The sequence below is a fragment of the Ictalurus furcatus genome, chromosome 19 (genome assembly GCF_023375685.1).
Source record: "Ictalurus furcatus strain D&B chromosome 19, Billie_1.0, whole genome shotgun sequence".
Classification (NCBI taxonomy): domain Eukaryota; kingdom Metazoa; phylum Chordata; class Actinopteri; order Siluriformes; family Ictaluridae; genus Ictalurus; species Ictalurus furcatus.
In genome coordinates, this window is record NC_071273.1 from 5,447,643 (window position 1) to 5,560,508 (window position 112,866).

The 112,866-nt window shown below is 39.5% G+C and overlaps 2 protein-coding genes across 3 annotated transcripts; both read left to right on the forward strand.

Annotated features, from left to right (window-relative positions):
* Positions 1–15,043: 15,043 nt before the first annotated feature.
* Positions 15,044–39,840, forward strand: LOC128623419 (CCR4-NOT transcription complex subunit 2-like). Of its 2 annotated transcripts, XM_053650467.1 has the most exons (15): positions 15,044–15,140; positions 22,218–22,340; positions 23,619–23,688; positions 24,104–24,251; positions 24,470–24,652; positions 26,745–26,824; positions 26,920–27,045; positions 27,160–27,284; positions 29,945–30,065; positions 30,168–30,324; positions 32,206–32,267; positions 32,590–32,639; positions 33,068–33,168; positions 38,407–38,551; positions 38,733–39,840. In XM_053650467.1, exons 2-15 carry the CDS (start codon positions 22,230–22,232, stop codon positions 38,817–38,819), a joined length of 1,566 nt encoding a protein of 521 aa, XP_053506442.1. In that variant the 5' UTR covers positions 15,044–15,140; positions 22,218–22,229; the 3' UTR covers positions 38,820–39,840. The 2 variants fall into 2 exon arrangements, 1 of the variants encoding a protein (XP_053506442.1); XR_008388579.1 differs by lacking the exon at positions 38,733–39,840 and having other exon boundaries at positions 15,069–15,140; positions 32,861–33,168; positions 38,407–38,454.
* Positions 39,841–48,061: 8,221 nt separating this feature from the next.
* On the forward strand, positions 48,062–48,559 carry LOC128623529 (calcium-activated potassium channel subunit beta-4-like). Its single transcript, XM_053650629.1, has one exon. It carries the CDS (start codon positions 48,062–48,064, stop codon positions 48,440–48,442), a length of 381 nt encoding a protein of 126 aa, XP_053506604.1. The 3' UTR covers positions 48,443–48,559.
* Positions 48,560–112,866: the final 64,307 nt, after the last annotated feature.

The window sequence follows — 112,866 nt, forward strand, 5'->3', positions numbered from 1 at the left end:
TAAGGCAGTGCTGGAAAATAATGGTGGCCACACAAAATATTGACACTTTGGGCCCAATTTGGACATTTTCACTTAGGGGTGTATTCACTTTTGTTGCCAGCAGTTTAGATATTAATGGCTGTGTGTTGAGTTATTTTGAGGGAACAGCAAATTTACACTGTTACACAAGCTGCACACTCACTACTTTACATTGTAGCAAAGTGTCATTTCTTCAGTGTTGTCACATGAAAAGATATAATCAAATATTTACAAAAATGTGAGGGGTGTACTCACTTTTGTGAGATATTGTTATATATATATATATATATATATATATATATATATATATATATATATATATATATATATATATATATATATATATATCTCATCCCCCTCATGGCATCCTTCCGTCTTTGGGAGACGATGGTGTAGCATCCGTGAATTTATTTGCACCTTCTCGAGTGGCTGTACAAGCCAACCTGTGAGTGGCAGTCCCAGTTGCAGTTGCCACAGACAAATTGAGTCGCACGCTGTGGCTGAAATTGCCGCACCTTCCTCCTGTCTCTCTTGTCAGCAAGGTGCTTAAACCTGTCCTTCTCCGCTTTCTGAGTGCCCCGTCTAACAACAAAACACCAGGCTGTACAGTCTTCAGAGCTGGATTCCCACGAACTAGGGTTGATGCCACATAATCTTATGTCCTTCTTGCAGACATCTTTGAATCGCAGTCGTGAGCGTCCAGTTAGCCGTGAACCCTCAGCCAGCTCACCATACAGAAGATCTTTGGGAATGCGACCTGGATCCATTCTTCTAATGTGGGCAAGCCACATTAGAAGAATGTTTGCCATGTTTGCCATCACAGAGGATGGCAAACATGCTGCTCGTGTTGGCGCGTTCCAGAACTTCAGTATCGTTTAACCTGTCCTGCCACTGTACATGGCGGATGCGTCGCAGGCACCTCAGGTGAAAGCTGTTGAGCTTCCTCTCATGCCTAGCATAGGTTATCCAAGTCTCACTACCGTAGAGGACTGTGCTTAAAACGCAGGCCTGGTAGACATGCAGCTTGATTTTCACAGTAAGATTGGAGTTTTGCCACACCCTATGATTTAGTTTGGCCAAGACTCCTGCAGCCTTGGGAATCCTACGATTTACCTCTGCATCGGTGGAGAGTGAACAGGATATAGTCGACCCGAGGTAGGTGAAGCTCTCCACAACCTCCAGGTTGCATCCATCTATGACAATGCTGGGAGGATGGTCTGTGCCCTGAGTCATAACGTTGGCCTTCTTGAGGCTAATGTTCAGCGCAAACTCCTTGCAGGCGTGGGAGAGGCTACTGACAAGCTGCTGCAAACCTTCCTCCGTATGTGAGATCAGGGCTGCGTCGTCGTTGAGTACAACTCGAGGTAATGCTCAACCCAGCGCTGCAATTGCTTCCCTGATCCGTGATGACTTCAATATATATATATATATATATATATATATATATATATATATATATATATATATATATATATATATATATTTGGTTTGGTTTAATTGTATAATAGGAAATACTAGATACATTTAACTATATTTGAGATATTTCCAATTGCTAAGATGTCTTTTTTTGAAGTGTTGAAACTGGTGACAATCTTCTCAGCAAGTAATACTGAATTGTACATAAACATCCACATAATAAATACAATAAGTACAACTTGTGAATTTCGAACAGCTAACAGATATTTTCAGGTAAAGCTTCGTAATTAAGAGGTATCTTTATCTCCGATCTCCTAATTTTGTATTCTACACGGTCAGAGGAGGTACAGTCTTCCTTAAACTAAATCTATTGAGAATGGATGGGTAATAAAAAGGGCTAAAGTTCTACAGAACCTCTACCGGACTTGCATGGTCTTGAAGTGGCGTTCTGTGTCGGAGTCACAGGAGATGTCAAACAGGAAGAGCAGTCAGCTGTCTGATGACTCCTGAAAAGCAATGCTTGCAGGAACGTGAGCCGCTAATCAGTGAGCTCTTATGACTTATTCACGCTCGAAGACTGCAGAACTCACGGATGCTAATTAGATGTAAGGAGTGACGGGAGGAATGCATGGTCACACAGCAGGAAACTTGAAGTCATGGAAGGAGAAACCATAGAAGTGCTGCATTATTGAAGAATGACGCCAAAACAGGATGACTGAAAAGAGAAATTGCTTCCCGGAGAGGAAGAAAACTCATACCTGGATGAAGAGTCTCTCAACATACAACACTTACACCTAGGGTCAGGATCAATGGACACAGATGTTAAGGTAAGTGCATTTTAATTGAGTTATCGGGAATTTTAATAGCGAAGAGAAGAATTGTGAGACTGATAACCATTCTGTATATAAAACATAATCGTAGCCTGTGAAAAATCTTGAGATTTCAAAAATCCAATGATTTTCCTATTCTAAGTGTATTCTAGAAATAAATGCTTAAAACGTGCAAAATTATCTGCAAATAGAAAAAGATTGTTTCAAGCTTGAAATGAGTAGAAAAAATGTCTAGAAACAGGTATATAGGAAATAAGAAATATTAAATTCCCTATGATAGGTTCCAGGATTCCCCATGACCCTGAAAAGGATAAAGCGGTATAGAAAATGGATGGATGGATGGAAATTCTAAATCAATTTGACTATATTCAAGGTATTTGCACTTGCTAAGATATAATTATTCCAGTGTTAAAAGATGGTGTTGTTGAAATCCAGTTATAAATCTGTAGCTGCTGTAATAAGGGTGAACCCATTTTACCTAGTACCACACATTATATGTAAAAAAAAAAAAAAAAAAGGAAAAACAAAGATCTGTTCAATCTGTCAGTTCTCTCATTTAAGAATAAATGCAAAAAAAGAGAGAGAGAAACGTGACAGAGAATTAGAGCAAAAAAATAAATAAAAACACACAATATGACAAAAACTTTATTAACTACATCAACTGTCCATTTTGTCAGGTAGAATTACCATATGGGTCAGTTATGTGGGTGTAAAAGTACTGAGTGCTGCAATGCACAATGTGCAAGCACTACTGTCTATCAGTGGAAAGGGACCACTACAGGACCACTGCTGATTAGATGTTTTATCCAAACCCAAATAATCCGGCCATCCATATGGTACAGTATACGTACTGTACAGTATACGGTATATGTGTATTTCTTTGGTTTACTCTTAAACAAGAAAGTTACATTATTAATTATATGAATCTTAATAATATTTGGAAATCAGAATGATTACATTTTTGATGTACAGTAATCCAATAAATAATTCAATAGTGCACCTTCTAAATCAAATTAATTGTGTGTGTGCGAAAGAGAGAGAGAGAGAGAGAGAGAGAGAGAGGTAAGTAAGTTGCAGTCAGCTGCACTTGAGTGCATATCTCATTTCCTCATGGCAACACTCATTATTAGACAGCCGGCTTGATTACAGCTTACAATGCTGATAGGAAAAAAGGCAGACACACACTCACACACACACACACACACACACACACACAAGCTGAATTCTGGACCAAACAATGGACCCCATATATGTAACCCACCGATCTATCCCTCTAAAAAAAATAATATTGCGGTTAAAATGATTTGACCAAACAGCTTTGTTCATTTTGTTCGTGCACTGCAGCAACCTTTGAAGCGCTACCTGGAGACGAGTAACTCTCAAACAGTCGAGCAGATGGAGGATACAGGACAGCAGGATGTGAGGTAAGATCCTCCATGCTTCTATTTCTCTGTCATTGATTTACTTTTGCCAGACATATAATGTGAAGTGATTATCTGCTTTACTGTTCCATTCGTCTCAGTTGCACAACCTTCCAGCTTTAACATCCCGGAATTTGTGGTATTGTAGTATAATAGTTACTAGAGCTCCTCTGTGATTTTAATTCAGTGTGAACTGGTCATGTCAGTTATTTTTCTGGACTTTTTCCAGACTGCACTTTCCCGTGCCGGTGAAGATTACAGCGTCTTTTACTTTCTATAAAACAGCCTGTGAAAATAACCCCAGGTTAAAGTAGTCCTGTATGAAATGACCTCTGGGTAAAATATGACAATCCCAATCCCATAAAATCCCATTCTGCTTGTATTTCTACTTGCTTATCTCTACTTACATACTTTAACAAGTATGATAAGCTGTGTAGTCTACTGATACTAACATTATCTACCTAACGAGTCTGGATGTTAGCTACTTACAAAGTCATGTCAGGTATAGTATAATTAAAAGTACATACATCGTTAGAGATTTAGCAAAAGATAAAGTGAATTATGCATACCCAATATAGCATCCAGTTCCTCGAAGTTCAGACACTGCACACAGTCCGAGCCATTTCTTCTGTTGTGTATAATGCACTCTGTGTATTTTCCTTTCAGCTAGTCGATTCATTCTCGACATCTAGTCCAGTCACCAAACGCTACTTTGACAGAGGGAGATTTATCGCAAACTTCCCGAAAAATCTCCTCCCAATGAAGTTTCAACTCTCATCCAGTTTTCGTTTGCTAGGTCGGTGCCATGTTGTGTTGTCAAACACTGAAGTGCTCACCGGGTTATCCCGTCCGAATATGGCTTAACTGTTATCTCGCTTCAGTATAAACACAAGAAGTGAAATTATTCTCCACATGCAGATCTGTTAACAACAATCCATGAAACTGTGTAAATATCAGACTAAAACAAGTGCCTTTTTTGTCCCTTTTGCTCCATGGCAATGTATAGCTACGTGTGCAGATCTCCAGTCATTGATCTAACTAACAGTACTAACTCTAGATTTCTGTATTTACAGTATGGAAAGGAGGAGCAGCTCAGGATGATACACAGTAGTTGAAATACTTAAATGTTTAAGTAGATCTCAGAGTGACATCCTTCTTTATTTTCAACCAGCACATGTTTATTCCCACTGACTGACTCTAATGCTGCTCAGAAGATGCTCACAGAGGATGCCTTCCTGGATGCACTACAAAAGCAGCAGATGAAACTAGAGGACAACAATTGTTTACTGGCAGAGGTAACACAAAATAGTTTTCAGTTCAGTTAGCTAACTTGTATATTAGAGTGTTACCCTATCCCCTGTTGTTGACAAAGTTCCTACATCACATGCCTGTATTGTGTTATTTGTTTGTGTAGACCAACTGTACTTAGCTAACAAGACCTAATATCGTTATACTCATCCCAGTAGACCAGAAACATTAGCACTCCCTTAAATAAATATCAAAAATATAAACACATATAAGAAAATCTCTGCTTTGGCATACACTGAAAATTATTTTGGCCTTCCATGTGTGTGTTATGTTTGTGAGCAGCTGATTCATATCGAGCAGGACCTGAGGGAGAAGCTGCGTGTACAGGAGGAGAGACGGCGGGAACTGGAGCATAAAAGGCAAGAAGAAAACCGGCAACGCTGGAGAAGTCTGTGCTTCCTGATCCTCAACCAGCGTACTGCGAAGTATGACCACTATCATATTATGTATTTTATATAAATAGAGAAATCTCTGATCACACCTTTGTAGCAACATTCAAACAACGGTTATGGTGAACACAGAAATGAGGGGACGCAAATGCAGAACACACATTAGGACTGAAGGTAAACAGGATTTATTGAAGGAAGCTGGGGTGTGTGGGGAAAGGAGTGTGATAATGTGCAGTCAGGGTTGGAACTCGAACCACCACGTGAGAGTCAAGTGCACAGCTGATGCGCCAAGGGGATGCGCTTGAGTGTCGTCGTAGCCAGGGCTCAAACTCGGGTTGGTGGCATGAGAGCTGAGTGCAGAGCAGGAGAGCCACAGGGAAGGCGAGGCGGGACTGGGCGGGGGTGAGCCGGAAGTGAACAGAAGGAAGTGTGAGCAGTAGAACACAAGGAGAATAATGCAATGAGCACAGGGAAATACGACAAGGGAAAACAACTCTGGGCTTTATATACGCCGATGATGAGGTGAGTAGAAGAGAAGCAGGTGAGTCTAATGAAGCACGGGAGGTGGAGCACCACAAACAGGGAAACACATATACACATGCAAACAGAAACAACAAGGAGAGAAAACACTGGACACCGGGGAAGAGAAGAGCAGGGAAACACACAGGGGTCCAGCCAGGACCATGACAACAACTGTAAATTCTGCCCCAGTAGCCTAGCGATAGCAACTGGCCTAATGGTGGAGGGCAACTATAATGTCATTACCTTTCTCCTGCACAATGCTCCATGTGCCCTTGAACCAGCCTCACAACACTAGATTGCTTTAGGTGTTACGTGTGCTTTAGGAATTGTCTACAAGTTCAATCAGAGCTCTGAATACATATGTGGACAATGTCAGTACATGCATGTAACTCAACTCTGAATATTGCTTAATAAAAGGTAGAAGGTAGGTAAGGAGGTAAAAGGGAAATATTATTCAGGGCAGTGAGTTATCACGTGGATTTGGATTCAGATGATTATGCATGTAAAAGAATATTTCTCTTGATGTCTATTTATTTATTTATTTTTAAATAAATGTTAACCGTTGATTCTTTCAGGTGTAAAAACATGGGCTTCTGAACATATTTCACACACTTGATTATTTATTATAATTTTTTAAACATCCATGTAAAAAAATTTTTTTTATGACATTAATGTATGCCTCTGTGTATTTTTTTGTAGACCATGGGTGACAAGCTATTATAAGAACATACCTATGCACATCTACTGCTTGCCTATAGAAACAGTAAACCAACAGCTAAGGAAGAAGAAGAAAAAGAAGAAAGAATGCAATTAGGTTGATGGGAATTGGAAGCTGTGATAGTTCTTCTCCATGAATGCAATGCACTTTAAAACAATGTAAAACACATTGTATAGCCTATACTGTATACACAGATGAGTGAGAAAATAAAGGAAAAATGAACATAAAGTGACTTAGTAAGGTTTTGTGCCACTGCAGTCTGCCAGAACAGCTTCAATGCACCTTGGCATCGATCCTAGAAGTCACTGGAGATGAACACTGTTCTTCCTTAAGATGATGATGATGATGATGATGATGATGATGGTGGTAGACAATGCTGTCTGACACATCTCTTCAGTATATCTCATTGGTCTTCACTTGGGTTGAGATCTGACTAGATTTCCATCACTTTCATAATCATAAAATCACCGCCATTAAACGGACAGGAAGAGAACATGAGTAACTGCATAGTAAGTAAGTAAAATTTATTTATATAGCATGTTTCACACAGCAAAGCTGACCAAAGTGCTGCACAGAGTAAGGAACATAACATAGAAACAGAATTAGACCAAATAAAAACAGACAATGGACAATAGAAAAAATTGATTAAAAATTTGTTTAAACAATTAAAAATTTGATCAAAAAGCCTGGCAGAAGAGAGAAGTTTTAAGCCTATTTTTAAAAGTGGTAATAGAAGGTGCAAGGCGGATGTCCAGTGGCAGTTGATTCCATAGACAGGGGGCAGCAACAGCAAAAGCTCTATCCCCCTTTGTTTTTAACCGGGAACGAGGGACATGCAAAAGAAACCTATCAGAAGATCTTAGACATCTGTTTGATGAATGTGGTTTAAGAAGATCCTCGAGATAGGAAGGAGATTGATTATTAAGAGTTTTAAAAACAAACATCAGAATCTTAAACTGAATCCTAAAACGGACTGGGAGCCAGTGAAGCGATGCTAAAATTGGGGTGACACGATCAAACTACTTTGCCCTGGTCAACAGCCTTGCAGCTGCATTCTGAAACATCTGAAGACGAGCCAGAGATGACTGAGGAAGACCCAAGTATAATGAATTACAGTAATCTAAGCGAGAAGTAATAAAAGCATGAATAACCTTCTCCAAATCCTGGAAAGACAAAAATGTTTTGAGTTTCGAAATAATCCGTAGTTGATAAAAACTAGTCTTAACGACCGAATTTATCTGCTTGGTTAAGCATAATTCTGAGTCCAGAATGAAGCCAAGGTTCTGAACCTGGGAAGAAATTGAGGGAAAGTGATTATGGAGCTCGTTAATGAGACCATCTCTCAATCTCAGGGGGCCAAAAACAATTATTTCAGTTTTGTCTTCATTAAGTCGGAGGAAATTATTTGTCAACCATTTTCTAATGTCATCCAGACAGTCCAGCAATGGCTGAATGGAGTCACCAGCTTTCAAAGGAATGTACAACTGGGTATCATCAGCATATAAATGAAAAGAGACATTGTGAGCCCTAATAATATTCCCCAACGGCCGCATATATAAGCCTTGAGGAACACCACTAATAATAGGACTAGAAGAAGAGCAGAAATTACCCAACGCTACCGAGAAAGACCTGTCCTCAAGATATGAGCTGAGCCATTGTAGGGCAGTGCCCTTGATACCAAACAGATGCTCTAGGCGCCAGAGAAGTAGGTTATGGTCTAGAGTATCAAAGGCAGCTGTAAGATCTAATAGCATCAACACAGTATTTTTTCCAGCATCCACTGTGAGTAAAATGTCATTGGACACTTTTAACAAAGCAGACTCCGTGCTATGAAAAGCAGTGAAACCAGATTGTAAAGGTTCAAATAACATAGCTGAGTTTAAAAACAGGAGCAATTGAGATTGTACCACTTTCTCTAGCAGCTTTGACAGAAACGGTAGCTTAGAGACAGGCCGATAATTAATAAGGCAACCTTCATCCAAACCCTGTTTCTTAAGCAAAGGTTGAACAATAGCATGCTTAAAACAATTTGGGACCACCCCTGCATCCAAAGAAGAATTTATCAACACTTGGATAGTGGGGCCAATTTCAGAAAAGGTTGCTTTCATAAGCACAGCGGGAACAACATCAAGTAGCATGCATGATATTTTCATCTGGTTAACCAGATCACAGTTCCTTTAGAGAAACGTGTTCAAATTGATCAAATGAACCCGGTAAAGCCAGTGAATTTGGGGACAGGTCTGATAAATGCAAAGTCATAGAGACAATAGATGCAAACATAGAGACAATAACTCGAGCTCTGGATTGAACTAGTGACAGTCCTATTGCACAACCATGCCATCTAACAGGATTTCACTGGAAATGTGGTTCCTTACTTCACAAACAACCTGTTGGATGTGTTAAAACCTATTTTATTGAATGTACATGTAACAACAATTTACATTAAGTGCAGATTTTGGTGCTCTGTTTAATAAAATTACCTGTCATTTTCACATATGCCTAGTTCTTCTAGTTTTTTTCCCATGCTTTTTATAAGGTCCACAAACAAAAACATTAGCCACATGTGTCATTTCTTTTCAGACACTTGCTTTTTCTTCTGATCACCTTAAAAACAGTTCCTATCCTAATGGATATGAATTCCACCAGTGCCATGAGTCCACTGAGTATGTTCAATTCAGCTGTGGTTGATTTTCCAGATCACAGCCAGTCTAGTTTAATATCACCCTATTCCAGATGTGCAACCTATTGACATTATACAGTACAATAAATCACTGATATTGATTGGGCAAAAACTATTTTTTTGGTCTGGACAGCTTATCGTTTAATTGACTATTCCATCTTGGTCCAAGACAATCTTTGTTTCATATCATGATTCAAAAACACGATTATCAAACTGTATGCTTTTGTGCTGGACCAGCCAAGTGCCACACTAACATGGAGTTTCATCATAAATCACAGTAACACTGTTTGGTTCAAAACATAAAGTTTCCAATTTCTCAACTCATCTCCTAGGATCAATTCACATCCACACGTAGCACTAATCTGTCAACAATTCCTGCAACCTATAAAATAACTTCTTTTATAGGCTGTACTCTTCCGATCAATGAGTCTGTTTGAGATTCTCAGCACCAGTGTGACTGCCACAACGAATGAATGCACCATGTGAAAGAAATGCTACACGATGTAAACATAAATCCTGTCTGGACTCATCAGGGTTTGGTGATTTCCCTGCTTAAAGATACATGATTAACTGTCTTATTAGTTCATTATCTGGATTAGTAGACATATTATTGCAACAAAATCCCCAAACTGTGCTGAACTCTTCCACTTTATTACACATAACTTTATTTATGGACTTGTGAATTCTTTATATTTGTGGATTTATATATTTTACTTAATACTGATGTCTGGTGAAAATTTCATATTAATAGCCTCTTTGGAAATATATTTACTGAAAAAAATGTTGACGCATTCAATACCTATTTCCCCCACTGTATGTTACGGACTATGACTGTATGATGAATAGCAGTAATTCCCCTTTTTATAACTCTGTAAAAGGGAGCTCACATTTTGGGGGGAAATTACTTAAAGTAACAAAAATTAGTGTTTGGTCTTATATTGTTTGTTCCATAAACATTTTGTGGATTTGCTGCCATTTTCAGGTCCAGTTTGTGGTGTTGAGTTTCTTAATTCAAGCCCTACCACATTTTTTTCCCCCTCTAATAAGCTCAGTGAGCCTGGAGCATTTTAGTGGACATGCAGAAAAAAGCCATTGTACTGTAGCCATCTCACATGACCCATAACATTCAAGCCTCAACAGTGATAGTGCTGTACTATATGTTTGTAATGTTCTAGTATTCCTGGAATTGCCAGAGTCCTTTCTTCATACTTTAAGTTTCCCAAATTTTTTGTCATTGCATTTTGTCACTGCACCCTAGATATTGTTTATTTCAATGACATTTGATTTCTGGGCTTATTTCACAGTTCTTGTAAGTATTCTACACACAGCAGATACAGTAGTTCCTCTAACTGACCAAAGTGCTGCTGAACATATCACACCAGTCTCACTAGAGTTCTTTCTGTTGTTTTGTTGTGCCTGAATATATGGTTGTTTTCTTAGAACATTGAAATTGTTTGCTTTACCATTCCTGTCTATTTATATACACGTTGATTCAAAGAATAAACACCCAAAACTGAAATTAAAATGATCAATCAGACAATCATGTGGCAGAAGTGCAATGCATAAAATCATGCAGATACAGCTTAAAGTGCCCCTATTATGCTTTTTCAGATATTACTTTTCATTCAGTGTGTTATATAGCTGTTTGTGAATGTAAAAAATTCTCAAAAAGTTTCAAAAATCAAAATGCACAACAAATGGAGTTATGGTCTCCCAAAAGAAAGAACCGATTCTGAACAGCCTGAAACGAGTTGTCAGTAATCCCAGACTCACTTCCTGCACAAACCTACGTAGGTTTATAACAAAAAACACCCCACCTCTGGTCTTCATTGGCTGCTCGTGAACAATGTGTACTTTGACCCGCCCTCAAACGCTATATTTGTAGTTGCGTCCTGAAAGAGTTAGGTTCCTGTTGTCGGCATGTCTAGAAGACGTTGTTTTATACGCTGCAAAAAGAAATAACATCTCATCTTCAATGTACGTCAAACTACATACAAACTTACCACTGAGAAACGTCCTGTTCTCGTCGTGCTTGCGATGGTGGTTCGGGTTGGTCACCGATGAAATTTAGATGTGGTAATGGGCGTTTCCTTTCAGACACGCACCGTAAGCAGTAGACCAATCACAACAGACTGGGACATCTGACCAATCAGCTCAGACTAGGCTCTCTGAAAGGAGGAGTTTAGAGTAAACGGATCCTTGGGGGAATCATTTGTAACACTGAAAAAAAGAGGTTATGCTGCAATGTAAATTATAAGAAAATTAAAGTGTTTTTTGACTTTGGATGTAAACCATGGTCGGATGTATGTCGGATGTAATCGGCCTTGGACGTATGAGACCTCTAAAACAAAATTAGGCACTTTTAATATAGCATAATAGGGGGCACTTTAAAAGCTTCCATTAATGTCAACAACTGTGGCATGGGTGTTGGTGCCAGGTTGATCTGAGTATTTCAGAAACTGCTGATCTTCTTGGATTTTCAAACACAACAGTTTCTAGGATTTACAGAGAATGGTGTAAAAAAAACAGAAGTCCAACAAAACATCCAGTGAGCGCCAGTCCTATGGACGGAAACACCTCGTTGATGAGAGAGGCCAGAGGAGATTGAACAGACTGACAGGAAAGCTACAATAACTCAAATTACCACTCTTTACAAGCATGGTGAGCAGAAAATTATCTTAGAACACACATCATTAAGATGGATGAGCTCCAACAGCAGAAAACTACATCAGGGTCCACTCCTGTCAGCCAAGAACGGGAATCTGAATCCACAGTCGACACAGACTCACCCAAGCTGACCAGGTGAAGACTGGGAAAATGTCACCTAGACTTTATTGTTTGGCTGATTGGATAACTGCATTAATTAGCAGAATAATACTCTTCAGTATCCTGTGAATGAAAAGAAAATGTACAGTTAGGAATATGAACATCATGGGCAGCTTTTAATGGTTTCCCCTGGAGGGACAACTGAAGAACACTTAAAGTAAAAATCTACAACGAATAACTCGGACAGTTATTACATAGCTCAAACAGATCCGTTTCCAAAGCTTCAACATTCATGCTAATACTGCCGTCAAGCTCATAGATTGCTACCTAGTAAAGCTGAGTGCTATACCGTAACTGCTGTAATAACAGCACCGTATAGCTGTATTACATTCTGGAACAGAATATAATGTGAGAAAATAACTCTTGCTCTTCTGTTTTAGGAGCTAAGAGCAAAACCAGATTGTTATCACTTATGTTTGAGATAGTTGAAATTTTTTCTCTTATTAAAGCTGCACTACGGAACTTTTGCCTCTCCATCGCTCTGTTCGAAAAATAAAATTGCAAGTTACTTGATGAGTTATTTTTTTTCAAGTGGGTTGTGCTTCGGCACTGCTCCTCTGCGCAGATGAATCTGATGGTTTGAGGTACACTTATGGGTTGTATATTAGTACCAGTACTTGAAAATGGAGGTGGTGGTGGATACAGTTTACTTGGAGTAGAGGTGAATTGCTCTCTCTCATAGCTAGCAGAAAATAAGTGCAATTTACTACACTGACCATAGCAAAACAAACAAAAAAACAACAACATAGGAATCTCGATACCTAGCTGAATCAAGTGAACAAGTGCGGTAATGTTAGCTAGCTACCTATTGAGCCACTGAAATGTCTTACCTGTTCCGCAGATAAAAAGCCATCTCCGTGTCAGTGTTCAGTCCCTTCATATGTTGGAGTTTTTGCCACCTCTCAAACGACATGCCGATATTTATTTTAATTTCAGCACGGGCTTTGTCAAGTTCCCTTTCTGACTGCAGGCTCTCTGCAGTTCGAGGCTTCTTAGTTTTGACAACAGCTGATTCCCAGATATCAATGATGATTACTGTTTAAAACTATCCAGATTAAAAGTAGCCATATAGATGACAAGTTTAAATTGTAATCAACTCTTTTAAGGACAAGCTACAAACACTCCACCATCCTCAGCCCCCACACATGCAATATAGTAGCTGGCTCTTCTTCTTTCTGTTTACGGATGTGACGTAACCACACAAAGACAAATGACATCAAACTGCCGTTTCCGACAAATCAGACCCGACAACTTAAATTATAAATCATTATTTTAAGCTTATCGTTGTGAATCAGGGTAAGGTAAGGAAGGTTTTGAACACTGATTTTTTTATGTACTTGCTGAATAATTGATTTTTGTTTATTTTTAGCCAAAAAAAGTTTGATACTGCAGCTTTAAATGCCAACTGTGCTAGTTATGTGACAGCAGAGTGGGAGACAGCCGCTAATTTTTTGCTGTATTTATTCTGACAGGAATAAATACAGCACTAACTAACAAATTGGCACCAGAATCACTTCAGAATCAGAAGTTCAGACTTATTTAAATTCAGTTGAAATACTAATTACCTCTTTTGAGTGACCAATCATTTAAAAACATGTTGCTGTTTGACAGACATACAATATGTCAATTTAGCTTCATAGAGTTAAGCTTTTGTTGAATTTAGCTTCATCTAGGTAGTATTCCACCTAGTGGCCAAAATAGGAATTGCAACAAGCACTGATAGAGGCCCATTGGGGTACGAATCATGCTGCCCCATACTCACTCTCTTAACATATTCAGTGTAGGAGGAGCAGCAGAGACGATAGTTAATGACAGGGCTGCCTGCATCACAGTTTTTATGCCAGATTGGACTAGTTAAAAAAAAAAAAAAAAAAAAAAACAGATCTTGTTTTATAGCAAACAATGGGATATAAATCTAATAGGTGTGAATAACAGTGAATATAAAACTAATGTGCAGGCAGTGTGTTTACACTGTACAGAACCATGTGAGATATGCTGTAAAGACTAAAAGATTAACAAAAAGAGACATTAAGTAGTGGATAATGTCTGTGTGACCTTGTTTCCTATGCAAAGGGTGAGGAAAAAAATTGTCTTGGTTTTCCAATGCCTGATTTTTGGGGGCTAGTTTCAGGTCTTTTGTGTGGTTTTTGAGATGTAGTTGGGCTGGAAATTTTGCTGAAACCTGGCAACTGCCTAATGATATTAACTGTTCGGGAAACATGCATGCTGAAAAATATTTAGTAAATCGCTCAGAACGAGCTGCACGACTGTTTACCAGATGAATGTATATGTTTTCAAATTTCAACTGCCTATTAGGCGCTGCTGAAATAAACAATAGGAGATACATGGAATTGTATTGGTTTTAATGGAAAGTGTAATGGTCCCTGTGGGTCTCTACTGGTTATTTGTTGCTTTCTGTTATTTCTAGTGGATGCCATGAAGGACCAGTAATGGTAATGGTTTTAATGGTTAAAGCTGATGGTTTGTAATGCTGTTTGTATTAGAAACCATTATATTCTCTGTGATGGTTACTATTGTTTTTCTTTTCTCCAGCAGGGATGGTTACTCACTAAATAGCAACCTATACTGTAAATCAAGTGATAGCCTCTCTCATCATCATCATCATCATCATCATAAAGCATTTATATGACATTTTAGAAGTGTGTGTCAATCAGTGTGCACCTAATTTGAAAATGCAACCTTTTGCCTTAGACCCTATCAATAAGGAAAAACTTGTTTTGATATATTACTGCGACTCAGAAGGTGTTTTGAGGGGTCGGAGGTAAGGCCAGCCACTCGCACAGCAATGTACACACACACACACACACACACACACACACACAGCAATGTACACAAACACACACACACACACACACAGCAATGTACACACACACTCGCACGCACACACACACACACACACACAGCAATGTACACGCGCGCGCACACACACGCACACACACACACACACACAGCCATCTTGGATCCTTAAGTGTGGAAAGAGAGATCAATGCGGTGAGTGTAAATTCGCCCCGGAGACAGTGTGCATGGAGCTGCAGTGTTGTTTCGGTGCATTTTTGCTGATGTTAGCAGTTAAAGGCGCGCGAAGGTTTAATGGCTTTAATCTCGTTCAGGTTGTGTGCGCGTGTATACGTGTGTATGTGTGCGCGCGCGAGCGCGTGCAGTGTGGAAATGAGACTGAGTTGGAAGCAGAGAGAGAGAGAGAGAGATAGAGAGAGAGAGAGAGAGAGAGAGAGAGATGGCCAGCTTGCCTTCCCACTATTTTTTCCCCCCAGACTAGTGCAGTTGCTTTTGGCCAAAACCCAGACCGCATCAGTGTCCATGTCCGCCCGCGCTGTGCTCAGAGCTGAGGCCGGAGTGGAGAGCAGTGCAGCCGGACTCCTCACTGCACTGCTCCCGCTTAGCTTCCAGGCTAGCTAGTCTCGGAGCTAAATGAGATTCCTCATAACTAACCACGGATAATCATGTTTTCATGAGCGTTTGTCCATTTTAACCAGCCAACTTTCACTCGTTCCACTGCTTAATTGTGGTCCTCTTTGACTATAACACTGATTGTTATGAATTTAGCTCTGGTAGCTAGCTAGTTCACTATGCTAGTTTGTTTACATTCACTGTAAACTTGCCGGGGCAGTCACTATTTATAACAGTTATATTACAGAATAATAAAAGTGCTATAAAATATAATAAAAAGCCGTATACACAATATTTAATTCTCCAGCTGAACATGACTGCCGTATATCAAATATTAGCTAGTTTTATATATTTTTTTATGTTGACAGCTTGTCTGAAGCTGTGAGGATATTTCTGTAAATGGGGGGGTGATAATGTTACTACCCTGCACAATAAAAGGGGAAAACTCAAATATTAATGTCCTCAAGGGAATTCATGTCTTCTCAATCTTGGCTTGAAGGTTTTACGATGTTAAAACAGACACTTGTCAAACACTGAAGGGTTCATCTTGTCTCCTGTCAAGACTAATATCTCAAACTTTTCACAGACAGGGAGCTTTTAATCTTTACAAAGAAACTCCACAGACCCCTTAATTACAGGTTTATTTTTTAATGAACCATTCAAACGCTCATTATTCAAATGTGTACAATTTTATTCTGGGAATTTATTGGAGCTGAAGAGCATTTTATTCCTGAATTTTACAGCAAAATGCCAAGTCCAAATTGATATTATACACAGGATGAATTGTTATCGAGGTTTGGATTAAACAGATTCGGTTCAAGTGACCAGTCAAACAGGGTCATAACTATAAGAACCCCATAATCAATATAACTTTGGGACTCCAGTTTGAGAACCACTGATATCCTGAGTGTTGAGTCAACACTGACTGAAACCTGTACTAGTTCATGTTCATGTAAATTATACCAAGAACCAGAGGAAGACAAGATACCGTGTATTACAAATAATGCATCGTTCAGTTTAAGGTAAAAGAAGTAAAAACAGTGGGCCTCGTTTATCAGAGCTGGACACAAACTGATTTATTCGTAAATTGTTCATACAAGCGTTTACACAAGAAATCCCTTATTCACGAAGATCCCGTAAAATGTAGAAAAATACGTTCGTATCTGATTCGGTTTCCTGAGTATGTGTAAAATTAACGCGTAAGAAGATTAAGTAATGTAAACCTTGATTGGATCGACTTCAAATCATATACGCTGCATGGATTTGTGCACATTTATACATGAAATATACTGTAGAGGTTAAATTGTTTATTTCTTATTATGTTTACAGCGTTTAGCAGACGCCCTTATCCAGAGCGACTTACAGAAGAGCTTTGGAGTCTCTATCAAAAACACATCCTCGTGCTGGTTCTCTAGGCCAGAGATTAAGAGAACTATCCAGAACATTTAGTGAAAAACAGTCTTTTTTATTATTGCCATTAATGAAAGGATATAAAATAAGGAAAGAGAGCCAACACAAACCTGTAAATTAAGACCAATGACTCAGAGGCAGCATGGCATTTCACTTAAAAAGCAGCTCCAGCCAATAATACATATAATACATATCAGAGAGTATTATAGCTCAGTATGATCATTTTCTACCGTGAAGTAAAGTACTCCTTTGTTCCATGTTGGCCATAGACGTGAGTTGGGGAACATGACATCAAATCTCAGCTGTTCCAGGGAGTGGGGCCTCACAAACATGACTGTAATGGAATGGCTCAGGTTTAATTTGTCTGAATGACAGAAGAATATGAGAATCTTGACAGATCTTCCATACACACAACATTACCTTTCGACCTGCAGAGGAAAAAAAAAGAAAGCAAGTCTGTACTCTCTTTGTTGATGTGTCCAGGGATAACGCTTGGACAAAAAAAAAAGATATTAGACCTAGTATTATTAATTACTCAAAAAGTAATTGAGCCATTCCACAGAATGTGTGACATTTCCGTCCCCAGGACATTATATGTATAAAAATGCCTGAAAATTAACTTTAAAACACATTTTATTATTAAGCAAAGTGTGCTGCACATTAAGCTAACTGCACATGTAAAATGTCTAATTAAAAACATTAATAAAAACTATCTAAACCACTAAAATAGCATTAGTTGCATGTCCCCACTCTCTATCTCTATACTTTACCATGAAATATAATGATTAAAATCCTTCATATATACAGTATCTCACAAAAGTGAGTACATCCCTCACATTGTTGTAAATATTTGATTATATCTTTTCATGTGACAACACTGAAAAAATGACACTTTGCTACAATGTAAAGTAGTGAGTGTACAGCTTGTGTAACAGTGTAAATTTGCTGTCCCCTCAAAATAACTCAACACACAGCCATTAATGTCTAAACCGCTGGCAACAAAAGTGAGTACACCCCTAAGTGAAAATGTCCAAATTGGGCCCAAAGTGTCAGTATTTTGTGTGGCCACCATTATTTTCCAGCACTGCCTTAACCCTCTTGGGCATGGAGTTCACCAGAGCTTCATAGGTTGCCACTGGAGTCCTCTTCCACTCCTCCATGACGACATCAAGGAGCTGGTGGATGTTAGAGACCTTGTGCTCCACCTTCCATGTGAGGATGCCCCACAGATGCTCAATAGGGTTTAGCTGTGGAGACATGCTTGGCCAGTTCATCACCTTCACCCTCAGCTTCTTTAGCAAGGCAGTGGTTGTCTTGGAGGTCTGTTTGGGGTCGTTATCATGCTGGAATACTGCATACTGATCATGCTCTGCTTCAGTATGTCACAGTACATGTTGGCATTCATGGTTCCCTCAATGAACTGTAGCTCCCCAGTGTCGGCAGCACTCATGCAGCCCCAGACCATGACACTCCCACCACCATGCTTGACTTTAGACAAGACACACTTGTCTTTGTCCTCCTCATCTGGTTGCTGCCACACATGCTTGACACCATCTGAACCAAATAAGTTTATCTTGGTCTCATAATCCATGTCCTTAGTCTGCTTGTCTTCAGCAAACTGTTTGCGGGCTTTCTTGTGCATCATCTTTAGAAGAGGTTTCCTTCTGGGACGACAGCCATGTAGACCAATTTGATGCAGTGTGTGGCGTATGGTCTGAGCACTGACAGGCCGACCCCCCACCCCTTCAACCTCTGCAGCAGCGCTGGCAGCACTCATACGTCTATTTCCCAAACACAACCTCTGGATATGACGCTGAGCACGTGCACTCAACTTCTTTGGTCGACCATGGCAAGGCCTGTTCTGAGTGGAACCTGTCCTGTTAAACCGCTGTATGGTCTTGGCCACCGTGCTGCAGCTCAGTGTCAGGGTCTTGGCAATCTTCTTATAGCCTAGGCCATATTTATGTAGAGCAACAATTCTTTTTTTCAGATCCTCAGAGAGTTCTTTGCCATGAGGTGCCATGTTGAACTTCCAGTGACCAGTATGAGGGAGTGTGAGAGCGATGACACCAAATTTAACACACCTGCTCCCCATTCACACCTGAGACCTTGTAACACTAACAAGTCACATGACACCAGGGAGGGAAAATGGCTAATTGGGCCCAATCTGGACATTTTCCCTTAGGGGTGTACTCACTTTTGTTGCCAGCTGTTTAGACATTAATGGCTGTGTGTTGAGTTATTTTGAGGGGACAGCAAATTTACACTGTTACACAAGCTGTACACTCACTACTTTACATTGTAGCAAAGTGTTATTTCTTCACTGTTGTCACATGAAAAGATATAATCAAATATTTACAGAAATGTGAGGGGCGTACTCACTTTTGTGAGATACTGTATATATATATATATATATATATATATATATATATATATATATATATATATATATATATATGGACTACAGGTGAATAATGTTGCATATGGACAGAGGACTAGAAAGAGGTAACAAATGGTAAGGATTGGAATTGGATTAGGAGAAGAAATTTAGGCCTACTTTAAAAAAAAATTAAGTGTTTACACATCATGAGACTGCTTTTTCTTTTGTTAGGAGTGATTTTATTATACTTATACTTTATACTTTATTATATTTACAATATAAGTGATTTAACTGCTTCAGTTAAAAAATAATTGCTAGCTTAGTAGTAGTTAATAACAGCTTAGTAGTTTTTAAAGAAAACATTATTAGATGTGTATTGCTATCAGCTGAAGGAACCGAGATACTCAAGGATTTCGGTGTTGGTATCAGAAAAGAAAAAGTGGTATCCTCTACATCTCTACGTATAAATAATAATATTTGAGAAATAACATTCCTGATGTGTCCCAATACCTGAGAATAACATGCGGTGGAAGTAAACATTGTTTGCACCGTGGTGTTCTTTGTCTTGCCCTTGTCGCTATCTCCTTGTATTGGGACACTTTATTATCTGTTTGTATTAATAATTGTTTAATTCATCAGTTAATAGCCCCTATTGCTGTTTCAGCAAAAAGATTTCTCAATTCCCTACCATATTTGATCCATATTTGAGCATATTTGAACATTTATTAGATAAAGAATGTTTAAAAGGTAATCATATGTGATTCAGATTAGATAAATTATACATGAAAGACAAAACAAAGGGATTGACCTAATTATTAAGAACAATTGAATCTGAATAGTAATCTTTATACCTTCCTAACAGTGAACACTGTGCCTTAGTTTCAGCGCAGGTCCTATACAACTGAGTCAGATGAAAGTAAACTAGGTCACTGTGCCATGCAGACTTAAAAACAAACAAATGAGACAGAAAACTGCCACAGATTTTTGTACAGCCAACATATGCAGTGAACAAGCTAGAACGTTGTCTCCAAGTTCCTCCTTTTTGTTGAATAATGAATAAATCTGTTACATCATGCTATTCCAGACTCCACAGGCTAAGGTCTATGTTTGTTTTTAAGTGTCTAAGAGCTCAGAATGGCTGAGCTGCGAAACATTCATTGGTCATAAATAGCTTTCCACAGAAAAAGAAAAAAAATCTTTGTCACCATTGTACTGATATTGCAACACAGAGAATAACACTGTGTATATAAATTTCTGCAGCTTCAGCTTCTTAACCATCACTTCTCCAGGTCATCCAGTGTAGCTCGTCTGTGGAAACTCCATTCTTGGCCTCAATCATTCAGGTCTCATTTAATAAATCAGCAAGGGCTTCATGTATGAAGCTGACAGACATTTATGTCATTCTGATGACATACTCCACCAAGACCAATCGCATCAATGTATTTATTTCATGAATCTACTTGATTAATAGAAATAATGAGGACCATTTATGCAGATTAGGCTTGTGCAATATTGATTTTTCCCTAAGTGCAATCTTCCATTTTGATATATCACAGTAAGCAATTTAATCATCCTGAACTATGCAAGACAGGAAATGAGCATTTCCACCATTTCTGGTTTAAGGAGATTAATAAGGGAGGAGTAAACATATTATCAGCGGTGCAGTTGGGAACTGTGGCAGTCGTGAAAACTCAGCTGGATGGTGGATTTCTAAGATATTAATATGCAGTAAACAGATAAAGAAATTTATATTAAGAGGTAATAATAAAAAAAAGTATAAAACGTTATCAGTTTTGATGTTGAGAAATCGGGTTGTCTAATGTGTACATGGCTTTCATTTTCTTTGTTGATGCTGCTCACGATGTTGAGCAGGAGATCGCCAGTCAATAAACAAAAATTGTTTTCTAGTATTTGTCGCATTAACATTATTTGTACAGTATGGCAGTAGAGCTGACACTTTGTTCAAGGACTGTTGAATCTTTTTGGGTAAAAAAATTTACTTCCCCATTTTTGTGCCAAAAACCGAAAGAGAAGTGCGGACTGTTTTTATCCAAAATGTTTTGTGAGCTAACTTCAACATACAGTGAGAGCTTTTCATCTCCATTTACTGTCACAGAAAGTGAAAGCACATGAGACAGGAAAAGGGGGGCGAATTTTCGAACGAGAACTAGCGTACAGCGCTCCTGCACAAAATGTGTAACAGTTAGCAGGTCTGGTGATGTAGTAGGATCTGTGATAAGTGTCACTGGTTATCGTGGCAGCGTGCAGGGATGATAATATCATTATATTGCCCAAACCTAATGCAGATAATATTCTTGTTGTATTGAATACTTTCTACATGTTCATAGATCAAATTAAAAAGGTTGAGCAGTTTTGAAATGATTATATTGTCTCCAAAACACTTCACTATTAGTAAAAAAGTTGTGCAGAACATAATCTTTTCCAAATAATAAATCAACTAGTTTTCTTGCAGTAGTTTTAGGTACTGTTTCGAACTAGCACAAAACGTCAATAAACAACCAGGTATTTACAACCAGTATTTTAATTAAGAGTGCATAATAATTCAGTCTACATTGTCCCCTATAGTATAATGACGTTTATTGTGTGCAATCGTATCTTTACCAATAAGCTTTACATTTCAATGAGTTAACCAGAGCAAAGTGTAAGGTTTGATATTAAGGTCCTAAAGTGGGCCTCTCAGACTGCGGTATGTTTCTTTGAGATAAAGTTACTTTGAAGGTTGGGCAGTTTTACCCATCTGCGTGTCAGAATAGTCGTAGAGTATAGTGTCGCTTAGTAGCCTATTAAAAGTGAGTGATTTGTTGGTATTAGATAGACTGAAATAATTTCATTTTTTCTCCTCTTTGCAGGTGACAAAGAGCATGTTTAGTGCCACGAGAAAGAAGTTTATGGAGGGACTTGATAATGACTACCCAGATGACAGCGTGTACTACGGCCAGTCATCGATTTTCACACATCGATCTGAGAAAGACGTAAGACGTAAAAATCATAGGAATAATGCTGACACCAAAAAATGTCTAAAGTAACATTTACCTGAAGGAATTTAAGAATATTAAACAACTAACCTAGCTGGAGATTTAAAAAAAAATAGTTCTATTTAATGCTGGATTCGACTTACCTCAGAAGTAGGACCTAGGAATTTCATAATTTTTTAACTTAAAAACTACGGACACCTCCATGTTCGTCTTTTGTTAGCAACAAGCTAGCCAGCTAACTGTGACGAGTAATATATATTTTCCTCCTCAAAACAGTGAACTGTACAGTCAGTGCTGTAGATTTAACAAGCGTGTTGATTGATCTAAAGTTAATACTTGTATATACAGTACGGAATAACTCATTTAAAGGTAAGAAGTGCTGCTGCGTTTACTGTTTATGCTGTGAGCAGCCATGTTGACTTGACATCACTTGCTGAACTCGGGGGTGAGGAGACAGTCCCGAGTTCTAGAGTAGGAATAGTTGAGGTTTTTCCCCCTAGTCGAAAGGTCAGACCTTATTTGTTCGTCTCATCTTTATTTTATTTTATAGTTAGTATTAATATTTTATTTTATATTATTGTTTTATTTTAGAATTAGTAGCATTAAAAAAAGTCTTAATAAATATTCAATTAAGTGATTCCTGCAAATACCCTGTTATTGGTGCTTTTATGGAATTTATGCTGCTTTTTTTTCAAGAGTGTTACAGAACTAAATTTAGTATAAGCACGTAAAACTGGGAGTGTTTAGAGTTACTAATTGTGCATGTACCAAAGCACCAATTTATCAAAGGAGGCTACACTTTTTTACTTGCTGTTTTGGTTTATGTGGGCGGAACAAGCGACATTAGCCTTTGTGACTATCCAAACTCAAGACTATCCACTTTGCATTGGAAGGGAAGAAATTAAATAAATGTAAAAATTGGACTTGCAAAAGAATACTTACACCTTATGGATGTATACTGTGTTCAGAAGACCTGCATTAACCAAATTAGAAAGCAATCATGGATTTCAGTTCCCTGAGCTTGAAGCTTTCCTCAACTTTAAACCACAGTTTCTAGACAACAGGTTCAGGTTTTATACAGTTTGTATTGAAAGTCAATGTGACATCATTTTTTTTTTTTAACTTTACATTTGTCAGTGAGCCAAAGGAAACATTAGTATTTTTTAGAGTAATTTCAAAAGCATACAATCCAAGTGACCAGTCAGTAGGACACACATCCATAATTAAGTAATATTGCATGAGCGATTTGTAACACACGTCCTCCCTCTTTTTCAGATGCTGGCATTGTCGTCTCCATCATCGGGTCAGCTGTCTCAGCTGGGTGCAAGTTTATATGGCTCGCAAAGTACGACCTTATACCTTATATATTGTTTTTATCAGTGCACGGAATAATTTTTGTACAGATTTAGTAAACATCATAACTTGAACGCAGAGTGCTGGAGCTTCACATTTAAAAGCAAGAACATCAAACTCACATGATGCCAGCACTTGTGCTTTTATTTATTTGGCCTTGAATTTAACATTTTCTGGTTATTGGAAAACTGGATATGGTCAGAGCATTCAGATGGAAATATTTGACTAATCACAGCAGATTTTTTTTTTATGTGTTATTGTGTCAGAATGTGTGTGATTTTTGTTTGAAACGTCACACCTTCTGGTTGATATAGATAGCATTCCTTTTGATGTGGACTTTGGAGGTTTTGCTCCTTGTCTCTTTGGATGTGTGTGACTCATAAACTGCACTCTTTGATGCTCTGCAGGTGCACTGGGCTTCCCGATGAGGGGGATGAGCAACAACAACACACAACTCAGTCGCAACTTAGCACAAAGCATGCCATTACCTAGTCATGGCACACCCACCACCAATGTCCTGACAATGTCCCTCCATACTCCATCCTCACCGAGTAGGTGAGAAAATGTCGGGTGCACAACTACGGTTAGAGTTGGTATAATCAATGCATCACACACATATTCACCCCAATCAAAGAAACTCTTAAAAAGGAAATTGTATAAATTCGTTCTAAACAGTCTGTAACCAAGCAAGTTTTTTGAAAACATAGTCAGCTTTCAGTTAACAGGAAAACACCGGATACATGTCATTTCAAACAGTTTCCACTCTTTCACAGGGGGATTTTGCCGATGAATGCGAGGAATATGATGAATCATTCGCAGGTGGGGCAGAGCATATCGATGAGTGGACGGAGTAACAGCATGAGCAGCTCAGGCCTGGGCAGCCCGAACCGTATCTCACCCAGCATCATCTGCATGCCCAAACAGCAGCAGGCCAGGCAGTCGCTCACCATCAACAGGTGAGCCATCACATACCTGATAGGTACCTGGGTATAATGCTCTGGTAATGTAAACATTGTATACTGTATATGTATACAGTTGAGGCCAAAGGTTTACATATACCAACACTAAAGACACTTAAAGAAAATAGGGCATCCACTTTATTTCCATAATAGCTCATTTCACAATAACAGCTAAGAGACAGATGTATGTAAAAGTTTACATACACGTTGTTAGTATTTGGTGTCATTGCCTATTAATTGCTTGAACATACCGTAAATCAAACTCTTGTTGTATCCTTCCACAAGCTTCTCACACTATTTTGCTTGAATTTTAGATCATTCCTCCTGACAGAACTGGTGTAACTCAGTCAGGATTGTGGGACTCTTTGCTCAGACACAGTTTTTCAGTTCAGTCCACGAGTTTTATATGGGATTCAGGTCAGGGCTGTAATTTTGTTACAGCATTGGAGATACAGTTGTGCTCATAAATTTACATACCCCTTGTAGAATCTGCAAAATGTTAATAAGTTTTTTAAAAAAATAAGAGGGATCATAAAAATTGCATTTAGGTTTTATGTAGTTCTGCCCTGAATAAGCTATTTCACATAACATATCTTCACATATAGTCCACAAGACTCAATAATAACTGAATTTACACAAATGAACCAGTTCAAAAGTTTATATACACTTGATTATTAATCCTGTGTGTCGTTACCTGGATGATCAGCAACTGTGTTTATGTTTTGTGAGAGTTGTTCATGAGTTCCTTGTTTGTCCTGAGCAGTTAAACTGCCCACTGTTCTTCAGAAAAATCCTCCAGGTTCGGCACATGCTTTACTTTTCCATCATCTTTTGTATATTTGACTCCTTTCCAACGGCGACTATATGATGCTGAGATCCATCTTTTCACACTGAGGACGACTGAGGGACTCGTACACGACTATTACAAAAGGTGCAAACATTCACTGATGCTCAAGAAGACAACACGATACATTAAGAGTCGGGGGGGGGGGGGGGGGGGGTAAACTGTTATTACTTTGTTCTGCCCTTCAAAAGTTACATAAGATATTTACATGTTTCCCAGAAGACAAAATAATAACAGTTTACACCAATCTTACTGTTCAAAAGTTTACAACCCCCCCCCCTCCCCCCCGTCTATTAATGTATCGTGTTGCCTTGAGCATCAGTGAATGTTTACCTGTATTCTTGATTGAAAGGACATTTTCATGCCAAATCACACAAGATGAATGAAGAGTAGTTGCATACAGTCATACAGGTTTATGTGGCCAATAAGAAACAGCTACAACATGCAAAAAAACAAACAAACAACAAATACACTATTCTGAAAGGATGGGGCACAATGCAGTAAAAATCACATGTCCCGTTCCTCATTATTCACTCAGACCATTTTGGGCTTTAGTCTACAACCTCATCCAAGTGCAGAGTTATACAATAAATGTATTTTTAATTTTTAATTTTTTATTTTTTTGTGTGTTGCTTGGTATTTCTTGATTTGTTGACATAGCAATACAAAGAAATTGAGGCAAAGCACATTTTCTTTTCAATACATATTCTGTTGTGAATCATTGTGTTTAATGTCAAACAGGCACATGTGAGATTTTATATGAGAAGTACCGAAAAGATCCACACCAGAAACAGAGGAGGACTGAAAAAATAATATTATGAGATAGTATAGTAATAGTTTCAATTTACTATTTGGCAATAATTAATTAGGTAATCATGTTTTTAGACAATATGCTAATAAACATATAATAAGAATAACATGACATGAACATTTTTGCTAGTGTTCCTCATAACCAAGGAGTCAAAGTTATCACTAAAAATTTCTTCAGATAGCTCCTTCTGCAGGGATTTGTGAACAGGTATTTCAGCTTGTCTTTTATAGAATAAACTTACTAGTTTTGGAGATACCGATTGATGATTGTCACATGTATATGGCCTCTTCTTTCATAAATGAGAGTTCAACTGACTTTTCAGAATTTCTGCATAATCGGCTTATTAAGAAGTAAACAAATGATCAGTTGTAGAGAAATTTCCCCATAAATTCCAGGTGTTGCCTTGATTTAATGTTATTTTTCTCTCTGTGCAGTATGTCCGGGTTTGGAATGGGACGAAATCCTGCGTTTGGTTTAAGCAATTCATTTTCAAGTAGCATCTTTAACGGAATGGGTAAACAACCATTACATTACACCGAACACACACAAAAGTTTGATTGTTTCTTAGTACATGCTGATTTGGAAGCTAACGGAACGATCCATTTGTAGATGGAAATGAAAACGTGACTGGGCTGGACCTGTCCGATTTTCCTGCCTTAGCTGATAGGAGTCAAAGGGAAGGAAGTGGAAATCCGACCCCACTGCTCAACCCACTGGCTGGGAGGGCTCCATATGGTAAGGGAGAAAAGAAAAAGGCTTCTGTTATGGAATCTTCAGAATACCCTCAGCAGAAGTTCCTCTTATAGCCCTCATCAGCCTTTGATTTTACTAACCATGACTTCTTTCTAGTTGGAATGGTCACAAAGCCGACACACGAGCAGTCCCAAGACTTCTCCATCCACAATGAGGACTTTCCTGCACTTCCTGGACCCAACTATAAGGATCCCACATGTAGTATCGATGATAGCAAATCGGTATGCAATAGTAACTGCTCAGTTATCACACAGACTATACTCAGGGACCTGCTCTTGCCATTCCTCCTCTGTTGAGTTTTAATAGCTGAAATAGCTATTTAGGAACTCTAGATCATCAAGTTAGCAAGCTTATATAACAAAGTTCAAAGGACATAGACTGTACAGATTACCAGTGAGTTTGCAGTAGTAACACTACTCTTTCTTGCAAAGGGTTTGTCATATATATGATTATATATTTCCCTCATGAAAAAATTTCCATCATTTAGAAATTTTTTTAAAACATACTTTTGCAAACTCCTCCTAGACCATTCATCAGAAATTCACCAAATTTTGCTCAGATCACCTTCAGACAATGAAGACCAAAAGTTATTCAAAGATTTTTCATAGACCAAACTGTTTGCGTATAACTTGTCAAGGAATATGATGGCAAGAACCGCTAAATTAACATGAGGTTATATGTCTCTAACACCTTGGCGTATTTACACCAAACTTAGTGTCTTACAACAGCCATGACCTGAGGGTACATGAGCAGTTTCAGAACAGTGCCATCTACTGGTCATGAGATGTGAAAAATTGCAATTTTTGTCTTATAACTTCTGTGTAATTTGTCTTAAACTCATGGAAGATGGTATCTTTAGATTCAGTAGGGTATGCCGAGTTGAATGATACCCAAGTTTACTGTCAGCTATTTTGCGTGTCGGCCATGTATAATTGTGGTTTACGATGCTGTATTTTAAACACCAGGAGGCGCTATCACATTTTTCATGTGTATAAATGATTGTATAGTGTGCAATGTTTCACACATACACATGTTATTCATATATTATATTAGACCCCCTAATACCTAAAACCTCGCCTTTAGAACTACTGGTGTCTACCAAACCAGTACATATTTGTGATTATTTAAAAAAAAAAAATACTTTTGCAAACTAGTCCTACATTTTTCACTCAACGTCAACAAGTATATTTACTCCCTATGTCAATAATTATGAAAGAATTGTTGAACTTTAGTCTTTGGATGGCTATAACAGGATCATTTAAAAATATGGGCATGAAGAAGCCTATAATTCCTAAACAAAACCTCAGAACTTCATGAAGTTATGTTAGCAAATGCATCTTATGATTCTAAAGAAGCATGCAAAATCCTATAGGTAAAATTATAACAGTTATAAATGTTAATAAAAACACTATATTTATATGGTAAATTACCTGAAATTGATGGGGAAAATGTCTTGTTTCATCTCCAATTTAAGTGCTTACATGCTTGCTAAATAATACATAATATCTTTTGTATACATGCACTTCTTGAAGTTTTTAAAGTGCTTGAACCTTGATAATTGCTGCTTGCAGCAATATTTGAAAGTTCTATTTACTGAACCAGTGAAAGAAAGCACAGAAGTGAATGCGCCATGCCACCATGTACGTAGCCCGAGTTGCTTTTTGTGTAAATTTGGCTTTGTGCTCAACTCATGAAATATTGTGTGAATTGCAATACATGAACTTGACTAAAACAACAAACCCAACCATTTGTTAGCAGTTATTTATAAGAAGCAGGACTTAGTAACCTTGTGTGCACTAAATAAAAGTACTGATCTAGTTTGCATGTAACAGCCATGATGAGACGATCACTTTTGACTCCGTGTCGTGTCGGTGCTCTTGTTAGATGTGGTGGGTGTCTGCAGTTTTGGTCCCGTACACACAGTGATTCATAAAAGCATCATTAAATGTCGAAATATAAAGAAGCTATCTTTACCCCGTTGATAGCACAACAGTATAACAGCTAAATGTGATGTGCGAGTAGTAGGTCTATAATTTATATTATTTCCCACTAGGAACCACTAGGGTAGTTGGGGATTAAAGAGAATTTTGACCACTATATGTGCCAGTCGCTTAGTAAGAGAATGCACAAGATTTATGGCCTACACAAGGGTGACAAATTAAACAGAAAACTGGTGGATCTTTTATGCTCTGTGAGGCTTTTGCTAGCGTGATTGGGCTCCACTTGTCCCCTTAGAGAGAAGCATGACTGCAAATCAATAAAAGTTATTCTGACTGATCACCTTTAGTCTATAATGAAATATTTCTGTCCTGATAGGAGCGGTCTCTTCTAGGATGACAATATCATGAGGGATCACTGTATAGTTTGAATATAAAAATTAAGTAAGTCATATGTTTTGGCCTTCACAGTCACCAGATTTCAGCCCAATTAAACAGCAATGGGAGATTTTGGATTGAAACCTTAGATAGCGCTCTCCACCATCACCATTATCAAAACACCAATTCAGAGAATACCTTTTGGAAGAGTGGTATTCAGAGAGACTTCAATTCTGTCTCAAGCTATATTGAAGCCCAACACCTTACTAAGACATTTTATGTTCATTTTTCCCTTGATTAGTCGCCTGACTGTATTATCAAAACATTAAATTCACTGAACCTCAACATTTTAATTGGGCTTGTTGTATATTCATAGCATCACTTATCTGAACATCAGTTTTAAACTTTAAAATGTTTTTTTATGGAGTACTGCTCATGAATAGTGTCTTTCCACTTAGTGTGTTAGAAACTTGAGTGTTTTGGAATCAAATCTGATAGCTTCAGTATGCTTTTGCGAGGTTTGCAGTTCTGTGGTCCTTAGCTCTGCTTCCTTCTCTCCATCACAGAACTTAAACTTGTCTGGTAAAAACGTGTGTAACACAGATGGTCCCAAGTTTCCTGGAGACAAAATCTTGACACCACAGACCAACAATCATCAAAAGAAAGGAATTCAGGTGCTACCTGATGGTGAGAGTCTCAGTTATCTAAGTGAATACAACAAATTGTGCAAGCAATTGTGTGTTTATTATGGGGTGTCTTTCTTCCCTGTCCCCCCTGTTCTTTCTCCAGGCCGAGTGACGAACATTCCATCTGGGATGGTGACGGATCAGTTTGGGATGATTGGTCTGTTAACGTTTATTCGGGCAGCAGAGACAGACCTGGGTATGGTGCACTTAGCACTGGGCAGCGACCTGACGACGCTCGGCCTCAACCTTAACTCACCAGAGTAAGCCCAACTCATCTCCTTATGTCAGTCTTCAACAATCAAATCACAAGCACTGGGTGCCAGTGCTCATTGCCCAAAACAATACTTTATAGTCTCAGATACAAAAAATGGTAACATTGTCATCCTGGAAGAGACCGTCAGAAGAACTTTGTATTGATTTTGAGAGCTCAAAGCACCTGCACAACTTTCAGTCATTCCAGTCAATTGGCTTTTTTTTATTAGGGGAACATGAAGACTACTCCTTTGGCAAATTTTTACTTTCTGTTGTTAAACCACAGCGCTCATATGCAAAATGTGTAAAGGTTGGCAGATGGGAAACAGTCATTTATATATACAGTGGTGCTTGAAGTTTTGTGAACCCTTTAGAATTTTCTATATGTCTGCGTAACTGTGACCTAAAGCATCATAAAATTTTCACACTAAAGTAGACAAAGAGAAGACAAAGAGAACCCAGTTGAACAAATGTGACAAAAATAATATACTTGGTCATTTATTTATTTATTGAGGAGAAGTACATTTGCTTTCAGTATCTGGTGTGACCCCCTTGTGCAGCAATAACTGCAACTAAAAGTTTTAGGTAACTGTTGATCAGTCCTGCACATCGGCCTGGAGGAATTTTAGCTCATTCTAGTACAGAAAAGCTTCAACTCTGGGATGTTGGTGGGTTTCCTCACATGAACTGCTTGATTTATGTCCTTCCACAACACATCTTTTCGTTTAAGGCCATTCCAAAACATTAACTTTATTCTTCTTTAGCCATTTTTGGTAGAATGGCTTGTGTGCTTAGGTATTGTTGTTCAGTGTTCTCCTGATGGTGGACTCATGAACATTAACATTAGCCAATGAGCGAGAGGCCTTTAGTTGCTTAGAAGTTACCCTGGGTTCCTTCGTGACCTCTTGGACTATTACACGTCTTGCTCTTGGAGTGACCTTTATTAGTTGATCACTTCTGGGGAGAGTAACAGTGGTCTTGAATTTGCCATTTGTACACAATCTGTCTGACTGTAGATTGGTGGAGTCCAAACACTTTAGAGAGACTTTTTCCAGCTTGATGAGCACCAACAACTCCTTCTCTGAAGTCCTCAGAAATCTCCTTTGTTCGTGCCATAATACACTTCCACAAACATGTGTCGTGAAGATCAGACTCATAGATCCCTGTTCTTGAAATAGAACAGTGCGCTCTCTCACACCTGACTATCATCTCATTGATTGAAAACACCTGTGTCTAAATTCACCTTCAAATTAACTGCTAATCCTAGAGGTTCACATACTTTTGCCTCTCGCAGATATGTAATATTGGATAATTTTCCTGAATAATTAAAGGACCAAGTATAATATTTTTGTCTCATTTGTTTAATTGTCATCTTTCTCTACTTTTAGGACTTTGTGAAAATCTGATGATGTTTTAGTACATATTTATGCAGAAATATAGAAAACTCTAAAGGGTTAACAAACTTTCAAGCAGCACTGTATATATTGTTTTGTATTTTCCATCTCACCTGTGCCCCGTAGTATGATCTAAGTGTACCCAAACAATGCCAGCAAAATGCCCCCAGAGCACCACTAGTTTTCCTTTAATTTGCCACCCATTTGTATAATAATGAAGGTAGAATATTGTATATATCAATCTGACTTGTAGCTACAGATTTTTTGTGAGTTTATGAAAGGTATTGTATTTGCAGCAGTCTGACTAAATGTGGTTTGTTTTCATTAGTAGATGTTGCACATGAAATTACAGTTCATAGTATAATGCAAAAGTTAACAGTCAAATAAATCATTCGTTAATACAGAGCTGAAGTCTTTTGGCTCTGGATTATCTCATATGCTGTTCTTGACAGAAAACATAAACTTTATATATAGGATATTTTGTGATTTTTACAGAAACCTTTATCCCAAGTTTGCCTCTCCTTGGGCCTCCACACCTTGCCGGCCTCAAGATATCGGTGAGTGTCTGACCTTGTGTGTTGACGTGAAATTCTTGGCAAAATTCAGGAAACTCAGGATTTTTTATTATGAATAATTAGCTTTTTGTAAATTTGCATAGATAGTAGTTATGTATTTAGCTTTTTATGATTTGACAAATGAATGAAAACATTTAATGAAAAACTTGTAGTGGAAAAGATCTCTGTAAAAAGACATTTTTAGCATGAATTTTTTAGTGCATCCCTAACCTTGACCATACTGTATGGCCACGTTCTGTTTTTAATTCGCTTTATAAATCTCTAGGTACCTCAGTAACAGTCAAGTCCCCTCTCTCTTTTTCAGACTTTCACGTTCCGTCAGAATATTTAACCAACATTCACATAAGAGACAAGGTAGGTTGGCTACACTTTTTTCCACGTAATTAGTTCAGCGTCCCACTTTTTCTGCTAATTATTGATCTGATGCCCGAGCAAACATGTACCACATAATAGTTTCTCCATTAGAACTGAGGTTGTCTTTTTATGAGGTAATCTGTATGAATTGATCTGCTGACCAGCTAATGCTGTTGTTTTTATCCCTTCCCCCCACCATGTACCCTGTTTGTGTGCACTAGCAACACCAAACAAGCATTATTCAAACCGGGCGATAGATGTAGAGCCATTACTGGGCCCCATAGACGGAAGTTGAGTTCTGCCTTTCTATTAGCGTGATTGTGTTGGGGAACACGCTTGTTGTGGATGTGTGTGACTGAAGCAGAGGCAATTTTGTGGTGTTTTGGAAAAAGTTAAGGTAATAGAATTTTTCCCTCCCCCCTCCACAGCTTGCTGCAATAAAACTCTCACGATACGGAGAGGACCTGCTCTTCTACCTTTACTACATGAATGGGGGAGACCTGTTGCAGCTCTTAGCAGCAATAGAGCTGTATGTATGCTAAATCCTTCTTTTTTTAATGAGTATATATCTGAAAGATGTGGTACCTTTTCGTGATGCAATGTAATTTTACTTCCTTATGTTCTGGTACACCAGGGTGGTTTCTTTCAGAACTATTGGAGTATTCTCATATGCTTGCTTCCTTGTCGATTACTGTAGCAATGTCATCACTATGCAAACCCATGCTAGTCCTCTTTCCCATTCTCATTTTGTTGAGGAGTTGAAGAAGTGTAAGACTAGGCAAATACTGCTGACTATTCATCATCCTTCCTATGACACTGAAAAAGGTAAGATCGGTTGCTGCGTTGTTGTGGCAGGAACATAAATGTTCAGAATGCTTTACTGTGCATTCCCATGGAATGGGATTAGTCAGCGCCTTTACAATGTCGGAATGAAGAGATTGTGACAACGGGCATGAGGCAAACGCAATAGCTGTTCGCAGCAATGGAGTGCGGAACTCTTAAGGAGCTTAGTACAACTGTCTTGTATACACAAACTGTGATGAACTAGCTGCTTCTCATTCTCTAATCTTGATTAAGGAGCCCACCCTGGTGGGGAGTGCAGATAGTCTGCCATAAGAACCTGTGCCATTGATAATCAGAGCTTCCGCATTACTCTCTGATCATAAGTGCTACAGGCTGATATTAAGGCTACCTTAATGAAATTGCAGGTGGAACTTCTACATGACACAGCTGCATAAATGCCTAACCCATTTTGTGGCAGAGTGATTCCTCAATAAAGTATTCCTCAATATATGGCCTCACTGTTGCTACCATTGGCAGAGCTGGTACCTGGACAGTTCTTTGGTGCAGGGCCAGGGGACACTAGATATTCACTTCCTTCTGGCCAAAACATGAATTAGAATTTTGAGACAGCAGGCTACCTTTTAGGTGCCCATGTTGGTCATCGCTTTTTTTATGAGACTCATTGAACTAGCTGCATAAAGATAATACATGGACCAGGGGCCTGGCCAAGTTCTTTTTAATATATTTTCTCATAGAAAATATAGGACATGGAATCCATCCCATTTTCGAGCTAAGAAGTGTAAAGGTCTTCTTAATCCAGTTGCCTTTCCATTTGCTACGCATATCAGATGTGTATGCAGTAAACAAACATGTTAGTTTACATTGACTGTGGAATACAGGTGACCTCTCTGGTTTTACGTCATCTGACGCCCCTGTTCCACTGGGGCTGGAGCCGGTGCTCAGCCAGAACCGAGCACCCGCTCAGAACCGGCTCACCTTTCCACTGACAAGTGAGCTGAACGCACTACGTCATCAACAATGCGGAAGTTACACAACAGACACAAACATGGCGCCATACGGAATAAATGTAAAATCTCTTTTTTTAGTTTTACAAACTTATCTCATGCTTCCCTTTGGGCTACCTTTGGCACCCAGGGTGTTGACGAAGTGTGTTCAAGTCACCTTAGAACTCCTGCGGTGCGAGGGTCTCTGCATACACCTTTATCTAGATAATTGTTCATCTGTTCATCATCTGTTATATTGACAGTCCCAGTAGCAGATGATGAGGCCACCAAATATCCTTGTCTTATATATACTAAAATAAATCACAGAACAAGTCACTTGAGTCCTTTGCAGACTGTTTAGTGGCCTGAGGCTTGACTTCTGCCATGTGAGCCTTTCTTGAAGGAAAAGCCTTCTTGACAAAGCCATCTCAATTATAGATGCAAGTGGCCACAAATATACAGACTTTCTGCATCTTGCTGGGATGCTATTATTTGAAACTCCTATTCTACAAACTGGAAATTTTGCACATGTTGGCTGAATGCTTGGTGTCAGACATATCACAAAGGAAGCATCAGTAGTAGTGTGAGTGCACGCTGAGACACCACCACGGTTTTACATCAACCATCAAGGGTGCACAAAAAACAAGTGATATTTAGGTTGGGAAGCAAGTTGTGGACGTGGGCCAAACACATTAATCACAGCAGCCATGTTGCCAGACATGGGCAAACTAACAAGGAGGTAGTTTGGCTCATGTGGAACACCTACAGAAGAGTGGAACTTGATCTGTTTGCAATCAATCAGAGAATTTACTCTCCAATGTGGTTCATGGATGGGGCAGAGAAGAATGGCAAAATGGCACAAAATGTCACTTGGCAAAATCTAATGTACATCTAACATTTGGGCGCACGGTGGCTTAGTGGTTAGCACGTTTGCCTCACACTACCAGGGTTGGGGTTCGATTCCTGCGGAGTTTGCATGTTCTCCCTGTGCTGTGGGGGTTTTCTCCCCCAGTCCAAAGACATGCATGGTAGGCTGATTGGCATGTCTAAATTGTCTGTAGTGTCCGTAGTGTATGAATGGGTGTGTGATTGTGTGCCCTGCGATGGACTGGCACCCTGTCCAGGGTGTACCCCGCCTTGTGCCCGATGCTCCCTGGGATAGGCTCCAGGCTCCCCTGTGACCCTGAAAAGGAGTAAGCGGTTGAAGATGGATGGATGGATCTAACATTTGTAACTGATTTGTTAGCCACATTGTTTCCAAAATGGACCATGATACTTCCTGTTATTATTGTTACTGATGGCCTTCTGTGCCCAATACCCAGACCTGCAGTCCTGGTTGGACAGGTAATGATGGTACACCAGAAATTATTGGTCTGGCTTTTGACCCCAACATACTGGCATATTTGTAAGGGGTCAGACACAACAGTTTTATGCAAGCAAGTCCAAAGTACCTCACTATGGTATTAAGTTAGAAGCATCTCTTTTGGGTGTATCCTAAAGGTGTACATGGTTACCCAGGATTGATAGATGGTTTGCCACTGGTATCACAAAATCAATATCTCTGACCGCCACGCTAAATAACGGTCCTGCAGTGGATCTTGACTTGGTGCTACTTACTATATAAACCACTGGAAGGTACACATAAAGGTCTGCCATTCAAAACAGCTTTATTGCTGGCCATCACTTCAGCTAGACAAGTTGTTGAAATACATGCATTGGTTAGCACAGTATCTGTATTGAGGAGTGGAGTTCAGACATATTATACTGTGGCCAAACCTACTATTCTTGCCATAGATATTGTGGCAGTGATCTATTAATAAACCTATCAATGTATCTGCTCAGCCATGAGGATTTGCCCAGCCTTGTGTCCACTGAGGACTCTCAAAAATTACATTGAATTGACCACCAGCTTTTTTTTTTTTGGAATGTTGCAAATCCTCATTTGATTCATTAGATATACAGCCTCAAGTAGTTCTAAAGAAAAACAGTTTGGTGATGTAGATCATGAAGAAGTATAATGGAAGGTTATGTATTTTACCATGGTTCTGCGACCAAATGGATGACCGCTAGGCCTCCTGGATCACTTAGGTTGACATGAGTGACCATTGGAGGAGCTTTGATACAGCAGGAACTTTTATCACGAGGTCATGATTTGGCTATTAGTACTCAGCAAGGAAACAAGCATATGGGAATATACTAGTTCACTTGACAGTTCTCCATTCATAGATCCATGGTTATTTACACAAGTGTTTAAACTGTTAAAACAGCATGGAACAACAATGACATGTCCATGTGTTAAAGGCTATCTGCAAGACTCCCACAAACAAATCTAAAGGAAAAGCCATTCTGTATTATCTTATGTTGCATCTTGAGTCCATCTTTACTTGTTTGCTGACTATTTTTCTATGCACTTTTGTTGCTTTTGAAATGTTTTGCCCCAAAGTTGATCAAGCAAAAAAGTGCATTAAACTTAATATTTTTGATTTTGCAGTTAATAAAACGTTAACAAACAAGTCAAGAGTGACGCAACAGTGATCTACTAGGCATGTGCTCATAAGTGTTTATGTCTAAATAATTTCAGAATTATTGGCACCTTCCAAAAAATAAGTCAGTACTTTACCTCTGACAAAAAATATATATTTTCATGAGAACTTCTTTTCATAAGAATATTCTTTTTTTTTTAAATTGACAACCTCAAAATATATTTAAATAAATGTCAAATATAAAAAATAATGCCCCTGTGCACAATGAAGATGGCGTGTTTTAAAGCACCAAATAATTTTATAGTATAATATGTATTCTCATAATGCAGTCTATGTTAAAACAGAAATATACCAGATGTAGTCAGTCACGCCAGCTTGTCAGTGAGTCTATGTTAAAACAGAAATATACCAGATGTAGTCAGTCATGCCAGATTGTCATTGAACACCAAGTTCTTTATCAGTATACTTAGTCATAAATAATTGTTCTACCATCTTTTATTAACTGTGATTTCTGGTCAAGAGCTTTCATAGTTAATGTTAGTCAGTTTTAATTACTATTTGGGATTATTTTGTAAAATCTTAAATTAGAAAAATGCAAAAATGGGATTAATGTGGTCTTTGAACACATAGTGCTAGCACTGTGTTTAGTCAAGAAGCAATTTTGACATATAAATGTACAGTGTTAAGGTTGTTGGGTTTTTTTCCCACCATACTGTAAATTAAATTAGAAAGGAAGTTTGAGTTAGCGTTTCCAGCATGTCTGATTAAAGTGAGCTCACTCGTTTGAGTCAGCTACGGAAATGAGGACTGGCTGAAGAAAGCAGGCCATCTCATTTTGCAGAGGAGAGGCTTTAAGTGTGCACATAAGTGTGCTAGATCTCAGTTCAGCCTTTTGTGATGACCATATCATTTACAGCTGACCCAGGTATGTAAAGTGAAACCTGAAAGGCTCCTTTTGATCTGCAAGCTGCTTCATTGTGTTAGATGAACACAGGAGGGGTTTTGAAGAGACTGATAAGTTAGAGACTGAATGGCAGGAGAATAGGGTCAGTGTGAATCTGTTGGCAAAGCCAGGCCATTACTGTCTAGTAGTCATAGGTCAAATTAACTGGTATAATCTTTAATGGAAAAGATCGAGTGGTAAGCTTAGCTTTGCTGCACCATTATCAAAAAAACTATCATTGGAACAGGATGGCAGGGTTAGTTTGGTTTTCTGTATCTTAACTGCTGAGGAAAAATTCCTCAATGTATAGAGGCCTGCTAGCTTCCCATATATTCTGTGTTCAGTACAGAAAAATGAGTCACTAGTTACCTGCACTAAGTATACTGTTATATACTGGAAAATGCTGCTACATTATTCCACACGTTGCAGGTGGGAACATTTATTGTCTCATTTCACACTTTTTTTTTTTTTTTTTTGAGAAATTAAATGTGAAATCATGGCACATCAAGTTTTTTTTTTTTTTTTTTAAGTATCTGAATTCAACATGTCCACAGTTTCAATCGGGACTGGAGGTATCATAAAGAGGAGAGGGTGTGGATCACGCGAGCACCAGGAATGGAACCTGCGATGAAGACCAACACCTACGAAAGAGGGACGTACTACTTCTTTGACTGCCTTAACTGGAGAAAAGTAGCCAAGGTAATAATGTAGATTGGTTTACTTATTTACTTACTTATTTTTGCATGCTCACATGCAGTATGTGTCACTATTGCAGATGCATATACCAGACATTTCCTTATGTAATAAGTATGCAATGAAATTTAAAAAAAAAAAAAAAAAAAAAAAAAAAGCTAATTTGATTGTTTTTTTAAAAAAACAGGAATTTCACCTAGAGTATGACAAACTTGAAGAGCGGCCACACGTCCCGTCCACTGTCAACTACAACCCGGCCCAGCAGGCCTTCTGAGAGACTGTCTGCTCATGGAGGGTGGGGGGGAGGAGGGGTAGGTATGGCTTGACTTGGCACAACACTCACTGAAAATACAGGTGCTAGCTGTGGCTCTGGCATCCTTTTTATTTAAAATTTTATCGTACTGCAATTTGGAAAAACAGACTCAGGAGCTCTGCTGTTCAGACTTGGGTTCCTACCTCCACAATAGCATGCTGCACAAAATATATATTTTTTCTCTTTGTCCCTTTTGTTGTTTTTAATTCCTGTCCTGTCAAGTTCACATTGAAACAGAATGACAGATAGAATTGCACAAAAACAATCAAACTGAACCAAAAACATTATGGTGTAATGCCTCGAAGAGATTGCATTGTTTATGGTAGCTCTATTCGGTTAAAAAAAAAAAAAAAGGTCAGTTTATGTGCATATTTTATTGTTAAGACCTTTTTAGAGGCTACTGTCTTAAAATAATTTTAATTTCTATTGTTTGTATTCAACAATTCAGTATAGCAACTGCCTTTCACTTCCCTGCCCCATTATTATATGCGGAAATACCACCAAGAGAAAATGCTTGCAAAGCTGCAACACTGTAGCTGATTCAAGGTTTCAGATTGGTCAAGAATCGCCCTTCCTGAACGAATGAATAATAAAAACACTGTCTGGTCTTTGTTAAAATTTTGTAATAAGAGTGTATTTTTTTTTCCTTTTTTTGGGCAATCATGTTGAGAAGCATATGTATGTGCACATTAGAAGTAAAAAAAAATAAAAAATCGCTGCCCTGTTGTACCTCATTTTTAAGAGGTCAGCATGGATGCAATATGTAGTGGGGGGGACTGGACATTGCTGGAACTGCTGGGCTGGGGGACCATACACTGGCATCCTAATAATAAGACTAAATTAAAGGGTCAGACTTTGAGTGAACCAAGGATATCCATAACCTTGACTGAGGGGAGGAGAAATAATTACAGGAAGACTGCGGCACTTCACCAGCTGTTTTCAACAAAAAGGAAACCCAATAAAAAATATAATTATGGTTACAGACATGGCTCACGTGTGATTCTTCAGGGAAACAGGGTTGCTGATAATGTTTTAGATCAGTGGTTTTCAAAGTGGGGGCCACCAGGGGGCGCCCGGGGGGCCTCAACAATTAAATAACAAAATATATTCTCCCTCTCAGACAACCACACACACACACACACAATCAATTCCTAATGTAATGTAATGTAAAGATGTAAGATGTAATTATTAATAAATTAAAAAAGGGGGATATATTCAAAAGTCTGTATTTTTAATGTGTTTTAAAGACATCTTGCAAAAGGGGGGCCTCGGTCAAATGTTAATGCCATTTGGGGGGCCTTGCCCTGGAAAAGTTTGGGAACCCCTTTTTCAGATGATTTATGGAATTCATATTGTATTTTATTTTACTCATCGTTCATTTATTAATTTTTAATTGTTAATCCTCAACTATTAATTTATAGATTTTTAGTCATTTAAGTCTTGTTGTGGTGGATTTTAGAGTACAGTAACCACAGCTCAGTAATGGACTGGCACCCTGAAATGTTATTTGTTCCCGTAGTTTTTTAGGAATTTCGAGTTGTTGCCTGATATGTACACAAAAAATTCAATTTAAAGTAATCTCTAAATACCTTGTGGATGTGCATTTAAAAAAAAAAAAATTGTTGGTGATATGGCTTCATAACCGACTTCACTACACTTTCTGTCTTGTACAAAGCATTTACAGCAACTGCAACCATCCGTTAACATCCCAAAGAGAGCTTGAACCATGATTTTGTTACAGTTCTCATATTAAGGCAATATTAATAGTCATCGATGAGTTGAAGGTTAAAAAGTTAATCTGTTCAAAATGTGTTACTCAACATCTGCCATCCGTCTGCTCTCAAAGTCATTGGCCTCAAGTGTTCTGTGATGTGTATGATATTCTGTAGCACTTCCTTGTGTGTCCTTATTTTTGTGAAATGCGTCATTTAATGTAGCCCAGCAATGGACTGGCTTCCCATTCAGGGTGTATTCTTGCCTCGTGCCCAGAGTTCCTGGGATTGGCTCCGGATCCACCGCCACTCTTACAATGCTAAAGTGGCTACTGAAGATGAACTAATGAATGAATGATGAATAGGTTCATGAATTAATCAATTAATAAGTAAATGCAATTTTATAGCAAGTCAAACTGTGTGCAGCACTGTCTTACCATTGTCCACTAGGGGGAGTCTTAACACTAAGAAATATTATACAGCAACAGGTTTTAGTATGACTTCAGGTACTATAGACTGGAAGACATTTTCATTCACAAATTATATCAACAAATAGAAATTTATACAACTCCTGAATGCCCACAGATATGTTGGTAAAATGCAAATGACTATGGGCAGAAACCCAAGGTTTCACCACAAGGTCACTATGGAGTCATCTGGCCACCAACACACCAGAACATTTAGTTCTCCCACACTTCTGGACTGATCAATAGCAAAAGGCAGTCTTTAGAGAGTGGTCAGTCCATCTCAACTGGTCCAATCATTGTAAAAATGGTTGCTTGACCGTTTTTAATTTTGTGATTAATTGAGTGAATACCTCTATGTACTGGCATTGCAAACATTGTTTGTTTGTTTGTTTGTTTTTAAACTTGGTTTAACCATGACAGCTATCTTTGTGTCATGGCACACAACAAACTTTGGTTACACAGCTGTTTACATAAACGTCAATATCTCTGATCAGGGTGGGCCTAGCTCCCTGGAACAAAAACTGATCTCTAGGGCACGTTACAGGGTATGTGTGCATATATAAACATTTTGCACATTTTTGTTCCTTAGACTTAGAACTTAAGTCCAAATATAATGCTCAACATTGCTCACAGTTCCACTTCTTCAGTCTGATTTTTTTTAAGGGATACCTAGGTAAGTATAGTGTACATGCAGAGCAGCTCAGCTTTGAAACTTATCTTTTTTTTTTTTAATGGAGGCAAGAAAGTGCAATTAAAAAAGTAATAATAACAAATTTACAGCATTCTGTTTGAGATTCCACTGGTTACAGAGCTAGGGCTGGGGCTAGTAGAAATTTGGGAAAAAGCCTACTTTATTCATGAATTTTAGAAATGAACAGATTTAATATAAACATAACAAATAATAAAAATGAACAGTATTTTACAGTGATTTAAAGGACCGTGATCTGTCATGTTGGTACAGGTGTGCAGTTGGTATGTGTGAATAGATTTTATCCAAATATGGAAGTGCAGTGTTCAGTTGTGTGTTTTACAGATGAACAGTGTCATAAACAAAGCTGTGGAGTTATTTCTAGTGTAATTTCAATTTTAAATTTTCGGTGAAAATTTCCGGTTTGTATCTGGTCCCCCACCAGAGTCCTGAGATGTGCAGGACTCATCAACACTTACCAGAAACATTTAGTTGCAGTTATTGCTGCACAAGGGGGTCACATCAGATACTGAAAGTAAAGGTTTGTATACTTTTGCCACTCACAGATATGTAATATTGTGACCATTTTCCTCAATAAATAAAGGACCACGTATAATATTTTGTCTCATTTGCTTAATTGGCTTCTCTGTATCTAATTTTAGGACTTGTGTGAACATCTGATGTTGTTTTAGGTCATATTTATACAGAAATCTAGAAAAGTCTGAATGGGTTCACAAACTTTCAAGCACCACTGTATATTTATGGGGAAAAGATATATAAAGCCACTTGACCTGCTTGCCAATCCTCATACTTGCCAAGTACGAGTCATATATATGTAAATGTGAATTTAAAAATATATATTTATTTTTATGTCCAGTATATTATAGAAACTGGGTCAAGCACACAAATCTCCTAAAAAAATATTTTGTGTCACTTCTAGAAAATAAATAAATAAATACAGTCTACAAATTGCAGCAAAAAATGTCCACTACCCTGAGTGTCAAGTAGTGATTTACAGATGATTGCTTTCATAGAAGGCCAAGGCAAACCATAAAAAGAAAGATAATGTGGTCATAAAGTAAGTCCAGAAGAAATATCGATACACTTAACCCCCTGCTCAGGAGCTGTCTGGGTTATGATAAGAGTAATCTGTCCTATGTGACTGTTTTTAAGGCAAAATTCATAGCAGACTGATCTTTGTTTAACTACACATCAGTGACACGATGAGAGCTTCAGGCTTTTATCTTTTTGTGAATGTCACAGGTACCAAAGCTTGTGCTTTTCCTATTTTTCGACTGTTCATTTTGAACACTGTTGCTTCAAAAGATTAAGCTGGGTTGAAATAGAGGTGCTGTGACGAGTTTTATTCAGATAATAAAGCCGATTGGATTTTTCTTTAATTCGAAAGAATATTCTTTTCTTACTAGAATTTTAATACATGATATAGTGTCCATGGCCAGGCAAAGGGGCTTGATTTCCACTAGGTTTTTTCATTATAAAGAATCTATTCAGCAATAGTTGTGCTAGGGATATCTATTTACATTTAATACTTTTTTTTGCAAATGTGGTTATAAAAAATGGCAGAAAACTGACTAGTTCAGGCTTAAGGCCTTGCTCAATGCCCCACAAGCATTTAACAGTCCTGGAATTTGGACTCATAACCATCAACCCACTTGCTCATTACCGCTACCTGCTTTTACCCTAGCCTCCAATTAAAAACAACCCTGAATATCTGAATTATCTGCCTTAAATCAGGCTGTGTAGATCATTGTCAGTCCTTCTTTAAGGCAGGGTGTGCAAAGGAGTCCCAAAGAATGCTTAGATGTCCTGAGGCCTGTGCTGTAAACTTACTTCCCAGAATAAACTTGCCGAACATCTTAGCACTGTCCATAACTGAAGTTAAACACTAGGCATTAATGAAGTTAAGTTGCTTTCAGGTTGTTGGCATGACGTGAAGCATAACAAAGGAAATTGTAATAGTAATTACTCTCAGTGAACTCAATGCAGGCTTCCATGTTCTTGTTATTTGTTGAAAGGCCTCATAAATAAGAAACCAAACAGTGATGTCATAATGGCCATAACAGGCCTGAATAATTAATCTGATAGCAAATTTGCAGTTTCTGTTTACACAATCTTAAGAAGCAGCGCTTCATTATTTGCCACATGGCTTTAAAGGCAAATGGAAATTGCAAGCTCAACTTGGGGGAAAAAACCCCAGAGTAAAGCAAAATTAATTATTTGGATTAGTTAGATGAATTCAGCACAGCTAATCGGATCTCCTTCTGTGCAGTTCTGTCCATTTAGAGGCACACTTTGATGAGTAGGGGAAGTAAAGACAAAAGCAGAATAAGGACAAGAATAAGCATCAACCATATCGCCTAACTAACATCAGTCTAAAATTATTAATTAAGTAAAAAATGTGTTAACGCATAAGGTTGTAATTATCAGCCTTACATAATTGCTCCCTCAAGTCTGGGGATTTTAATGCAGGAAACAGGATGATTTGTATCAGTAAAACTTCTTGCACTGAATCCAAGCCATCAGTGAAATTGAAGTTGATACTGCTGCAGCCAAGCAAATCCATTTGTTTAATGTACTGAGTTGATGAACGGGATTTTTATATTCACTGTGATGTTATTACACTACGTGTGCTGTCACAAACACATCTAACCCTATCGTTCCAATTTGGATGACATTGAAATCCAACTGTAGCTGACAGAGCAAGCAATGCTCTTAAGGTGAAAAAGAAAAAAAAAATCTGATTAAAGTTTTTGTTGTTCTTTCTGAACATGGTCCTTCAATCATGCTGTTTCTTTTTTCTTTCTTTCAAGGTTATTTTCATTTTAACAAGAGGGCTAGAGCTTTCTAGGGGGATGCCAGGCTAGCAGCCTCCATCATGAGGAGAGGTTGTTCAGAGTGATTACCTCATTCCTCTTTATGCGATCTGGAGTCCTGGTGTAAGAGACGAAGACGTCTTAATCAGCAGGGATGACGTTTTCACATTTAGACTGACAAGTTATGTTATTGAGGTTAATTTGGAAAGGAACGCAGTTTAATGCATTTAAATGTTGTACGTGAAATCACAGACAAATCCATGAACGTGCAGGCGGTTTATTATAGAAAAAGGTCAGACAAGTTGTAGGATGGGATATTGCAGTGTGGTTTGTGTGGGCTTTGTCTCATGAGGAGCCAATGCAAGATTGCCAAGCAATATGTGTCAAGTGCCAGGAGCAAGTGTTAGCAACAACAAAAGTAAACCAACATAAGGAGATATTCCCTAAAGATCATCACCTTTACCACTTACTGATCACCTTTTATCTTGTTTAACTTAAAGCAGTAGGCTGTTTCTCAGTCTTAATCTCGTGATGCTCTACACATTTTTGTATTTCCCCTGGTTCTCTTTAACTCACAGCCAAACTAAAATTATTTAGAGGTGAATTGAGTGTGCATATATGAAACATACACCAATCAGCCATAACATTGAAACCACCTGCCTAATATTGTGTAGGTCCCCCTTGTGCCACTAAAACAGCTCTGACCCATCAAGGCATGGACTCCACAAGACCTCTGAAGGTGTGCTGTGATATCTAGCACCAAAATGTTAGATGCAGATCCTTTAAGTCTTGTAAGTTGCGAGGTGGGGCCTCCATGGATTGGACTTGTTTGTGCAGCACATCCCACAGATGCTCGATCGGATTAAGATCTGGGGAATTTGGATACCAAGTCAACACCTTGAGCCCTTTGTCATGTTCCTCAAACCATTCCTGAATAATTTTTGCAGTGTGGCACGATGCATTATCCTGCTGAAAGAGGCCACTGCCAATACTGTTGCCATGAAGGGGTGTACTTGGTCTGCAACAATGTTTAGATAGGTGGTATGTGTCAAGGTAACATCCACCTGAATGCCAGGACCCAAGGTTTCCCAGCAGAATATTGTCCAGAGCATCACACCCTGCCTCTGCCTGCTTGCCTTCTTCCGATCATCCTGTGCCATCTCTTCCCAAGGTAAGTGACGTACACGCACCCAGCCGTCCACATGATGTAAAAGAAAACGTGATTCATCAGACCGGGCCACCTTCTTCCATTGCCCCATGGTCCAGTTCTAATGCACATGTGCCCATTGTAGGAGCTTTCAGCAGTGGACATTGGTCAGCATGGGCACTCAGCTCTTCTGTGGGATCGGACCAGATGGGCTAGCCTTCACTCCCCACATGCATCAGTGAGCCTTGGGCACCCATGACCCTGTCACCGGTTCACCGGTTGTCCTTCCTTGGACCACTTTTGGTGGGTACTAACCACTGCATACCGGGAATACCTCACAAGACCTGCCGTTTTGGAGATGCTCTGACCCAGTGACCCAGCCATCACAATCTGACCCTTGTCAAAGTCACTCAGATCCTTACGTTTGCCCATTTTTCCTTCTTCCAACACATCAACTTTGAGAACTGACTGTTCACTTGCTGCCTAATAAATCCCACCCCTTGACGCTTGCCATTGTAACGAGATAATCAATGTTATTCACGTCACCTGTCAGTGGGTTTAATGTTCTGACTTATTGATGCATAAAACTGGTCTGAGCATAGATGTCCTCATAACAAACACATGAGTTCTTAAACACAATTATGTACACTTAAAGCACTATTGTGGTTTGTGACAGAACATAGAGCATTACATGTACAGATTTATGATTTGCTGTAGGCTACGGGTTTCATGTCGAGGCTTGAAGGTAATGGATTATTTATCAATTTATAAATTATAGATATAGATAAATTATAAATATAGATAAATTCTCTCGGAGTGGGTAGCATCTTCATCTCACAGCTCCATAGCTCCACATCTCACAGCTCCACAGTTCTATGATTTCCATCCACCTCCCATAATCATGCCAGTAGGTGGATTGACTAAGATAAATTGCCCCTGAGTGAGAGAGAGAGAGAGAGAGAGAGAGAGAGAGAGAGAGAGAGAGAGAGAGAGAGTGTGTGTTTGTGTGTGGTGCCCTGCGATTGACTGGTTTCACACCCAGTGTATATTCCGGCCTCACATCCAGTTCCTGAGAGAGGATCTGGACCCACCACAACCCAGACTAAGATAAACCTGTAACTGGAAATGAGTGAGTGAGCGAGTGAGCATACTCTCTGTTAGCTTAAAGTTAGTCACGACAACACATCATAAAAGCTTGAGCATCTGAGCTTTTCAAGTGTTTCTCTAATGAATTAATGTTAGAGCTCTCCAGCATTTTCTCTGAGGAGATAATGGCCTATGAGCCAGAGTGCTACAAGTGATACTCTGAGGAGACGGTGCTCTACGGGGAGTTCCCTGACGAGACAGAACTTTACGCATTATAATCTAAGGAAATTGAGCTCTACAGGTGCTTCTATGAGGTTATGAGCTGTACTGATGCTTCTCTGAGGAGATATGGCTCTATGGATGCTTGTTTCAGGAGAGAGTGCTCTACCGGAGCTTCTCTATGGAGACTGAGCTCTACAGGAGCTTCTCTATGGGGACCGAGCTCTACAGGAGCTTCTCTATGGAGACAGAGCTCTACAGGAGCTTCTCTATGGAGACAGAGCTCTACAGGAGCTTCTCTATGGAGACACAGGTCTACAGGATCTTCTCTATGGAGACACAGCTCTACAGGAGCTTCTCTATGGAGACCGAGCTCTACAGGAGCTTCTCTATGAGACACAGCTCTACAGGAGCTTCTCTATGGAGACAGAGCTCTACAGGAGCTTCTCTGTGGAGACACAGCTGTACAGGAGCTTCTCTATGGAGACCGAGCTCTACAGGAGCTTCTCTATGAGACACAGCTCTACAGGAGCTTCTCTATGGAGACAGAGCTCTACAGGAGCTTCTCTGCGGGGACCGAGCTCTACAGGAGCTTCTCTGCAGAGATGAGGCTCTACATGTTCATCTCTGAGGACTCAGAGCTCTACAGGTGCTTCTCTAAGCAGACATCATAGCTCTATACGTGCTTTTTTCAAGGATGTGGAGCTCCCTAGATATTTTTGACTTTTGAATATCCCTATCCAAAGAGACGAGTCCATTAGCCACAGGAGGGTATCAAATGAAGCATGAAATTCCCGCATTTGCTTGCGCAAATCTCAGATCCATCACCCAAATCTGCCAGAATCCAAATCCAGATGTCATGAATCGATAACTGCACGCGTAAAAGGGAGGAGCAAACGGTCGGCTTTACCAAGTTGCGTCCACACACACACACACACACAGCAGGATGTGTGGTGGAAGCGAGCGCTCAGTTGAGAGTTAGAGCAGCACGTCGGGAAGTTGCCGAACCACACCGCTGTTTATGGACCTTTTCACCATCCGAGCCGAGCGATGGCTAAGATCCGGGTCTCGTATGAGTACTCGGAGGCGGAGGACCGCAGCATTCGGCTCGGCCTCTTCCTGATCGCTTGCGGCGTGCTGTCGCTCTTCATCCTGTGCTTGTGCTGGCTGAACCCGGCGCTGCAGAGTCTGCGCAGCCGCCCGGCCAACTGCACGGTGCTGAGCGTGCGCCGCCTGGACGAGCGCTTCGAGTGCGTGTTCACGTGCGGCGCGGACTGTCGCGGCACGTCGCTGTACCCCTGCCTGCAGATTTTCGTCAACAACTCGGCATCCGGCGCCGCCGCGCTGCTCCACTACGACGAACAGCAGCTGCTGCTCAACCCCAAGGTAATGCTGACATATCTAAAAGTTCAGACTGGCAGATTGTCATGATCCCAGCATGGATTAAATTCTAGCATCCACCTGATCCACAGGTTCTCAACCAGGTCCTGGAGAACCCTCTGTCCTGTCCTGTCCTGTCCTGCACATCTGTACTGCTCCAAGCACACCTGATTCAACTAATCACTGGACTGACTGTTAATTAACACCCCTTTCTGAGTTGAAGTGGGTCTGTTAGAGCAACAAAAGGTTCCGAAAGGTTCTCCAGGACCAGGATCAGAAGCCTGTGATCTGATCCATCTGAAATCATTAAAAAAAAAAAAAAAAAAAAGAATTTAATAGTAGTGTACAGACTTCTAAACCTGGTCCTGCACATTTGAGTGTTTTCCCTGCTTGAAACAAACAAACAAAAAAAACGAGCTAACTAACACCCCGTTCTAAGTTGATGTTAAGTGGGTGTGCTAGAACAGGATAAACGCTAAAACATGCAGAACGTGGGGTTCTCCAGGACCAGGGTTGAGAACCTGTGATCTGATCCATGGATCTAAAAAAGCATTTCACAGTAGTATACAGATTTGACTGTTTTTTCTTTCTACTAATCTATCTAACTAAACTAACTAATCAGCCGTAGGTGAGTAGAAGTGATGGAAACACTAAAGCTGGGTTGAGGACCTGTGCTCTATACAGGGTGTCCAAAAATTTAGGACCCAATGAGGGTAAAACTACATATAATATTGTATTAATTATTTACAGCATATGCTCTTTGTTCACGCTTACCTTACATTCTATGCGTTTTCTTAGCCACTGTATAAATGTTTTTGCAGATTTTGCTCAACATATTCCCATTGGTTCCTGACTTTTTGGACATCTAAATTCATTCAGATATCTTCATTAACTACGTTATCCTGGTCAGAGTTGTGGTGGGTGTGATAGGCTCCAGTCCATCAGAGCACACAGACACACATGCACACACGCATTCACACCTAAGAGCAACATTAAGCATAGCTAATCCAACTACCAGCATGTATTTGGGATGTAAAAGGAACTTGGAGGTAACCCACACGGACAGGAGAACATGTGAAACTCCACACATATGAGGTCAGGATCGAACTGGTGACCTCTGAGACTGCAACACTACTCACTGCACAGACAATACATTAAATGAAAGCTTTAAATAAGCACTACAGGTGTTGGCATGTTCATCCAACCCTATAGGAGATGACCAGTAGTTTGTGGACAGTTGACCATCACACTCATATGTACTCGTTGAACATAATTTTAAAGATTTAGTCCCACTTTGCTGATATATTAACCTCCACTCTTCTGGGAAGGTTTTCTAGTAGATTTTGGGGCATGGCTTTGGGGATTTGTGATCATTCAGCTACAAGAGTATTAGTGAGTTCAGGCACTGATGTTGGGTGAGGAGGTCTGGTGTGCAGTGCAGTCAGTGAAGGGAAATTGTAATGTTACAGCATACAAAGACGTCATATGTAATTGTGTGCTTCAGACTTTGTGGTAACAGTTTGGGGAAGAACTACATATGGATGTGATGGTCAGGTGTCTACATACTTTTGGCCATGTAGTGTAATTCAGCGTGAATTAATTCCATACTTAGAATTTTAACTGACTTGTCTTGCTATAGCCTGAGGTACTTTTCTTCAGTGTAGAACTGCGTTATAACCTAATCTAATCTAATCTTTATCACAAACAGTTATACTGCCGTTTATTGCATTATCTATAAGTAATACAATGATGTGATGATGTGCTTTATGTAACTGTGGACTGTCCTCTACGCATGATCGAATGGAAATCACACAGTCCTGTTAGAGTTCTGGCCGTGTCCTAGGGACACTTAAGTGAATGTAGATGGAGCCGTTCAGCCAGCACTTACATCCAGCTGAAAACATTAATCAAATTATTGATTAAATGTAATTTACTGGAGCCAAGGGGAATTTCTCCTAAGTAATTGAACACTATTAATGCAGGACTTGTCTTGACCACATTTAATTGGTGTTTTAGGGTATCACATCAGGCTGTAATGTCATGAGGAAACACTGAATAATAAGTAAACTTTATGAAATGAAAAATTCTAACTGCAATGCACTTAGGCGAAACACCCTAAAGTGCAGCTCATTTAATTAGACACAAGTAGTACAAGTGCACTAGATAATGCGAATTATGTAACTGTAAGTTTATGATTATTTAAAAAGTGTGTTTATCAGTACACCTATACTGTATAAACTGTTATTACTTTACTTGGAATGATCCCAATTATTATCCTTATTCATTAAATATTCTTAGCCTTGAATGCTCAAGCATCAGATGAATCATATTTCGTTTCTGCAGACGTCTAAATACAATAACTATTTAAACTCTGAAGGTTAAATCAGAGTCAGAGTTTGATTCACATTTTAAAAATTCATTTAGGTCACTGTCTTTGAGCATGGATTAAAGGATCAGATGGGATTTTTAAAGCCATTCCTCACATGTACGAGTGGATAATCCTGGGAATACATGCTGATGAACCGAAGTTAATACTGTACATCTTAGCGAATCTCATCTCACTAACTGGCTCTAGTGAAAGGGAGATTTTATTAAAAAAAATAATAATAGTGATCGTTATGTGAGAATGTGAAGCAAGTTCAGTTTTTGCTGAGGTGAGATTAGTTTTTTTTTTTTAAGTGTGACTTGATCGTGTCAAGGAAATATACTATGTGCACAATTTTAATATTACTTGAACTTTCACACTGCCTCTTCCCTCTTCTCTCGTCATGCCACATGCACATGTTAGTGCCATGGTAACGCTGTAACACTTTTGCTTTAGCTTCACTAAGCCTCACCTGGTTCCCATGGCAACATTGCAGGGAACTCCTTAGTATTTGTATAGAGGCTGCACCATAGACTGTGAAAATATGCTTTTTGAAAAAAAAAAAAAAAAGTTTTTTTTTTTTTTTTTTTAAAATAATTGTATTATATGATACTAGTATGCTTTGGTGGTATGGTGGTGCATAGTTTTTCCATAAATTGCTATATTAATTCAAGACAGTTTTTTTTTTAAACTAGGTTAAACTTAACCACCCTTTTCTCATAATGATCTCACTCTCATAATAGTTTAAGCTTAAAACTTCTAAACCGTCTAAAACTTTACTTCTAAATTGTGTGTAGTTTATTCACTTCTGAATAATGAACCAGGATTCTTCATGCCAAGACTAGTGAACTAGAAATCAGTCCCACCTTCTGTCTTCTTGATTGAAAATAGCTTGAAAACAAAGTGGGGTTTTTTCTTCGTTTCAGTAACCTACTGCTTTACATAATAATGCAAAAGGAACAAAGGCAGTTTTAGAAGAAGCAATTCTTTTTAGTTTAGTGAACTGATTAGGCTTATGTCCAGTTCTTTATGACATGTAACTATCCAACACTTTCATCTAACCATGAATTTCACTGTGGGAGGAAACAAAAGGCAGACTGACTATGTGTACTTTTTTTACAGACTATGTTTGCTAAAGTAATGTTATAGGGAGAAAAACAACGATTTTGTGTAATTTTTTGACCTTTTTGCCAGAATTCAGCCACAAGACCTCTCGTGAGTTTTTGGAAAGCTGCCCATACATATTAAAGTAGGATTAAAAGTAGAACGATTTTTCTTCAGAATTATGGAGGTTGAAGTAAAATTGTAGTTAGTGGATAAAGAGTAACTCAGTAAAGCCTATAATATTTCAAGTCAGACCTTTTGGTTTACAGTAGGCGTGAGTTTTTCAGACCCATTTTTCCATGTCATCGCATCATAATCTTAGGCATATAAAAAGGGTTGCATCTTTAAGGCAGTGGTGGCTTGGCGGTTAAGGCTCTGGATTACTGGCCGGAAGGTTGGAGGTTCAAGCCCCAGCACTGCCAAGCTGCCACTATTGGGCCCTTGAGCAAGGCCCTTAACCGTCTCTGCTCCAGGTGCTGACCCTGCGCTCTGACCCCAACTTCCTGACATGCTGTGGTATGCAAAGAAAATAACTGTGCTGCAATGTAAATGTGACCAATAAAGACTCATTATCATTATTAACTGTTTGGCTGGCTTTCGGAGACTGGTTATATGAGCCAGTTGTGGTGCTTGGGCCCTTTCATCACTTTGTCTCAGGATGTCATTTCCATGTGAGTGGGTTTTTCTCTCCTCTGATCCCTCATCTCTCTGCATATATAGCCTACCTGACCCCCAGCATCATATTATGGCCTCCCTGACCCCCAGCATCATGGTACGGCCTCCCTGACCCTCAGCATCATAGTACGGCCTCCCTGACCCCCAGCATCATGGTACGGCTTGTGACCAGATTAATTTCCAAATCCCTGAAAATTACTTACACTTTTAAGTAACAGCACCTGCCTGTACTGTGTGAAAGACATGCTGTATGTCTGTACTTGTATTTAGTTTTAACCAGTTTGGCAACATGAACCAATCAAACACAATCATCTTTTATAATGGCAGTAGTACTAGTACTATTTATAGGAGTAACTTTACTAAGGTTAGTGTACTGAAGAGATCCTATAAGGACCGGCTGTTCATGCTTGGGGAGGAACAGCACAAAACTTGATTTGGCCATCAAATGAACTTGCAATATGTCTGACAGTAATGTTTGTTTTAGGTTAAAAGCTTCATCTCATCAAGCAAAGTGTGCCGGGGTACAACTACTACATTCTGTCTGTGTGAGGCAAGGCACAAACTGTGGTTTAAAAGCTGCTGTGAAATGGTGGAAATGGCTAACCATACAGAGTTTTCTAAAGAGGAAATGCAGCTTCAGAAAAGAAATGATAAATGTGTTAATAAATTAAGTTCTTATTGAATAAAGCCTCTCTTACACTTACCAAGTAAATGGTGTAGAGTCCATTAATATGGCCATTAGAGTCCAAATTGATTTTACTCTGATGAAAATACAGAATTAGCTACTTCATAATAAGTGAGGACGGCATGGTGGCACAGCGGGTAGCGTTCCTGCCTCACAGTTCACAGCTTAATCCTGTGCTCGGGTTACTGTCTGGGCTTGTTCTCCCATGACTGTGTGTTTCCCATACTCACTCCGGTGGCTGTTAAATTGTGTGATAGATTGTGTGGAAGTGTGTGAATTGTGCCCTGTGATGGACAACGGACTAACCAGGGTGTATTCCCTTCTCATGCTCAATGTTCCTGGGATATGCACCGGATCCACTGCGACTCTGATTAGGATGAGAAGATGAATGAAGATGAATAAATAATAAGTGTGTAGTTACACAGTAGGCCTACATGTGAGTTTATGAAGGATCATTATTCTAAGCTCATTTGCATACATAAGCTCACAGTCGCCCACGATTGCTTAGTGCTACACCAATCAACAAGGGAAAGAGTAACATCATTCCTCCCACCAGAGAGCATGACCAATTATCTTTTCGTGGACTCCCAGGCATGGAGACCACAAAAAAAAAATGCATGAAATCTTTTCTATTGTAGGAACTATTTTTAGTTCATTGAAACATATTTTCACAAGAAACATATTGTGATGGTTATTCACAAGCTATAATTGGATTTTTACAGTAGTTTACATCTTTGCCACTGAGGTGAGTGGGTGGGTAATTCAAGGTCTCAATCATCATTATCTACTTCTCCCAGTAGTGCTGTTGCATCTGATCCACTTCTACCAGCAGCACACACTTTAGTTAGAGTCAATCCTCTTTATGCTTAGAAGCATGTAAGGCATCCACAAGAGACCCCCACTACCCTTGGTCTGCAGCTTTCCTGGTCAGGTTCACCATGTCAAGTTGCACTCTCTCATCTCCACGTTTCTCTCGGGAGGCCATGCTTTCTCCTGCCGTATGGAGACTATCAAAGAGTTGTGTTTGGTGGTACATCAGATGGCAGCCTGATTATTATTAATAATGATTATGATTATTATTATGTCCCAGCTATCTCCACCTTTTCCTCCTAATGATCTGTGTCAAAGATGTTGTTCCAGTCTTTTTCTGCTTATCTTGTTTGGCCAAAATATCTCCAAGAGTCTTCTGAGACACGTGTTTTAGAATGTCTCCAACTTTGTTGCTGTCAACTTCCAACATTCAGTGCCATAGAGGCAGGACACTCGAAATGTTACTCTTGAAGTTGCCTTTAAAGTTGGAGGCTAATGTTCTTGGATTTCCAGATGGTTCATAACATACCGAAGGTTTGGCTGATGTTAATGGCTGTATCCGAATATCCTTACTACCCTACTATACCGTAGGTGAAAAGCAGTACTCCAAAAGAATCGCATGTCTGAATTACCAGTATTCATAAAATAGTAAGCGAGAAATACCAGGATGACCTACTGCTTTTCCCAAGATTCTGCAGTATGGAATCAGTGAAATGACCTACTGCTTTTCCCAAGATTCTGCAGTATGGAAGCAGAGGATACTGCGTTATCGCATAAGAAAACGGGACTAACGCTGAAGTGTTGTCAGAATCACAAATGGTGGACGGCAGCGTGTCAGCTCTTTTGAAGTTGTAGATCACATGACAGTGCCAACATGGCTGATGTAGTACCTCCGGATTGTATTCATGCTACGTACTTATACTGATCAGTACATACTGTGTCAAGGTCCGAGCAGTAGGTACTGAGTCGAATGCAGTAGGTACTGTCACAGTATGTGATTTCGAACGCAGCCAATGTCTCCTTCAGAGTCTCCATCTTTGGTCATCTTACTGCCGAGGTATGTAAATTCTTCTACATCTTCATTGTCCTTACCATTGATGATGTCTACTTTTCTATTCACACTCGTTGTCTTGGTTTTAATGTCAAGTTCAATCTTCTGGGATGTATTTGCAAGTTTTTAGGATTTACTCTGCATGCCTTAATGTCTGCTAGCGAGTAGTACCAGGTCCTCGGCAAACTCCAGATATCCTAAGACTGATGTTAAAGTCCATCTAATGTCCCTTTTCTGCGCACTAATGCATTACTTGGCCTCAGCTATTTAAATGTCACTGCTGTGCTGATGATCCACCAACCAAATAATATCTGCACAGTGGTGGTCGCTTTCCACTGATGCATGAGGTAGAGGGGGGCTGACAGAGTGTGTATAGCAAAAGATGAGCTACAGGGAGTAATTACAGACCTACACAGCACCTGTATGCCATTCTCATCCTACAGGTGAAACTATTGTGTATCACAATGTATTCACTTTTGTGGAACTGTACACCAGTGAGAGGCATGTTTCACATTATAATGGTTTCATGTATTGTATATACTGTTAGTTAATTCTCACTTAGAGAAAGTTGGAATGCAGGCAAACTGTAGCTTTAAGTTCTCTCCTCCTGTGATTCAGGATTCTGTTTTTTAGTGTTTTGTGTGTGATAGAGTGATTAAAAAACAAGAGCACACAAAACAGCTTCTAATTTTAAAGAAAGGATTGTTTCTACAAGGAACACAGGTTTTGCTTTTTATACACACCTGTCATGAGTCAGTGGGGTGGGGGGGGGGCTAACTGAACTCAAGGACTCAAGGCATTTCTTCCATCTGAGGTTGTTATGTAAAATATTGGTTGATGCAGATGATTTGTGGCACACTTAAGGATAGTGAGGATAATGATAGTAATGATGATCATGGTGAGAGACAGCGTCAAAGCAGTCAGTGAATATTATCAGCCCTTTTTCACTGGTGAATGATTGATTATGAGGGTGATAGAAATATATGTTCTTCTCTGCGTGTGCGTGCAAGTGTGTGTATGAACCCATCACAGGAGCAATGACCTTTCAGAATGTGAGGTAATGAGTGCTCAGGACTCTGTAAGCAGCAGAGGCTAATGACTTGATTAAACCACCTGTGGGATGTGACTGACATGACATTATTAAGGTACAGTGCAGTAATGACGGCCCAGCTCTATTAATACGTGGGCAGGTAGATCAGTACTTACAGTTCTTTGCTTGTGATTGGAAGGCTGTGATTTCAAAAACTGCTTTAACAAGATCCTAACGCTCATCTCATTTTAAGTGTTATTTGTCTTGTGCCATGTCCCAGCGTTGTTATATGGTAACTATTGTCCTACATTTATGGTCAGGGATTGCTTAAAATATACATTTCATCTCAATGTGACTGACTCTGGTTAAGTAACAGTTAAATAAAAAATAAAAAAACAACATTTGCTCAGTTGTAGGTTGCGTTATATCAAAGTGTCGGCCAAATAAATATGTGTAGATTAGTGTAGATTAGATGTAGTGTAGATTGTGTGATTTAACAATATTATCATCCCTACACGATATTACACTGCCACGATATCTTGTGATGTTTATTCACAAGATGTTACTGAGCTGTCTTGTTTTTAGCAAATTGCACAGGAGCCAATTGACATATTAATCTGGAATGATCAGGTGTTTTGAACTCTCCCATACTAACTGGTACTTCCTGGAAGCCCCGCCCCTTTCCCTTATCTCACATTCTCTCGAGCTACATGGGCTCCCTCGCTTTCTGTCATGATAAACTGAGAATGTTTTGAGTTCATTAATGTGAAATAAAATCTATCATTGTTCAAGTAAGCTTACACTGGACAAGTATATATTTAAAATCACTTTATTATATGTATTAGCAGGCGAGGTCACTGAAAATGGTGAAAAATGGTTGTTTTGGTTTTTCGGCCCGAAAAAAAAAAGGAGGAACATTTTGACCATTATGACCATAAAAGATTAAATCGGTCGAGAACAAAGTGTCAAATCTAACACTTTACTAAATAATGTTAATGCTGGTGAGAATTAGAAGACGATTACATATGCTGTCCCCTTACCAGCCCCTAGCCCCCCCCCCCCCCCACCATCAACAGTGAAAATGTCACCCATTTGGATGTTAAACAACTGATTTCAAAAAAGATTATATCAAAATGTGATTTTTTTTTTCTAACTGTTTACTATGCATTCCTGCAAAATTACTTAAAAATCGGCCATCCAGCTGAGTTTTCACGATTGCCACAGTTCTTGACTGCACGTCTAGTAATATTATTGTTATTGTTAATATTGGAAAAGGACAAGAGACTATGATTTCCATCAGCCACTGCACCTCACCTGTTCACACCACATGACTATCTGCACCTGAATCATGTTTGGGGTTAATGATCACTTGTATATAGCGATGTCACGAGAACCGATACTTCGGTACCAAGTCGGTACCAACATTCTTAAAACGTGAAAGTACTTGTTTTTCTTCAGTAGCGACCGTACAGTTGGTAATGTATGTACCGAAGTTGCAATTCTTCCGGAACTGAAGGGGGCAGCAAATACGCGCAAGTGTTTTAGTCGGTCCACAAGTGCCGAAGAAGAAGAAGAACGCCTACAACCACACGGGAAAAACTACAGAAGATTAGCTTAGCTTAACAAGTTTAGCTCCGCCCCGACTCGTTGAGAGGAAAAGAAAAGAAAGATAGCATCGGTTGCCGGTGTGCAGCCGACGCTATCGTTCATTTCAAACAAAGCGAGGAAACACCTGGAATTTGTTTGTTTGAGACAGCTGACATCGTGGCCGTGAAACCAGCTAATGTTATGCAACATGTAACATCAATGTTTGCGATAGCCAGTTATTTGTTAATGACGCTAACGCATTGCAATGTATAAACTACCTCCTAATGTAGTTTAACCCTAACCCTAACCCTAATTATTGAACTGTAAATGGTTTTAATAAATCTTTTTGGCCTGCTACCATATCAGTGAATTTAAACTAATGCTTGCATTCAGAGTATAAGGTGTGTGTGTGTGTGTGTGTGTGTGTGTGTGCGAGTGTGTGTGCATGTGTGGGTGCGCGCGCGTGTGTGTTTAGGAGTGCACCTTAGCACTTGTTATTAGTCATTGCAGACAGTGTTTGGTAATTAAAATATCCCTCTCTCTCTCTCTCTCTCTCTCTCTCTCTTTTTGCCAGTATCAGCCAGTGGAGGATGTCCTCCAGGAGTGTTTAATTTTATTAAAAAAAAAAAAAAATCTTTTTCTTTTTTTTTAAACCACACCGTGGTATTGACTTTGGTATCGAGTATCATGCACTTCTGGTGGTATCGGTACCGACTATTAGATTTTTGCTATCGTGACATCCCTACTTGTATACAAGTCACGTTTTTCACTGCACACATTGTCTTTCCTTTGTCTTATTTTGCCATTGTTTCCTGTTGCTGCGTTATGGTCATTGTTTTATGTTTGTTTCTTAGCCTTTGTGTTTTTAGTTCTATAGTTCATGTTTTGTGTTTTGTTTTGATTTTTATTAAACTGTATCTGCACTTGCATCCACCTTCATCTCCATTCCCTAACGGAATGAAAGACCCTCAAAATGGATGCAGAAGATTTTTTCTCCACCGAAGAGAAAATCTTGGAGTCCTTGAGGCTGGAAACAGAAGGGAGGGAATCTTGAATCAGAGCCACAGAAGCATGGCTGAAAGCCAACCTCCTGCCCCTACTGCGGATCTCGCTCAGCCGGTCAAGTCAATGGAGAATGTTGCTCAGCCTCCCTGCTCGACTGAGGACGCCACTCAGCTTCCATGTTCAGCTGAGGATGTTGCCCTGTCTCTTGGTTCGGCCGAGAACTCCGCTTTGACTCCCTTCTCCACCTTGGATGTCACTATGCCAGGCCACTCTACGGACGTCGCTCCTCCTTCCTGCTGCGCTGAGGACGTCGTTCTGCCTCTATGTTCTGCTGAAGACGTCACTCCGTTTTTCTGCTTCACGCCGCATGTCGCTCCCCCTTCTTGCTCCATGGAGGACATCGCTGCCCCCTCATGCTTCATGGAGTGCATCGTTCCCCCCTCTGGCCTCGCGGTGAACTTCGCTCCCCCCTCTGACCTCGTGGAGAGCGTCGCTACCCCCTCAAGCTCCATGGTTAACGTTGCTCCCCTCTCAGGCTCCGCCTTGAGCTTCATTCCCCCACTGGCTGCATGGTAGCCGTTGCTCCACGCCCAAGCCAGGCCGTGGATATCGTGTCATCTCTCTGCGGTATGGAAGTCACCGCCCCGCATCTGTACCCCAGAGAACACGTCAAGTGTCCTCTTTCTGGACCCGTGAGCGATGACACTCGATTGAACTTGGAAATGCTTAGGGACATCTGGTCTAGGTATTCAGGACCCCCGCCTAAACTTATTACGCGCTTCGGAAGCCGCGCTGTGGGGGGGGGTTGTGTTCTGTTATGTAAATAACAACATCTCACCTGATTACAGCACATGAATATCTGTACCTGATTCACGTTTGGGGTTAATGATCACTTGTATATAAGTCAAGTTTTGCACTGCACACATTGTCTTTCGTTTGTCTTACTTTGCCATTGTTTCCTGTTGCCACGTTATGGTCATGTTTTTTTTATGGTCATTGTTTTATGTTTGTTTCATAGACTTTGTGTTTTTGCCACTAGTTCTATAGTCATGTTTTGCGTTTTGTTTTGATTTGTACTAAATTGTATCTGCACTTGCAGCCGCCTTTGTCTCAATTCCCTAACAATTATTGCGTCTCCCCTACTCTCTTTGACCCTTAAATGATGGAAATACTCATTTTCCTGTCTAGTTTTAGGCAGTTGTGGATGATGAAATCATGTATTGTGATATTTTAAAATGGAAAATTGCGATAAGTGAAAACTCAGTATCACACAAGCAATAATGCAGCTCAAAACAAAGACTCAAACATTTATTCTCTGATCATTACTGCTTAAATAAGTGAACAGTATTCTTTATTTTTAGTGCAAATGTCTGCACAAAAGATTAAATGTCTGTATGACCTGAGCTATTTGACAGATGATCTCTTTGGCTTCTGTCACACCTTTCTGAATGTATCTATTTTTTACGGTTGCACCATCTTCATTCACAAGGCATCACATCCACCCAGCGAAAACACACATACACACACACACCTCTCTGTGTGTGTTTTTTGTGGCACTCCTCTCGTCTCTATGGTTACGAGGTCACGCAGAACTGGCATGCTTTAATTGAGTGTTGAAGTAGCATGCTGCTCAGGCCAGTCATGTTCTATTTTTACATAGGATGAGTCGTGCTTTGTGAGGATCCCTCTCTAACCCTGCCAGCAAACACAACTACACTATGCACACACTCCTCAGAACGTCTAAGCTAGCTCAGTGGGAGAGGGGCATCTCCATTTCTAGGCCTTTAATGTTACACAAGCTCTACAGCTCTCTGCATTTCTCTGAGTATAGTCAGGTCCAGGGTCAGGTACAGTGGAGGTCCAGTACATACTGTATCCACTGAGATCGTGTTCAAAATGCAATTGTCCTATCATGCCCCCTAACTATCACTGATTGACAATAGTAGATTGTCTGTGGATTTGGAGGGCGGTAGGCCTCTGAGGGGGGAAAGAAGGAGGCATGGCCAGACATACGTAACTCATGTTGTGTACCCATTATGCTGTTATAGCAAACAAAATACCCGAAGTTAGTTACAAGTGGGCTGTAACTGCTAGTCAATAGCATTGGCGTTTAGTTAGGAATGATTGCAAAACTGTAACTAAACCTCACAGGTTATTAACTGTTATAAAACTATTATAAAATGTCAAAAATGATATAAACTATGTGTGCAGGTGCTCTATTTTGAATAGCAGCTGCGATATTGAATATTGATTTTGGATTCTTGTATAGTGATGTTTTGCAAGCTAATACATTCACGGATTTATCTGTTTGGCAGCACGGACAAGGGAAGCTAAGATGAAAGCAGAGAAAGATACTATATTTTGTTGCTTTGCTCCAAAGTCAACAAAACTGTCATGAAATCAGTAAAGGAACTCTGAACTACAGTTCCCAACAGCCACTGCTTCATTGTCACATGACCACCTGCACCTGATTCATATTCCTGGTAATTAGCACTCTTGTATATAGTCACAGGTTGCAATGCACTCTTTGTCTCACGTTATCGTCTCACTATACCTTTATCTATGCTGCCATATTTTGTCTTTGCCACAGTGTTTTGCTTCCTAGTTGTAGAGTGTTTCGTAGGTTTGTTTCTTATTAAATGTTTAAGAATCTGCGCTTGCTTCCGTCTGTACTTTGAATTGTGACAAAAACAGGCTAAAATAGACATTTTTGAGAAGTCAATTCATTTTTGTCGGTTTTAAAGCTGCAGACACCATGTTTTCCAACAGACATTTAAATCATCCAAATAGTGTAGCCAAACTGCCTAGTACTTGCATGTATTTGGGAGGAAACCAGAGAACCCAGAGTAAACGGGTAAATGGGAAGAACATGCACAGAAACACACAGACAATAATCTAGGCTCAGTATCGGGCCGATGCTGTTCTGATTTATATTAATAATATAAAACAAATTAAAAATAATATAATCTTATTTGATAAACATGTCTTGACAAAATGTGATTAATTTTTCATAACTGGTGGTATAAAAGCGGTTGATGGTGGAGTCAGTAGCCTGGCCTTGCTCAGTGTGCAGGAGTTTCTGACTGGGATTAAGTACCAACATGAATGGGGTAATCACTGAGCTAGCATTTGGACTGAAAATCAGTCCAAATGAAACACTGCTGAACATAAACGCGTGTGTGTGCATGTGTGTGTGTGTGTGTGTGTGTGTGTGTGTGCGTGTGTGCGTGCGCAAGAACGACATAAAAAAGCCAGACTGATGCATGCAGGTGATCACCAGCCTGGACTGTTCTCTGGTCAGATGAAACACGAATGTAATTCTTTTGTCCTTAATAGTCAGTTCTATGTATGGAGGGAAATGAGTGAGGCTTTTAATCCAAAGAACACCATCTCAACTGTGAAGCATGGGAGTGGCCGCATTATGTTGTGGGGGGTTGCTGGAAAAGGGACTGGTGCATTTCATAGTAGATCATGCATCACGTGGAAGGAGGATTATCTCGAAATACTGAAGCAACACCTCAAAACATCAGATAGAAAGTTAAAAATTGGTCACAGCTGGGTCTTCCAGCAGGACAATGATGCTAAACATACCTCCAAAGTTGTAACAAAATGCTTAAAGACAAAACAAAGTATTTTTGCTCGCCTTCATATTGGGTGGTCTGATACAAAATGTCCTAGATGTGTAAACACATCTACATATAAATAACAGGAAATAAAAGCTGAAATTCTAAACTCTCTTCTCATATTCATCTTTTGATCTCAAACTCAAATGTCTTCAATCTACAGCAAAAGCAATTGAATTGGCCTTGCCGTTCCACTAGTTTCGGCACGTAGATGAAATGGTAAAGTACCATTAATCAACATCAGCTCATTAATGTAACTATAATTAATATGCACATTAATTATATATAAAAAAAGTCTTTCTAACCAGAATGATGAATGCTCAGGATTGTTTGTGCTTTTAATTAATTGTAAAACTATTAAGTACAGATAGCTGTTTCATTTATTAAAACATTCATCATGTCTTAATAAAAACGCATTTATCACAACAATCTTGACTTGGACTTTCACATTGGATATACGTCATAATTTACTGGCTTATGTTTTTCATAATATGTTCTTAGTGATGGTTTTGGGTATAGATTCATTACTTTTTCATGATGGCATTTGCAATCAGATGAGTGATGCACTGGCAGACTGCCACAGGATCAGTTAGATTAGCCAGCTAACACTAGCTAAAAAAAAACATGGGTTTCCAGACAATATTAATCGCAAGCGTGTCACAGTGGTTCAGTGGGTAACTTTTCTGCTTTGCAGTCTATGAGGAGTTTCTGAGCATGCTCTTCCTGTGGGTTTTCTCTTTTCTCTGTTTTCCTCCCAACATGCTGGAAGGAGAAGCGGCTGCATTTAATTGACCCTAAGTGGGAATGAGTGCATGTGTGTACAAAGTGATTGTTCATTCTATTAAGGTAACATCTTAAGTATAGTGAAGTCAAGTAGATCTTTATTGTCATCACAGCCACATAGAATGTGCACACAATGAGATGAAATAACATTTTTCCTGGACCCAAGGTTCAAAGATGCACATATGGCATACACAGTGCTCACAGAGCATAAATAAAGTACAATAGTAATAAGACGCATGCAAGAACGGGGTAATGGGAAACTGTGGGGTGAGTACACAGGGAGCAGTAAAGCATAAATACTCCAATCACAAAAACATTTAACACCGTCCATGGCTGCGACTTGAAAGGAATTGAAGAATAAAGTGGCAGTAATGGTTGTAAACCTGATAATAGATAGTATAATCTATTATCGGCCCTCATAAGAGCATGATACTCTATGATACTCACAGCCATAAAAATGATCATAGCCTTCTCATGATTTTTAACAATTATTTTTAGCATATGCTGATTGCCACTAAAACAAGTACTTGTTGACATTTTATTATATGGTATTTGGTACTATCATGAATTTTACCTCTCAATGTGCTAAATAAAGTTTTGTGTTTTGTTTTGTTTTGATCACCATCCATGTGCATTTTGTATTGATTCATGTCTTGTGTCCACTCCAGTGGCTCCAGTGACTCTCACTGGTGTCCTTCTATCTTCCTATTGTTATGATCATTCTCACCTTTTTTCAGTTCCTCCTTGATTGCTTGGTTAGGACAATATCTGTGATACAGATTTGTTATCAGATCTTGCTTATGTTGTATCACCCTGGGACCACACACTCACACTGAGGTGTAAGTGAAAATATGAACAGAGGAAAGCACCTAGACTGGCTTTCGATCATAGCCATGGCGAGTATGTTGTTTCGCCTTCCTGTTTTACTTTTCTTCTCTTTGTTGACTTTACTGGCAGTGTCTCTGTCTCACTGTCTCTTTGTTGTCTCACTAGTTTTTATTGAGTGGTACACAAAGAGCATAGGACTGTAAGTATACCCTCTCTACACATTACCATCTGGCCTGCTCCATAAACAGAATGGGACAGAAACAGAGAGAAGGAGAACATGGAGTCTGCTAGTAATAACTTTTATTGGTTTGAAATGTGAAACATTTTGGCGAGTCATATTCCACCTAATTGCTTGATTTCAATCATATTGAAAATTTGTAGTTTGAAAGCTACTCAGCAGATAAATAAATAAATAAATAAATAAATAGCAATAACTGTGCCAGGGCTGTAAAAACGCATTTATGGCCTCTGGCTTGCTCATTAGGGATAAATGCATACATTTAAAAGTTATATCCTGAATGTATTTATTTCTGCAAAACTGGTTGTGACCATGTCCACTGTTAAAAGCGCTATACAATTAAAATTTTATTGAAAATATTTTAATATATGTAAATATTATTGAGACTATATATTGTCTCAGACAGGGCAAACATTAGCAGCAGCACTACACTATGCATTCACACAACATAAGCCATGAAAGCAAATACAATCATTTTATGATGCTTTAACCTTTTCAGATTCATTCATTCATTCGTACATGTTTAATAAGCACTTTATCATTGTCAGGGTTGTGGGCACTGGTCACAAGGTGAGAACACACCCTGGATAGGTCACCAATCCATCACAAGGCACTCTGGACACACACATTCACATATTTCTTTACACCTAGGGCAATTTATTGTAGCCAGTCTGCCTAACAGCATGTTCTACGAGGTGGACAGAAACTGGAGAACCTGAGAAAATCCATCCAGATACCTGGAGAACATGACAGTGTTCCACACAATAACATGAGTTTATGATCAAAGTGCGGGGCTCTGGAGCTGTGGTATGGCAATGCTAGCTGTTTCAGATGATTTTTTATTTACTTCAACACACATTGATGTTTTTTTTTCTCACTGATATTTGGGTAGATTTTATATTTCCTATGCTACCTACAGAATTGATGTAAAAATATGCCATTTTCAAATGATTTTAATGATTAGTGCACTCTCAGACTGCAACAGGATCAGGTAGATTACCAACAACCCCAGGCAAAAATTATGGAATCACCACACGTAGAGGATGTTCACCCGTTTTTTTTCTTCGTAGCAAATAAACAAACTGGCTTCTGGCTTCATGAAACATACCTCGAACAAATTAAATTAAATTATTTTAATTAATGGCATATTTTTTCCAAATCAAGTAGAGGAAAACATTATGAAATCACTCAATCTGAGGGAAAAAAATATGGACTCACCTTGTAATTTGCATTTCTAAAACAAATATCAGCACAAATCTAAAAATGCAAATTAGTCTGTAGTTAAAAGAGAGTGCTTACAGAACTTAACGAGCTGTTGGACTTGGCTAATTGAAAGGAAACATGGCACCAACAAGAGAGTTGCCAACTGAAACCATGGAAATGATTATAAAACTCCCTCAAGAAGGAAATCTGACATGGAGTATGGCAAAAGATGGTGGTTGTTCTGTCAGCTGTGTCTAAAATTTGGTGCAAGTATAAATAAAATGGGAAGGTTCTAATAGGGAAACATATGGGTAGACCAAGGAAGACAAGGTTACAGTGGGCTAAAGAGAAGCAATCATGGAGTGTGGATGAAAGTGATATACAGTGATGAATCATGAATCTGCATTGGCCAAGGAGATGCTGGAACTTTTGTCTGGTGCTGTTCTAATGAAACACATGAAGATGACTGCCTGAAGAAAACAATAAAATTTCCCCACTCAGTTATGATATGGGGTTGCATGTCAGGTAAAGGACCACGGTAGACTTTAACAGTCAACACAGGTGTACACTGAAATTTTGGACACTTTTCTCATTCCATTTTTCAGGATGATAATACATCTTGCCACAGAGCAGCGTGTTATAGCTTTTCATCAGGAAAGGCATATCAACTCAATAACATGGCCAGCAAACAGTCCGGATCTCAATCCCATTGAAAATTTATGGTGGGAATTAAAAAAAATTGGTCCATGACCATTGCTCGAGAAAGTTGAAACCAGCTTGATGGAGAATATTGTTTTCATTAGTGAATCCATGACTCAAAGAAAAAAAAGACAGAGGAGCAACAAAGTACTAATTGTGATTTTTTTTTGTTGATTCCATAATTTTTGAATAAAACATTTTATTATAATACAATAAAACAATTATTTGACAGAATATTTGTAGAGTTTGGATGGGCCAAAGAGAATGAATTTTAATTTGTTCTCATTTAGCTGAAGAAAATGATTAGCTTTCCAAATCTAATAACTTGAATGAATGTGTTGAGATGTTGTAGTGACCTGAGATCATTGGGTTTTAAAGGGAGATAGAGCTGTGTGTCATGGACATAACAGTGAAAAGAAATTTCTGAATAATGTTTCCCCAATGGGAGCATTTACAAATGAAAAAAAGACAGAACCCAATATAGATCCTTGGGGGCAGTACAGTCAGTCGTAGCAATAGATGAAAAGAGGCTACTGACATTAGCTGAGAACATCCTATGGCTGAGGCCAACCATACGCTCAAGGCAATCAAAGAGGATATCTTAATGTACCGTGTCAAATGCAACACTAAGGTCTAACAAAGTAGGAGAGCACAGTTACCTGAATTGACAGCAAGTAGTAATTCAAGACTCTGTGCTTTAGAAGGGTTTAAACCAGACCAGAAAGTTTCATGAATATCATGTCAAATAGCAAATGATTTTGGGTTTCTTCCAGGTATGCCACTTTTCTCTCACCTCCCTAAGACATGCTATTAGGTGGATTGGCTATGCTGGTGAGTGTGAATATGTAGCGTTCCATACTCTAAGCAAGTACTTTAGGATTTGAAATGGGTGTCTGACTCATGGATCTCATAACATGAAGAACCTCCAGTGAATTGGAGCACTGAGAAATGTGCTGACTTAATGAACAGTTCAGGCACTGTGCAGAGACATGCTGAACACCAGGTAAATTTGGAAAGCCCAAACAGGTTTTCTTGAATTTTTTTTTTTTTGAAGGTTGAGCGAAACCTCTGGCATGAAATAATTCAGAATGGCAGTGTGTGGACAGAATAGTGTTAGTAACAATTTTTAAAAAAAGGTGTTGAGATGAAAATTGAACCTAGAAAATATTTTGTGGGGAAAAAAATTATTTAAAGTGTGTGTTTGGCCAATGAGAGGCAATCAGTAGGATTCCCAATAGTTATGACATATTTATTCACGTCTGCCCTCAGTTTGTCTGCCTGTTGCAGTGATTGATAGCCACATTTACCATTTAGCAGATGGGATACTTCACAGCTCCTTATCTGAGACATATCATCATCTGGTGAATCGGCTCATTTCACACATTGCCACAATGCACCAATTACAACTTTATAAAGATTCATTGCAGATCATAGTCAAGAAAAAAAACAGCACAGCACTGTGAGCCTGATATGCTGCTTGATGTGATATGATTACATTTGGTCATTTGGCAGATGAGCATACCCAGAGCAGAGATGAGCAAACAGTTGAAGGCATAGTAATATAAAGCACATATAGAATCGGCAGCTATGCATACTATGCACTATGCAACTATGCAGTATGCACCTGAAAAATTTGTGACTAATGCTGGTTTGTACAAGTGATGGTATGGGTAGTAACAAGGTAGAAACAATAATACAAATATGTCCAGAAAAACTTACAATGACAATTTTAACAAAAGTGCACAAATGTCTGGGTTGTAACCCTGTTCGCTGAGAAGGGTGCAAGACATTGTGTGAGCTCCACGCTTTGGGAAGAGCCTTCGCGTGTGACCGGCATCTGAAGCTTGTGTAACATCACGCCTATTTATAGGCGTGCCGTGATCAGGTGATGATTAAACGCAACTAAGCAAGTCGCATGATATATAAACGGCACCTGTGATCTGCGCCGTCAGCCTTATTATCTGAAGTGAAGATGCAATTCACAGGCATGCCCCAGTATGACAAAGCTACGCAAAGTCTCATTCCCTTCTCAGCGTTCCCTTTCAAAGAGAACTCAACATTGCGTGAGGTCCATGCTGTGGGAACGAGAATACCCACTCCGTCATACTGAGGATATGGCCTGTTCAAAAAATCCAAGCCCGAGGCAGTAGATGTCGGCACTTTAGCAATATAATCCAGCCTAGGATACAGGAAGGCCTTGACTAATCCAGGGGTAAAGTCAAGGAAGGAAGGGGCAACAGAGAGAGCTTGTAGATCTCCTACTCTCTTGAGACATGTCAGGGCCAGCAGAACAGCTACCTTTAGAGTCAGAAGTTTCTCAGAGGCTGACTCTTAGGGCTCAAGTGGGGCACCTGACAGACCTTCCAGGACCACAGAAAGGTCTCAGGACTGTATGCGTGGTCTGCAGATGGGCCTCAGCCACCTGACACCACGCATAAACCTCGAAGTTAGAGGATGTTGCCCCACAAATGCTCCATCAATAGGAGCATGGCTGGCCAAAATGGCGGCCACATAGACCTTGATTGTAGAAGGAGCCAACCCTGCTGAGGAACGTCCGTGTAAGAACTCCAGGACTGTAGCTATTGTGCAGTTCGCTGGGTCTAGCTGACATTCCTGACACCATAAGACAAAAAGTTGCCACTTGATCGCATACAATTTTCCTCATGGATGGTGCTCTAGCATGCAACATGGTCTCTACAACCTCAGTTGCAAGACCAGAATCTATGCCCCTCAGGTGCCCCTCAGGGGCGAGAACCACAGTTTCCATAATTCCGGCCGAGGGTGATAAATCAGCCCTCTGGCTTGAGACAGTAGATCACTGTGGAATGAAATCTCCCAAGGAGTGCCGTCTAGCAGGGATATTATCTCTGAGAACCATATTCAAGCTGGCCAATAAGGTGCTACTAGCAGCAAACGTAAACAGTCTTGGCGTACTCTCGCTAGAACTTGTCAAAGCAGAGCGATCGGGGGAAAAGCATACAGATGTGACCTCGGCCACATGTGCACCATGGTGTCCAGCCCTAATGGTGTGGGAGGAGTGAGGGCGAACCACAGCGGGCATGTTGCCTCCACTTCCACTTGGCCGAACCTCCGCCATATGGACTGCACCACTTGAGGATGGAGCCTCCAACCTGTGGGCCTCAGCCACTGCCTCGACAGGATGTCTGCCACCACACTCCGGCTGCCCAGAATGTACATTGCACCTACTGACAAGAACTTTCTCCCTGCCCAGAGAAGACTTAGTTGAGTCTGCCTGAACTGGGGGCATGAACGTAACCCTCCCTGGTGCTTGATATATGAGACCACCGGTGTGTTGGCTGTCACAACTAACACATGCTGACCTCTCAATTGAGGAAGAAAGAACTTCAGTGCTAGAAATACGGCCCGCAACACTAGGGGATTTATATGCCAATCCAGATGAGGGCCGCTCCAAAGACCCAGAGCTGGACAGCCATTTAACACTGCAACCCAGCCCGTGAGGGAGGCATCTGTCATTACCGCCTTGCGATAAGGAGATGCACCTAGAGTGTGACCCGAGGCTAAAAACCGGAGAGACCTCCACGTTCTCAGTGCATGTAGGCATCGGGGTGTGACATACTCTCAGTGGTTTTGTCCTCGGATGAAATCCCCGACTTTCTGCCACCACTTAACAATCTCATGTGCAATATGCCCAACAGTATGACATTGGCTGCTGCTGCCATAAGGCCAAACAGTCTCTTGTAGAGACTGGAGGGGATGCCCAGAGCCAGCTTTATCTTGCTCAATGTGGATAGGATTGCGTGTTGGGGATAGAAACACCCTCATCGTAGTAGAATCCCATATAACTCCTAGAAAAGTCGTACTCTGCACTGGAGAAAGCATATTTTTATTGAGGTTTAACTTGAGTTCCTTATGTGAGCAAGAACAGCATCTCAATGTTGAAGTGCCAGTTCCCAGGATCGTGCTAGAATTAACCAGTCATCCATGTTGTGTAGTACACAGATGCCCTGGAGTCGCAAGGGAGCCAGAGCAGCATCCATGCATCTTTTAGATCTATCGTCACAAACCAGTCCTCGAACTGAATCTGTGTAACGATAAGTTTGAGTGTCAACATCTTGAACCTGTATATCCAAGGAGTACAGTTCAGATGAAGCAGATCTTAAATTGGCCACATACTCCCATCTTTTTTGTGGACCAGAAAATAATGGCTGTAAAAACCTCCCTCCCTCAAGGAATGGGGGTACATGTTTTATGGCCCCTTTGTCCAAGAGGGATCTTAATTCCTGTGCTAACGTCGGGCTCTGATCTGTGCTGACTATTGCGGTGAGCACACATCTGAACCGGGGGGGGGGGGGGTCAAGCTCTGAACTGGGCCTCCACTGAACTCTTTTCTATGGTAGACAGAACCAATGGAGACACATTTGGCAGTTGTTTCCATGCTGCCAGATGGTCTTTTATTGATGTTAACTGTTCCACATTCTGTTGGAGGGAACACATCAGATTTTCGTGGCCCTGTGACAGTTCACTGACCAGAGAATACTGAAAACTTAGGACGGCCTTGGCTAGGGGAGGCCCTACAGCAGTACTAGGGGCTAATTGATCTAACAACCTCACTTCCCATGATATGTCCCTCTGTGGCATCAGAACTGCTCCTTCTTTGTCTGCTTGGCTTTTATGATCATTCTCAGATTAGGCCTATTAGCAGGCTGCGACTGTGGCTGCCTGACCCTCCTGGCTCTCCGCATGAGGAGGCGGGCTGCCACACATGCCTTCTGTGCCTCCCTCACACTAGCACTGGTCCGGGCATCCATGAGTACTTGACATGATGGGGAAGGAACTGGCTCAATGCTGCCGTTTGCTGTTTTGCTTCACGAAACCTGTCAGCGATGGCATTAACCGTGCCCCTGAACTGGCTGGAAAGTTCAACAGGGGCATTCGGCAAGGAGACCTTATTTTTGTCTTATGCCTGAGAGGTTGAGTCATAGGTGCCTCTCCACCGCAACCAAGCTACCCATTGAACGGCCAATATGACGGACCATTTGCTTGGTCACTCAGAGAGACGGAACAGCTCCGCCACTGCCTAGGTCCCAATTCCCTCCCCAGTGTTGAGCTCACTGAGCAGGTCTGCTTGGTAGGCCTGCAACACTGCCATTGTATGCAGTGACCCACAAGCAAGACCCGCTGCCGCATAGGCTTTGCCCACCAACGCCAAAGCCGGCCCCCTAAATTCTCTCTCTCTCATTATTTTTTTCCCTCTTTTTTTTTTAAAAGGAACAGAAAAGTAAGAGATTTTTCTTTCTTTTTTTTTGAAAAGATAGAGAGAAAATGAAGCGTTTTTTTGCAAGCGTCACACAAGTGACCGACATGCAGTCTTGCTGAAGATAATATGGCTGATAGAGCGGTTTACAAGTGCCATTTATATATCACGCGACGTGCTTAATTGCCACATCACATGATCATGGCAGGCCTATAAATAGGCATGATGTTACACAAGCTTCAGGTGCCAGTCACGCACGAGGGTGCTTCCCATAGCATGAAGCTCATGCAATGTGGAGTTCCCTTTGAAAGGGAATCCAAAATACACTATATGTCCAAAAGATTGTACACACCTGATCATCATACCCAATCTGTCCTTGAACATCCCTTTCCACTAGATTGCTCATACAGCCACAAGCCCATTAGTGAGGTCAGGCACTGATATTGGGTGAGAAGACTTGGTGCCGGACACTCGAGTTTTTCTACTCCAGTCATGGCAAACAATGTATCATGGAGTTCGCCTTGTGCACATGATCATTGTCATGCTGGAATAGGTTTGAGCCCTTTAGTTCCACTGAAGGGAAACTGTAATGCTACAGCATATAAAGACATCATATTCAACTGTGTGCTTCTAACTTTGTGGCAGCAGTTTGGAGAAGAAGCACATAAAGGCGTGATGGTCATGTGTCCACATACTTTTGGCCATATAGTGTAGCAGTGATATTGGAAAAGCCATGGTATCTCATTGAACAAAATGGACCGAGAACTGAGCCCGGGCGAAACTCCAGTATTAAGGCTGTCAGGTGATGGAACAGGACATCTTGTAACTACGTGGAAGCCAGATCAGGGCTGCCAAAGTCTGCAAAAGAAGAGAATCTGGTGATTCATTATATTAAAAGCTGCTGACAAATTGAGAAGGATGAATGCAGAGGGCATGGAGTTTTCTCTGGCATTCTGTAGAGCCTTACTAACTGCAAGGAGGGCAGTTTCAGCAGAATGCATGGCCTTGTATTTATGCTGGCTGGCAGCCATAATGTCATTTAGTTTGAGATATGAAGAAAACTTTGAGAACAACACATTTTGGATAGGAATGGAAAGAAGGAAACAGATCTGTAGTTGGTGATATTTACATATGGAGCATTAATTATATGCCATTATTCCACAACGTTGTTGACTTCTCAAATCTGATTGGGCAGAAGGTGTTGAGTATGGCCTGGAAAGAGTATGGCCTGGCTGCAAGGCAAGCTGCATGTTTAGTTAATGCACTTTTACTAATACGTTCTATTGTAACAACATATACAGGGACTTGTTTGGCAGAAGAGCAACAGAAACTGATTTTTAAAGTGTGTGTAGTTATTTATATGGTGATACTTTCAGTGCTTTCTCAGTAACATAAACATAGGCTTTTGTCCATCCATCCATTTTCTGTACTGCTTATCCTACACAGGGAGTATGGAGCCTACATTTTTTGTCTTGTTATCTAAATTATATGTTTTGATAAACTACACATACTGCCTTTAAAACAGGCATCATTGCTCCAAAATCATCAGTTCTTTTGATTTTGTTAAAAGTGAAGTGGTATTTTAGCACCATATTATTTATGTGTATCATAATTATACTTTATTGAAATTTTTTCCACATTTTGTATTGTTACACCGTCAAAATGAAATGGACTCCATAGCACAAAATAGCACATAATATTGAAATGGTGGGAACAATATACTTTGCAAAATTATTTATAAATAAAGAAAAAAGTTGTGATTGCATAAGTATTCACCTCCATTGCTGTGAAACCGCTAAATTAGTTGTGGTGTAACCATCAGCTTATTTACTTTCCCCCCCCCCCCCCCCCCCCCCAAACTTTGAACATACTAAGGAGCACTATTAAATCCATTACTTAATAATTAAACAAATTTGGTGCAATGATGACTGTCCAGAGGAGATTGTCCACCAAAAGTCAGTGACTGATTAAAGAAGCAACCAAGAGGCTAACTCTGCCCAGACACTCTATAAAGCTGGGCTTTATGGAAAAGTGCCGAGGCCAATCGAGTTTGCCAAAATGTGTTGGAATCCCAGTGATCATCTGGGAAATGGGTTTTTGGTCTAACTTTTTGGCCTTGGCACAAAGTGATATTTTTATGAGAAACCCTTAGTTGCAGTGAAGGGAAATTGTAATGCTATATCATACATACATATATACTGTACCATTTGTGTGGTTCTAACTTTGTGGCAACATCTTGAGGAAGAACCACATATGGGTGTGATTAACAGGTCTCCACAAACCTTTTGGCCATATAGTGTAGTTCTAATGCCATTTAATGTAAACAACTCAGTAGAATGGAAAAAAGAACTAAGTATTGTGTGAAAATAATCCCACTGATGAGTTGGGAGAGTGTGTAATAAGCCAGCAAATTTAATTAGGTTAAAATAGAATGTTACGTTTTCTCTAAAATTTTTACCTAGCACTTGTTTGTGGAACATCCCGAGTTGGATTGTTTTCAATCGTGGATATTTTTAAATGCACTGTGCAGTCATCTACAATGACTAAAAAATATCTTGTGAGAGTTATCAATAAGATGAATGTTTTGCATTTTTCTTGCCATTTGTATAATTTGATCATTTCATGTACAATCTCTGTTGATAGAATATTAACTGATACATCGTCATTCATAACAATATGAAACAGCAAATGACACGGTGGAAGATAGAAAGAATTGTCTCCTGCCTCTCTTCTCAGTAGAACTGCGTGGAGTGGGACAGTGTGTGATTAAGCTGATTTATATGACTACTGGCGAGACAGAAAGACTTGTGCAAATTAAAGGCTGTATAAATTAAGCACCTTTTTACTGCAAGCTTGTACAATATGAATGAATGAATCAGGTTACAGTTTTGTGCAGCTAAACCTCTGATTACGCTGGAATTTTCTCCTTCTGTTGATTGAGGTTGCATTAGTAAAGGGCAAGCCTGTTTATTAAACTCTCTCTCTATCTCTCTCTCTCTCTCTGTCTGTCTGTCTCTTGCCAGACCCCCTCCACCCCTTCAGAAGTTATCACAATGGATCCTCAGTCAATTAGCAGTTGGGATGTTAAAGATGGTAAATTGTAGTTTAACTGAAAAATATTTCCCACTAGTGGTTTTGTATTATTTATATTCATTAACCATCATATTTTACCATCTGATATCCATGACAAATATATTTTGCATGTTGAAGATATTTGTGCCCTGTGATGGATTGGCACCCTGTCCAGGGTGAACCCCGCCTTGTGCCCGATGCTCCCTGGGATAGGCTCCAGGTTCCCCCTGAACCTGAAAAGGAGTAAGCGGTAGAAGATTGATGGATGGATGGATGTTGAAGATAGTAATAGTAGTGACTCCTTTGGTTTCTGTGTGAATTAGAGGTTCTCTCAACTCAAGGGTGGAAAGCACCCTCGCGCTTGGCCGGGATCGGACGTCTGTGTGAAATCATAGCTATTTATAGGCCTGATGTGGTCAGGTGACGTGGCAATTATGCACGTCACATGACTATAAAGTGGCACCTGTGAACTGTGCCGTCAGCCTTATTATCTTCAGCGAAGACCGCATGTTGGACTGCTTGTGTGAACGTGCCTAAAACCTTTTCAATTCCTCTCTATTTAAAAAAGAAAAAAATCTGTCCCTGTAAAAAAGAAAAGAATAGTATGAGTCAGGGACAGTTCAGGAAGTGTTACTCCTTTCTCTTACGGGAGAGGGCGGGGACACTTTCTGTGTGAAGTATATGAGAGTGAAGCGCACTACAGCGTGGTTCAGCTCTGGCGCTCTTTCTTCTCAGCTGAAGCAAGATGAGTTTTGGAACCTCAGGACTCTGCGCCGGCTGCTGTCAAGGCAGCCTGTTTGGATCTGTAGGGGTAATTGGAGATGAGTGCTGCTCTATCTTACTCTTTCCTCTGGATCTGGCGCCTTCGCCTCTGGGTTTAAAAAAATAGGAAAGTGCAGCTCATGTCAACCCGCACTCTCTGACTCCAACGAGCCAGAGGTGGAGCCAGTGCATTATTTTTATGGGAGTGGAGCATACTGCCATATATATATATATATATATATATATATATATATATAAACAAACTTATATATATGAGGGGGTCTGGCTTTGCCATCCAGGCCATGTAAGACCACCTTGGCTAGTGGCTATGTGGCAGCGGGTCTTCCTTGTGGGTCTCAGCATACAATGGCATTGTGGCAGGCCTACCAGGCAGACCTGCTGAACTGTGAGGGAGGGGCACAGAAGACGAGTGTGATGGCCCGCCTCCCCCCACAGAAAACCCGGGGGACCGGGTGGCCACAGTCACAGCCTGCAAGTAGGCCTGATTTAAAATGATAATTAGTGTTGAAAAGGCAAAAAGAAGCAGTCTTGAGGGGCCACAGAGGGAGATATCAGGGGACGAGAGGTTGTTAGGGCAGATAGCCCCCAGTATTACTGTACTGCTCCCCTAGCCAATGTCGTCCCAAGTTTTCAGTTTCTCTGGTCAGCAAGCTGTCACAGGGCAATGAAAATCTGACGCTTTCCCTCCAACAAAATATGGAAAGTTAATGTCACTAAAAGACCATCTGGCAGTATGGAAACTACTGCCAAATGCGTCTCCATTGGTCCTGTCCTCCATAGAAAAAGGGTACCAGGTCCAGTTCATAGCTCGACCACAGTAGGCAGCAAAGGCAGAGCCTGACGTTAGCCCAGGAAGTAGATCTCTCCTCCTAAATTATTTTAGATTGTAAAAATAATGAAACATGTATCCATTTGTTTGTGATCTTTTAAAATGCACAAGCAAAACGGGGCAATTATTTCATTTTCAGCTGATATAAGCATTGGAGCGGTGCAGAAAGAAATTCTTTGAAACAAGAACATTCATATTTTACCTGTAATTTTCTGCCATCAGTGAAACATGAACGCTAGTGTGTATGGAATTTAACAAATAAATATGCTCAGTTTCCATAGAAGCCAAGCTTTTGTATTGTAATAAACAACACTAAAACAACCATGGTAATAGAGAGCATTTTAGAAATTCTTCTCACAGAGACTTTACTTAACAAAAAAATATATGAGCAGTTGCAGTATTCTTTACTGTCATTCATTCATCTTAAGTGCTTTATTCCTCTTAATATCTTTAAAGACATTTTAATAATCATTGAAAAAGTAACTAATACTTTTGCTCGTTGTCAATGCTTATTGTGTATCTTATTAATCAGTTATCATAGTTGATATGTTGGAAGCAAGAAAAATGGCCGAACATAAGAATCTGAGTGACCTTCTCAAGGGCCAAATAGTAATGGCTAGACTCTTGTGGGGTGTTCTCGGTATGCAGTGGTTAGTACTTACAAAAAGTGGTGAAAATATAGGTGAAAATAAATGAACAGCTCTTTTTCTGATCATTCCTCTACAAGTGTGTAGTACTTACAACCCCTGGCAAAAATTATGGAATCAACACACTTAAAGGACATTCACCTAGCTTTTTTACCTCGTAGCATATAAACAAATCACAGATATGACACAAAACTATTTTTGTTTAATAGCTGAACATTTTGGCTTCAGGAAACATACCTCAAACAAGTTAAATTAAATTGTTTCAATTAATGGCATATTTTTTTTTACAGATCAAGTAGAGGAATAAGTTATGGAATCACTCAGTGTTGAGAAAAAAAGTATGGAATCATCAACTTGTTTGAGGTATCACAAAAAATTGGTTATGGGTGGAGTCACTATGCTGAATGTTTTCAGTGTGGTGTCAGATTTGGCTTGACTACTTCCATGATACTGTTGTGCACAGGGTCATCAGAAGCAGTTGTATCAGGTTTATGTTGAGCCAAGAGAAATTATGGCATTAAATACTACAGGCAGAAAAGTACTCAATTATATCTGGGAAGTGTTTTTTTAGCCAATAATTCTATGATTGAAAGTACTTGAAAAAGTTTCACATTTGTGTGTCATGTTTTCCTCCAACTTATAGTGCATTTCTAAATGGCAAAACACTACACAGTCCATACAGGAGTTTTTTTGCAGCCAAAAATGCTTGATTTTGCTGTGTCTTTAAAAAAAATCAGTGCAACTTCCTGAGTATTTTGTGCTTTTTTGCAGAAAATTACTTGAATTGCACAAAATTGTTTTTTTTTTTCTTTCAGAGTGATATATGTTGGTAAATGAAACTTTTTAGCTGTATTCATATTCAAAGAGGGCTTTGGCTCAATGCATGTTGTAATGACATCATATGGCACATTTTGGTAGAAAATCTGTGGTAATATTGAAAAATTGCAAGCTCCTGCAATTTTGCTTGATTTTGCATTCATTTCTGCAATCGCAAAATCCTGGAGGGACTGATTAAAGACCTACATACTCTTTCCTCAGTGGTAAACTATACCCCATGTAGGAAAATATGTCGTGAAAATAGAAGATGCAAACAAGAAGTGTGCTTGTTGTTCCCTTTCAAAGGTAACACAACATTATGTGAGCTCCACGCTGTGGGACATGCCCTTGCGCGTGACTGGCATCTGATGCTTGTGTAACATCACGCCTATTTATAGGCATGCCGTGATCAGGTGACGTGGCGACTAAGTGTGTCGCGTGATATAAAAACGGCACCAGTGAACCGTGCCATCAGCCTTATTATCTTCAGCGAGACTGCATGTCGGTCATTTGTGTAATGCTCGCAAAAAGACTCTTCATTTCCTCTCTATCTTTTAAAAAAAATCTCTTTACTTTTCTGTCCCTTTAAAAAAAAGAGAGAGAAAAGTATGAGTGATAGAAAATTCAGGAAGTGTGTTACACCTTGCTCCGGTTTCATCACCAGGACAGAAAGACACACTTTCTGTGTGAAGTCTCTAGGGGTGGAGCACACCAGGGCAGCCCTTGAGAGGTCTGACTGTGTGCAATGTGAATGCCTTACAATTAGGCAGCTCCGCTTGTGACTCGCTCTCTTTGCGGCCGAAGGGAGTTGGGTTTCAGAGCCTCTCGGATCTGGGCCGGCCACTGCCAAGGCAGCCGGCCGGCTCAGGTCCGGGGTATCTCGTATGGCTCTGGAAGAGGAGCCGGAGACGAGTGCTGCTCAATCTCTTACGCTGTCTTGGAGCTCATGTTGTGACTTCTCCTTCCGCTATGGAAAGCCAAAAAAAAGAAAAAAAAAATCCTTTCTGACTCAGAGGAGCCAGAAAAGTGTGCTAAAAACAGAGAGCAGCTCTCAAGCATATAAAGAGCTGCTTCAAGTGATTACTAAGGCTGGATGAACTTTTTTCTCCCCAGTGAAAATAAATCTCCCTCACACTGCAGAAAACTCCCCTTCTTTCCACAAGTGCATAACAAAATATCACTTCTGAGGAAAACCATACATAAGCCATATTTATAACCCCACAATGTTGGATTATTCGGCCATCGTGGGGAATGAATGGCACGGCTATTAAACTATGCCGAAGGTGGAGGAGGCACTTGCAAGCTACCTCTCTCCATTGACAGCAGGTAATTTAGGGAGGCCGGCTTTGCCATCCAAGCCATGTAAGGCAACCTCGGCATTGTTGGCAAGGCCTATGCGATAATGGGTCTTGCTTGTGGGTCACTGCATACAATGGCAGTGCAGCAGGCCTACCAAGCAGACCTGCGGAGTGAGCTTGACATATGGCAGAATTCATTCCCCATCGTGTCAAGTTCACCCTGGCATCCATGAGTGGAGCCCAGCGCTAGTGCGAGGGAGGCACAGAAGGTGATTGTGGTTGCCCGCCTCCACCCAAAGAGAGCCAGGGGAACCAGGTGGCCAGAGTTGCAGCCTGCTAATAGGCCTGATCTAAGAATGATCATAAAAGCAGAGCAGACCAGGAAGGAGCACTCTTGAGGGGCTGCAGATTGACGTATCAGGGGACAGTTGTTAGGGCAGTTAGCCCCAGGACTACTGTAGGGCCTCCCCTAGCCAAGGCTGTCCCAAGTTTTCAGTGTTCTCTGGTCAGTGAGCTGTCACAGGGCAATGAGAATCTGATGCTTTCACTCCAATAGATTGTGGAAAAGTTAACATCACTAAAAGACCATCTGGCAGTGTGGGAACTACTGCCAAATGTGTCTCCATGGGTTCTGTCTACCATAGAAAATTTTTACTGCGTCCAATTCAGAGCTCAATCCCCCCCCTCAGTTCAGAGGTGTGCTCATCACAGTAGTCAGCACAGAGCAGAGCCCGAAGTTAGCACAGGAAGTAAGATCCCTCTTTTAACAGCCATTATTTCCTGGTCCACATAAAGATTGGACTATGTGGCCAATTTTATATCTACATCATCTGAGCCATACTCTTCGGACATATAGGTTCAAGATGCTGATGCTCATACTTATCGTTCCACAGATTCAGTTTGAGGACTGGTTTGTGATGATATATCTAAAAGACGCATATTTCCACATAGAAATATTGCCAGTCAAAGGAAGTTCCTGAGGATTGCGTTTGGAGGAAACACGTACCAATATTGGGTTCTTCCCTTCGGGCTTTATCCCCTCGCACATTCACAAAGGTCATGCATGCCATACTTGCATCCATGTACTAAACTACGTGGACGGCTGGTTAATTCTAACACGATCCAGGGAACTGGCGATTCAACATCGACATGTTGTTCTCGCCCACATGAAGAGCTTGGTGCTCAGGTTGAACCTCGGATGAGCCCATCCGAGGACAAAATCTCTAAGAGTAATCATTGTCACGTGGTGATGCCTACGTGCTCTGAGAATTTGGAGGTGTCCCCAGTTTCTAGCCTCGGGTCACACTCTAGGGGCATCTCCTTATTGCAAGACGGTAATGACAGACACCTCCCTCATGGGCTGGGGTGCGTCCTTAGATGGCTGTCCAGCTCACGCTCTCTGGAGTGGCATTTAAAGAAGAAATGTGGGCCGTATTTCTAGCACTGAAATTCTTTCTTCCTTAATTGATAGGTCACCATGTGTTAGTTGTGACAGACAACACAGCAGTGGTCTCACCAGGGAGGATTATGTTCGCGCCCCCTGTGCAGGCAGGCGCAACTAATTCTTCTATCTGCAGAGGGAAAGTTTTTGTCAGTGAGTGCAATGTACATTCTTGAAAACTGGAATGTGGGGGCAGACATCCTGTTGAGGCCCAGGGATTGGAGGCTCCATCCACAAGTGGTAGAGTCCATATGGTGGAGGTTCGGCCTGGCGGAAGTGGATGTGTTCACCTCTGAGGAGACAACACACTGCCCACTGTGGTTCGCCATCATTCCTCCCACACCACTAGGGTTGGACGCCATGGTGCACACATGGTCGCGGTCACATCTGTATGTTTTTCCCGTGATCGCTCTGCTCCCACAAGTTCTAGTGAGCGTTCACCAAGATCGTCTGTTGCTAGTAGCACCTTATTGGCCAACTCAAATATCCTTCTCAGAGATAATATCCCTGCTGGACGGCACTCCTTGGGAGATTCCCATCTGGAGGGATCTACTGTCTCAGGTCAGAGGACTGATTTATCACCCTCATCTGGAACTATGGAAACTGTGGGTCTGCCCCATGAGGGGCACCAGCTCATAAATTGTGGTCTTGCAACTGAGGTTGTAGAGACCATGAAGAATGCTAGAGCACGATCCACGAGGAAATTGTATGTGCTCAAGTGGTGACTTTTTGTCTTGTGGTGTGAGGAACGTCAGCTAGACCCAGTGAACTGTGCAATAGCTACAGTCCTGGAGTTTGTACGAGGATGTTTCTCAGTAGGGTTTATGTGGCTACCACATGGACAATCAGGGTCTATGTGGCCACCATTTCGGTCAGCCACACCCCTATTGATGTAGCGTCTGTGAGGCAGTATCCTCTAACTTCACATTTATGTGTGGTGTCAGGCAGCTGAGGCACATCTGCAGACCACCCATACCTTCCTGGGACCTTTCTGTGGTCCTGGAAGGTCTGTCAGGTGCCACATTTGAGCCCTTAGAGTCAGCCTCTGAGAAGCTTCTGACACTAAAGGTAGCTCTTCTGCTGGCCCTGACATGTCTCAAGTGAGTAGGAGATCTACAAGCTCTCTCTGTTGCCCCTTCCTGCCTTGACTTTACCCCTGGATTAGCCAAGGCCTGTCTCCTGTCTCCTAGGCCGGATTATATTCCTAAAGGGCCTTCATCTGCTGCCCAGCCAGTAGTGTTGCAGGTTTTCTGCCCTCCTCCGTTCCTCATACTGGAACAAGAGAAATTGCACCGACTGTGTCCAGTAAGGGCTCTCTCTATTTACGTCCACCGCTCCGGCCAGTGGCGTAAGTCAGAGCAGCTGCTGGTCGGCTTTGGCGGCGACAGTAGAGGTGATGCTGTGTTGAAGCAGCACATCTCTAATTGGATAGTGGAAGCAATCTCTATCACTTATGAGGCGTGTGGTCTCGCTACGCCTCTAGGCATAAGGGCTCATTCCCCTAGGGGGGTCACCTCCTCAAAGACTTTGTCCAAAGGGGTATCCTTACAAGATGTGTGTGCTGTGGCAGGGTGGTCTATGCCACACACATTCATTCGATTTTACAGCCTGGATATACTGGTGTCTTGCAGTGACCCTCGGGCTCGGATCTTTTTGAACAGACCGTGCCCTCAGTATAACGGAGCGGGTATTCTTGTTCCCACATCGTTCAGCTAACGTGACGCTGAGTTCCCTTTGAAAGGGAATGTCTGGGTTGCGCATGTAACCCTGTTCCCTGAGAAGAGAACAAGATGTTGCGTAGCTTTGTCATACTGGGGCATGCCTGTGAATTGCGTCTTCACTTCAGATAATAAGGCTAACGGCGCGGTTCACAGGTGTCGTTTATATATCACGCGACGCGCTTAATTGCCATGTCACCTGTTCACGACAGGCCTATAAATAGGCATGATGTTACACAAGTTTCAGAGACCTTTCACGAGTGAGGGCGCTTCCGACAGCATTCAGCTACCGCAATGTCTCGTTCCCTTCTCAGGGAACAGGGTTACATGCGTAACCCAGACGTAAGTTAGCACTAGTGTTTTTCTTTCGTTCTTTTTCTTTATTTCTTTCTTTTTTTGCACAACATCCCAAACTGTTGATCTTGTTATGCCCAGTGTTTGTGATATGGTTTTGGTTTAAATTATATGCTTTCAGCACACAGACCTGCTTTCCGGTCATATCACTAATTTTTTCATGCTAGTGTATACAGTATGTTCTCACCTCAAAATTAGGGCAGATGATTTGAATGGCCATATTGTTCCTGGAAGGCAAATACATCAAAAGGCAGCATTCCCAAAGTGGAGCTAACACAATTAAATTAATTCAATATATTTGTATGTGCATAATCTCTCTGTATATAGATCATTGTGTCGAGAGCTTGAAAATCTGTGCTGTTGTGCAGACATTTTGGATGGTCGATCAATGAACACATCGATGAGCACATACTCACAATAATACACAGTGAAGAGATGTGCGAACACTCTTCTGTCCACTAACCTCGATAGACAAATGGATATAGTACATTTACATTATGGCAATATTATGGGGACATATATGAAATGACTGATAGATAATTACTGAAAACTTGCAGTCTTGTTTTACATGCATAGATGTCTATTTGAGAGCTAAGCAGGTCTTGGTGAACCCTGCACCCATTACGTTAGGCATTCACTTACACACTGCCCCATCCTCACATTTCCATGGTAACCTGGTTGCCCTGGTGAAGCAAATTCAATCAGAATTCTGTATTTTTTTTTTTCAGCCCAAGGGCCTTGATCTTTAAAAACCAGAGCGGTATCATAGACTGATATTCCAATATGGTATTTCTTTTTTCATTATTTTCATATACATTTACCTTGGGTTAAATACACTAAGGGAAGAAATTATTTAAATAATGATATGTGCATATGTTCATCTTTTGTAAATAGGCCTAGCATACACTCTACAATCTGACACCACAGAATATTTCTAATAGGATTTCTGATTTCTAGACACTCTTGGCTTAAATTGCTTGAATCAACCGGATTATATATATATATATATATATATATATATATATATATATATATATATATATATATATATATATATATATATATGATGTCTTTAATTATCAAACTTGAATAATGCCTTTAGAAGAGGTGTATAGGGTTGTGGTTTTGAGAGGGAAGCTTGCTTTTGTCATTTCTTCACTGCAAGTTAAAAATAAATTCTTTGTCCATCATATGTCTATGGATCGTGAGTGTTTGCCATTGTTTTCCTCTCACAATAAAAACCGTAATATGTCTGTGTCTGCATCTACCTTTAAAAGCAAACAAGTGTGAGATATCCAGCCAAATAGTGTTGTTAATGCTATTTTCCTCACTGAACAGGCCAACATGTACTTTTAAAGCCTCAAAAGATGATAAAGATACATTCTCTATCATCTTGGTTTCTCTCTCTAGTGTTCTTATGTCCCCAAATGTGAGCGAGATAACCAGAAGATGCGAGAAGAGATCCTAAGGTTACAACACTACTGGAGTGAAGAGGGTAGTAACCAGTCCTTCACATGCTTCTTCAATCCTCAGAGGAGGTACCACATTCTCTTCACACACTTCTCATTCTCTGACTCTACACAAAGTGCAAAGTTACAGTAAGACAGCTCTGTGTAATAAATTGTATTTTTTTAAAAAGCTGTATAGAAGATTAGGTAGTAGTAGATTAGAAGTACAGTGGGTAATTGTTGTCATGCTTACTGAGTCTAAGACCTAAACTCTAGAGCTCTGATGGAAAATTTTACTGTAAGTTTACTGTATATCAACTGTCCTACACTAAGTTTGCACCACCACTGTCAGTAATATTGCAAATATCAGCAATATGCAAATAACTGGTCTTAACAGTAAGAGATGTATTTATCAAGATATCGGTTTTGTGAATGTGTGAGTGCTTGGTTTTCATCTTTTGTCTTTGTATGAAGTAGCATTTAATAAATGTCTCACGCACTTCTAACAGTTGATCAGGTCATGCAGCATTGGCTCTTGAACACTTGTTCCTTATCTTGATCATTCATTACTGCCGTAAATGGAATACTCATTATGTCATACATAGAAACCAAGTATGAATAGCAATAGCATTACCAAGTATGAATGTGAATTCTGATGACAGTTTTCTGCATTCAGATCTATAGGAAAGATATGAGTAAATAGGGTTGGAAATTGTGGTTGAACGTCCACATGGAATAACTGATGCTCATGCATTTGTCTGATTTGTAAGGAAAAACAGAAGACTAATTGTTCTTCAGGTGACTGAGAATCTATGCAGGATGCCATCAGACTGTGCAGTGTAATTGGCTGGTTAATGCTGATGTGTTGCTTTTATGGTTGGGTACAAGTCTATTTTTTTCTTTTGTTTGTGCTCAGTTGCTATTTTCATGTCCAAACTTTTTTGTATTTCGGCCCAAAAATGCATGTGCATTACCATCAACAGACACTTCACGTGCAGTGTTAACAAACCTGTACCACTGCTGATAACCCAGTTTTGTGGATGTTCAGTACTTACACTGTGTAAATCCACTTCACCCAAATGATTACTAAATATAACAGACTTAATAATTTTATCTGTAACAAATAAGAACAAACTCATTTGTGGCTACTAAAGGCCAATTCACACTAAAAGCTTTTCTGTATCAGCTTTTAGTGAATTTGTGTTTTAACTAGTTTTTAATTCCACACCAGCTGTGAGACACACCTTAAAACATGCACTAATCCATTTTTCACAAGTGAAGTTTAAACTCCATCCAAATCCATTATAAAATCCAAGTCCAAAATAGCATTATTAAAATTTGTAGCACTCTGGCTGGTATGAAAAAAGGAGACGTGTTGGGTGTTGAGAGGTCTTTTCCTGTATTTTTATTCAGTTAAATGAAAGGCTTAACAGCTTAGTTTCAGTGCCACTCATTTAAAAAAAAAAAAAAAGATCTTTCTCTTTCACCATTTCAGGTTTATGGGACCTCTCTCTGGTCAAGGGCAGCCTACTGAGAAAAGACATGGAAAATATGCAGGCTGCCATTAACAGTGCAGTGGTGTAAACAATCCCTCATTACCTGCTTGTTCTCTCAGACTCCTCCCAACCTCCACAGATGGCACTTGACCACACCCCCGCTGGCACCTTCATGCCACAAATAACACATTTCTTTACATAACAGTCAAAAATATCAATGCTGTTAGAATACCAATAGCTTTCTCAGTCAAATTAGAATTTTTGTTGCACTTTTACGTTCTCTCAAGCACTGCCTTTTTTATTCTGAAATCATTGAAAAATCCATCCACTTGACATACTCCTACATGTATGAAAGAAATCTCTCAGCAATATGCCATTTAGAGCAAACCAGGGGAAAGAGCACTTTTTATTTGAGCTCCTGCCCTTGGCATGGTAGTTAGAATTCACCATAAAGAACATAATTCCCAAAATCCAGAGTTTGTAACCATGTCATACCTCTACTGTCCTCCAGGTATAAAGCCCAAAATGTGACCCCCCCCCCCCCCGTGCATCTCAGATGATGCTACGTCTATGGCCGCATCTGGGAGATTTTCCCATGCTAAGAGTTACTCATGGTTGAACTGTAATGTTCCATGCCAATTTTAGTGTCATTCAGAAACAAATCTGTATTGGCCTTTAGCTTGCATCCGGCAGTGTCTCGAATGGACTGCATGCTGACGTGCAGCCCATAGACAAGAACATGCTCTTTTGCATGGCATCGAGCACAAATCATTTAACATGAGACTGCTCTCTGCCAATCTGGTTTATGCATGCAAGTATGGTTGGCATAATCTGCATTGCTGGACACATTTAAATCAAATCTGCCTTATGTGCTGGGGTTGCTCTTTGGGGTTGAAACTAGTAACCAGCATAGCCAAATGGAAAGTGCATTCTGCACCAACACAGTGAGAATCACTGTCTTAGGCCACTACCAAGCACCTGAGCCCCCCTTTAATGGTACCCCACACCGTTGAAGAGTCCTGAGAGATGGGGGCTTCAAACAGGATGCTCATTCGGCATTGACTACATTGGATCAGTGAATCCTGAAGACACTGTCTCAGAGTAAATACTTAATATCCACTGTCAGCTCCACAAACTGGGGTTCAGGGCCTCATCAATATTAGGCCCCATCAAGTTTGCCACTCAGACCCAAGAGTTCCCTGTTTAGACATAGGTGTAATCGAACAAAGGTTTCCACTCAACATACTTCCTCTTTCAGATGAAGGATGGTGTTTTTTCAGATTATACACTTGAGAAGGCTGAACTGAAACCTAAAATCCTAAAACCCTTTTGCATTTTAAGGCTACATATTTTTTACAGTTTGCCTTCCAAGGACAGACATTCAAATTCAAGTCCTACCTCTTTCATGCTCTTGCTAGTCCTACATAATGTAAGGAACTAGCATTACGTGGATTTAACCCTTTTAACTGGACTTTGCCTTTGCCTTACTTACCATTTTTGTGCTGTTTTCTTCAGGCTGTTTTTACCAAAAAGCTTCTGCGATTATTTATTTATTTTTTTACCTGCATTTGTCTCTGCTACTCTTGCTTGACATAAGACCACCACATGGAGACAGCAGGTTCTGAAGTACTCACTGAGGCTGTGGTGGTTCAGGGGAGTTGAGGTGGTTCAGCGACTCTCTACTCTCAGAGCCACTATAGAGGACCTCACTCATCAAACCAAACTACTTCTATAGTAGGTCCCAAAAGGCAATTTCCTAAAACAGGTGGAGGTGCACATAGCTACCGCATACACACTAGGATACTATACTCTTACTGCTAGCAGGGGTTGGAATGAGGCAACAGTTTAAGTTGCATGTAGAATGGGACTTCTCTCAGACATAATCACTGAATTGACTTGCTGAATGAGTCTACCAATATAAACTTCCTCATAGAGCTGCCCATTTGTCTGTACAACCTGATTCTGGAACATCATCAGACAGTCAAACCTAACTAAAGCATCCAGGGAGAGTCACTCACCCTCACCTATTACTAATTCTGAACAAAAGTAAGTGAAAGGGCTACATCTCTCCCAGAAAGAGAAACAGCAGATTGCACGCAGGCATAGTCTTTGTCTATACTGTGAAAACTCTGAATACTTCCTCTGAGACTGCCTGGCCTGCTCCAGAACCCCAAAAGCAAGTGACACTGGAAAGTGTGTACTCTAATGTGGTGAGTATAAGCTCTTATGTGGTGCTGTAATGTGGTGAGTGTAATTTCTGATACATTTTTGTTGTCTGTTGGCCTTTGCTGCTGAAAACTTTTCGTTTTAGCCCATATCAATTCTGGAAACACTGGAAATTTCTGCAACTTCTGCCTTCTTGAAGAACCAACCATTTCTACCACTCCAAAAATCCCAACTCTATTAAATCAAACTCTCAATCAAATACTAGGGAGATCAGGAACTGTCACACACACTATGCTATCATTATAGTAAGAACACAAAGAAAGATGACATTTTTTACCCATATATTACAGAGAGTATTGTGGACTTCTCACAACCGGAATCTGCCATGCCCTTGACCTGCTTCACAATCCACTAAATGGAAGATTGATGCCTCTCAAATCTGCCCTGTTTACAAGTATGTACCACCACATCATTGCTTCATCCCACTCATGTGTCAGGTCACCCTGGACAAACCAAGGACTACCAACTTTTGAAGCACAGATACTGGTGGAGCACTATACCTACTGAGGTCCACCATTTTGTATCTTTCTGTTCAACAAGCTAAAACACCTAAGGCACTCTTTGCAGGAAATCTCTACCATCTGCCTGTGCCCTAGACAGCTTTTCCAACGCAGCCAGAGTCATCTCTCTATCCTTGTGCTAAGTACCTGATCTGTCACGTTTTCCAGGTTTTAGCATCTCAGAGGACATTGTTTCTGGCATATGACTACAGTTAATCATGCAAGTTTGAGAGACCTTGATGGAGAATTTAGGAGTCAATGTATGCCTCACCTCTGGTTACCATTCAAAGTCAAATGGGCAATGTGAAAAGTAAATCAAGAACTAGAAAAATTCTTAAGGATTGTCAGCCATGACCAATAGCAGGAGTGGTCTCGCTACCTTCCCAGGGATAATTCATTTCTCCACCTCACTTCAGTAACTTATCAGAACCCTGTTATGGACTGGAACTATCAAAATTCCTGCTGCTGACACTTAGATGATGAGGAACAAGTAAGTTTGCAAACACCCTGATCTCCACAAAAAATTTTCAAACTCCGACTACATCCACTAAAGCTTACTAGCATTCTGATTATTCACACCTATTACTTATCATAATCCTCAGTATATGAACCTTGGTTACTGCCGTTCGAGTCGTGTTTGTGTCTGTGCTTTGCATTATTAAAATATTGTAATCCACCTCATCTTTATTGTGTATTATATTCACTTTTACCAATTACACATATTACCTTTGCTTTTTGCCTTTTGGTCTTAGTCACTTGATATCTGGTTATTGTTTTTGACCTTTTTGCCTGTATTTTGACCTTACCTTTTTATTTTTATTTTTTTACTATCTCTGATAGTCTTGACTAAACTTAACAATGCACAAATAGGGTTAGGGTTAGGGTTTCTCCGCCCTGACCATATCTGCACATTTGACAATGAATTGTCTATCTATTCACAAACAGATCAACTTCCACTTCTGTATACATGAGCTCACAGATGCCCATGATTGGCTAGTATCAACTTCTTCTCTTCTCTGTAGTTGTTCTACATTAGCTGAACTACTTTCTTGTAAATTGGCCAATCTCTGGGTGCAGGACTACTCTGATTCATCCACTGCATCAGCCCAGGAGGTTGGCAGCTCTTAAAACAGAAGGTATCCATCTGTCCTGTTCCAGAACATGCCTGCCCAACCTCAACAACAGTCTTATGCCCCCCTTGGTGGTTGATGTAAAACACCAATGGATGTTGTCTGTCTGTACCCAATTCCTGAAATTGATGCAGCACTAACCATACATTTCGAGGTCATAAAAAAAAAGCAGATGTTAATGTTTGTTTCCCTCCCCCTTGGTGATACTGAAGATTGAGCCAGCATGGAAACAGTCTGTAGTACAACATGCATAGTTTCACTACTGGAGCTGCAAATAATAACATCTCAGCCAGACATTGCAAGTCTGCATATGAGTTCATATTGTTAATTTTTGAGATGGTGCTGTCTTCTGTTAAGGCTTACAGTGGCACGTGAGTTGAGTCTCATGCCTTTGAACAGTCTACAAAGGATTCCAGTGACTCTCTTCATGATTGAATATAGTGTTGATTTAGTGTCAATGTCAAAGTGAAGAAATCCTCTGTATTCCACAGCAACTGAAATGTGGAAAAGCATCTATCATATGTTTACAAGATGGTTATACATCTTTCTAGTTCACTGCTGGCATTACATCTGTTATGCATAGAGGAAGAAACAGCAATTGTATTAAGGAGACATTTAGGCTTCTTAAATCAAGAATGGAGTGGATTTTACATCCTTTTTTGGATCAGGTGCTCTGGCCCATATACCCGCTATTGCCTATTTCTGTAGTAGGGACTGCATTTCAGTCAGTGTAGCTAGTTGGTGGGTGCCTTCATGGGGGTTGACCTCTGTGTTTGGTTGTGGTCGACAATGAATTGTATGAGCATGATATAGCAGGGACCTTTTAGAGGCTATCCACATGGAGTCACAGTCATGAGGTGATCAGTTTTCTGTTGCTGCCTGGCAAGGAAACAAGCAAACAGGAATACTCCCTCACTCCCTCCCTCCCCTGTGGGTCTGGAAACAAAAGTATGATGTTCTACTGTATACAGTCCCCTCTGAAAGTATTAGAACAGCAAGGCCAATTCTGTTGTTTTAACTATACATTGAAGACATTTGGGTTTGAGGTCAAAATGTGAATATGAAATGATAGTTCAGAATTTCCACTTTCAAGTGATCAAAAATATTGGAACATGTCACTGACAGGCATTTCTTGCTGTCCAGGTGTGCTCTGTTAAATTGATTGTTTATAGAATTGATAGCTCTGAATGTCTGCTCTTAGTTTGAGCCCTACAGTAGGTTTTGCCTGTGACGACTGTATTTGTTGTTAAAAAAGATAAACCAACATGAAGACCAGAGAGTTGTCTATGGGGAAAAAAGCAAGCCATTTGAAGCTGAGAAAAGATGGAAAATCTATCAGAGGCTTTGCACAAGCATTGGGCATAACCAGTACATCAATTTGGAACGTCCTGAAAAAGAAAAAAACCACTGTTCTACTCACAATCACATATGGAACAGGTCAGCCAATGAAAACAACAGACGATGACAGAAACATTGCGAGAGCTATTAAGAAAACCCCAAAAACAACAGTTAGAGACAGCAACAACAACCTCCAGAGGGCAGGGGTGAAGGTATCATAATCCGCTATTCGAAGAATACTTCAAGTGCAGAAATATAGAGGCCATACCACAAGATGCAAACCACTCATGAGAAGTAAGAAGGCCATATTGGAGTTCACAAAGAAATACAGAGAGGAGCCACAAAAGTACTGGAACCAAGATGAACCTCTACCAAAGTGATGGAAAGGCCAAAGTGTAGAGAAAGAAAGGATCTGCTCATGATCCAAAACATACAAGCTCATCTGTGAAACAAGGTGGCGGTAGTGTAATGGCTTGGGCTTGTATGGCTACTTCTGGAACAGGCTCACTAATCTTTATTGATGGTGTAACTCATGATAGAAGCAGCAGAATGAATTCAGAAGTAAATGACAATGATCCAAAACACACTGCCAACAGAACAAAGGACTTCATCAGGGGGAAAAAAAGTGGAAGGTTTTAGACTGGACAAGTCAATAACCAGACCTTATCCCAATTGAGCAGCATTTCACCTCCTGAAGAGGAGACTGAATGGAGAAACCCCCCAAAACAGAGAACAACTGAAAGATATGGTAAAAGCCTGGAAAAGCATCACAAAAGAAGAAACCAACAAATTGGTGATTTCAGCGAGTTACTGGCTTAATGCAGTTATTGCAAGCAAGGGATATGCAACCAAATATTAAGTGTTATTTATTTAAATTTATTCACCTAAAAATAGGGTCTGTGCCATGTTCTAGGTTATTTAACACATCTAGATGGAAATATCAGTAAATGAAATTCTGATCTGTCATTTCATCTTTTGTGCTCGAACCTAAATGACTTCAATGTGTGTATATATATATATATATATATATATATATATATATATATATATATATATATATATATTTTGCCTTGCTGTTGCAATATTTTCAAAAGGGACTGTATGTTTAACCCCTTGCATGATTATGGGTTTTGGACTGTTGGTATTCAAATTAAAAATGTGCACACCATTTAAATCGCTGTGTTTATTACACTACCAATAAAATATAGACATAAAAGCTAGCAACAGAGACAGAAAATACTGTATATTAGCTGTAAGTTCTGTCAGTCAGCTGATTGTCAACTACTAAAAATCAATATAAAATATGTTAATTCAAATAATTTGTCCTTATTTAAATGTCACTGTGCTGCACTGTGCACTGTACAGTTCTTAAAGGGAAGGAGAGGAGCCGATCGCATTGTATATGATAGCAACACATCTTGAGGTATTCATTCAAAACAAACCACTTTTTTTGCACTTGCACAACTCTCACCTCTTTACCCCTTGTGCCAGTGGTCATAGAATGGTTATTCATTTAATTGGTTTCTATGTTGTCTGGAATATAAATTGAACTATAAAAAATTCAGTGCATTTTAGTAGAAGGACTGCTACAGACTTGTCCTCTACTGAGGCATCAGGTGTGTTTTATTACTGTGTCTGGCACCTTTATGGCTCCTCTCTACCCACTGGGCTTTCCTGTGCAGAATGGGCTGCGCACCAGCATCATAAATGCTACTTATCAACACCACAGCCCTCCTGGGCAAAGCAGCTTGGGATTGCAGTTTGTTGAGAACAAACGACCGTGTTCCACATTCCCAAACCAATCTCTCAGTTGCTTCGGTAATATCTTAAGACCTTTGCTGAAATAGCATTTGTGTTTTACAGTCACTCCTCTCATATTATCCAGTCATTCCTGTTTCGATTCTTTGACCTGTGGATTCCCAGATTCTCACTGCTTTATGTTATCAATATCCTCAGGTGAAAAGATTAATCTACCTTAATGACTAATAATAAAACATCTCACTGGTTGAGCTTTTCATTTATTTTATTTGATCAGTGTTTGTGTGATAAGAAGCCAAGAACACAAATCTGTGCTAGCTTTGTTTCCAAACTGTATTGCCAGTGTATTCAAGTGATGTCCTAGATAAATTCATCTTCTCTCATTTTTCAGTCCTGCTACAAAACTTTCTTCAGAATAGTAGCTGTGTCCTACTTTCTTTGTAATATTCTTACCAAGGCATGTCCGACTGCATTTAATACAATTACAGTTATAGCCTCATAACAAAAACAAAAATTAAATACATCTGTGTTCAGATTTGACATCTATAATTTTCATATTTCAGTGGCTGAAGTTTGGTATTCAGTCACATCTCATTTCCTATCAGTAGCCCACTCTGTACATTTTCATGCTCATGTACAATACTGAGAATCAAATGTTATAAGGCTAGCTTTTTTTATTTATTTATTTAATTATTTATTTTTTTTGCTGTATCACAATAACATGGCATTAATACTGCAAACATTTGATCCTCTTTGAAACAGTGCCTATTAATCAATTTGATACACTCTAACAAATGACATTTGACATTGACATTTTGTAGTAATTTTCACAGTTTAAATTAACAACAATAAAAAAAAGATCAGTCACATGGAAAAAGTAAGCACACCCCTACATTTATCACACCTTCAAATCGATAAAATTAGAATCAGTTCAAGATTGGGTGCCAGTGATAAGAATCTGTTTAGGGAGTGCAGGTGGAACCGGTCTTATTTATACCGCTCTCATATCTAGTGTCTGGTGTTCCCTTTGCTATTGAGGTGTGTGTCATCATGCCAAGATCTAAAGAGTTCTATAAGGCCTTTGGAAAAAAGGTTGTGGTTGCCTATGAGTCTGGCCAGGGATTTGCTAAATAATCTCCAAGTTATTTGAAATACTAGAGTTGGGGTACTCAATTGGGACTCGAACTCAGACTTGTACCGCTCTCAGGTAAATTTATAAATAAAAAAAAATTAATAAGAACATAAAATTTATATGATAAGAATGTAATGAACGTCTCCCTGCCTGCATACACTTGAAATTCGTGCACAGAATGCCGCCTCAGAGTACCTGAGAATTGAGTTCTCTTTAGTGATTTATTAAATTGTCTTGGACAGTCAAATAAATACACATACATCATGTCAAAATGCAGATCTGGCCGAGTATTCATGCAAACACAGTCGGTTATGTCTTAAGTATATGTAAACAGTTGGGAAAAAATTGGAGGTGTGTCAATATATTTGATCTGCGCATTAGGTCTTAAAGTGACAGCAGTCTAATAAACATGCTGTCATTAATGTTCATCAAACAACAAAAGACAAAGAGAAAATCACACACACACTCATTTGACTGAATAACTTCAGTAAATTTAATATGAATCACTGTATATGTCATATTCCATAGTATTTCTTACTTGAATACTACTGATAGACCTACCTGAGAAAACATATAATTATATTGAAATAAGATTGTAGTCATATCGCCCGCCCCTAAAAATTAGCATTTGGTGGCTCTTGGCGGTCTTGAATTTCATGTAAAATGTGAAATGTACTTCTTAATGTAGTAAATATCATAAACCTTGCTGATAGGGATTTATTTTTAATTTATTTTAATAATTAAAATGAAAACAGTTACAAGAACAGAGCTGTGTTCAGAAATGAGTTTGTTATCATTCATAGAGAGATTAAAAGCAGTAATAAAGCATGAAGCTTGTTGTTAGGACATACTGCTATATGTAAGTCTACTCTGTACTCTCTCTCTCTCTCTCAGTCTATATAACTGTGGGGGAGAGGCATTAAATAATTGAAATGTCAGATCGAACTGGAAGACACAATATAGTGTGATAATAAAATAATAAGAATAATAAAACAGGTTCATTTGTATTTTCATACACTTGTAATATAATAAAAGTTCTACATATACCTCTATATCCTTTCTCTATATCCTTATTTTTTGATAGGGGAAACTAGTTGAGGTGCTGATGGCATGATGGAATGGCAAGATGTAATAGAGGTATTTTTTGTTACATTTATGTTGCCACTGGTTTGTGAAGGTTAAAATATTAATTTAACAGCTCAGTGTTGAGTTTACAATTGCAATTTCAAATCTTTTTTCAGTTTAATTACTTTCTGGACTCGGCCGGACTCAGCTCGGACTCGGCCATTAAGGACTCGGATTTAAGTCCAACTCGGCCCCTTTTGGACTCGGATTGGTTAAGGACTTAGTCCTGACACGAACTTGACAAAGGTGGACTCGGACCCAACACTATGAAATACATCATTCCACTGTAAGGAAAATCGTCTGCAAGTGGTGCAGATTTCAAATGATTGCCAATTTGTCCAGGACTGGCTGTCACAGCTATTTCAGCCCAAGAGAAGTCTGTCTGATGCAAAAAAAAGTCTCCAAGAACACCAACATTTCATCACAGGATCTGCTAGTAAGTCTTGCAGCTGTTGGTGTCAAAGTGCGTGCTTCTATAATCAGAAAGAAATTACACAGATTTGACCTGCATGGGAGGCGTGCCAGGAAAAAGCCTTTGCAAGACTACAATTTGCCAATGAGAATATAGGCACAGACCAGGCCTTTTGGAATAATGTGCTCTGGACAGACGAATCAGAGATTTTTGGCCAGAGTAACAGCAGACATCTTTTCAGGAGAAGCACCTCATACCAACTGTGAAGCATGGTGGTGGAAATGTTATGGTTTGGGGTTGCTTCGCTGCCTCAGTGACTGTACAGCTTGCATTCATTGATTTAACTATGAATTCTGCATCATATCAAAGAGTGCTTGAAGATAATGTGAGGCCATATGTCCAAAAGTGGAAGCTGAACTGAAAATGGACCTTTCAATGGGATAATTATCCTAAGCACACTAGCAAATCCACCACGGAATTGCTCAAAAAGAAGAAATGTAGAGTTATGAAATGTCCTAGTCAAAGCCTGGATTTGAATCCCATTGAAATGTTTTGGGGGGATTTTAAACAGGCAGTACATGCAAGAAAACCCTCAAACAATCTTGAACTGAAAGAATATTGCATGGAAGAATATCACATCTATTGATATTTCTGTTGAATAAATGATTAAAAAAAGCTATGTTTCCTTGTGATTTTGTTCAAGTATATCAACTTTATTAATAGGCACTTTCAAGGATGATCAAATGTTTGCTTGTCCAAATATGTCTAAAAAGCCAACAATTTCCATGGTGTGTACTTATTTTTTCACATGACTGTATGTAATGTTAACTAATTTCAGTATCTTTAATTTTTAAATCTCTTTCTGCATAATGGCTTTCAATGATTGAGGTCAACAGAAGTACAGCAACCATGAAGGACACACTTATACAAAGCTTAAATCAACTTTCTTTACGCACTCTTTAATTTATGTATTTAAGCGAGGCAAACGTGCAACTTTCCCTGTACCCATGCCGATCCAGGTAATTTTTTTGTTATTATTCCCCATCTTGCGTTGCAATCAGATCTTACACTTTGTCAGTGGTGATTCTTTCTGGTCTGATGTCAGTCACAGACAAAAATCTATCTTAAGTTTCTGATTGGCTTCAGCAATTAAGAAAGTAAATATGCCTAAACTGCTCCATGGCACTGTTGTGGAGTAAATGCATAAAACACCTTTATTCAAACCACGACCTACATGTTGTAGCTGAACGATCCTTCATCAGGTCGTATTGTTTACACTGAAGCAAACTCCTTCTTTCATGCGTAGTATATAGATTTATTCATGTTCTGTACAAGAGTAATCAGCCCTATTCAAAGAGGCAGATCAGAACAGATTAGCATCTTTGAAACCTAGTGAGATACTGAGCTTTGCCTCAAATGTTCTTGTAGCTGCTTCCTGTTATCTTTTATGTACAGCACTGTGAAATCTGAGGCACCCCTAAATTTTGAAAAGCACACATTTTAGGTTTTGAACATTCAGAGAATGTTTGTATGTCGTTAAAGAAAGTAAAATAAAAATAAATAAATAAATAAATAAAAACCCAGACCACTTTTCAGGTAAAAGTTATCAAGGCTGTCTGAGAAAAGTTACAGAACCAAACTTTGACGAGTTCTTGAATATTCTTGGAAAAACCTACCAGTCAAGTTCCTTAAAAAAATGTACAACAGTGTACATTAGATTGCTGATTTTTACAGGAAAAGAGTAGTTACTTAACACAAATACTGTTGTGTTTTATAATAAAACATTTCATTTAACTATTTTTTTTAAGCATGTTCTCTTTATTGAATTTGTTGACATGTTCCAAAGACATTCAGACAGTACTGAATAAAAGTTAGATCCAATAAACAATTCCATGTTCTAAGTAAAAAAAAACAGAACTCTGTTAGCTCTGCTAGCTCTGTTTGCTTGTTGTGGCCCATTAACTAAGGAGCTGCCCTCTCTGTCTTTCCCTGCAGGCCAGATGATGTGCTTTGGCAACGTTCCCATGATGCCAGCGTGTTTTTGCACTGCGTGCTGTGGCCGATGCTGAGTCTGCTGGTCGGGACACTCATCGTACTCCTTACAGTCTGTGCTCGCAGTTTGGCCGTGCGAGCCGAGGCCATTCAAAAGCGGAAGTTCTCCTAAGAACCACTGTGGACTGACAGACATTCATTTGGTTTCTGAAGTGTGCCTGCTTGCAAAGCTGTGGAGCATCTATAGCTGAAACGATGCGATATGTTCCATGTGAGGCTAAAAGCCCAGGAAGTGTGGGCCGTTCTGGTGTCACTGCTTTAGTAAGTCCAGATTACTTAGGCCTAGCTGAGGACAATCTCAATATCATTTTCATAGGAGTAGAAGTACCCATGCGATGCTTGTTGTTTTTTGTTTGTCAAAGGTGTGTAGGGCTGGTCCGACAAAATAAAAATGCTGTTCTTAAGGTGTATTTGTGGTTATGTCTATTAAAGCCATATAGACAAACAGTAGGCTACCCAAAGCAACTTTGTTGTTCTTCCTCAGTTGCTCTGGTGTAATGATGATCTGTTTTCATTCCACTTCAGTGCTTGTCTCTCCATACCATATTAAGCTGTGTGATCTGTGCCTATTTTAGATCCTACAGAACAGGCTAAGCTATCAGTAGCAAGGTCTGATGCTTTAAGTAGCATTTGCTAATGTAGCAAGAAATTAAACATTGTCTATTGAGTAGCTATGTATTTGGGCACCTTTTTCTACCTCTTCCGTGTCTCGTGCATTGGCAAATATGCCATTAACATTCCTTTATTTAAACTTTTTCATGTCTCATAGATTATTGTTAATAACTCACGCAAGTGTAATACACACTGCTTTACCTTATGACACCCTTAGCATGTGATGCTATATTGTTGATTGTTTATTGAATTCTGGCTTGACTTATTGTAACTCAGATTTCTTATTATGACTTATGTCACTTAAACATCAGTGTCTTGAACATCAGTGACTGATTTATATCAGTACGTTATACACATCAGTCATTTGAAACATTTAGGGCCGTACTCAGAGTCGGTGGCTTACGCCGTTAACTGCAGTACAAAAGATATGCTAATATTTATGCAGGGAAAGTTCTCCATATCCAGATTTGATCCAGTTTGATCATGGTAATGTACAGCAGATAATAAACAATAATGGTGAAGCAGACAAATTATCACACAAATTTTCACCTTTTCACCACATAGTGCACTGTTTGGTGGTGCAGCTATTTTGTAGCATTGTCCAAGTTCTTCGTAGACAAATTGCATTCCCTGGCTAGTTTACAATATTTTTATTCGTAGTGCATTGTAAATTCCAGTGTCCAACCAATACATGCTACATCCACACTAAATACCACAATGTACTGTATAATGAATTTCTTTCAGCTCGAAATGTGCTTAACAGTATGAACATTGGAGTATACGAAGTGCTGCTAGTGAGATCCATACTTAATAAAAAAAGATGACAAGAACAAGGATAATTAAGTAGTGGGAACAAGATAATTAAGTCATGGCCACATTTTCATAAGGCTATATGATTGTGTTGTGCACCGAAACTAGTAATACCATCAAAAAGACAGTAACATTTGGGGAGGACAAAAAAAAAAAAAAAACAGTTGCAGCATCTTATCAAGTGAAAATATTTTGAACACTGTATAGTCAATTATATCTGGTATTTCATATTATAAAGTTTACAATAAATCAAATATAAGATTATATGCCTATTTGTAGCTCCTTCTTTTTTTTTTTTTTACTAATTTCAAGTTTTAATTAAATTTAATTATTCTATTAGTAAATAATTCAGTTTTCTTGTAGAGATAAATGCTTAAAATAAGCAACAACAACAAAAAATACTGTTTTAAGCTTGAAATTAGTCCAAATGTCATGTTATATTTAGTTCATTGTAACCTTATAATAGGAAATGCTAAATAAATTTAAATATGTTAAATGCGGAACATAAATATCTTCACTTGATGTAATTGTATGCAGTGTGGATGATTCATACAGATATTTATTTCAGCATTTCGTGTTTACATATTTAATATTACCCCTCAAATACCATTTCATAGTCTTTGTGTGCATTTACATTGCCCAGGGTAAAATATTATATTATGTTTACAACAAATAGTGAGACAGGGGTGTGAGATATTTATGCAGTGGATAGTCACAAGAAACTTGGACTTAAGTTCAAGGTCAAAATTGTGCACAACTACAGTAACCAAAGTAAGACACCAATTCTGAGATATGAATACCAATATGAACAATTTCAGTATCAACATCTCACTCACCTTCCTTAATCAGTGCTTAAAAACTAACTAAAATGATCATGTGGTCTGTCCAGTTATGCCAGACAACCAGGATGGACAGTATATGCAGGTAAATTACAAATAACTGTCCTAGCTAGAAGAATTATATATTTAGCAAATATTGTTTTTCCCGTGTTGGTTGTTGGCTGGATTGGTGTTTGAGTGATATTTATATAAAATTGAACATCAAGTGACTTAATATTACCTCACTTCTGAAATGTAAAAAAAAAAACTCTCTCTCTCTCTCTATATATATATGTATGAGCAGTATTTTATTCTATTAAAGCCCCTTCAATATATCCATATTTTTATAAAGGTTTTTTGTTTGTTTGTTTGTTTGTTTGTTAGTTCAATAGTTTGAACACAAAAATGGATCTTACCGAACTTTAAACAGTTTAGACTCTATTTATACAGTAACACAGCGTTGTTGAATTCTTCATTCTGACTGGTAGGAAGGCATTGATTAATTTGCTAGAACAGCAGCTTTCACAGTAGTGCCAGCTGTACGGCAAATCACAGCTTTATATTAATGCGCTCCGTCTAAAACTTTCTTTAGTGACGACGTATTATACCTCTAAGAAGATGTAAACACTCACATACTTTAAATCTAACTGATTTTTTGTTATTTATCAAAGAAATGTATAATCATTTCTACGGCGAAGTTTTCTGTAAGGAGACGTTTATTTATTGCTTATGGAAGGAGTCTCCAGTGTCAGTGCTTTGAGCTTAAAGCTATTCCAAGCTGCATTTTTGTCTTAGTAACTTCAAGCGTGGTTGATGTGATGATGGACAAAACAGTTTCTAGCAGTTATAATGTACGTGATAACAGAAGCTAATTTGTTCCGTGGACGAATTTGCTCCACACCTTAAAATGTAACTATAAACGGATAAAAGGTATTTTATTGCGTGTCATTCTTTAGTAAATGTAATAAATTGTAAGCACTGACAAATCGCTGTGGTATAAGAAGAATTAAACACTTCAGGATGTGCTGTTCATGGACAATTCTTGGTACCACATCATTGATTATTTTCTTTTAACAGCATACCTTCTTTCTTTTTTCTCTTTACTTAATACTGGGCCAAGCAAAGATTTACAGTAGAATATAGCCGCCTGAAAACTATGACAATATGCTAAACCTGATACATGGTTTTGTTCATATTCAAGTAAAAGAGATCCAATTTATTCCCAGTAATAAAATTAGCTATTTTTATTTATACCTCAGTGTAGACTTATCAGCCTCAGGTTACTGCAGCTGTAACCCACACATGTCATTATCTGTCAAACAGTTACTGTACATATGTCTTTAATTGTGTCAAACATTGTACTGTACAATAACTTGCATAAGTTTAACATTTTGTAATGTTATAACCTGGAATTGAAATGGACTTAATTGGGATTAAGTCATGAATCTACACAAAATAACCAATAATATTAAAGTGAGGGGGAAAATTCATGTAATTAGTAAAATAATCTACAGATATAAACCATCAAAACCCAGTTTGTTAGGGAAGATATCTAAACAAGCAGCATAATTATTTTTATATAACAGCAGTTATGACAATATGTAGATGCCAGATACAAGGCAAATCAAAGGTTCCTGTTAATGCTCTTGTTGTAATCTGTTATCGTTACTAAAGTGCAGACATTCATGTAATTCAAGTCTAAGAATAAACTGATTATTTAAAAGTGCTGTTATTTAACAAAATGTATATTATTTGCTATGGTGAACTTCTCTGTAAGGTGATGTTTACTTTATATTTATGGGAGGAATCCCAAGTGTTAGTGCTTTGAGGTAACGCTGGAGAGATCCACAGATCAGATAGGAGAAACAGTCCAAAGAACAACAATGCATTGGACACTTCACAAATCTAGGTGGTGAGTGGTGAGAAAAAAAATCTATTATTGAAAAAAAGCCATATGAAATCCCTGGCTGAAGACTTAGCGAGCATACAGAAAAGTGTTTTCTGGTGTAATGAAAACAAAATTGATCTTGTTGGCCTTGGTATGAAGCACTATGTTTGGAAACCCAAGACTGCTTGTCATCTGAGAACCTCACTGAAGCATGATGGTGGTAGCATCATGTGTGGATGTTTTTCATCAGTCAAGACTATGAAACTGGTCAGGGTTGAGGGCAAGGTGGATTGAGAAAATAAATACAGGATAATCCTAGAAGAAAGTATACTGACAAAGTGGTTCAAAACCAAGACTCAGACCTCAGTCTGATTAAGAATCTGGGGAAAGACTTGAAAATTGCTTTTCACCAATGGTCTCCATCCAATCTGTCAGAGCCTGAGCAATTTTTCCAAGAAGAATGAGCAAAAATATCAGTATCCGGATGTGCAAAGCTGATAGAGACATCCCAGAAGAATTGCAGCTGTAATTGCAGGAGGAATACTTATGCAACCGACACATCTGCATTTGTATTTAATTAATGTTTTAATTAATTTGTGTCACAATTTTAAAAAATGCACCTTCGGTTTGGTATATTGTATAAATGAAATCATAGAAATTCTAGTGAAGTCCATTACAATTCCAGGTTGTAACCCTAAGAAAAGTTTGCAGTGCACTGTATACAATATCATTTCAGTGAATATGTACTTGCTCTTTCCTGTTAAGCTGTAATTGCTGAGAGAAGAGTTTTATGAAATTGGTGAAATGGTGTATTTAAAGATGCTGCAAAATGATTTTGACCTTTATCTTGCCATTACCATTTTGCCGCTCGGCAGCAATTTGTTAATATTAGTATCAGTCAGTATTTTTAACTACTGCTTATAGTTTTGCTGTGGATGAATGAAATTAATCAAAACAGATCCAATGCCAGCTTTTGAATTGGAATCGAAAACATTTTCAGAAAAAAAAAAAAAAAAAAACGGAAAAAAAAACCAAACAAAAAAAACAGGTCAATGTTAATTTGGACTAGTACATTTAATGGTGTGGCAAATGATAGTTGAATAGAGACCCTAATCAAAGATTTTTGATGATCACTATTCCTAAAATTTGTGGTTTCGGGCCAGGGAAAGTGATCCACAATTTTCCAACCAAGTTCCAGCATTTCAGTCAAGCTGATTTCAGATTGTTTCATGTTTGTGCAAAGTCTGATGTTGTGTTTTTTTTTCTTGTTGAGTTTTTCTACAACTGTGTAATTGTTATAATGCCCAAGCCAAATGTTTGTCGATTGCTACCTTTAGGGTTTGTATCTGTTTAAATACATTTACCTAGTTAGGTAACTGCTCAACTGATAAAATGCAGCACCTTAAAAAGAAGCACTGATGAATGTACGTTTTGAAATACATCAGATAAATACAAGTCAGCACCATGAGCGCCATGGCTTGTATATCACCAGTTTCTGACTTTTACAAAAATTGGTCTGCTTTGTCAACATTTGTCATTTGGATTTGCTCTGTCCATCCCTCTCCGCAAATACTGTAACTTCCATGTCTGTTGTTCATATCATGACTAATATCAATGAATGAACTCATATTGTTTAGATGTGGAAAGTTCCTAAGAGCGCAAAAATCACATTAATGATATTGGTATTGATATTATTGACATGTCAGACCAATAGGCCATAATCAGAATAAACATATCAAACAGTACGGTTTAGAGAAATTCCACAGAATGGATATTATATCTCAATGAGTAGTGCCTGATTTAAATATTTTACCATCACTGAAAAATAAAATATGGAATTATATTGTTTGCAGTTGTTTCATTTCTGTCAAAAAGATTTGAGTAAATCTTAATGATACGGTATATGTGTGAATGTGTGTACGTGCCTGTCAAGGCTTCTAATTTCATCTCTTATACATTTATCAGTGCAGATGATGCTAATTACACATGTTTTGGATGGGGGTTTCCATGGTAGCCATGTTTATGAAAGAGGGAGAGGCTTAAATATACTTAGAATTCTTTTCTCACATTGTGCATGAATTATTTAAGGCAGCCGGTTGCACATCTGCTGTAAAAGCCATAAATAACATTACTCTGAAAGTATTCCAAGTGGCTCAATCTGTAACTGGATTTTTAATGGGAAAATATGGTAGGCTTTGATTTTGGTTGAGTATAAATCTGAAATTTAAAGCAAGGCCAGGAACCTTGGTAAGGAAAAGCCTTTTTATAGACCATCAATTTACTAACCCAGCTGATATTAATTCGCACAGATAGGGGGTATAATTACTTACGGATTTCAGCTGGTTCCTTGCCTTACCTTGCCTTGGAGAACTCGTTTTTCTTAGCATGCTCAATACTTTATTTGTGGACTTTAATGTTGTGAATTCTTTATATTTCCGGATTTCTTGAGTTAATACTGGTGAAAATTTCATGTGAATAGCCTCATTGGAAATATATTTACTGAAAAAAATGTTGACACGTTCAATAAGTATTCCACCCACTGTAGGTAATCAGCTATTGTTATGCCATCTTGTGCTTTGGCATTCGTTGTATGACCCTGATGTGTTTTTTCCCCCTTCTCTCCTCTATGTCTGTCATTGTTTTGATGGTTAATATGTATGGTGTTGTTGTGTTTATGCTTTCTATGCACCCACAATGAAAACTAATTTCCTCTTTGAGGACAAATAAATTATCCATCTATCTACAGAATAATGTAATTTATGTCTATGAGACCGAATGATGACCGTCACCACGGTCTTATCGTGAATGATTCCATTCGTCCGCCTATCATCAAAACCTAATATCAACAATGTCAGGTGACTGACCTTAGGGGTTTCCTATTATATAACATCCGGATGAACCAACCACTTCCTCTTGCCTGGAACGCCCCAGCTCGTCCCAAGTGACAAGGGATGGTGACGGTCATCGTTCGGTCTCATAGATCCATAGTTATGGACATGACTTATGATCTATTTCAACCTCAGACAGTCACCACATTCTTATCCTGGATGACTTATACCACCAGGATCACAAGGGACTAGTATCTTTTCCATTCCCTGCCAATTTAGCTACAGATAAAACAGCTGACCCCAAAGAATTTGGATTTGTCGCATTAATCCTATTAAATCTTGTGAATGTACATTGAGTGCTCCAAGAGGCTGCAGCACAGATGTCTGAGAGTGCTACCCCCTTGAGTGCCACCCAGGAAGTAGCCATGCCCCTGGTAGAGTGAGTGACCAGATCACCAGGGATAGGTAGATTCTTGTTTGAAATAGGCTTGTGAATTTGTATCTTCTATCCAATGAGACAATCCTTGTTTAGACACAGACTTGCCTGCACACTTCTTGTCAAAGTATACGAATAGTTGCGTGTGTGACGGCTGCAACAGATGAGTGCGCTCAATGTATGTGTGTAGTGCCCTAATAGGACATAGAGAACAATAATCCAACCCTGTACCCAAACAAAGGGGGTCTGGATGGAAAGCATCAAGCTCAATTACCTGATTTATTGTACTAGGCTTAAGGACCATGGGTAGGAATGATGGGTTTGGCCACAGAAACAACCCTGTATTTTCCACCTTCTATCTCAAGCAGTCTTCACTGTCTGATATGGTGTGCAATTTACTAACTCTCTTGGCTGAACATATTGCCAGGAGGAAGACTGGCTTCCATGTCAAGAACTAGAGTTCGGTTTGTTCCAAAGGTTCAAAAGATGCTTTGGTCAGTGAGTTTAAGACAATAGTAAGGTCCCAAGTGGGTGATCTCATAACGCTCGCTGGGCGTAAACGGTGTGCACCCTAAAGGAATTGAGACACCAAAGAGTGTTTGCCAATACTTACACTGTTCACTAAGATGTGAAAGTGGGAGATGACTGCAATGTAGACCTTTATGGTATTAACCGATTTCCCCGAATCCAACATTGATTGAAGAAACCGAAGTACAAAACTGGTGTTGCAAATGACTGAGTCTAGTTGTTGGTCTTGACACCATGTTGAGAATATTTGCCACTTGCTAGAGTAGTAACTCCTCGTGGAGGGTGCCTTAGAACTATTTATTTTCCTCAATACAGCTTCATCTAAGTCTTCAGGGAGGGACTGAGCAAAGGCCATACCCACAGTTGTAGCGTCTCTGGTCTCTGATAACAGATTTGGCCCTCCGCTTGGGAGAGGAGATTGACTGTCTTTGGTGACAGCCAAGGGAAACCTTGGACCAAACGTACAAGGGTTGGAAACCAATGTTTCTTTGGCCACCTTGGGGCCACCCTCCTGAGCATCAAGGTAGTGGAGGAAAAGCATACAACAACTCTTCTGGCTGTTCTTGAGCTAGTGCATCTATCCCAAAGGGACCTCCCTGACTGTTCAGGGAATACCATAGAGCGCAATGGGTTGCCTCTGTAGACAACAGGTCGATCTTTGCCATACTGAACTGACTCCATATGAGTCTCACCACTTCGGGATGGAGACGCCAATCTCCTGGGAGGCCCAGTTCAAGACAGCAGGTCTGTTGCTTTGTTTGCCACTCCTGGTATGTACACTGCTCTGAGTGATAAGAGTTTCAGGAATGCCTAAGAAAGCAGTTCCTTTGTCACCTGGAGACACTGCACTGACGTGATGCCGCCTTGGTGATTGATGTGGTAAACTGCAGACATGCAGGGAGAAAAGCCATCAGAGAGAGATACACTGCCCTGAGTTCCAGCACATTTATGTGCTCTAAGGTCCAGGGAGATTCCCAGAGACCCTTGATGGACCTGTATTCCCAAACTGCTCCCCACCCCATTAGAGAGGCATCTATCGTTATCACAGACTGCCTCACCGGGATGTTGCCTAAAGGAACCCCTTGTGACAATAATTTCTTGTTGTTCCAAGTGTGTATCATTTGTATACACCCTCATGTAACCCTTATCATTACATGTCTGTGTAATTTGGGATGTAATTGGAAGCTGTTCAACCACTGTTGTAGTGGACGGGATCTGAGAAGGTAGAGTGGGATCACAATTGCTGCCGCTACAATCATACCCAATAACCAATGAAATTGAATTGACTTCATTTTCTTGTACAGACAGAATGACTGCGCTCGACTGAACAATTGTACCACCCTCTGGGGTGATAAAGATGCAGTCATCAGTTGGGAATCCAGTGAAATTTCCATAAACACTGTTGTCTGGGACTTGGGTTACACTTTTCCCAATTCACTTTGAGACCGAGAGAATGAACATGTTGGAGCGCCATTTCTGTGTGCTTCATGACTTGACTGTGAGTAGGGGCACAAATTAGCCTGTCATCTATGTATGACAGAATTTTCAAACCTGCACACTGAAGAGGACAAAGGGCTGCTGAAATCATCCTGTTGAAGACCCTTGGAGACAAAGACAGGCCAAATGGACGGACCCTAAACTGATAAACCCAATCTTCAAAGGCAAAGCAAAGAAATGGGCGATGATCCTGACAGATGGTTATGTGAAAATATGCATCCTTTATGTCTATAGAAGTGAACCATTCTCCCAGTTCTATGGGTTCCAGAATTTGTGCTGTAGTCAGAATTTTGAAGGGCAATACTTTTATGAATCTGTTCAGTTGTTGTATGTCCAGAATGGGCCAAATTCCACCATGTTTCTTTGGAACTAGGAAATATTTCAAATAGAACCCGGTGAGCTGTTTGCTGGTGCTTATTTGTACAATCACTTTTTCTGTAATAAGACTGTGATTTCATTGGCCAGAATTTGTGCCTGGACTGGGTCTCTGACTATGGTCATACCAACCCGTGAAAAAGTAGGAGGGCACCGCTGGAACTGTATCCGGTATCTTGTCTTGATGGTATTGAGAACCAAAGGATCTGATGTTACCTTCTATCAACTGTCCTAGCATAGTTGGGAGCATGCTCCAGCGATTGCAAGACTGTTATGCATGGATCCTCCCCTGACTGGATTGCGAGACTGGTCAGTTTGGGGAGCTTAGTAAAATTGTCTGGTGCCTCTACGTGCGTAAGGTGCGTACGAGGAAAGTGTGATGGTTGAAAGAATTGAGGAGCTCTATGGCCATATCCAGGCTTTCTTTAACATCTGGGAATAATCCTCAGCCACAGGAATAGATGCAGGAGGCTGCATATGGGAAATGCTCACCCATACACCTTGTGTGGGGGCTGGAGCTGTAGCTTCTTCCTTATCATCATGGCCCCAGATCCTTGCCACACTTAAAATGCAAGAAAGAATGTCAGAATGCGGGCTCCCTTCTGAAGTGTCAGACCTGGTTTCATTCATCTGGTCTTCTTCAGCATTCCCCTTACTACAATAAAGGGAATTGTTTGCATGCAGTGACACAACATCCATAGAATCACGTTCTCTCTCTGATATGAGCTTGACTCATCTCCAGCGGAGGGTGCAGCAGGGACCGCAGATGTGCTTACTGCAGATCTGCGTGTTTCAAGCTTACAAGCTAAGTCACATAATGCTGCCAAAATTTGTAACTGAGTGTCGTCCTTGGGCTCTTGGACTACAGTGGCCCTCCCTCGTTTATTCTGAGGCATGTCAGGACGTGGGGGACTGGCAGAATCATCAGGAATTAGGAATCACTTCTTTGCTACTACCAGTTCGATGTCTGACTCTCTGCACTCTTTCCTGCAAAGATAGCCCCATCGCAGCTGCACAGGGGTTTTCGATATTGTCCAATAAATGCTGCATATCCTAACAGGAGGGGCATTCCTGGTGCCCATCCTATGGGTGTATGCCAGTTTGGCAAAACCGACATTTTGAGTGGCTCATGACAACAAGCCAGAGTTAAAGTCACTCAATATAAACAACAATCTATGATAAGGAAAAAGAAACCAGAGATTAACTGTAATGAATCACAGTATATTAAACAATTAAACATCAAAATAAACTATTTGGCATTAGTTGAAAAACACAAGTAACAACAATACCATTAACATATAGATTGTGACGAATCACCATTCAGTAATCATCTTTCAAAATAAGTCCGCGAACAGAACTCCTTTAAAATCATATAGCCTATATATAGCCACTATTCTACGTGCGCACACAGTAAATAAAATGGAAAAACTGTCATCTGCTGCGAACAGCCACCTCACAAACTGCCTGTAAACAAACTATAGAACTAAAGAAACACTCACCGATATGCGTTCCAATGACGCGCCGAGGTATATATGAGGAGAAATCCACTGCAATCCTCAGGGTCGTGAAGCACCTGCAGGAAAACGTGACCGATTGGAACTGCAATCTCTCCTGTAATTAAGCTCAAACGCGCTCTACTGCTTCTGTCTCAGATGAGGTGAGAAAGGCAAGAGGAAGTGGTTGGTTCATCCGTATGTTATATAACAGCCAACCCCTAAGGTCAGTCACCTGACCTTGTTGATATTAGGTTTTGAGGATAGGTGGAAGAATGTCGTCATTCAGGATAAGACCATGGTGACGGTCTGAGTGAGGTCGAAATAGATCACATTTAAAGCTAAGAGTTGGTACTTTGTTTATTGTTGACAATATGAGCAGCCAATCACTTGCTGGACTCAGGGTTGAGTAGACCATCCCGAGTTCACGTGTAGGAGTCCACCCCCCCCCCCCCCCCCCCCCAGTTTGAAGTAGGAAATTATGATTTACAACTCGTCAAAGCTGTGCTCATTAATTTTTAACTTCAAAATGAAAATGGGAAAACAAAGCACTTTTTGACACACTGAAATAGGAACTGAGTTTTTTTCTTTCAAAAAATTTAAAAATATAAATTGACTCATGCTTAGTTGGTTCTTCTTATTTCACCATACAAATTGTAGAAATCAAGTATTAATCAAGTACAGTACATTTTACCATGAACAGAGTCAACCTGGAAGTACAAGTAGGTTAATGTACAGGCTATTCTGTAGTTAAAATGTGCATATTCTAGAATAATGTTCTGTTTTCATTCAAAACATATGATAAATTTAATCAACATAAGCAGAAATAAAATATGGGTGATTAAAATAATCATAAATTGCAGCTTTTCTCAGCTGCCCTGTCATCCTTGTTTACTGTCACTCTTGCTATTCATAAAACGTGTGTATTGCTCTGTATTAGCAGGTCATAAAGCACTAATGACAATCTTAAATCTACCTTTCTGACTTCTACTAGCTTTGCAGTAATTGTTGATGCACATCCAGGTCATTCAGGATTGTTCATTAAATTTAGCGCCAAAATCATCTGAAATAATGGAAAACAAACAAAGGAGAAATATGAGAGAATATGTATATTGTTTTATAGTAATCAGCCTGGTCAGTAGCCTAATCCATTGTAGTTTTATACAACTAGTATAGCTTGTTATTTTAGTATCGTAATTAATAAACATTGTAAATAAAATGTAGGCATAATGTTATGTTTGATTATTTGCATGTTTTTTTTGTTTGTTTATTTATAGGTTTAGATATCTAGCTATAACTAACCTCTTCAGTGAAATCAGTGAAAAGCTAGCTAGTTAGATGACAAACCCTACGAATTTTGTCGACCTGATTTTGAAAAGGTTTTAATGCTCTTACTTATGAGGAGAGACTGAGAGTTAAATAGGAGGCCAGAATAACAGATGGAACAGAAATAACTTCCCCTATTTTAAAAACCACCAGTCACCACTGATCTCCACAGCAAAACATGGTAATGGTAGCATCATGCTGTGTGGATGCTTTTGCTTAGCAGGGACTGAGAGACTGATCTAGGTCGAGGGCAACGTGGATGGAGGAAAATACAGAACAATCCTGGAAGAAAGCCTCTTCCAGTCTGACTTCAGAATATCTTGTTTAAATTTTTGTTTGTTTGTTTACAGTTGGAAACAAAAATCTAATGAACACAATGTACACATCACTTCCTGTGAACACAGTTGTATACCTGTATAGAAATATCTTTCACAATAATTTTGAAACTATATAAATGAAACTGTTTATATGAACTTGTGCATCATTACAAATAGTTTAGCCAGGATGCAGATTTATCTGTCAAGATGCTTTTCAATGTTAATGCAGTTAAGAAAAATAGTAACATTTGCAAGTTTTACATTTAATAAAAGCCATCCAGTCATTTGAAATCATAACGTAAAAAATTAATTTGTTTTGCTGGCGCATCGTCCGATTTAAAAACACAATTTAGATTAGAGATTAAACAGAAACACATATTGTGTATCTCCCTTAATTATTTCAAAAGATGGGATGTGAGAAAAAAAATGCTCATGAAATTCTTTAGTAAACCAGACGATAAATACTTTACTGTGACAAACGGGGATTAAACACAAACAAAATCAGGCTGAGCACCGAGGGATTTGTGAGGTTCACACAGAGTCAATGTAGACACTTTAAATAAAGACTTAAAAATAACATTGAAGAGGAGCGTTTCATTAAAATGTGCCTTTGACATGGATGACTTTCATGAGGAAGTGCAAGAAAGCACTGATTACAAGAAGATTCATAACACCAGTGACAGGTGGCCTGCAAACATACTGGAAATGAGGTCAGACTGAAAATTCATGTTTAATTCTGTATTTCTTTTCTCCTTGTTCTTTTCTGATGAAAGTTTATGAGTGAAATATGATCAGTCATCTTCTACCAAAAATTCTACCAAAAGTTCTTCCTCTGACCAAGTGAATGAGTTCATGTCTTCAGGTTTCAGAATGAACGAACATGATGCAGAGATAAGCATGTTAGTTTCAGTTTATTATTATTATTATTATTATTATTATTATTATTATTATTATTGAACAAGTGTTCTAGAGAGGTATACACTCATACTCTCTTAAACACAAAGGCATCTGGTTTATTCATTATAAACGCCACATTAAAAAACAGGGCACAACAAATATTCATATTGTCTGTGCAGTGTTAATACTCCAATTCAATACAACCCCAATTCTAGGCCAAATGAAGTCTCTTTTTTGTTTTTTTGTTTTGTTGTTTTTTTTTTCCACTTTTATCGCATACAAAGCTACTGTACGTAGTCACTAATCCTATATAATTTTCACATATATGAAAGTTACAATCATGTTATACAGACATAAGTGTGTGATTTGGTAAATGAAAGAAGTGTAAAATATATGTACACAAAATCTTTTCTGAATTGCAATTTATAAGTGTAAATTATATAGAAATACTGGATATATTAAAATATATATTAAAATACTGAAACAGAATTCTAATGACATCACACTACATTAAAAAAAAAACCTTGAACACGTCTACAGTGCTGTGAAAAAGTATTTCTTCTGTTTTTGTGTGCATCTCATACTAAATAGCTTCATAAATTAAAACAAAATCTAAGCTAAAACAAAGGCAACCTGCATAAACACAAAATACTGTTTTTAAATGATAATACTATTTATTGAAGCAAAGCAGTTATTCAATACCAACTGGGCCTGTGTGAAAATGTATTTGCCTTCATAGTTATTAATTCCCGAAATCTATGAATCTGCATTGATAACGGGGTTCAGCTGGACTAGACACACCCAGGCCTGATTACTGCAAACCCTGTTCAATCACATCGACACTTAATAGAACTTTTTCAACATCATGAAGGTGGTTAAAAGGTATTACCCAGTAACACACTATGCCAAAGTTGGAAGAAATTTGAGAAATTATAAGAAAGAAAGTGATTGGATTACATCAACCTGGGAAGGGTTACAAAGATATTTCAAAGGCTCTGGGACTCCAAAGAACCACAGTGAGAGCCGTTATCTCCAAATGGAAAAACTCAGCACGATAGTGAACCTTCTGGGCAAAAATGGCATCCATGGAAGATTGGCGAAGTGAAAACCTCTGCTAACCCAGAAGATCATTAAGGCTCGTCAAAACACACCTTGATGATCCTCAAACCTTTTGGGAGAATTTTATGGATATGGATTGATGAGTCAAAAGTGGAACTGTTTGGAAGTCAGGGGTCCTGTTACATCTGGCGTAAACCAAACACAGAAACAAAAAGAACATCATTGCTACAGTCAAGCATGGTGGTGGAAGTGTGATGGTGTGGCTGCTTCAGGGAATATCCATCCATCCATATTCTATACCGCTTATCTGCTTATTCTCAGGGTCACGGGAACCAGGGAGCATCAGGCACAAGGCGGGATACATCCTGGATCCATCTCAGGGCATCGCAGGGCACAATCCACAATCCATCACAGGGCACAATTACATACACACTCACACACTACTGACACTTTAGACACGCCAATCAGCCTACCATGCATGTCTTTGGACTGGGGGAGGAAACCGGAGTACCCGGAGGAAACCCCCGCAGCACGGGGAGAAACTCCGCACACACAGGGCCACGGTGGGAATCGAACCACCGACCCTGGAGGTGGGAGGCGAACGTGCTAACCACTAAGCCTGCTTAGAAAATCCTAAAGGAGAATGTCCGGTCTTCAGTCTGTAAGTTGAAACTCAAGCGCAACTGAATTATGCAGCAAAACAATGATCCAAAGCATAGGAGCAAATCCTAGTCCTAGAAGTAAGTGAAAGACTGATCTCCAGTTATCAGAAGCGTTTGGTTTCATTTATTGCTGCTAAAGGTGGCACAACCGGATTTTGTGCTTAACGGCGCAATTAGTTTTTCACAATGGTTGGATAACTTTTTTTGCTTCAAAAAAAAACAAAAAACAAAACTGTATTGTGTGTTTACTCAGATTGCTGGTTTTATGATGTATTTTGTTTGAAACTTAAAATTTTTTATTATGAGATATACACAAAAACAGAAGAAATCAGGATGGGGCAAATACTTTTTCCCAGATCATCAAAATCTGAGTAATAAAAATAATATAATATATCCTCAGTATTATTGCATACAGTAAAGAACGTAGTTCAA

Bases quoted from the DNA above. Each gene is read 5' to 3' on its own strand.
- LOC128623419 (XM_053650467.1), top strand. From the start codon at position 22,230: ATGTTTAGTGCCACGAGAAAGAAGTTTATGGAGGGACTTGATAATGAC. The intron at 24,653-26,744 runs GTGAGCCATCAC...CTCTCTGTGCAG, and splicing joins CAGTCGCTCACCATCAACAG to TATGTCCGGGTTTGGAATGG. The intron at 30,325-32,205 runs GTAAGCCCAACT...TGATTTTTACAG, and splicing joins CTCAACCTTAACTCACCAGA to AAACCTTTATCCCAAGTTTG.
- LOC128623529 (XM_053650629.1), top strand. From the start codon at position 48,062: ATGGCTAAGATCCGGGTCTCGTATGAGTACTCGGAGGCGGAGGACCGC.